General features: G+C 43.3%; 4 protein-coding genes across 12 annotated transcripts in view; all 4 read left to right on the forward strand.

The window, feature by feature from the left end:
• The first annotated feature begins 835 nt into the window (after positions 1–835).
• On the forward strand, positions 836–41,433 carry LOC107375926 (pleckstrin homology domain-containing family A member 1). Of its 8 annotated transcripts, none has more exons than XM_015944755.3 (14): positions 836–969; positions 26,880–27,102; positions 27,861–27,917; positions 28,029–28,074; positions 34,694–34,791; positions 35,085–35,216; positions 35,719–35,859; positions 36,041–36,109; positions 36,567–36,631; positions 36,740–36,803; positions 36,917–37,006; positions 37,552–37,625; positions 38,792–38,866; positions 40,276–40,731. In XM_015944755.3, the coding sequence occupies exons 2-14, from the start codon at positions 26,962–26,964 to the stop codon at positions 40,505–40,507; spliced, it is 1,284 nt and encodes a 427-aa protein (XP_015800241.1). In that variant the 5' UTR covers positions 836–969; positions 26,880–26,961; the 3' UTR covers positions 40,508–40,731. The 8 variants fall into 8 exon arrangements, with proteins under 8 accessions (XP_015800241.1, XP_015800244.1, XP_015800243.1 ...); XM_015944758.3 differs by lacking the exon at positions 40,276–40,731 and adding an exon at positions 39,987–40,127; XM_015944757.3 differs by lacking the exon at positions 38,792–38,866.
• Positions 41,434–42,080: 647 nt separating this feature from the next.
• Positions 42,081–92,412, forward strand: LOC107375928 (cullin-associated NEDD8-dissociated protein 1). Of its 2 annotated transcripts, none has more exons than XM_054750290.2 (24): positions 42,081–42,276; positions 55,102–55,245; positions 55,407–55,561; positions 56,370–56,496; positions 56,910–56,967; positions 68,248–68,446; positions 71,392–71,497; positions 74,377–74,516; positions 74,714–75,021; positions 76,239–76,380; positions 77,259–77,377; positions 77,490–77,645; positions 77,997–78,218; positions 78,287–78,493; positions 85,257–85,444; positions 87,480–87,645; positions 87,771–87,911; positions 89,541–89,680; positions 89,807–89,982; positions 90,059–90,154; positions 90,309–90,478; positions 90,835–90,999; positions 91,765–91,872; positions 91,949–92,412. In XM_054750290.2, the coding sequence occupies exons 1-24, from the start codon at positions 42,212–42,214 to the stop codon at positions 92,177–92,179; spliced, it is 3,729 nt and encodes a 1,242-aa protein (XP_054606265.2). In that variant the 5' UTR covers positions 42,081–42,211; the 3' UTR covers positions 92,180–92,412. The 2 variants fall into 2 exon arrangements, with proteins under 2 accessions (XP_054606265.2, XP_054606266.2); XM_054750291.2 differs by having other exon boundaries at positions 56,373–56,496.
• Positions 92,413–101,637: 9,225 nt separating this feature from the next.
• Positions 101,638–136,575, forward strand: LOC107375930 (serine protease HTRA1A). The gene is made up of 9 exons (XM_015944763.3): positions 101,638–102,259; positions 114,854–114,953; positions 115,677–115,881; positions 129,462–129,656; positions 129,735–129,767; positions 129,840–129,954; positions 134,034–134,091; positions 134,223–134,318; positions 135,933–136,575. The coding sequence occupies exons 1-9, from the start codon at positions 101,800–101,802 to the stop codon at positions 136,099–136,101; spliced, it is 1,431 nt and encodes a 476-aa protein (XP_015800249.3). The 5' UTR covers positions 101,638–101,799; the 3' UTR covers positions 136,102–136,575.
• Positions 136,576–139,710: 3,135 nt separating this feature from the next.
• wapla (WAPL cohesin release factor a) overlaps positions 139,711–144,179 on the forward strand; it is a 17,667-nt gene continuing 13,198 nt past the window's right edge. Inside the window, exons 1-5 of the mRNA XM_015944765.3 lie at positions 139,711–139,923; positions 140,885–141,298; positions 141,924–142,626; positions 142,762–143,063; positions 143,138–143,268. Coding sequence (XP_015800251.3) covers positions 140,911–141,298; positions 141,924–142,626; positions 142,762–143,063; positions 143,138–143,268 — 1,524 coding nt within the window. The 5' untranslated portion in view covers positions 139,711–139,923; positions 140,885–140,910. The remainder of the gene's footprint in view (positions 139,924–140,884; positions 141,299–141,923; positions 142,627–142,761; positions 143,064–143,137; positions 143,269–144,179) is intronic.

Genomic DNA, 144,179 nt, shown 5'->3' on the forward strand with positions numbered 1-144,179 from the left:
AGAAAATTGCTAGCCAGCCCACTGTCCACACCCAGGGAAGACCAGTGTTTTTTAATAAGTCATAGTAATGTTATTGTTTATTAATGAAAATTAATAAAGAAACATTTATTGCATCATTACAGGCTAAAACGTCCCTGAGTTACCTCGAAAATCAATTTGGTGTGCCACCCTAAAATTTTCTCTGGTTCCGTGGCCACCCCTACAAAACTTATCTGGGGGTGCCACTGCTCCACCCTGACTGTAAATGTAACAACAATCTCTTTTGTTCTAGTTCAGAATGTTGTCTCCATGATATCTCCTTGTCTGCCCCATTTCTGCTTCCTAAACTCTTTCATTATTGCCTGAGTCCCACAAAAGTTGTGTCAACCTGCAGATTTATTTAGCTTATTTGTGCTAAATAAAGAACGGAATTTCTACAAGATGAGCTGTTCTTGTACTTTATGACAAATAAAAGCACAATTTCAGCAAGAACAAACTATTCCACTTCAGTCTAAAAAATAGTTGTGTCTTGAATATGTTTTACAACGGTCTGCTGCCGTACTCATTGAGACATTCTTAGTTATAAACAGAGACAAAATGTTGGGACATCAAACTATTTTTAACTTTTGGAATATAGAAAACAATTTAGACGGGAACATAACTTGTCATTTTTTCTTATAATATTTTTATTCTCTCTCTCTCTCTCTCTCTCTCTCTCTCTCTCTCTCTCTCTCTCTCTCTCTCTCTCTCTCTCTCTCTCTCTCTCTCTCTCTCTCTCTCTCTCTCTCTCTCTCTCTCTCTCTCTCTCTCTCCCCCTCTCTCTCCGGAGTGATCATCATCTCTCTACAAACGATCTTTGGCCTCCACTCCGCAGCGTGACGGAGACAGATTCATGTTCTGGATATGAGGAGATGGGCTGAGGCGCAGAGGACAAACTGAACAACATCGACACCGCCGAGTGGGGCTGTTACAGATAAGAAGACTTTAGAGGTACGCCAAGTTTACCTTTTCAGGGGAAGTTACTGAAGTAGGTGTTTTTTGTTTTGTTCAAGCTGCCTCAAAATGTTTCACGAAGCTAGATAATCAGTTGTGTTTTTAAACGCGTCAACGCGACTGACTGATGAAAGAAAATCAAATATCAGTAGGTTTTAATTGATCAAGTTTACATAAGGCACTTTTTTAGTCGATATATTCGGTTTAATTTATAATGTGAGTCGTGTTAGACGTTTGCGGTATGCTAGGCTAACACGAACCACTCTGCTGGTAAACTTCAGGCCATTGAGCCGCAGCAGCTGAATTAACTTTCGATTGGAGCTTGAGGCATGTAATTTAACATCGTTTTAACTTTATAACGTGAGAATCCTCATTTAATCCCCAACTCTTTATTTGTGTTAAGATCAGACTTTGTAATTGTGGTGCTCCAGTGAGAGCCTTGTTTTCAGCTGAACTGGAATCACTGGTCCCACTCACCTGCAGTCCAACTTCCACTATTTATGTACATTGCCTTTGTTCTAGTAGCGTTTTCCTCATAAATACTGTCTTTCATTTTGCTTTCTAAACCCAAATTAGTACCACAAAAATAAACAAACAAATGGGTGATTTGCATTGTGAGTACACTGGCCTGATGTGACTATCACACTTACTTCTGATGACTTAATGACAAGCAGACAATGTCTTGTCTAAAGAGATAAAGCACTTTAATTTGAACAAAGTAATAGTATGCAGTCCACTGGAGATCGGAACTTTGTCATGGATTTATTGTATTGATGCACCAAATCTGGTTTGAGGGCAAATACAAATGTAAAAGTTATTGTAAAAACTTTCATTTGCCAAACCTGAGTTTGATTCACCTGAGAGGATAATCCACTGAATACAATCGAAAAAGGTAAAAAAATATATATATTCTAGATTTAAGAACTTCCATCATTTTTTGTTGGTGTGAATTAGCATTTAAAGCTGCAATGGCATGCCTCTTAACAATGTTCTAAAATAGTATAGCTATAAATATATTGTGATTAAAAAAATTAAAGTGGTTTTCTTGCATTTGTCTAAAAACCTTGCCAATACCACCTTTCGAACCAAAAGCAACTATTGGACCATCCAGTTGTCAGTCTCGCCGAACCAACGCACTTCCCAGGATCCTCCACTCTTTACGCATTTGCGTATTTAGCAACAGAATATCACTGGTGTGAGAGCTTCTTCGCTCCATGATATCAGAGAGGGAGAAACAGCCAGCTGCTACCACAACAACTTTAGGGCAAACTACCAGAGTCCCAAAAAGAAAAACACCATTTGAAGTCATGGACAACAAAAGACGTTTGGACATAGAAAACAGTGACGGGTGTTTAGCATAATCTCGTTTCTTCCGGTATCGTGGGTCTCTGGTTCCAGTAGAAGCATCTAAAAAGTGACCTGTTGCACTGACCCAGAAAAATGTCTAGATGTTAAAGGGGACCAAGAAAGTAAACCAACATTTTCCTTGTTGTTGAATAAAGACAGCTTGGGTGATCAAAACTAGGCTTGGGCGGTATCCAAATTTTTATACCGTCCAGCTTCCTCCACATTTGACCAAGGTGTATGGCATTACCGGGGCTAATTAAAGAAATTCCGATGTAAGTCACAAGTTACATTACTAAGCTGTTTGTTTGGACCTTCACTGTTCAGAAACTGAATAACAAACACCATTAATCAGGGGTGGACATTAACTTCAAAACCAACCAGCCAGCCGGGCCGGTAACTCTGAATATTTACCGGCCCCGCCAAGAATCTACCGGCCCCGCTGGTCAGCTGCCAAAACGAGTCAAAATAACAACTGAACCATTTTAAATGTAATAAACCTTTATTTTGTACACATTCACAAACATAATAACGTATTCAAGTTTGAATTTTTTTGTTCCCTCAACAAAACACAATTTTGTCTTCGCATACTTCCAGCATACAACGCAGTACATCACCAACTCCACTTTGCTGTACTCGAGCCTTTGGCTGTGTTCGAGATGAGCCAGTTCTGCGCAGATTAGACCAGCGGTGATCGGCGAGCAGTGCATGCCGGTTAGATTTGTGTCCGAATTGACGCCGACTTGCTCTGACGTCATGCATACGTAGGCAACGATAACCTCGTGAGATCAAGGCGGCCGCAGATTTTGGAGCAAGGCGCTGCAGTTGCTCTCCCTTGGCTGCAAAACCTAGAGGATGATGGGAAACACCTGGCTCTCACCTGATCAAAGATCTGATTGGTTCATATTTTGATCCAAACATCCGGTGGTAGAACATTAAATGTTAGTTGGTCACATGTATTCTGTAAATCATGTTACGTTGATGATGACAACAATATAGGCCATAAAGAGGAATGTGTTTTGTGTTCTTTTGTCACGTTTCCTATGAGCACACTGAAGCTACAGCTGCTAACCTTTACTTATTATTACAGTCATGTCTCCATATACAATATATGACATCCACAAGCACGTGAGGATGGGTTTCAGCTGTTAACAGGCACCAGAATTAAAATTGAAAATTGAACAAGTATGCTAACGCGATATCTTCATCCATCGTCACCCCCGAGCTACACATGTAGGGAAATCCAAGAGATTCAACTGGCAGAAACAACTGGTTCACACCATAGTCTCTCTCTCTCTCCTCTCACTCACTCACACTCACACACACACACACACACACACACACACACACACACACACACACACACACACACACACACACACACACACACACACACACACACACACACACATGTAGAGGAAATTGAGGACACCAGGTAGTTAAAAGAAAAACCACAGCGGAGCCGAGGCGCGCCTCGAATGGGGCGCGTCTGATCTGAACTGAGGAGCGGCGAGCAGCGGCCGGACTTCGTGAGCGATTCGCTTCGGGCGCTTCCGCGGCCGGTGTGTCCCCGGCGTAAACGCCGGCTTTCAGCCACTCCCCCTGCTGCTTCCGTCTGTTTTCCAGGCGAGGCGCTGCTCAACTCGAACACGGCCATTCTCTGTGCCTCCCGTCTTCTTTAAACCGCCAAGAATCGTTCCACCTACGCACACGCTTCTCTGCTTCATACCGTTTCGAACTGTCTCGCTTCTCCTCACCAGTTTTAAAGCGTTTTGCCGGAGATTTCATCAAGAAATCCAATCCCAGTGGTGGCGCAATCTTCCTGCGTGCTTGTGTGTTTCTAGCGTGGTTCCACTTCGTCTTTAATAGTGACTTATAGTTCACGTGACTATAAATAATCGTGCAGTACGTGCACGAATCGTACAAGTGCAGTAGGTGGCTAGAGGCGCGCAGGTTCACGCGCGCGAAACGAAAACGGCAGCTTCCTACAGGGCGGGGCCATGATGTAGGCGAAAGCCGGTGTGTAAATGACAAATAAAGCTTGGGCGCCACCCGGGCGGTAAGTCGTCAAGTATTTACCGCCCGACGAGAAAATTTAGCGCCAATGGCGCTCGGGCGCTTTAACGGTCCACCCCTGTTAATAAAACGAATACAACCTAACACACATAATATTAACAACTTTTAAAAAACGCAGCTTATAAAAAGATTTTTTTTACCTGGAAAAACCAGCATGTATACTTTTTCAGGCTTTAATCTCTGACTGCTGAAAACCCGCTTTGATGAGCTTGTGGCACCGCCATACAGGTACTTTGATGCTAGTCGTGACATCTGGGGAAGGCTGGCAGCGTGTTGTTGTCTCTTAATAGGCTTCAGACAGAAAGGTGCTTTTTCTGCTACGGTTCGCTCCTCCACGGTTCCAACAGGGCCTGCATCTTTCGCTGTCGTCTTTTGTTTGCACAAATTACCTCATCAGTGTTTACCGGCTCTCCTTTTAAGTTTCCTTCCAACCAGAAATACTCCCAATACTGCAGAAGTTGTGTGTGTGTTGTTTTTAGACACCAAGTCAGCTGGTGCGCGAGCTGCCGTCCCCCACGCTGTCACGTTTATAGTTTAAGTTTATAAGTCTCCAAAAGTTGGACAAAACATTTTAAACTATTTAAGTAAAAATGAAAATTCAACCACACTTTTGTTTTCTTTTACATTAAATGATTTTTACTTATCTTTTTTTTTAATTAATTTTTGCTTTTATTTTTTAAACCATGTCTCCTATGTGTACTTTTTGTTTCATAACAGTTTTGGAACTGACACATTGCTATTTTTTAACTCTAGCTGTATATGGTTGTACCGTAATGCCGCCCAAGCCTAGTCAAATGTATCATGTCAAAGCCGTGTGTGACCTACTTTTTATGTAAATTACAAAGTTGAAAAGGTGAGAAAATCTCCTTTTCAGAGCAAGCTTTTATAGTAACGTTGCAGTGTAACCACTCCTGCTACAGCTACATGTTCCAACCCACTTCAGCGTCAGCATTATTTAAAGACTGGTCACAGCAACGCTACGGCAGAGCCACGGTAAGCCGGTCCTCTATTAGCACCAGCTAGCTGTTAGCTTCAGCTTGCAAGCGCCTTGTTGAAAGAGAGAAAAACTAGCACACACCACTCAGGTTTTAGGATGTACTGATAAAATCCTGACTATAAATGAACGTCCGATAGATCCACAGCTTGTGGTCCGTTCTGGTACTTTACTAGCCTGGCAAGCCAGACTAAACAAATGTATTATTTAACAAACTTTGCAAAGCAAGAATTTGGTCTAGTTCACTAGGCTAGTACTTTACTTCATTGTTTATGTGTTTTTCCAGGAGCACTACTCAGTCTTAAACAGCTCTGTTCAGTGTGGTTTGAGTCAGCCCATATGAGTGTTGTTTTCTTCCCATGCCAGCTCCATGACAGAAAGTGGGTGCGCCCCTCATAAGTGCAGGGGAAGGGGTAAACCCCGTGGGAGGTGGGGTGAACGATTTTTACTCATGACTAGGGTTTTCACTGTGTGAAAATTTAACCTCACGGTTATTGTGACAAAAATTATCACGGTTTTCAGTATTATCACGGTATTTTTTTAAAATGTGTTACATTTTCAGACAACTAAATAAACCCTGTATATCAGAAAAATATTGTCCTCAGTTTGTGTCTAAATTTTGCCTAAAATGTGTTATTTTGTAATTATGTTGTTTATTTGTTTACATTTTTCCCCTTTAGTCTTTAAAATACCAATATTTGCCCATAACTTATTTTTTGTCTGCTTGATGTCATTTTAAAAATATTAGATCAGATGATACTCAGTACTCAAGTAGCCTTGTAATCAGATACTTTTTTACCCTTACTTGAGTAATAAACCCTATATCAGGAAAATATCATCCTCAGTTTGTGTTCTTCCAGTGAGCTTTGCAGATGTGGGAAAATGTCATCAGGCAGTAATCGTTGTTAAATTCATAATTATTCTCGGAGAGAGACGAACTCTTATCTGCCCCTGGGAGCCCCGTAATGCATAGCGTCATTTCAACATGGGGGTGTCTGCGACACAGTTTATATGCAGGTAGCGGCGCTGCGGCTGCTTTATATAGCGACTCGTTGCGTTCTCCCTCAACCCAAACCCTCGGATCACGCATTTTAGCTAAAATGCTAACGTTAGCTTGCCTTGCGTTGACTGTAGAGTGATGTAGGTGATGGTCACGCAGATGTGTCATGAGATCTGAAGCGTTGCTGCCTTTCACAGACACGGCTATCCTGTTTGCATGTGCTGCAAACAGGATAGCCGTCTTCTATCAACTGTCCCTCGGCATTCTTCAAATATCCAAAAAAATGCCCGTACTTCCGACTTTGTCTTCTTTGAGGGATAAAAAATGTCCTCCTGAGCACTGCCGTCTCCTCCTTTGACCATTATTTCAGCTTTAGCTTCTCAAGAAAGTTTTGGTTGTGAACAACAAAGTGTGCATGTGCTGCCGGCAACTTCAGCAGATGATACGGTGGCTGGTAAGGGTCACCGCGCCTACACCGCAGCCACGGTAATCCACCAAGATAATATATTTTTTTTAAAAACAAGACGGTTATTATTATTGTCTACTTTTTTACCAGGGTTTACCACTACACCGGTTACCGTGACAACCCTACTTATGACAAAACAACACGAGGTGATCAGTAAACTGTGTAAGGTAACTTGTGTGATCCACAGAACCACAACTAAGCTGCAAAATGGTGATGTTGCTGGCAAACTGGTTACACACACACAGCAAAGACATGGGGTGGGGGTTTGAAAAACGGTAGGCATGGGCATAAGCACTCATCAAAACTTCTCGCCTGGTGTGAGCAGAGGAGCAGCGCGCGAACATTGTGAGCAATCCGCTTTGCGGTGCTTTGCAGCTGATGTGAACGAGGGGTCAACCTTGCCATGTACATCAACAGAACAGGGGCTAAAAATAGGGGAGGTAGTAGGGCTGGGCAATAAATCGAAAATTTGTCGTTATCATAATTTCGGACTCTTATTGTGATTATTTATCCCATGTCAATAAATTTGATAATAAAAAATTAAAAGATGTGTGTAGGTTGGCAATATTCATGTCCCTTTTAAGAAGCTGTATCATCTTGAATCGCGTAAAAATGTGACTGAACCTAATACATGCGACAGCCCCATCTAATGGACAACTTTTGTTTCTGTGCATACCTGTAGTTATCGTCCATTTATCGTTATCCAGGTGAAATCCTTAATATATCGTGATATTGATTTTAGACCGTATCGCCCAGCCCTAGGGGAAAGAAGAGGGAAAAAGCCAAACCGTGCCTTTGGGAACAGTGGTTGGGCCGAGCTGCTTCTGTCCGAGTTGCTCTGAGTAGTGCTCTTGAAAAAGCAACTTTATTCTGCAACAGTGGAAGCTTGTCCATAGGGGATGCTAGGGTGCCACCCCACCAGTCTCACAGGAAGAAAAAGAACATAGGAATCACAAAATATACCAAAAACCCCACCATTGTTATGCGCCACACTGACAGACCGGTAACTGCAAAATTGTTCCAAAAACGTGCTCAATATTAATTGACAATTTAGCTGTTACTGGTCTGTTGGTGTGACGCTTAACAATGGTGATTTGGTGTTCCCTGGAGATGATATGTGGGTAGCTCATCTGAAATCAGCCCAGTCGGCACAACTGCAAATTTCAGATTTATTAGAATTATGAGCGATGAGGCTATTTTTAATACATTCAAAAACTGAGCACTTTTCTAATCCATGTGTCTCCTGAAAAACATTTGTTTTTGACTAGAAACATAATGAAATAATGATTAAATATTTATGTTTTTGACTAGGGATGGGTACCGAATTTGGTACTTTTTAAGATACCGACCGAATTCCATAGTACCGGCCGAGCACCGATTCACTTCATTTCAAACGGTGCCTCGTTTCGGTACCTGTCCTTCATAACAAGAACTTGCCAAGACAGCTGCGCATGCGCAAGAGCGTTATGTCGTTGCTCGCTGCGAGTGAGTTGTAAACAGAGCAGCATGGTAGAAAGCACGCACGCTAAAGCTTGGGTCCACTTCACTAAATGTGATGGGTAACTGGGTGATGATGAAACCAGCGACAACGATCTAAGTGAGACATCCTCATCTGCTCCGGTAGGTAAATAAAATGTTTAAGATAACGTTAGCTTTAGGGCTGCAACAAACGATTATTTGGATAATCGATTAATCGGATGGGGTCTCGACACGATTAATCGATTAATCGGATTACATGGGGAAATTTTTAAAAACTGCTAGGGAAACGTTATTTCTCTCCTTCCTTCACTTTATTTAACACAACATTATTAGAAAACAGTTCAATAGCAGAAAAACAACATGCCATCACCTAAATTGTCTTATAAGGTGTATAGACAGAGACCCTAAGCTACATCTATCTGTGACCTAAAATGCTTGGTCCAAGTTAAACAGCTTAAGGGCAATTCTCATCTGTTTTGTTTGATCTCATCTGTTAATATTTATTTTAAATGTAATTAAACATAGGCTGTGAATTAATCAAAATTGATCACTATTTCCAAAACTGACTGAAAAAATACCAAATAAAACAAAAGTAAATGAATGCCATCCTCCTTGCGATGATGCCCTGGGCAACTGTCATAAAGTCACATCAAGAAATGCTGCTGATCATTCCAATGATCCCAAATAGACTCACATTAGGCCACATGAAAGCAACTGAACCCAAAAATATATTAACCAGTATATAACTGCACTCTCACACAACACGCCTGCAGCAACAGTTAGGACTCCTCCATCCCTTTTAAAAGCGTTTTTGCTTCTGAGGACATTGTGGTTGTAAAACCACATGCTAGTAGTCTGGCCCCGGTGTGATCAACCAGTTTCTGCGGGAATGTGACGGCGGAACCAGGGCCAGATTAACACTTTGTTGTACCCTGGGCAACAATATTCAAGGGCTCCATCATCACGACCCAAGGATCACCATAATGTGGTCACATACAGAATATTTTACTGTAATATGCAGTAAATATACTCAATACTTGAATGCCTGACAACACGTAAGCCACCCAGAGTAACCTTTGACCCACCTCGTGTGGACTGACCAATGAGGAGAGGGTCTTAACTTGAGGCCCTCTCTTCATTGGTCAGTCTGCATGAGACTGACTCTCAACTGACGTTCAGTCGTAGGCAGCGAAGCGTCTCTGTGCAGCGCAAAAGCCCGGGTGGACAGTTTGTTTAATGTAGGGTGACCATATTTCCATTTCCAAACAAGAGGACAGGGGATCTGTGCCTATGACGTCACACTATGGCAACGCCACACAAACCATGTTGGGACCCATTTTTTGTAAGAACTAAATTAATATCAGATTCTGCCAATTAAAGGGCTCTAAAACTATTCATATGTAAATATTTTGCATATTTAATGCAAAATCAAATTTTTCTGCTTTAGTGCTGCAACAAGGTTTTATTAATAATAAATTATTATACCTTTTGTTTTACTACAGCATCAGTAAGCTTCCTGTGCACAGATTATTAAGGATGCTTGTTTCAGCTGTGAGATTAGACGATAGGATCAATGAAAAAATAAGTTGTCCCACACTCCATGGAAACTTTCAGAGAATCCACAAATAGTGGCTTTCAAATGGTTTTGTTACTTTTTGCAAGTTTATAAAAGAAGCAGATGAGACAGCATGTCTGATAATTTAGTTTTTCATCTGATAATATTAGAACATGTCAGTAATATCTGAGGGGCTTTTATAAACACCATATAACTAACACTACTGGAGAGGGCATGAATTACACAGAGGCTTCTGGGGAGCCCAGTTATGGGGGGGGGGGGGGGGGGGGACATTTTGCCTTGGCCCCAAAATGTCTTGAAACGGCCCTGGGTGTGTGACTGAGTTTTGAAGGTGATCTGAATTGTATCAGATGTATAAATATGACATGTGTATAACTTATTGTTTTTTACTGGTAAAAACGTGTCGTGGAGATAAATCTACCTACATTTGACTTTTCAACACTTTGTTTTGTTTTCTTGTTTTTATTTAACTATTTTCCTGTCCTGTCTGTCTCTCATCTTCCTGCATCTCCTCATAATTCTCCAGAAAATCTGTTGCCTGGATTCTTACCTTTTCACCTCATCAGTTACTTTTGAGCAGATCAAAGGGATCTCCTGACCGAAAAGCGCAGAGCGCGTTTTCGATGCTGCGTGAGGTGACATCACCACAGCACAGGTGATGAGCTCCGCAGTAGCGAGCTTCAGGCACAAATAAGACAGAAAATAGAGAACATGTGCGGACATGAACGATCGTGTGCCAATTATAGTTTTTTGGTTGCGCCACTTTGAGAATGGACCGTGCGCTGGAAGCAGCTGCCTGGATCGCTGCGCGACAATGCGGAACCGGTTCGCAGCAGCGCAAGTCTGCCGGCTCTCCCTCGCGCTGATCTGCCGGTACTGGCTCTCCCTCACGCTGATCTGCGGCTCTCCCTCGCGCTGATCTGCCGGCTCTCCCTCTCGCAGATCTGCGGCTCTCCCTCGCGCTGATCTGCGGCTCTCCCTCGCGCTGATCTGCCGGCTCTACCTCGCGCTGATCTGACTTGCTCTGGTCTGCGCGCAACGGCGGGCGGGAAGGGGGGGGCGCTTTTGGAAGAGTTGTGCGACACAACGAATCGATGACGCAATTCGTTGCCAACGCTTTTAGTAATCGATTTTCATCGAATTTATCGATTCGTTGTTGCAGCCCTAGTTAGCTTGATATGTTAGCTTCCATTTCGCTGATGGTGCGTTCGGTTTCTCCTCGGAACTCTAAATTTCCGACTAGAAGAACACGAACGCGCTCTAAAGTTTGGCTTCACTTTACTAAATGCGACAGGTGATTGGGTGAAGATGAAACCAGTGACAACGATCTAAGTGTGAGGCATCATCGTTTTAATCTGCTCCAGCAGTTAAATAAACTGTTTAAGATAACGTTAGCTTGATATGTTAGCTTCCATTGCCACCATTGTTATCAGCTAATGGTGCGTTCGCTTTCTCCTCGGAAATTCTAACTTCCCAATAGGAAAAATCAAATGAAAAAAGTCGGCAAAAGGAATGAAGATACACAGTAAATTTAGTTCACAGTAAAGATGTTTGCTTCAGTTTAATTATCAGCTTATAAAACTACAAGGACGATGTTAAAATACAAACAGTTGAATGTTATTTATCGTGGTAATTATCAAATATGGTTATATATTGAGAAAAATATATATTTAATTATAAAAGAGAATTAAAATAATAAACACTCTAAAGTATCGAAAATTGGTAACGTTAAGTACCGGTATCGATTCCTAGGTACCGGGAATTAGTACTGAATCGATTCAAATGTCAAAGGTACCCATCCCTATTTTTGACACGTTTCAAACATGTTCGACTAATGTTTGGTGAGTATTTTTCATTTTTTTTTTTCTGCCTGCTTCAATTTTGTTGGTTTAAAAAATTAGGAATAACCAATTTTGTAAAGATTTTTTTTTCCCAAATTAACCATTTTTCTTCTGACCATAAACCATTATTTTGCAAGGAAGCAAATAAGAAACACGTTAATAGTACAAGTTTATTAAAAGAAAAAAAACCTAGTTATTCATATGCACCTTCCCATATCAGTTCATGCAAATGTCAGCTTGTATGCTCTTTTCGGCGCACCTGTTAAATGCGCCCCACCGGAAATAAAAAATCATCACCAGCCGCCACTGGTCTGCAACCCTTCTACAACCCCTATGGAGCTCCGGACCCCACGTGACTCTGTTAGTGGACGCCATTTTGGCATGCAAAAAAGGTAAACAAACACGGATGTAACCATGAACATGAACGGGATCCGCTTGGATTTTACTTCGTCGGAGTTTACTTCACACTTTAAAACAGAAGAAATCGTTTTATATAGTCAGAAATTAAATAGACTAAACATCTCCGACCCTTACCGTGGCCCTGGGATACTTTTTAAAAACGCCAGAAGCTGTCGGAGCGGACTTCTTACCGGCACAACACGGGACCTGGCCGGGGGAACCCCTTGGGATTCCCCCGGCCGGAGGAGCTGGGGAGAGGTCTGGGACTCTCGACTCTACTGCCCGCTCCGATGCCAGAAGCTGTCGGAGCGGGCTTCTTACCGGCACAACACCGGACCTGACCGGGGAACCCCTTGGGATTTACCCGGAGGAGCTGGCTCCGGCGGCTGGGGAGAGGGAAGTCACGCTACTGCCCCCGCAACCCGACTCCGGATACGCGGATGAAAATGGATGGATGGACAGACAAATAACAGATTTACACGTAAGTAGTCTCGGTGAGACAGATAATAGCAATCCAAAGAGCTTTTTATGTGTGATCTGACAAATGATCAACCATTGCTTAAAAATACGTGATGTTTACTTGTTGCTGTGAGTAATAAGACAGAAAAAGCCACGCCAAAATAAGTTTAGGAAGCCCACTAAGAATCGTAATAAAAGCATTTAAAATAAATACTGTACACAGTTGAGGAAACGTTGGTTTAAGTACCTGATATGAAGTGGTCGCTGCATAAGTGAAAACCTTTACTCTCGGGATCCCACAGCTTCATTTTCGCCCGGTCACTAGCACTTAATGATCCAACATTTGCGGCGCTCCGGATCTTGGGGAATCCTGTAGATGACTCATTCCTTATGTCGTCCACGTCTGTTCTGCATCCTGGGGCACAACAGGAATCTACCATATTTCCCGTTTAATTGAGTTTTCTGACAACAACAAATAGTCCAGCTGCCGGCTTCTGCCTGCCAATATGGCGCTGTTTCGATTTAAACTGTTGCATGCCGGGAGAAGTGACGTCAACTCCCGGAGCTCTATACAAGCAGCTTGTGTTTGTCACACACTCATTCTTGACTCATCGCTTCAGTGAGGACTTTTTTTCTTTTCAGAACTTCATTGAACAAAGGAACAAGGGCGGAAATCCCATTTCAATTTTGGGTGGGGGGGGGGGCAATAAACAGTAAAACTTCAGAGAGTAATTTTTGGAGGGGACATAAAAAATGCTCTCTACATACAACACTGTATGTCCTTATAAGAGACTGACCTGAGACTCTGTGCCTGTGTCTGACAGGCTCTGGCTGCCTGTGCTCAAGTGACTGGACTTTGCCAAATGAAACCATTTAGAAACAATTTCATAGGCATTTCATTTCTTTCTTATAGATGTCTTTATCAAAATGCAAGTTTCTACTTACTTGACGTTCTGGAGCATTAAAAAACGACCTGATGTCTGCCATTTTTCGTTTCTCTGCCATTTGAACTGACCTGGTCTGCTGACAGTTGGACAGCAACACACACACAGACGGGATATTGTCATTAGAACAGAGCTGGAGGATATTGATCAACAGTAATATCTTGCCAATTTAGTACATCTCCATAAGCATCCTTTCTTTTTGTTTTCATTTCAATAACAAGACTGTGGCCTAAAACGGAATAAGCAATTCAGAATAAAGATTTAAAAGTAGATCATTAATAGTTGAAGCAACATGTCCTGAAATGACATGGCTATTAGCTGACCAACAGCTACACGTGTGGACGGATGCAAAGCATTAATTTTAAGTACTAAAACATATCTAACTTTTTCACAACGAAGAGAGAGAACATAAAATGTTAAATTAAAATTTTATTAAATCACAAAACATGAAAGCTACTAAAATCCAAATAGTTCCATATTGATTTTAATATATTTGAAAATTTCCTTCTAAATATGGCTAGAAAAAATAACAACCTTCAAATCAGCTTTCACAAGTCAAGTATCAAAATGACTGAAATCTCTTTAATAAATCATAGAAATGTTTGTAGGCTATTAGAGAATAACTCTGTAATATTTAATAACTTTATCTAAGTCCTACTGAACGAAAAGATACACAAAATCTAAAAATATATTCTTGAAATATTTGTTTCATTTTAATAATAAAAATTAAAAGCTTTTACTTTACAAAAACACTAAACATATACATACTCTATAGTTTATCTTTCAATCGATCTCTCACTTTTCTCAGTTTTCATAGTGTTTTTGGGTCTGTGTGGCCAACGGGATCTTTGGCTCTATGTTTGAGAGCTTTGAGCAACGTGCCTCCACCACACATTTGCTGCAACCAGCTCATCCCTAAGCTGCACGGTGCACCTGCACTTTGACATATTGTAAACAACTGCAGAGCCTGGGGAAGACGTGATAAGAGCGGTTAAACGCTGTGGTTTTCATACATCGGACCAGTTAGTTTTGATTCTACCATTTTCATCTGCTAAATAGGATGAAACGCGGACATTTTCATCGATCTATAAATGCTCAGCAGATTCCAGGGGCAGACCGTGAAAGCGTACGTTTCTGGAAAAAGGAACTTTTGGTCACCTTAGTGAATGGAATAATAATAGCGGAATAATCCTGGAATGACCAGAGAACATGAAGTGACAACTTTTTTTTTACTGTGGCGGTGGTGGTCTGTCATAAAGGGATCTCCGACCGGTGATCAAAATCTAAAGATAATCGGTGTCTATGTTTGACAGTTATGACCACATTTGACATACATATTTAAGTTTGTAGAACAAGCATGTGATAAATGACTTACTGCTGGAAACCGCTGTGTGAGGGGGGGACACGTCCCCCCCGTCCCCCCTGGGATCTCTGCCTATGCAAATGAATGTTATACAAAATCACAAAATGTATACAAAATTCAATGCAGAACATGTGTAGGGGTGCAAAAAAATCAAGTACTTGATATGTAGTGCAAATATTGTTTTAACGCTTTTTTATTAAAACATCCATTAATCAGTGTTCTATAGGGCTTGAGTGGGAACTTACTGAGAAACCCTGACTGTAGTTTAGTTTCTACTTTCACTTGTCTCTCTCTGGTCTCTCTTCAAATCCCCCAACACACACACACACGCACACACACACACATGCATGCACGCACGCACACACACACACTTGCTCACTCACTCACACACACACTGGTGAATTGGGCGGGGAAAACGGGTCTTAATAAGCCTTTTTATGCATGCTTTAGTTGGCCATTTGTCAGGGCGCCTGGGACATTTTAAGCTCCCAACAAAATTTGATGTGCTTTATAGAGGCTCAAAGATCAGTTTTAGTTTGCTGATAAACTGCATTCTTGGTCTCCTTTAAGGCTTTGTAGTTTCTAACTTGGTTTGTCATGCTGAATATTGCACAATTCCAATCGTCTACCTTTTTAATGCATCTCTTGTTTAGATAAATATGCAGCTGCTGTCACTTTTTCTAAACAGAAATTTGAGTCACGGGTAACAATACTGGAATCTACAGAGCAGACACTGTTAAAATAATAAAAGGAACTAGTCTGGGCATGTGCAGTTGTAGTAGAGATGGATTAGAGCAGTGCAGTTGATACATTTTGGTAAATTTACAATATAATTTACTTGCTTGCACTGCTTTGGCTTAGATTGTGAACCTGGTGTCTTTGGCATTTGTGAGCCAGTGGCTCTCATAGGAGACTGGTACTCCCCATTCCCCACCTTCCATGAATAGATTGGCCACAGTCGGCAGTCAGTCACACACTTAATCAAATGAAGGGGAAAAGCAAAACAAGTAAAAGAACATTGTCGTTCTGTACGTGCCTACAATTTCAGAGAACCGCACAAGAATTTCCTTCAAGCATAAGACTCATTTCAAACTTGACGAGAAACCGGTTCTCCTTTAGGACAAAACTACCAAACAAGCTGAGCGGCATCATGCATGCAGTTCCGTGCAGAGGAATGCTCCTTTACACAAGTGGATGGCAAAGGACCAGCTCAGTAGGTCAAGACAGGACAGAGATGTGCACATTTTGGATAGGGATGCCTCGACTCTTATCTCCACACAGTTGCACAACCAGTCACACCTTGGATCACGCGATCTGCCACTCACCTTTGCCCTTGTTCTATAAATAACATGAACACTTTTTCATCCACTGAAAAAAGGCTACATTGGAAACCAAAAAAGGAAAAAAAAAATTTAAATACATAATTTGATCCAAATATTGAGGATACAGGCGATGGGGAGCCTACGTTCACACTGCAGGCCTTGATACCCATTTCTGATTTTTTGAGTAAATCTTTTTTTGTTTTTGTTTGTTTGTTTAGCTGTTCACACTATGACTGAAATGCGACACCAAACTCTCTCCAGTATAATCGCTTCATGGCCCCAAAGTGACCCTCACACGCAGAAGACAAGAAGTCACACTCAGTGGAGCCCAAACTAGAAGCGGTGGAGTTGTGATGTAATCCTGATCCTGTGGATAAACTATCAGTGAAAACTTTCACACTTGTTAATTCTTTCGTTTTGGATTGAAAACTGTTTTAAAAACTGTAAACTATTTTACTCCCACTGTCTCCCTGAATTATTATTTACCAAAACTGTTCCGGTATTAATTCATTCACGGAGAATCCCCACTCCTGAACCCTTCTGTCAGCGCTCTCCTCAGGAACATCCACACACGACACTCACCTCCACTGACTCAGTGATGTGGGAGACGGATTTAATGCTACATGACCGTTCAGACTGCAGTCACTTTCAAAAACATCAGATATGTATTGGAATTAGTAATACATATTCAAGTGACACAGATCGCATTTTAAAAAATCGCGTCTGTGCCGTTCTGACGGTCTCATGTGGGGAAAAAAAGCTGATTTGATGCACTTTTGCCTGCAGTGTGAACATAGCCTAAGTCTCCTTCCTTACCGGTCGTCTCATGGGGAGTCAACGGGACTAAAAGAGCCATTTTCTAATCCGCTTTGCCTTATGCCCTGGATCACACATATGCTGTACTGCAATTTAAATGAAAAATAATGATGGGTGTTTCGACCACGCCAGTCACGTACCTTGAGATTTATCAGCTTATAAAAGTTCGTTCAGGGACCCATGGTACAGAAGTAGATGGACGCAACTTAGGCTCCCTATAGCTCAAAATTATTTGTAGCTTAACCATTTTTTATGAGAAAGATCAGCATATGGTCAGGAGTCACACATGTGTGCAATCCTTTGACAGTAACCCCTTCTTTCCACTGGATGCAAAAGTATCACATAATTGCTGCGAAATGCACTACGCTGCAGTTAGCCTATATTATAGTGGATGAATTCCTTTCCACCGGCAGCACAGTGTAACATTCTGGGGGCGCCCCAGAAGCTAGGTGATGCTATCATTTCGTTTCGAGTATTTATTACACATTACGCTTCCAAAACACGTCAAACTCCATTCTTGTGTGTCGGTGGATGTTTGCGTGTGTCTTTCTTCTCAACCCCAGTGAGTCGTAGCAGATGGCTACTGAGACAGAATCCTCTGAAGTTTTCTCTTTGTTACTCAACTCAACTTGATCTTTATTTATATAGTGCTTTACAGGTACAAAGTAACATCAAAGTGCTGTACAGGAAATAAGAGGCTGAGCAGCAAAATTAAAAGCAGTTAGTACATAACAAAAAGTGGTTTAAAACGGAATAAAAAAATTTGTACACACTAAAATAAGGTTTAAAATTGCAATATTAATGGCAGGAAAGAAAGTCCAGGTCATATAAAAACGTCTTCAGCCTAACTTTAAAAACTGCCACTGAAATGGAAGCCTTCACAGAGATGGGTAGCTCATTCTAAAGCTTAGGGTCTGCTTCAGAAAATGACCTGTCACCTCGCGTCTTGAGGTATTAGTGGCAGACACTGAGCAGATTGAAGAACGCATCGCGGAAAAAGTCTGAAAATATCAACGTTTATTCACTTTTGACTGGAGTACAAAGATGGGCAGCAAGCGTTTTATTTGAAGACGGAAAATACGAGAAAAGTATGTTTAGAGGTGCCGATCGCATAAAGATGTGGAGAGGAATGAGGGACCTGAGGCATTAGAATGAGGATTGCTGTAAAGACACTGATGCCAGTCAGTGACTCTATGCAATTCGCTGGCTTCTTTATATAGGAACCTTTTACTGATTGGCTTAATTAACTGAGCTATATTAGAAAGTTTACTATGAAGTGCCTTGAGACGACTCTTGCCGTGACTTGGTGCCATATTTAAAAAAAAAGGGACCAACATTAAGAATTATTTAGGATTTGTAATGTGGGGCGACGGTGGCACGGGAGTTATGTGCTCGTCCCGTAATCGGAAGGTCGCAGGTTCGAGCCCCCGCTCAGTCTGTCACTGTCGTTGTGTCCTTGGGCAAGACACTTAACCTACGTTGCCTGCTGGTGGTGGTCGGAGGGACCGGTGGCGCCAGTGCTCAACAGCCTCGCCTCTGTCAGTGCGCCCCAGGGCAGCTGTGGCTACATCGTAGCTCATCCCCACCAGTGTGTGAATGTGTGTGTGAATGGGTGAATGACTGATTGTGTTGTAAAGCGCCTTGAGGGGTTCCATGACTCTAGAAGGCGCTATATCAAACACAGGCCATTTACCATTTGTTCTAAAATAAAATGTTTTATTTTATTTTAATTACCTTAAAAGACTCAAAGTCTCTTTTTACACTTTATATTTATTTAATCAGGATCGTTGTCAAGTCGACGCCAGAAACAATGAAACACAACTTGAATATTAGAGGAACAACAAGGCTTTATTCAACCAGCATTCATACAAGTTATCAATCATGAACAAAACATTTCTCTTACCGTTGCTTATGGGTGGAGAGCTGAACACCCCAGTTAGAAAACGTAATCCATGATAACACATGTAATCCAAGAACCTCGTCAAATAGAATCCTTCAAACAGCTCTAACAGCTCTGAGCTCTGCTCTGCTCCTTATACATTCCCTGATGTGCGTGCAAAGCTGCACACCTCCACCAGGATTACCTTGATTACATCCTCATGATCACATTATGTTCGGCTCTCCTTGATTACATCCTCATGATAAGTGTGATTGACAAACAGTAGTGATCAATAACTTGTATAAAGCAATTATACAACAGATGACAAGTTCATTTTTATTACATTCCACTCTTGAACTTTTCATCTAATTTATGTAACATATCCATCACCATTTCCCCATCAAAACCAACGTCATTTATAACATACCTTGTAGTTCCACTTTAATTTTCATCGTAGTCTTTGCATTATTACCCAATTTATTTCTCTTCTTAATCGAATAACATACCAACAAATAATAAGATTACACAATGTTAGAATGCTGATTATAATTAATGCTGCAATCATAGGTGGAATTAGCACTTTATTAGCGGTACTCGACATGCCTGTAAATATATCCCACCAATGATGAGCGGAAGCCTGTTCAATCAATGTAGCAACATGTTTTATTTCCCCTTGTGCCACAAGAGTAGACACCATGAGCCTGGAAAGGTTGGACCTATGAGAGTCAATCAATTTTGCCACTTCAGTGGAACCATCCAATGCGCATTTGAATCGTTCCAGTGAGAGTGTCCAAGGGGAGTGTAAAACCTCCCATTGTATCTTAGTCAGCCGACTAGATACAGTGTAATTACTCAACCAATAGGTCACGTTATTCCATTCCCACATATGTATACCCTTGAGACAACCTGAAAAGGGAACTGAAGGTACCTGTGGGGAATTGGTCATTGTAGCCACGCATAAGGTGTTAGGACCCACCTGCCAAAACTGTTCCTCTGGGGGTGTGACCGTCCAATCACAGAGTACGACCCTTGAATCAGTGAAACATGGATTGCTATGTCCTTTTACCAATGGGCAGGCTAAACCCTTATCAGTCTCATCACAGTGTTTTACTTCATATGTTCGATTTGTTTTAACATCCCACCACTCTCCACTAACATGGAGATACCAAAACCCTTTAGTGGTTATCACCGGCAGTATCTGATATCTACACACAGTCATTACTGATGTCATATTATACTGATCCCAGTATCCAGTACACATAGATTTATTACAAATCGTCATTTCTGCATGTAGCTGTAGCCATAATGAACTACTGATGTTCCATAATGTTCGCCATGCATGATAGTTATTACTCATTACCTGTATTTGAAACCTATTTCTCTGTGTCTCAGCATGAATAGTCTGCAAGGAACAGACTGTCCAATTACCTATGTGTGACAAATTATGCAATGCATCATAAGTTTCATTCCAAAGCTTTAGATTCCATTTAAATACACTTTTCCACACATCACTTCCTTCTAGCTGACTAGATACAGTCGAAGGCATCCATCTTGCAGTCTTGGTGACAGCTTGTGCGGTGTATTCTCCAGTGTTGGACAGCATAGTTCGTGTTACCTCATTGTTTGCTGTGTTAGCCAGACCATACAAAGTTCCAGTTCCTCCTAGCACGGTGTCATACCATGCTCGCCTCCTCCTGTTGCAAGGCGGAATAGGAGGGAATTTCACAGTCCATCGCACATATTCGGCTACCCTTATTTGTCCCATTTGTTGACAAGTGTGAACCAGGGGAGCTACAGCTGTCTGCGTAGCTCTAGCTGTGTCGGGCAGCACCCAGAATATGTACAAATAGGCGCGTCCTCCTGTGATTACAGTTCCATTCCTGATCCGGAAATCGCGATCAACCTTCATACTCCAATTTGTGCCATTTTGTATGCAAGTACCATTCCCCTGATGGTATGCACAGATGCACGCTGCAGAATTAAAGGTTACTGTTGATCCTTGAACCAACACCCCTGGGCTGATCACCCTTCCTCGGATTTTAAGACATCCTCTGCACCGGTACATCTTACCGGTAGATGTTAGGTTTCCCAAGTAGCAAGCGTCATTTGCTCTGCATGTGAATGTGCCTTGAGTGCGGTTGGACATACTGCTAACCAATTCCAGATGGCCCATGACCCCTTCTTCCAACACTTGTCCTTCCGTGAGCCCCCAACAGAAATGTGCCCTCAGTGCGATGACAGCGAGGACATGGAGGACGATGACCAAACATCCGACACCACCAGGTCCGCGGAGCCCATCCATCGCCTCGACAAAGGTTCAATCCTTTTGTAGGGGAAGGGGACCCAGTCAACCACCGTCACTCAGACACCCGCCTATGGGATACATACAAAACTGCAGATAGAATGACAAGCATTAATTTTCTCTCCTGTAACATTTGTTTATCGGAATATTAATCCATTTTTCCTCTCCGGGGAACAATACACTTACCACAGCATCTTTTCCCTGTGCAATAATCTCTCCAGCTCTGGGAGGACCATTGAGCTGCTCCACCCACACTTTTGCCCCCGCAGTAAAGTCTGATGATTCAAACCCAGTTTCACCCCTCTGAGTGATAGTGGTAGGTTTAGTAATCTCTTCAACTTTGGACATTACACACCGTTTGATTACTAACTGAGCTATCTTGTCTCCTTTTTCCAGTACCAACGGTTCTTTACCTGTATGCTGACACACCACACCTATTTCCCCTTGATAGTCTGAGTCTATTACCCCAGCTAAAATGGTTAGACCCCTCAAAGCTAAACCACTTCTTGGACACACATGAGCATAAGTTCCTGGTGGACATTGTATTCCCAATCCTGTTTTTACCACTGTCACTTTATTGGTTACTAAAGTGATGCTTTCCAAGATTTTAAGATCTAATCCCACAGAGCCCGCAGTTGCTCTAACAGGGAGTTCTGCCTCAGAAGTTAGTTTCCACATTCGTATAGGAGGGTCAGTAGAAGTTGTTTCCCTTCCTGCCCTGGCAACCATTAGCATCAGTGGAGTAACTCCATCCCCCACGGGTCTGTTATTTAACTGATGTACTGCCCTAGTCAGATTTTCTCTCCATTTGTCCAAAGAATTAATAACCGATAGTTTCCTTAGTTTCTCTTTCAGTAACCCATTCATTCTCTCAATGAGTCCACTAGCTTTCGGGTGATATGCTACATGATAGATCCATTCTACCGCGTTGTTCTCTGCCCATTCTTTGACCTTATTTCCAGTGAAATGGGTACCATTATCAGTCTGAACCTGCAAAGGTAGTCCATAATAGGTCTCTATTAATGACAGACATTTCAATGTAGCCTCCTGATTGGCGTTATGACACGGATGCACCACCAGTACCCCTGACACCGTATCCACGGCTGTGCATGCATACTTACAGTTTTTACTTTTTGGCAATGGTCCAATGAAATCAATCTGCCAACACTGTCCCGCTTGTTTACCTCGATGTATCTGTCCCTGTATATGTCGAGGGATTCTCTTTTTCTGATGTTGACAAGGTTCACAATCTTCTATGGCAGTTTTAATATCATCAATGATGAGATCTATTCCTCTGTCCCTCGCCCATTTCAATGTTCCCTGCACACCCCAATGTCCAGCAGTAACGTGAGCCCATTTGGCTAATCCAGGACTTGATTGTCTTACAGCCTGAATTTTCACTATCTTATCTACAGTCTGATTATGCAGGGATTCAGGATCATTGTTATTAGTATGAGCATCCACATGTAATACTGACACAGGAATATTTTGGCATTTCTCCCAAATGTCCTTCCATAGGTCAGCTCCCCAAACCTCTTTTGAATGTATCTTCCATTGTGTAGCATGCCAAGTTGGCATCCAAGTTAACATTCCTTGGGCTACTGACCAGGAGTCAGTATAAATACTTACTCCCTGCACCCCAGCCGTCATTATTACCATGTGTACTACTTTCAACTCCGCCCATTGACTACTCTTTCCTGTCCCTGTGAGTTCCATAACTTGTTGTGTACCAGGGTTAAATGCCCCAGCCTTCCATTTCCTGGTTCCTGCCACATATTGACAGGAACCATCAGTGAACCAGGCTCGCTCCTGCTGCTCTGGGGTGAGTTCGCTCCATCTTACCCCCAGTTTCACAGGAGAATCCTGGATTGGTTTTACCTCAAAAGGCACTTCATCCATTTCTGGAACGTCTGCCACTTGCTCGTGGAGCATTGATACTCCTTTTTCTACAATGTTTCCCTTTATTTTATCAGGATTGCCATGAATTACCGAGGCCTCCGCCCCAGTGTCAACCAATGCCATTACTGTCTGTACTGATTTTTTCCAATAAATCTGTAATTCCACATGTGGTCTGATATCATTTATTGACCATCCTGAGGCACTGGCAACAACCTGAGCTTGACCTTCATCCTATTCATCATCATGTTCCCTTCGGTGCTGTTTTTTCTTTCTACGCTTCACTGCCGCCACCTGATAACACTCATCTGAACTCTCCTCCTCTGAAGATTCCTTGGGAGGGGCGGAAGGTTCAGCAGGCTTCGACGCCACCTCCCTGATCACATTCTGCAACATTCCAACCAATTCTGACACAGACATCCTGTCGTCCTTTTCAGGACAATGTCTGAACTGACAATGGACCTTCAGTCCCATTTGGCTGCATTTCTCCATCAATGCATTAGTGGGCAATCCATCAATCTCCTCAAACGGCACTCCCGCTTGTCGCAGTGCCCTCCACAGATCTGTTCTAGAGGGGCCCATTGCCCCCCCTTTACGACCCCTTGAATGTGGATCAATCCTGGGTTTATTTTCAGTTCTAGCTCCCTCTCTCCTCGTCTCAGACCAATCACCCAGCGTGGTGAGTTCGCCAAGACGATCTTTTATCGCGGCAAAAGTCTGGTCTGCCGCGCCAAACAACAAGCTGGTCACCATGGGTTTATAATGTGGTGGGGCATGTCTGATGAGGTGATCTCTAGTTGCCTTAGAGATGTTACAGTCCACCACTCCAGCTCCCCCGTTTCGAGCCACTTGCTCTCTAATAGTGAGTCTGGTGAGCCGCTGAATGGCATCTCTCACTGTCTGCCATTGCCCTTTAATCTCAGACCAGTCCGCCGTGGTAGGATAGATTACATGACATGCCAGAGCATATGCATCCCCCACATTGAAATCTTCATCAGCTGGCAATGCCCGGACTGTAGCCCTGTATTCAGCATTTATCTGTGCATCAGTACTTAATCCTGAAAATCTCATGGCATCACCGGCATCTATGGCTATATCACACGCGCCATCCTCCATAAGGCGATTAAGCCAGGAGTCAGTTGGTTCGCCTGGGCGCTGTTTCAGCTTCCCATTCATGTGATTTAACTCATCTTGTGAATAATCCTCTAGCGTTGTTAGCAGCCTAGGGGCGGGTTGTGGCTGCTGTTGTAACATCCTTCTTATATTACCCGCCTCATCGAGTTCCGGCCGTCCCTGATCATCCACCATATCTACCAGTATTGGTGGAATAATTTGCTGTTCTCGCCGACGCCTAGTAATAGGTCTTTGTTCTGACATCTTTATCCTCTGTAATGATGGATACAAGGGCTGAGGTGGTGGGTCAGGTTTAATCACCCACTCCTCCTCCTCATCATCCCCCCAAAGATCCCCGTTCCATTTCTGCGGGTCCCAATCTTCACCAACATTCTTTACAAACGCCCGGATCTGAGCAGGACCTGTTCTACGAGGTCGCTTCTTTTCCTTCCTTTGCGCTCGAGACACAAAAGTCAGCGTTTTATCCAAAACATTCTGAGCATGCTTTAGCTCTTTCCCCATCACACACACTCTCTGCTCAAACTCTGAGCATGATTTCTCAACTTCTTCAGCATGGATTTTCTCCTGCGCCGCTCGCTCTCTACAACTGCTCAATTCTAACTCCTGTTTTTTCCATGCTTCTGCAAAAAGCCACATCATATCTCTCACTCCTGCCAGCGGCGCTTTTTTTTTAACTTCTATCCGCGTCAAACGGTCCAGCACCACGGCGGGGCTGACCACTCCATTTAACTCTCCCCACGGCCCAGGGCGTCCACCGCGCTGCCTTAACATATCACCAATGGATCGGAACTCCTCCGTTTCCCAGCCGGGAATCGGCACGGGAATCGGCACGGGAATCGGCGTTCCCTCCCCAGAAGCACTCGGCTCCTTTTTGCTTCTCCAAAAACACTTCATTGTTGCTGGAATAGCTTGACTGATCCTGTTCGTGACGCCAAAAATGTTCTAAAATAAAATGTTTTATTTTATTTTAATAACCTTAAAAGACTCAAAGTCTCTTATTACACTTTATATTTATTTAATCAGGATCGTTGTCAAGTCGACGCCAGAAACAATGAAACACAACTTGAATATTAGAGGAACAACAAGGCTTTATTCAACCAGCATTCATACAAGTTATCAATCATGAACAAAACATTTCTCTTACCGTTGCTTATGGGTGGAGAGCTGAACACCCCAGTTAGAAAACGTAATCCATGATAACACATGTAATCCAAGAACCTCGTCAAATAGAATCCTTCAAACAGCTCTAACAGCTCTGAGCTCTGCTCTGCTCCTTATACATTCCCTGATGTGCGTGCAAAGCTGCACACCTCCACCAGGATTACCTTGATTACATCCTCATGATCACATTATGTTCGGCTCTCCTTGATTACATCCTCATGATAAGTGTGATTGACAAACAGTAGTGATCAATAACTTGTATAAAGCAATTATACAACAGATGACAAGTTCATTTTTATTACACCATTTAATTCCTGTAACTGAATCCTGTCGGATGGTGAATCAGTGTTTTGTGATGCTGGGAGGGTCGCCTCGGTTCGGCCCTCTTCTCGTGGCTGTGTGTCAAATGAGACAACTCGGGTACACGGAGGCTCTAGCTGACATGCACACAGCTCAGAGTCCGCACATAACAACCCAACCTTTTGTCTCTTCTTTGCCCCCCCCCCCCCCCCCCCCCTCCCCATGCACCCACACAGAGCCTGTAATGTTGTGGAGAAAGAACGTCTTTATCTTTGCTTTCAACCGACTCATCTCCATCCCATATTTTAGTCTCTATTCAAGACCGGATTCAACAGACTGATGACAACACGCCTACAGCAACACTCTAGCCACCCACACAGGCTTTGACATTGAGACGTAAAGGTTCACACACACACACATGCACACACACACACATGCACACACACACACACACATGCACACACACACACACACACACACACACACACACACCAGACTGCACAGAGGCCCTCCTTATCATTTATTATTTATTTATTTTATTTTATTAAAAAATATATTTAATTGATTTTATTTATTTATTTTTCATCAACAAGATAGTAGGTTTCAGGGTTGTGTCTAAACTAACCAGGTTAGTCTCTGTTCTCTAATCAGTATGTGTCTGTTGAACATGGCCGAGCACCGTGGTGTTTTTATTTTTTTTATTCTGCTCTGCTCTAAGAGGAGGAGATAAGGGGGGCTGGACAGAGGCTTGCCAAATCAGATGAGTGAGCAGTTGGGAGGAGGAAGCTTGGAAATTGGAAAAGGAGATGACTGCAAAGGAAAAAGGAGAGCAGGAAAAGGAGGGGCAGGGGACGTAGAAGACGGAGAGTGTGTGAAGTGTGAGCTACAGGGAAAAAGGGACCCGGAGAGAGAAGATGGAGAGCGAGAGGGAGGGTGGGTGAGGCTAGTATAAAAGATGAAGGCGGGGTTTTGGTTTGTGTCATGTGATCTACTCGCTGACTGTAGCTTGGTGAGCTCCAGGTGGCACGGAGACCACAGACACGGCACATGCAGAGCGAAGGAGGGAGCGAGACTCGCCACAAACAACTGAAGTCCCTCACTTCCTCTCTCCTGCCTCACAAATTTCTCTTTCTCTTGTTTCCCCCGTGTCCTTCAGGAATTCCTCCCCATCCCACTCGTCAGCGCTCCTCGCTCTCCCCTCCCGGCCTCAGCAGGCCAGGGAATGTCCCGGCGGTGAGATGCCTTATGTGGACCGACAGAACCGCATCTGTGGCTTTCTGGACATTGAGGAGAATGAGAGCAGTGGAAAGTTTCTCCGACGTTACTTCATATTGGACACACAGCAGGGGAGCTTGGTGTGGTTCATGGACAACCCACAGGTAACCACACAGAGCAGAGTTAGCTTAGCTTATTTTTGTAGCTATAACAGAATGGTAGTTATAAGATTATGTCAGAGTAACGAAACACACGTAGTCTACTGCAGGAACCTCGTGGCTAAGCGCTCTCCATTCATTGCAGAAACAAAATGAAGCGTTCTCTAAATGTTTCCACTGCCAAGCAGCCCCACGAGGGCAGAGGAAGGTGTAATTATGTAATTCTAGCTGACAAAATTGGGAAGCCCATATTTTAGGGACAGGAGTATCTTAAGGCAAGCTGGGTTTTAGACTCAGCTTTAGGATAGGGTTGGAGGAAGCTGATGGTTTAAATAAAAACCTTTAGTTTTCTAGATATCTGAATGAGCCCTTAAGTGTTTATGATTCTTGATGTGTGTGTTTATGGGTAAAATTCTGTAGTTTGCTTCACGCTGGCTCATAAACCCTGTTTGTAAGTGCACTGTTGCATGAGGTAGTCATAAAAGATACATTGCAAGAGAAATAGTAAATAATTAAGTCCACGTCTTTTTATAGATTTGAAACAGTTAAAATTTAATGCCGTTAAATCTGGCTCTCTTAGTTTCTGAAACACAGCAAAGCGCTGGTGTTAACTATTATGGAGGGCAGCCAGACTTTGCTGTACTTACATCGGCTTGCTCAGCAGAGCTGTTTTCCACAAAGGTCCAGTCAATAACAATGATGGTGTTGCAACAATACACTTTTGTTTAAGCTCTCGTTTTTATTTTTGACAAATGTTTCCTCAGAATCTTCCTGTTGGTACAGACTGCGTCGGCTCGCTCAAGCTCACCTACATCTCCAAGGTAAACAGAACAACGATTGTAGTGTTCCCTAAAATAAGATACGATTTCACTGATATACAATAACATTTTGATAGAATTGGTAAAAGAACAACTGTGTTGCTCCACCTCTAGGTCAGCGATGCTACTAAGCTGAGACCAAAAGCGGAGTTCTGCTTTGGTAAGTAGGTGTCGAATATCTTATCTGACTATAATTTATGAACCTTCAGCATCTACTGAGATATTAATGATAATCTGCTTTATTAAGGTGCAGGCTTGATGTGATTAGTGGTTTAGGCCAATGGTTCCCAACCTTTTCTTCTTAAGAACCCCCTTACCTGTGTCCAAGACAAGCCAGGTCCCCCAACTCCTACTCACATACACACATTAAAAGTGAATAATTAAAGACTTTATACAGACATACAGATTTATAACTGTTATCCAGAGCTTTCATTTTACTAGTGGGTGTGTTATTCAGACTATAATGTAATTATTACAAATCTAATATGGGTAAACTGGTAATTGTAGCACATACACAATTGAGGTGACCCCCTGCAAACTCGAGAGGACCCCTTGGGGGCTCATATACTCTATATTGAGAGCCAATGGTTTAGAGTAATACTTAACTAATACCAGATGTGTTTGGAGTGTTATGGCAGCGATGCAGGTTTGTACCGTCTACAGCGGCACGTCTATCCCAATCCTTTTTTTTTAACTCACCATCCACGCCCAAACCAAATTATTATTTTGGTTTATGCCTTCTCCTTTTTGGTGTTGTTGTAAAAAGGACATCTGTTGTCATGTATAACTGTAATCGTCTTGTAATATCTGTGAAGTGAAATACTCAGCTAATGGCTGCCATTGTTGTCGATGGGTGTGTTTCCACTGGGTGTGTCTTGGATACATCCCAGGAGCGTAGCGTCACACTGTTCAGCTAAATGAATGATTTAACCTGCTGAGTTCACCGGTAAAACCCGTCTGTTACGTTACGCGCCGCTTACGCATCCGGCGGAAAGCCCGAGTGAGGTTGTGATTCTCCACTGGAAGGATAAAACCTTCATAATCCCTGACAAAAACCACACTGATGCCGTCCTCAAAAGATGCACAAAGCAAATGAGCTTTTTGATCGCTTGTAAATGTGTCACAAATCTGAATTTGTCTTTAATTTAGAAATGTACCTGATGTTTTGCAGATTGTTTGATTTCCTGTCTAGCTCTGTGTTAACTGCAGTTCTTAACGCATGACGCATCCAAATTATAACCCAAGCATATCTTCAGCTGTGCTTTTGAGACATGCGACGCGTCAGGCATAAACCAAACACATGGACTATAACGGCTTCTGTTAGCCGTGCAGATGCACCGTTACCGTAACGCACCGCTCATGCATCCGGTGTAAATTAGGGTAAGATGTATCGTTAATTTAATATGAAGTGAGAATGTTTGCTCTCTTTGCACTACTCCTGTCATGAAGAGACACACTGTTGTATGTTTAGTCAACACAAAGCCAGCAGCAGGCTGCATTGGGTTCATGTTGACGCAAGTAAACTTCAGATCGTCAGCGGAGTCTGTTGTCAGAGCTTTTCATCTCCTTTTTTCTTTATATTGGTCTAACTTATTAAAGACTTCCTGTAGAGTTTCTAGTGGAAACAACATTTTTTATAATGATCCCAAAAGCATCTCAAGAATGTTGGTTTTGTCTCTGAACTCTGGTGGATTCCACCTTCTTTTATGTGCTTTCATTGGAAGGCTTGATGCTTTGTAACACACAAAGGCAGAATGAGGAGACAGTTTAGTCACTTGTGAGTCAATAATGATGGCAAAGCCAAGTCAGTGACCACTTGGCCAGCATGGTGGGCGATGGGGGGAACGGGTTCTGTCACATAAAGGTCACGTCTCAGACAGATATTTTACACTTGTGAACAATCAAAGATGAATAAATGCTGATTATTTTTATTTTGCTCGCTGGGTGTTTGTCGCTCTCTCGTGCTCTCCCCCTCTCTCAAATACCTAACTGAAGACGTATAAAAGGACATTGTACTCAAAGGTTAAAGTCACTTTATCACTGCTGCATCCTTTACAGTTATTTGCTGTAAACGTCTGCAGTGGTAATTTATTGTTTCCCACTCCTAAAAGCGGCAGACAAGGCATGCTAGCTAGGGATAGACCGATACTTCGGGACGATATTTACCCATTTTTTTTTCATATATCTGCATCAGCCGATACACCTCCTTTAATAAAGCTGATTAAAAGTCAGGCACATCCCCGGGCAGCCTGGTGCTGTTCCAGGACTTAATTTAAATGAATATTTACATTCTCGAATAACATCTGCATATGACATGCTCAAAATTATTCTCAACTAAAATGTATTTTTATTTACCGCTTTTGAATATTTAATACTTGGTCAGTTTATTGATTTGTTTGATTAACTTTATTTAGATGTCTGACCTTAACACTGAGCAGTGCACAAAATTAAGATTAAACAACAGTTGGATATCGGTCGACCTCTAATGCCAACACCAATCTAGCTGCATGTGGCGTCCCGTTCACACATTTAGTCATTTTCTTACATTATCCAAACTGTTAATGTTTTCTGTAACATTGAGCAGATTGTTTATCCATCGTTTTTCTAAAGAAACAAACACTCATCTAATCACTGTGATGTGATGTCAGGCTTTTATGTTTTTTTCCCCCACTTCAATTAAATAATAATCAATTTCCCTCTGAGATTAATAAAGTATTTTTTAATTGAATTGAATTAAAGCCCTTAGTTTAAAAATATTGCTTTGAAATGGCATGGAAACCTCAAACTGATGCATTAACATATAAAACCTAAAAATGTAGCGTCGAGGCCCAGTTCGACATAATGTTCTTCCTTGTCTCAGCTGCTGGAATCTGTTCGTTCCTACAAATATTAGAGATTTCAAGGAATGTTGGGAAAACTTGCATTTAGAAAGAGACTCTTTAAAAACACAAATCAAGTTTTATTTAGAAATTCTGTTGTGTAGTTTTTTTCCCCCCATTACCTCATTCTTAAATGTTATTTCTAATTTATTTTAAGGCTCAACATCTTTGTTCGGGATCAACCCTGCTCTTCTTTGATTTAGTTCCTGTCAGGGACATAAAGTTTCCTTACGTCGCTCCCACAGAGAATCGTTTACGACAAAGAAATGTCTTCATGTGCCCTTGACTTCTCATTCCTCTGAGAGCAAGATGAAAGTGAGACATGTTTCCTAAATCTGAGCCATCATCGGGTTATTTAGGAATAAACTTCCATTCTTGTTATTGTTTACTAGCCTTTCGCCTCCCCTTCCATCAGATTCAATCACAGGAAATGCTAAAGTGACAAGAAGTTGGCCGTGTTGCTGTGCGTGCGTGCCTGTATATTGTCTTGCCATGTGTGCTCCACATGCCTGGTTGAGGTTTCAACAGGATGCCGACATCCTAATCGGAACCCGATTCAGTGATGTACGGGGTTATTTTTAAAGCGCCTTTTGTGCACCACATGTTTAGCTGTTATCTATAAACGCGTCTCCCTGTCTTCCTGCTCCTAGAAAACGTACCCAGTAGCCATCATACTTCAGATGATTTCAGACTAAAAACCTTCTCAGTAATTGATCACATTCAGTAAATACTGGTGTGTTTTTTATTTAGAGGGAGAAGCACCACTGTACTCACTGAACACTTGAGTCTTTCTCCAGCATCAACACGTCTGCGTCTTTGCAAAACTTTAAAATATTAGTGTTGGCCGTTGTGTTTATTTAAGAAGTATTTGAAAAAATGACGGAAGCCTTGGATGTGTCTGGGAGCTGGAGGAAACTCATGAAACTTGAATGAATGATGTTAATTGTGACACAGTGTTTGCCTTGTGCCTTTTACAGCTCGGCCTTGACAATTATACCAGCCCAGCTTTAATGTAATTCATTACCATGGTGTCAAAATGAATCAGAAGACACAAGGAGGCTTTGAACAGCAGAACTGAGGGATTCCTGGCAGAGAGGAGATCTCTCAACTCCTAAATCCTGATCCAGAGCTAATCTGCTTCTGACCACAACATTTCTGGGATTAAAAATGTGCTGTGCTCTTGTTCAAATAGGTGTGAACATTTGCAAAGAAGTTTGCGGGGGGAAACTGTACCTTTTGGGCCACCACAGTGGGAAAGTAAATGCAGGATCAGTTGTATCTTCACACACCAGCTGTATGGTGACAGTTCGTATCATTCTTCTTCCATCTTCTCTAGAATAACTATGATGAGGAGGCTGCGTATTAAAAACTACAAATGAAATGAAAACAAACTTTTATACCAAACAGCTGTTAGTATTTTAATATTGTGGTGCTTCACAAACTAAAACACAGCTCCTTGTACTTCAGTTCCTCTCCTTTCCCCTCTGAACAAATTGTGTGATAGGTGGGTCTTTGTAGTTTTATAAACTGCAAATTAAACTGGACCTCTGAGTTCTAAGGAGAAAGTGAATGCTCTTAACCCATTAGCTGATATGAACGAAAGCTAAAATATCAAGCTAACGTTATCTTTAACAGTTAATTGGCCTGCTGGAGCAGATGGACAATAATGCCTCCCTTAGATCGTTGTTGATGTTGTCTTCATTATCACCCAGTCACCTATCGCATTTAGTGAAGTGGACCCAAACATTAGAGGCTTTCTCTTTGCCGTTCTGCTTGCTCTGTTTACAGCTCGGCCGCAGGCAGCTAATGACAACATTATGCTTTTGCGCATGCACTGCTGTCTATATTGGCAAATCGCTGTCCCGCAAGTTCTTGGTAATGAAGGATGGGTACCAAAACAAGGCACCATTTTGTATCACGTGAATCGGTCATATCGTATCTCTCATGATATCGTAAAATATGCAAATTCTTGCCCAAGAAAAACATTATATATCATGATGTGCTAATTTTAAGAAGTAGATGCATCTTTTACGCAGCAGATTACACTTACATGGGTCATGCAGCTCAGAGGTATTAAAGCCACATTTACCTTGTTGTTATTTAAAAAGGGACGTCTTGAGTTGTCTAATGTAGCACACCAAAAAGCCTGGGCCATTTCTGACCTGCTTTCATATTTAAGTTGGCACTTCAGAGTTACTCTCCACAGAGAGGGTAGCTTTGCTATGCAAAAAATCACCTCAGACAGATATGCACACAGACTTCAGACATTACGCAACATAAGTGTCCACTAGGTGGGAAGGTAGGGTTTGGACTCTCCTCACTTTCAGTGCATGCAGCCGCAGAGCAGCGCTCATCACTTTTGTTTGGACAGGGGAGGGAGATAATGGGTTAGAGGGCACATTGACTCCTATATACGGTTCCACGGCCTTCTCCGGTCACAGTCCCGCCCAGGCTGGGATAGGGAGAAGAGTTACCATAGCGACGGCAACATTCCGCATTTCTTCTGAGGGGGGAGTTATCACTTAAGCCTCACGGGCTCCAAGGGCACCAGATTCAGATTAAAATTGTTTTGGTGACAGACAGAGATACTTTCCTCTCTGCCTTAATGTTCTGCTGGTCTACAACCGCTCTAGATCCAATAATGGCGTAATTAATCAATCCCAATCCGTGCTGATCCGTCCACTCGCTCCTTGATGGTATCCACCTTTTGTGCCAGAGCCTGAATCTCAGCCAAAGTTCCAAACTTACGACTCATCTCGACAATTATGAGTCGAACTGAAGCAATGCAGCTACAAGCTAACCCAAAGCCAACGCAGAGGTGGGAGCTAAGCTAACGAAGGTAGCGACAACCGGAGTTAACTGTGCACAACACCGGAGCTTCTGAGTCAGAGATACGACGGGCTGACCGCTGGGTAAAACCGGGTGGAACACAGAGGTCTCCCGAGAGCCGAGGCTCAGGTTGAGGCCTTTCCCCGGAGCTAGCTCTGTGGTCACGTGGGTCTGATGCTCATTAATTATACAGAATTTTAGGCTTTTAATACACTTAAACAGAAGAGTGACAAAAAAAATTCACCCCCCTCAGAGTTGTCATGAATGTAAACTAGATAATTTAAACCAAAAACATGTTTTGGTACCAGGCTGTAAACATGTTTATTTCTGCTGTGAAATTGGTATTTTAAACATGGGAGTCGACGAGGATTTGCTCGCTTCTGACACCAGCCCCCAGCGGATGAGGGTGGAACTGCAAATTTTGTCACTCTTGTTTTGCTTCACATCAAGACCCGAATTATGTGGGCTTGGTTTTAACACATCATAAGCAAGACATGCCTCCTTACAGTAGCATGTCCCAACCCACTTTAACGTCTGCAACATATAATCGTTTGTAGGGATGCTAGCTGTGGAACAACGCTAGCCTGAGCTAGTTCTAACATCCTTGTTGAATGGAAGGAAAACGACAGTTTGAGCACTCTTATCCCAGGATGTACTGGGAATGTCCTCTTTCGGGAAAACAGACTAGACTGGAGAACAACTTTTCTGTAAGTTTTGTCAACACGTGATCAACCGGATGATCGATTAGAGTCAGAGAGGGTAAAGTGGTAAGCTAGTGGTAGCAACGCCTGGTAATTCTAAATTCACTGGTTTTATATTTATGTTGATCTAAACTTTATTGGGTCTTCTTGTTTGAAAATACATCAATTTTTTTTGTTTTTTTAACTCAAGATATTGTCCAGTCCTCATGAAAATTCTAATGAGCAGGAACTGGCAGGTGTTAACTTACCTGAGCCAATACTGGTGTGTGCATTTATCTGATGTTTGATTCAGTGTCAATCAGATGTTTGTGTTTGTGACAGTAATTATTTTCTCTCCTATTGTTTCCTACACCTTTTTATGACTCGTTAGTCATCAATGCGAAGATGAGGAAGTACTTCCTGCAGGCCAATGATCAGCAGGACCTGGTGGATTGGGTCAACACTCTCAATAAAGCCACAAAGATCACTGTGAGTCAAACATTTGGCCATCTTCTCTTTCGTGTTGAAAAAGTTCTTTCCTTCTTTTATTTCTTCAAACGGACTAAGAACATTTTCAAGGAAATAGACGTGAGTAAAGCATGACTAACAGGAAGCCGGACTGCTGAGTTGAGTTTTGGGATAAAGGACCGTTTCCATTATGGTCTCTTTCTTGGCCACACAGCGAGAGAATGGATGTAAAATGTGTTTAAAGCTCATCAACTGCTTCCTATGCTAGTGTACGTGCTCTACTTAAACCTAAGAGATGTATGTTTCTCCCTAAGGTGCCAAAGTTATCTGACAACCAGCAGAACTCGGAGAACCAGAGGGCTTTGCCTGACGTCGTGGGACCCAAGAAACAAGTTTCCTACAAGACGGAGATAATTGGAGGCGTGCCCATTGTCACTCCGACACAGGTATACGAGTGTCCAAATGGATGTTGTGGCTGAGGACAAAGCTCCCACGCTTTAAGGGAAAAACGAGAGTAGCTTCATAGTGATGTGGTCCAATGATTCTCATTCTTATAGCTTGCAGAGTTTCTTTTGCAACTTGTCTCTAAAAACAATCTATGAAGGCTTCCCCTGGTGAAGAAAATAAAATCACAGGCTTGCTCTGATTGGCTGCTCCGTTTTTCTGATCACCACCACTCAATATTCGCTTTGATGGTAACTTTTGATCATGATTGCTCAAAAATACAATGGAGTTTGAACTTTTGTTACAGCGTCAACAAATAATCCAAGAAGGTGGATAAAATTTCCACATCCTGCAAAGTTATTGCAATTTTAATCATCACTGGCTACCAGAATTGAACGGGTCATCCATGCTCTTGCTCTCAGACAAGCTGTGTGTGTTTGTCTGCTCTTTTTGTCCTGAATAAACTTTTATATCCAACATCAAATCTTGTTTTTACACTTACAGCACGAAGGCGGTGACGTTGCAAACAAATCAGAGCGTGAGGCGATGCAGCGTTCCCACAGCCAGCTGCCATATTTCTTGGGAAGGACAGCTCAGGACCACACTGTCATCAAGTCGGGGTACTGCGTCAAGCAAGGAGCTGTAGTGAGTGACTCATGCTGCCTCAGGGTTCTCTAGACCGGTTGGGTTTCACACGGGTCAGAGAGGCTCTTCACACTGTTGATTCAGCTCTTTTTTTCCCAGTTTACTGCAGAAACACACATGTACTCTAGCTGGAAAGCTACAGAACATTTCTAAACACATTGTCTCCTTTTTTTCCCCCCAGATGAAGAACTGGAAACGTCGTTATTTCCTCCTGGAAGAAAACTCCATGAGTTACTTCAAGTCAGATTTGGTAATTAGCTTTTATTAATTATATAGAGCACTTAAGTGTTGTTCTATGCTTTTTTGAGGGCTGGGGGTGTTAACTATTTTAAAGAAGTAAACGGGGATTTATTTCAGGCTCCCAGATGTAGGAGGAGCACCCAAGTTTCAGCTTGTATTATTCCCAGACTGGAATTCACTGCCTTCACATGTCCAGTCATGCCTGGCTAACTCCAGCCTCTCTTAAACAAACACACACACACACAAACGCACACAGAGTGTGTGTGTGTGTGTGTTGCACATCCTGTACCCTGTCCTTGTCAAGGTCTGCCCTATTTGACACGTTTATCTGTGTATTCGGCGATCAACAGACCCGACAGATGCAGACACTGTGTCTGCGTTTTAGTTTGGGGTTTGCACTCTGCTCGCTTCTTCTGTCAATGTGAACTCTTGACTCTCGGTAAGGACAGCGTTTTCTTTTCTATTAGGAGAAAGAGCCTCTGAGGATGATCCCGCTAAAAGAAGTTCATAAAGTCCAGGAGTGCAAACAGAGGTATTTAACATGCCCCGGCATTTTCCCATCGTGTTTGAAAAAAGATTAGATTTAGATCAGTTCTAGATTAGACAAATGGGATTCAACTCGTTCTCCTCTTTGCTGTAGTGACATCATGATGAGAGATAATCTGTTTGAAGTTGTCACAACATCAAGGACGTTTTATATCCAGGTCTGTAGTTTTTATCATGAAGCTACAACTGCTAAATTCTCCATATTTTGTCTTTGCCTCTTGCTGTTTTCTGCTCCTGGTAACATTTGTTTCTTTTTTCCTGCTTTTACCAGGCGGACAGTCCAGAGGAGATGCACAGCTGGATCAAGGCTGTCTCGGGGGCCATTGTGGCCCAGCGGGGGCCCGGGAGGTCGGCTGCCACTGTACGTATCTCCAACAGCACCACATGCTACACCAAGTTTTGTTTCAACTCAGGTTGGGTGGAAATCCCTTAAAGAAGTGACAGGATTGGAGCCCGAGGTTTGCAGTGACATCTAGTGGTAGGAAGAGCGAACTTACAATAATGAATGAAACTTGTTTGTGTGGTTTTAATCTAGTTTATTCATCTTCTGTTTCTTATTCCCACATAATCTCACTCTGCTTCAGTGAGAATCAATTTTTACATAATTTTTAACTATCTGAGGTTTCATTGTTTAGTTCCATCAGTCTGCAGGGGGGAACAAAAGCATTCGATGAGACATGAAACCTTCCACGTCAGAGGAAACTCGAGTTTCGTTTCGAGCATCGGTTTGTCCCTTCCTCCTAGCCTGGGATAAATCTCTGCACAGCGTTCTTCTCCTGCCTTGTTTCTCTTCTTTCCCCTCTGTCTTCTTCTTCCTTTGTCACACCCTCCCCACTGCCTCCTCTCCCAGTGGGAAAACAGCCTGAAACATCTGCTCTAATCCTGCTTTGCGCTGTGTTGTTGCAGATGCGGCAGGCCAGACGGCTGTCGAACCCTTGTATACAGAGGTATACGTCGCGAATCGGGGAGTGCAGCAGCACGTACGTCAGCTCGTCTAAACCCCCTATAAGCTGTTATAAGTTCACCTTTCCAATACTTTTTTTATTTTCACCTCTCACTTGTTGGCCCTTTTTAGCTGTAGACATTAGCCGTTTTCACACAGGAACCCCAGAAATGCTCAGAGGAACATGCAGAAGGTTGCAGATAAAAGGAAAAGACTTTAGTCGGCGCTTTGGGAGACTTGTTTGCCCATTTTCTCCTGCACTAATCCTGCAGAATTTAACTTTTTCAGAGAGGTGGAAATGTCCACAAGCAGTCCAGAACAAATCCTGCCGACATTTTTAAACACTGCATCTTTAATATACCTCTACAGCACCTCAGAGCTGCAGTGCGTGTGTGAGAACGGCTAATATAAAAGAAAGTCAGGTTTTTTTTTTTTTTTGCACCTGATGCTGCTCTATTATTTTTCCCCTTGTGCTAAAGAATCTGCCACATCCCAAATATGGCTGCAGAAACTTATCCGGTCTTCCTCCTTTCACGCTCTCATTCTTAACGCTTTTCTTGTTTACCTCTTCTTTCCTTCGCTTTCATTTGGCTAAACTGTCTCATTAGGCTCAGGAATACGTTTTTGTTCCGCTGCATTCAGATTTTAGGTGATCTGGGTTGCACAGTGCAGTTTGTGCATGCAGCTACGGCAACATTGTCATACATGCCCAAAAATATCATGCAGCATACAGATGTATATATATATATATATAAAATAATCTGGAAATGTTCCGACTGTCACAAGATATAAGGAAAGTAGGCCAGCCTTTGTGTTTTCTGATTAAAAATACAAAAACTGTGGGAGACTTTTACAATCCTTCCTTAAATAATTACATTTTCTTTGCAGCTGCACACGCTTTAATCACTAATTAGATTCTGCAGATGCATGTACAAGTCTTTTGTAGAATTAACACAAAACTTAAAATGTCTTTGAACTTGATGTAGCAACTCTACCTCGCCTGCATCTCAAAACTCCAGTAACTTCTTTCATAAGTTAAAATAAAGCATTTTCCTATTTTCTTGCCCTGCTTTTGCCGTTTTTCACTGCTGGTAAAGATGTTGATACACAGACAGAGCCACGGCCAGCTAAGACACCGGTGTCTCTTGTCGCCACTGTTGTCACTCACACCTTCTTTCCTCTCTTGTCCGGCTCTCTCTGCAGTCTGCTGCAGCTGTGTACCTGTCTTAGATGTGTGACGTCCTGCTTGTCTCTTCTCTTCCCTCCTGTTCGCTGCCTGTATGTTTTTTCTTCCCTTTTCTTATTCACATAACACGATGTCTGTGTCTAAATGTGTGACATTTAGCAACCTTTTTATTATTATTATTATTATACATTTTTTAGCCGAATATATGAGTTTTTAAGAGTTATTAAAGGGTTAACGGGACATTAGTTGAGTAATTTTTATTAATTTTAGTGGTCTATAATTAGGGTTGGGCATCGAGCGTCCATTGAAACTGGGACTTTCGGTGTTTCTCCTTAATTGTTCAGATTTTAAAATTTCGATTCCTAGTTTTGATTCCCAGACCGGAAGACAAGTCCGCAGCTGATGTCCATGGGGGGGGGGGGGGTTTGATCTGTAAATTCTGATCGCCTTTGAGACTGTCGCTCCTACTCTGCAGCTCGCAGACCCTGAGTGTGCAGCATTGCATCTCCCCCCTCCTTTCCCTCACACCAACTTTGAGAGAGGGACGTAGAGTTTGCATCCAGTAATGAAAAATAAGATGCGGAAGCTCGATTAAAAAGCATCAACACAGTGAATTTAATACCAGTTCAAACTCCAGGCGGTGTGAGGTGAGTTTTTACATTTCAGTTTCTCTTTAGACTTCATTACTGCTGCAGCGTTGATGTCATCCTAGACATGATCGTCCTGAAAGTTCTGGTTGAGAACGGCTGGACTTTTCTGGTTGTGCAGAAGGCATTTTACCTCTCATCCTAGAGACCTTTTCAGTTCCCGTACTTTGGTTGTGGTCAGAAACAAACGCGCTGATTGTGCTGGAAGTGTTTTTTTTTTCTTTCTTTCTGTGTTTAAAGCTGATGTTATTGTTCGTAGAATTAAAAATCATGTTAAAGGTCGGATGATTTCATCAAGGAAGACCCATGGATGGTTGGATTCTGCCTCTTGAAAGAATCGGAATTGAAACACGGAATTGGAATTGGAACTGCAATTGTTCAAATTCAAACAATGCCCAACCCGATCTATAATGCTTAAGGCCGTTTTTGTTGTTTTCTTGATACTTTAATTGGTGTCTTATCGATGTCATGTGTGTCTTACTAATGTTTCACCAGCAGCAACTACTTTCCTGCTTTCACCGTGTCTGTTGTGTTTTTCTCTTTTCTTCCATTTGTTTATTTTCAGCGATTGAAATCTGACCATGAAAAGCTGTGAAATAATAAACAACCAGCCATTTGCTTCCAAAGACACTGTTTGACCTTTTGTTGCAACTTACAACTAAACCCTGCTTCCTCTACTACTACTGCTACTACTACCACCACCAAGTCTGCTCTCTTCAGCTTCTACACCCTCCAGGCTCCATCTTGCTGGTGCCAGCCTTTTTGAATAAACGCATATCAGGATTTGCTTTCTCCCCCCCTCGCTAACAGCAGCTCGCCTGGCTGATTCCTCGTCTTTCTGTGTCCCGCTGCAGGACCTCGGCAGCCGCTCCACATTCTACCGCAGCCCAGCAAGTACCCCCGTCCCTCGCACGCCAATATCTGCAGTGCCACCGAGCTACTCAGAGCGGGGGTCCGCTGTCCCGTGCGACCCACACTCACAGCCTGGCATGGGACAGCGAGCACTTCATGAGCCTGCTGCCACGCCCCATTCACAGCCACGCGTCGGCACGCCTGTCCCTGCAGGAGACGCGCCTGGCAAAGTGACCCGTCAGCCACCCGCGACTTCCATCGCTAACTCGGATGAGTCGCCTTGGCGACGGCGGAGCAGCTTTGAGCCCCATATGCCCAAAACTCGCCTCAGCATGGATGATGTTGATCTGCCAGTGAGCGAGGTCTGACCCGCTCCACTGCTCTGGCTTCTCTTGATGGACTAACAGGAAGCCCCGCTCGACTAAACAAAGCTACATCACATCCGAGATGGGTCCGAACTGCACTTATGTGCCAAAGACAGCACAGTGGCCACCTAAACCCTTCCTCCTTACCCCTGACTTAGAACGGCACAGTTACCTACAGAGTCGACGCTGAAGCTGTTTGACTTGTTCTGAATAAAATTCAGCCACAGAGCTTTATTTTAACATATATGGGGACATCGATGTTTGTGACCACTTTGTGCCAATTAAATAAGGGAGCTTTTAAGGATGCAAATTGTTCCTCATGTCTGAAATGAGCGTTTAAATTTGGGATTGGCTTCCCGTCACCTCATGAATCAACAGCTTTATTCACTTGCTCAAAGCAACACTGTAGACACATTTAGTCCTGGAAAAGTTGCCATAGATCCTTTTATATTTTTTTATCCACACCAGGGTTCAGATCCGATTCAAGTCCTCTGGGACTTTACTGATCACAGATGTTGAAGCGAATCCAACTCTGCTTGTTGATTTAAAGGATCAAAGATGCACAAGGAGGAGGAAACGCGAGAAATAATGAGTGGGCGTGTACTAAAGGGCTGAATTCCACTCTGAACGACGTGAAAGCAGCAGCTTTTTAAGTGAAAGAGAAGTGCAATTCTGTAATTTACAATAAAAAACAAGTCTCCGCTAACGATCAGCCTTATGTTCTGACATAATAACGACCATACTGTACGAAGCCTGACATTAGTCACATCAGTTGCATGCTAATATTTTTAAAATCCTTCAGGTGTTTGTTATTTACTAAAGCTCTGGATGTTGTGTTTATTTTTTATTATTATTGTTTATTGTGCTTTTAAACCTGTCCCACTTCTGTTTTCTCGTGTTAATATCACCAGTCTGATTCAAGGCAGCTGCCACACCGTGTCATTTACAATACTCCACTGTAATCCTGCTCAGTAATGCACACTAATCATGTTTTTGTTGTTATTCCTCTGGAGCCAGGTTGTTTCACTCCCGTTTCAGTCTGGTGTAACTGGTTTGAATTGCTTCTATTTATTAAGTGGATGACTTGAAAGAAATAAACACTGAAAATTTGCCCAGGGGTCAGAGTTGTTCTTGTGGAGGATTTTCAAATCTGAAAAGAAATAAAGTTGATTTAACTAAAGTCCTCCTCTGCCCTCTGGTGGACAGGAAGTGAAAACGTCATCAAAAGAAAAATATACACCGTCTTAAGAGGAATAAGTGTTTACTTTTCAGGTCTTTTAAATATCTGTTAATAGTTCCCACTCGATCTTTGAAGATATCTCAGATTTTGACTTTTGGACCGCACATTATCACGTCGTTACCGCAGATGACCACAAGGTGACGCCATAAACCCACAATTGTCTGACCCGACAGCTATTTTTACCCGAACCCACCAAGGATCAGGTTCGGCCACTGGTCGTCCTCTCTCCCCACCGGTCTCGCCATGTTGGGGTATATCTGTCGTCCCACATTCCCTCCTTTATCCCAAAATTAAAAGTATCTGGGCGACGGAGTCAGCTGTGACAGTGTCACCATGTCGAGTGTCTCCTACATCTCCAACCTGCTGGAGAAGATGACTTCCACTGACAAAGACTTCAGGTAAAGTAAACGTTTGTGAGCAGCTCTGAAGTGAGTTGACAATTTTTAGTCTGACTGACATCACGTGATTGTCCTTTTATTCGTGCGTGGGAAATGGAGCCGGAGGTCTGCAGTAAACTATTCAGTCATTTGCTGGAAACTAGGTCTGATTTGAGCTTATTAAACAATAGATGAAGATGCTTTCATTAGTTCCATATATTTTAAAGTTAGATATTATATCAGAAGTTTCTGTATTATAAGGAACATAAACAACAAACATTCAGAGCCAGCTGATAGGTCCCGGGGTCCGGGAAGAGAGGCTCAGTAGGCCCCCCATTTGGGGGAAACCGAAACGTGCATTTGTTGGAGGTGCTCTAGATCTCTGTGTGGATCCCAAAAATGCTTTCACCACAAGGATCCCCTTTCCTGTGTTCAAGACAAGCCAGTGCCCCCACGCAGAGCTGTAGAAATTTGCGACACGCTTTGAACTCGCGGTCACGTGGTTCACGGAGCTCTCAATAGTTCCAAACATCCCAGCGCCGTAAGTCAGTTTGAACGGCGTTTGGTGGGACAAATCGCTAAAATTGAATATTGTCGCATTCCCCCGGGTGATTTTTTGTAATTATTGAATTATATATTATGTCGTAATTCCTTCACAAAGTAGCCTATTTATATTTTTCCGAGCATTTGTAGGAAGACAGACACCCGTGACTGTTCTACACAGGAATACGACAGTCCTAACACATTGTAGAACACATTTAGACCACATACATTACTATAATATATTATAGCAATACATTTGATGTAGTAATGCAACACACTGCTCTGATATAAGCTTATTTAATAAGTCCCACAAGAAGCCCTAAACTCGAGTTGTAATATCCATTTTAAAGTGTTTATTGAAAGCTAGAATTATTTTCCAGCTTACCTTGAAGAAAATATGTAGCTTTGAATGATGATCCATTATGTTCCGTAGAATGCATTTTACAATCAGTACATTATATTTTTATGTGAAGAGAGTACATCATCTATAACCCAGTTTATCTGGCTTCTAGCCTGACTAATAGCAACTAGTTAAAAAGAAAATTCTGGTGCTGTGAAGCTTAGAGGCTTTTTAGTGCTTTTTTCTTCAATTTTTGAGCATTTGTTATGATGCGTAACCATGGCAACAAGCTGGTTTGGCTGTAAGGCTGGGATCAACTGATGACACCCGGTCAAGCTAACCTGAAGCTAACCCAAAGCTAACGCGGAGGTGGGAGCTAAGCTAACGAAGGTAGCAACCTAGCTACAACCGGAGTTAACTGTGCACAACACCAGAGCTTCTGAGTCAGAGATACGCCGGGCTGACCGCTGGGTAAAACCGGGTGGAACACAGAGGTCTCCCGAAAGCTGCTGAAAGCCGGCAGCCCACGCAGCACACAGAAGCCACGATCTGACAGATGCACCCAAGAAAAGGGTGGAAAATAGAGATCCCCCGAGAGCTCCACAAGCCGATAGTCGGAACCCAGCTCCACCAACATGTTATATTTCAACCCATTTTCTAAAGTGCAGCATTATGTTAAATGCACTGGGTTTTACCCTATTAAATTTAAATTTCATGGTTAAACAGTACATGTTAAAATCTAAGCTCAGCTTGGCAGTGACCTAAAATACATAAATATAATTTTACTTACTGAAAAAGATTAAGTGGAGACTCCTTGGACGCTCTATTAGTGCAATTAATGCCACAGCAAGTCATTTTGTCCAACAATTGCACAAAAAATATCCAAAAAAGAATTCCCAAACACAGAGATTAAAAATGCCGGAGCAGTTTCCAAGCCAGACCGAGGCTCTACTGAGGCCTTTCCACTGAGCTAGCTCTGTGGTCACGTGGGTCGGATGCTCATTAATTATACAGAATTTTAGGCTTTTAATACACTTAAACAGAGTGAGGAAAAAATTCACCCCCCTCAGAGTTGTCATGAGTGTAAACTAGATCATTTAAACAAAAAACATGTTTTGGTACCAGGCTGTAAACATGTTTATTTCTGCTGTGAAATTGGTAATTTTAACATGGGACTCAATGAGGATTTGCTCGCTTCTGACACCAGCCCCCAGCGGATGAGGGTGGAACTGCAATTTTTGGTACTTCCGGGTTGGCCTCAAATTTTGAGCCGCATTGTGGGGGCTTGTACCAGACATACAGTGTGAGCAGTCAGGTCGCATCCGAGAACTGGGTCGTACAGTGTGAGCACATGACTCGTGAGATCTTCCCTGCGAGGAAGTCGTACAGTTTGAGCTGAGGCTGAGTGCTACGAGTGAAAAAGTCGCACAGTGTCCGCCCAGCTTTATGTAGTTTATCAGCAAGAAAAGGGTTGATTTGGGGGTGAGTTGCTCTTTAAGCTAGATCATTAACAATGATCTCAGAGATTGTTGGGTTAGAAAGTCGACAAGTTTTATATTTGACATCATTCTGCACTCTGCAGACCAAACATCACACTTGACAGTTTTGTGAAGCAGGTAGGTGGCTTATAGATGGAGCTCTTTACCTGCATTATGATTGTTAGCTGTAATGCTAGCGATTAGCATTTTCAGTTTGCATATTATCAATAAAAAGCACAAGAAGAAGAAAAAGACTAAGTTTGCACTTTCTGTTTGCTCCGTAGCAGAGCCCGGAAGTAAAAGTAAGAGAGTAATGTCTTTGGAAGCGAAGCAGAGATGAAACCAGAGTGAACATTGGCATGTTCTTACAGTAGTTTGAGGAAGTTGAAGGATGCTACAAAATCACAGACTGATGGTGACCTGTCTTTGTTGCTACTGGACTTGTGAGAAATAATACCAGTAATAACAGTGTGGATGTTATTACTTTATGGTTTAATTAGCTCGTTGTTAGCACACGTTACAGCAGGGTTGTTCCAGAACTGCGCTGCTCTGGGTGGCTGCATGTTGGAGTAGCTCTGTTGACTAAATGTAAGTTTTGCCTTTTTTTGGACATTTTTTCTTCTAGTTTCTCAAGAAAAACTGTGTTTTTTGGACATTTTACTTTTCTGTTTCTGGTGTTGTGAAGCTTAGAGGATTTTTAGTGCAATTTTTTCATTTTTTGAGCATTTGTTATGATGCGTAACCATGGCAACAAGCTGGTTTACAATGGGGAGCAGCTGCTTAACATTGGAAAGGCTGAAATAATACCTCAACTGAAGCCACAAATCCCAAATGAGCTAAAATGCAATTGACCTTGAGCAATATCTCATGCAGATTAGTTCTTGCTGAGGAGAGGGGGGAAATGACTGTTAGGTGGAAAACAGTCATTTCATTCCGTTACACAGGAAACAGTGAACAAGCATCGAGTGATATGAAGCAGTTGCTCATTGACAGATTTAAAATGAAGGACTTAAGGAGATTAAATAATTTTTTGGGAATCAATTTTCAACAAAACAAAGACCAAGTCAAAATGTCACAGAGTAAGTACTTGAACAAAATACTAGAAAGATTTGGAATGAGAGATTGCAAGCCAAGGCAACCCCTTGTGTGCAAAACCTAAACTTTTCTGACAAAGGAAAGAAAATGACAGAAGCGAGAAAGTACAGGGAAGCAGTGGGAAGTTTGATCTACCTTTCAACCTGTACCAGTCCAGACCTGAGTTTTATAGTGAGTAAACTTTCTCCGTATTTTGGAAATCCCACAGAGGAACACTGGAATGCTGTTAAACATGTGTTTAGATACCTCAAAGGAACCCAGGAAAAGGAGTTATGCTTTAACAAAAACACATCAGGCGTGCTTGGGCTTAAAGTTTATTGTGATGCAGACTGGGCATCCAGTGAAGAGGATAGACGCAGGGTATCAGGTTACTGTGTTAGCCTGAGTGAGAACAGTTCACTCATTTCCTGGAAGACAAAAAGAAGATCAACAGTGGCACTTTCAACGTGCGAGGCGGATTACATGTCCCTCGCAGCCGCTTTACAAGAAGCTATTTATTTAGGACAGTTATTGTCTGGCTTGGGTGAATGTAGCTATGCAAAACAGAGGTTTATGAGGACAACTAAGGTACCATAGCGCTTGCAAAGAACCCTGTAAATACAGGTGCTGGCCAGTAAATTAGAATATCATCAAAAGGTTGAAAATATTTCAGTAATTCCATTCAAAACGTGAAACTTGTACATTATATTCATGCAATGCACACAGACCAATGTATTTCCAATGTTCATTACATTTAAATTTGATATTCATAAGTGACAACTAATGAAAACTCCAAATTTGGTATCTCAAAAAATTAGAATATTCTGAAAAGGCTGAATATAGAAGACACCTGCTGCCACTCTAATCAGCTGATTTACTCAAAACACCTGCAAAGGCCTTTAAAAGGTCCCTCAGTCTTGTTTTGAAGGCACCACAATCATGGGGAAGACTTCTGACTTAACAGCTGTCCAAAAGACAATCATTGACACCTTGCACAAGGAGGGCAAGACACAAAAGGTGATTGCTAAAGAAGCTGGCTGTTCGCAGAGCTCTGTGTCCAAGCACATTAACAGACAGGCGAAGGGACGGAAAAAATGTGGTAGAAAAAAGTGTACAAGCTCTAGGGATAACCGCACCCTGCAGAGAATTGTGACGACAAACCCATTCAAAAATGTGGGGGAGATCCACAAAGAGTGGACTGCAGCTGGAGTCAGCGCTTCAAGAACCACCACGAGGAGACTCATGAAAGACATGGGATTCAGGTGTCGCATTCCGTGTGTCAAGCCACTCTTGAACAAGAAACAGCGCAAGAAGCGTCTCGCCTGGGCCAAGGACAAAAAGGACTGGACTGATGCTGAGTGGTCCAAAGTTATGTTTTCTGATGAAAGCAAGTTCTGCATTTCCTTTGGAAATCAAGGACCCAGAGTCTGGAGGAAGAGCGGAGAAGCACAGAATCCACGTTGCATGAGGTCCAGTGTAAAGTTTCCACCGTCAGTGATGGTGTGGGGTGCCATGTCATCTGCCGGTGTTGGCCCACTCTGTTTCCTGAGGTCCAGGGTCAATGCAGCCGTCTACCAGGAAGTTTTAGAGCACTTCATGCTTCCTGCTGCTGACCAACTTTATGGGGATGCAGACTTCACCTTTCAACAGGACTTGGCACCTGCACACAGTGCCAAAACCACCAGCACCTGGTTCAAGGACCATGGTATCCCTGTCCTTGATTGGCCAGCAAACTCGCCTGACCTTAACCCCATAGAAAATCTATGGGGTATTGTGAAGCGGAGGATGCAATACGCTAGACCCAACAATGCAGAGGAGCTGAAGACGACTATCAGAGCAACCTGGGCTCTCATAACACCTGAGCAGTGCCACAGACTGATCGAGTCCATGCCACGCCGCATTACTGCAGTTATTGAGGCAAAAGGAGCCCCGACTAAGTATTGAGTGCTATACATGCAGCAGGAGCTTCCTAGAGGAGGCCTTTAGTGGGATGTCCCGGGAAGACAGCCAAACATTCTGACCAGGAGAACACAGCGGGGCGGGGCGCCGGTGTCGGTCTGCCAGCTGCTTGTTCCTGGAGGCAGTGCGCTCCAAAGCCGCCCGGGTAGAGGCCCATGCCCGTCTGGCCCCCCTGAGAAACTGCGGGATGGAGACTGAAGCCGAGGACTGCTGTGGAAACCGTGAGGGTTGGTAACCCAGAGACGCCTCAAATGGTGACTGACCGGTGGAGGTGGATACATGGCAGTTGTGAGCATACTCGATCCATGCTAAATGTGTGCTCCAGGTGTTGGGCTGGGAGGAGCAGACACAACGCAGCATGGCACCCAGCTCTTGGTTTAACCGCTCACACTGCCCATTAGTCTGAGGATGGTGGCCGGAGGTGAGGGCGACCTTGGCGCCCAGAGCTTCTGCGAACTCCTTCCAGACCCGAGCCACGAATTGGGGACCCCGGTCAGACAGAATCTCCGTGGGAATACCATGCAGCCTAAAAACATGCTTCACAAGGAGTTTGGCAGTAACAGTGGAGGAGGGAAGGCCTTTAAGAGGCACCAAATGACATGCTTTAGAAAACCTGTCGACCACAGACATGATACATGTGAAGCCCTGAGATTCTGGAAGACCTACAACAAAATCAAGCGCTATATGCGACCAGGGACGTGACGGATTAGGAAGGGGACAGAGGAGCCCAGCTGGGGCTCGGTGGTCTCCCTTTTGCTGAGCGCACACATGACAAGCTGAAATATAGTTTTTAATGTCTATATACATGGAGGGCCACCAGAAGGTCCGTCGTATCAGAGCTATAGTGCGTCCCACACCTGGATGAATGGAAAACCTTCCTGTGTTAACCCAATGTATAACCTGCCCCCTAAGCGCCTGAGGAACGAATAGCCTCCCTGGGGTCCCCCTGGTACGGGCTCGGTTTTGAGTGCCTCCAAAACCTTGTCCCGGATCTCCCAGGTGATCCCACCTACCACACACGACGAAGGAAGGATGGGTTCGGGCTCGGGTTCTTGGTCTGGTGCATACAGTCTGGATAAGGCATCGGGTTTAGTGTTCTTTGATCCAGGGCGATAAGAAATCTGAAAATTAAAGCGTGAGAAAAACAACGACCACCTGTATTGGCGGGGGTTAAGACGTTTGGCTTCTTTCAGATAGATTAAGTTCTTGTGGTCTGTCCATATTAGGAACGGCTGTTCCGCTCCTTCCAGCCAATGCCTCCATTCCTCGATGGCGAGTTTCACCGCGAGCAGCTCCCGGTCTTCCACGTCGTAACGGCTTTCCGTCGGGGACAGCCGCCTGGAGAAAAAGGCACACGGGTGCAGTTTATTGTCCTCGGGCGCTACCTGTGAGAGGACCGCCCCCACCCCGGTCTCAGATGCATCCACCTCTAGCACGAACTGCCTCTGGGGATCGGGTCTGTGGAGGACTGGAGCGGCGGTGAAGCGCCTCTTAAGTTCCTGGAAAGCAGCCTCGGCTTCTGGGGACCAGACAAATGGGCGTTTCACAGACGTTAAGTTAGTTAGCGGTGCAGCTACCTGGCTGTATCCCTTAATGAAGCGCCGGTAAAAGTTCGCAAATCCCAGGAAGCGCTGCAGCTGTTTCCTGGATGAGGGGGTGGGCCACTCCGTGACCCCGCGGACCTTCTCCGGATCCGCTCTGAGCCTCCCGTGTTCCACGATGAACCCGAGGAACTTGACCTGTGGGACATGAAACAAACACTTCTCTGCTTTGACATATAAGCGATTCTCCAACAACCGCTGGAGAACCGCTCTAACATGTTCCACATGCTGTGCAGAGTCCTCTGAAAAAATCAAAATGTCGTCTAAATAAACTGTTACAAACTTATTCAGGAAATCGCCCAACACAGAGTTCACAAGCGCCTGGAATACAGCAGGGGCGTTAGTCAACCCAAAAGGCATAACCAAATACTCATAATGTCCAATAGGAGTCTTAAAAGCCGTCTTCCACTCATCCCCTTGCCTGATGCGCACCAGGTGGTATGCGTTCCTAAGATCCAGACGGCTAAACACCCGTGCGTTCTGCACAGGTTCGAAGGTCGAGCTGAGTAGAGGCAATGGGTATTTATTCTTTACAGTGATCTGGTTTAGTCCTCTATAGTCTATGCAAGGTCTGAGGGTACCTTCCTTCTTTGGGACGAAGAAAAACCCCGCGCCCAGGGGAGAGGAAGAGGGTCGAATGAGTCCAGCGGCCAGGGATTCCTGTATGTAGGTCTCCATGCTCTCCTGCTCAGGTCTGGAGAGGTGGTACAGACGACTGCTGGGAAGAGGAGCCCCAGGCAGCGGCTCTATGCTACAGTCAAAAGGCCTGTGTGGAGGAAGAGAAGTAGCTCTGTCCTTACTAAATACCTGTGCGAGGTCGTGATACTCCTGGGGTACATTAGACAGGTCAATCTTCTCGGCTGATGGCGGTCTAAAAGCGCTGATGTTAGGAGGGGCTGCTCCGAGGCAGGACTGGGAGCATCTCGGGCTCCACCCCTCCACTCTTCCCATCTCCCAGTTCACCTGGGGATTGTGGCGGAGGAGCCAAGGGTGACCGAGCACTACTGCAGTCTGTAGGGAGGGAAAAACAAAAAACTCTATTTCCTCCACATGATTTCCCGACACCCTGAGTTTTACCGGGACAGTCCGATGCGTGATGGTGGTTAAGCTGCGTCCATCCAGAGCCGCCACCGCGAGTGGAGTGGAGAGCCGGGTCGTGGGAATTCCCCACTGACGTACTCGTTCTGTGTCAATCAAAGATTGTTCACAACCTGAATCCAACAAAGCATCAACCGGAAACTGTTTAGCATTAGCATACAACATACAAGGTAACACACTGCGGGACCCCTTAGAGTTCTGACTGCCCACCAGTAGTCCCGACATTACCGGTGGGCACGCCCCTTTTACCAGAACCGGGCAGGCTTTGGCAAAATGCCCAGACCCCCCACAGTACATGCAAAGACCTGACCTCATGCGATGTTCACGTTCCTCCTTGCTGAGTTTGGTCTTTCCTAATTGCATGGGTTCCTCCGGGGGAAGACTCTCCGAGGAATGACTTACTGACCCAGTTGCCGGTGGGTGTGGGCACGTGAAGCTCCCGCTGCCTCTTGTCGAGGGAGATGGCCAGCTTGATCAGCCCCTCCAGGGACTGAGGTTCCGGGCACATGGCGAGCTGGTTCCTGATGCGGCTGTTTAGAGCCTCCGTAAAGGCGGCGATGAGGGCCTCCTCGTTCCAGGCGGATCGAGCCGCCAGGGTACGAAAATCCAGGGTCATCTCTGCCACCGTCCTCTGCCCCTGTGACAGCGTCCACAGCCTCCTGCTTATGTCCATAGGGGATATGTCAGAGCCAAAAGTCAACTTAAATTCGGCCAGGAAAACGTCCAAGGGGCCTGCCAAAAAGGCAGGGTTGTGGCTCTTAGCTTCTGCCCACCTTAATGCTTTTCCTCGTAGCAGTCCAACAATATAAGAAATGCGACTTACATCAGTGTGGAAGGCTCCAGGAGACCGTGCAAACGCCAACTGACACTGGAGGAGAAAACTGTGGCACTCCTCGAACTCTCCACTGTACGTCTGAGCAGGAGGCGCAGGGGCGGTGTGGTAATAGGCGGGTTCCGCGGCCGCGGCCCCTTCAGTATTGAGCTCAGGAACGGCGAGGTTTCCTTGGGAGGTGGTGGCTCTCTCCTGAGAGGGGTCCTGAGCCTGGAGCTGGGTCAAGCCCTGTTGAAGTTGACGGATCATGGCCTCCAGCTGTTGAGATCGTTGGTTAACAATCTGGAGGTGTTCCAATAAGACCGGCAGGGCCTGTTCCTGCTGAGTTAACCTAGAACTGAAATCGGTGAGTGATGATTCCGTGGGGTTAGCGTTTTGGCTGGATGATTCTGTCATGTTCCTGGGAAGGTGTTTAACCCACGACATGAAGAACCATCACAGGACAAAGGCAGAAAGTTCAAACAATGATTTATTAACCCTAACTAAAAGTGTCCTGGAGATATCCAAGTGTGAAGTAGTCGGCAAGAGTCCAAAGCCAGCAGGGAGGGCAAACGGTGTGACGGGGTACGTCCAGGAGAGGGAGCCAGATGATGGCGGCAGAGGGCAAGTGAAGCTGGAGGAGAGGTGAACCTTGGGTGTGTAATCCAGGCGGGTTATGGTGACTTCCAGGTAGGTACATCCATCTGTGGTTCAGCGATTCCAAGTATCCTGAAGATGAAACAGACTTGAGTCCAAACACCAAAAAATCCAAGCACAAAAAAAACCAGATAAATCCAAAAACTGTGACAGCACAAATGTCTGAGCAGAGACCAAGTAAAACCTAGTACTGAGTGGCAAGATTCTACCGTGAGTAGTTAATCATCCAGCGATGTGAAGTGGTTCCCTCTCCTCTTAAATAGAGCTCTGCTGCGGTTGATTAGAGGATCTGCAGCTGCCGCTGATCGGTAATGCCCCACAGCTGGTGAGTGCCCTCTCCTGGAATGACAGTCTTACAAAGATGTTGTGGAGAAGAGGGAGTACTCACCCCGTCACACAACATTTTTAGGTATTTTTATTCTCATTTATTGTGGTTGTTGTATGTTTTAGAGAGCGAACATCTACCGAAGCCAAATTCCTTGTAAATGTAATTTTACTTGTCCAATAAATCTGAAATCTGAATCTGTTAAGGTGCTTGCAACAGTTTGTGTGTGTGTGTGTGTGTGTGTGTGTGTGTGTGTGTGTTTGTTTGGGGGAGGGTAAATTGGAACTTTGTCCCCCCCAGTTTGAAAATCCTATCTGCGCCCCTGGTTCCGACTATCGGCTTGTGGAGCTCTGGATGGGAACCAATGTTTTCCACCCGGTTCTCCCCTCCCCGCAGCTCGGCGCATCTCTGTCTGCTGCGCGGGCTGCCGGCTTGTGGAGCTCTGGGATGGAAACCTTTCCACCCAGTTCTCCCCATCGGCAGTTCTGCGCATCTCAGATCGCAGCGGCGCTTGTCTGCTGTGTGGCTACCGGCTTGTGGAGCTCTCGGAGACCTCTGTGTTCCACCCGGTTTTACCCAGCGGTCAGCCAGGCGTATCTCTGACTCAGAAGCTCTGGTGTTGTGCACAGTTAACTCCGGTTGTAGCTAGGTTGCTACCTCCATTAGCTTAGCTCCCACCTCCACGTTAGCTTTGGGTTAGCTTCAGGTTAGCTTGTAGCTAGTTCGACCGGGTGTCGTCAGTTGATCCCAGCCTCACAGCCCCACCCTCAGCTCCTCCTCTCTTCCCTTTTGTGGAATTGTCTGGGCTTGACGGAACCTGTGACACGGTCAAAATGGCGGTGGTGGCCACCTCCCATTTTTCTTCAAAAACATGTTATTAGAGCCTATGGAAACCCATTGTCGAATATTTATATGTCGATGGTTATGCCCCAGAGTTATGCCTCGCCTCTGTCAGTGCGCCCCAGGGCAGCTGTGGCTACATCGTAGCTCATCACCATCGCGTGTGAATGGATGAATGATACACTGTAGTGTAAAGCTCTTTACAAGTGCGGGTCATTTATCATTTACAGAGTTTCGATTGTACTATTGTGTTATCTGGATTTTATTTATTTTTTTTTTACAAATGTAATCTTGGTAACCTCACATCCTCAGCACACACAAAATTGTGCGGACCCCCTGCAACCTTTTAGGGATCTCCCTGGGGGGTCGTGGACCCCAGATTGGGAACCACTGCTCTAGATAACTGTTTTTGTCAGGTGATTGGATTCGATTTTTGTCAGCCGTTGTCCTTCCCTTTCATTTTCTGTCCCTGAAACCCTTATTCATGCATGCATCACATCACAAATCCACTAATACAACAGTATCTTGTATGGTATCTCATCGAAAACTCTCACCAAACTTCAACACATCCAGAATTATGCATCCCATCTCCTAATTCACACCTGCTCCAATTACCACATCTCTCTTGCTCATTCAACACCTCCATTGGCTTCCTCTCATTCAGAGCATCACATTCTAATTCCTCCATAATCTGGCCCCCTCCTACCCCTCTGACCTGCTCCACCACTGTGCCCCACCCCACTCCCTCCTCTCCCTCCCCCACCTATGACCATGCTCTGAACCTCATTTTAAAACAGTTTTAAGTCAACTTTTCATTGTTGCATAATCTTCTTCTTTTATCTGGATTTTTACAACTTCACTGAGTGTTTAGAAAAGCACTTGATGAATAAAATGTGTGATTATTCTATATTATGACCCTAAGACCTGAGTCCCACCTGAAGGCTGAACCTCTGCTGCTGCAGCTCTAGAGTCACTGAACCCCCCAGACCACATTAAGGTGGCAAATCCTCAGGGGGGAAATAAACAACAAATAATTCATCAAAATATTTCTCATCAGGTTTTAGCAACTAGAAAAATGCAGACACTCACATGCATGTGCTGTGTTTGAAATAATCATCTTCTCCACACACCACACCCAACATCAGCAGGTAAAGAAAAACAGCTGAGCTGCTGGTTTTAGAGCAGGGATAAAGTAAAATAGCAAAATATAAAATCTGCCAGAACACTAAGTTGCTATGTAGGTCCATCATTGCAAATACACATACACACACACACACACACACACACACACACACACACACACACACACACACACACACACACACACACACACACACAACAGATTAATGTTAGACTGAATTCATTAAATTAGATTATAATCCCAGCAGCAAACTTGTTGATGGTTGAGGGGAAATCCAGTTCACTCTGCCTTTGTTGAAGGGGAATTTTCAGACTTTTTTAAATTTATTTTTACCAGAGACGTTTGGGAGCCGTCTGGTCTGAGTTTGGCCAGGTCAGACGGACTGGAACCGCTGTAACTAGAAGTGTGGAGTTGTGCCACACGTCTCGCTCCTATTCTGTAGTTTGTTCTCTGAACATCAGCACTGAACTAGAAGGCTTTTCTCCACTAAACTAGAACTTGTTTAATCGGGGATGACGTTTAACAATTAAACCAACTGGATCAACAGACTTGAAATAAAATGTCGGGAAATTCTCGACATTTTTTTTATTTTATCTTTTTTTTTACCTGACAAAAACGGTTATGCAGAGCACCTCCTCCTCCACCCATGCATTCCAAGTTTCCTTACATCTAGAGGAACACATCCTGAAATCTTCTAAATTGTTTGATTGGTGAGCTCATGGTCCAGGGGTCTTGTGGGCGAGTAGGTCACTTGTAATTTGGATCGATCAGCAGTCTTAATTGAGCATTTAGATGATTAGATTTAGATGATTGACTGAAACCCTGACAAATAATGAACCAGTGTTTGTTTTTTTATTGAGCCTGAAATGACAGGCCCCTAAGTCTCACGGGCCCCTGGCCACGGCCCCGGTTAGCCCGTGCATTAGGCGGCCTTGCAGACATTATTTTAACAGTTTTGTTTTTGTGTGTTTGTGCCCAGGTTTATGGCCACGAATGACCTGATGCTGGAACTGCAGAGAGACAGCATCAAACTGGATGAGGACAGCGAGAGGAAAGTGGTGTGCATGCTGCTCAGACTGTTGGAGGACAAGAACGGAGAGGTGCAGAACCTGGCTGTAAAATGGTAAAAGTGTCAAACACTTTTAGTGACAGAACAGACTCGCATGTGTGCACTCATTGTTCTCTCATCCAGTAAAAAAAACCTAGGAACTGATATGCATTAGTGTACGTTTATGTAGTGGATCTCTTAATTATAATGATGGATAATCACTGTTTGAATTTTAGCCTGGCACCTCTGGTGAGCAAGGTGAAGGAGCCACAGGTGGAGGCGATGGTGGACATCCTGTGTGCCAACATGGCGTCAGACAAGGAGCAGCTGAGAGACATTTCCAGTATGGGACTGAAGGCTGTGATTGCTGAGCTGCCGCTGTCTTCCTCAGGTGAAGGCTGCTAGTTTCTCCAGAGGTGTCCTTCTGCGTGTCAGGAACAGTGATGCAGAAAGTAAAGTGTAACTGCACCATTAGATCCAGGCTGCTGAGCTTTTTATCCAGACAGGCACCTGCTGGTAATCACCATCATACAATATTCATCATTGGTGATCCACCTGTTTGAGATTTAAAAATCAGATTTTTATTTTGGCTCCTGGAGGCACCTAGCCTAGTGAACTAGACCAAATTTTTGCTTTGCAAAGTTTGGTCTAGGCATGCTCCATTGGAACCTCTGCAGCTCCTACCAGGACTCTGGCTGGCCAATCACAGCTCTCTAGAGGGGTTTCAAACACATAAAGAGCTGTGATTGGTCCATAATGGTGGGCCAATCATAGTGCTCTATCTGCTTAGTGAACAAATCACAGAGCTTTATCCGCTTTGTGGGCCAATCAGGGCACTCTATATGCCTGGTGGGTGGGATGATGCAACAGAGTGAAACAAGAGTATGTCACATTCATTGTCCAGTGGAATGCGGAGATCATTTGAAAGACAACGGTAGAACCCGCCCCACAACTGAGAGCCGTCACTGGAGCGTGGCCAGACTAAATAATACATTTATTTAGTCTGGCTTGCCAGGCTAGGAGGCACCATTTCCAAGCAGCAATAAACAAAGTGAAGCATGTTCCAAACTCTGAACTCACCGTTGCTAAGTGCTAATTCAAACCAGCTGTTCTAGACATCTAAAATGCATCGTGACCTGATGCAGAAAGAGATCAGACGTTGATGAGTCACACCGTATGAAACGTGGATTCTCCTTCAGCAGGTGTGAATCTGACCATCAGTGTGTGTAGGAAGATCACCTCCCAGCTGATTGGAGCACTGGGGAAACAGGAAGATGTGTCTGTTCAGTTAGAGGCCCTGGACATCCTGTCAGACATGTTAGGAAGGTAATTATGAGTCTTTGTTGATATCAGGCTCTAAAAAGATCCGGTCACAGACTGATGACTGCACATATTTCACTCTGAGACAGCAGCAGCTCAGGAGGTAGAGCGGGTCGTCCAGTAATCGGAAGGTTGCAGGTACGGTCCTGGCTCCGACCAGAGAATGCCGCTGTTGTGTCCTTGGGCAAGACACTTAATTCACCTTGCCTGCTGGTGGTGGTCGGAGGGACTGTGGCGCCAGTGTTTGGCAGGCCCCATCTCTGTCAGTGCGCCCCAGGGCAGCTGTGGCTACATCGTAGCTCATCCCCACCAGCGTGTGAATGGGTGAATGACTGTGTTGTAAAGCACCTTGGGGAGTTGTAGAACCCTAAGAAGGTTAGCAATACAGGCCATTTACCATTTACTCTATGTTCCTGCAGGCTGAGCGGCGCTCTGGTCAGTTTCCACAGCTCTTTGCTCTCCAGTCTGCTGCCTCAGGTAACCTAAACTTCACTTAAACATTATTCTTCCTGTTAGGATTTCATTTTTGCCATCTCCAAAGATCCGCTTCACCTGTCCTGTAACCACAGCCTCTGTCTGCAGAGATGTTGGTCCAGGAAACAAACACACCTGTCCAGCATATCAGAAGATGTAATTAATCAGAGAAAACAATTTCTACTAGCAGATTCTGTTCAATAATTACCTTCGTCTGATCCTAGATGACACAGACAGAATCCCACTTTTGTCCACATTCCTGCAGTTAAAGATGACAGAATAAAGGAGTACAGCCAGCAGCCAATGCAGAAAACAGACTTTACTGCATTAAACTATTTGTCCAATCATTTATTCATATACATGTTCAGAGTGTAGTCAGTAAGATAATCTGCAGATTCCTGTTGTGATCAAACACGACTGTAATGTTCACATCTGCTATGGTTCTGCTTTGATTAGAATCAATCAATCAAACTTTATTTATATAGCACTTAATCATGCAATACATGCAACTCAAACTGCTTAACAAATTAAAAAGGCCACGCATACCCACATTCCCTCCCATCCCCAGAATTTTAAAAACAGTCTGACAATGAAAACCCCTTCACAACACTCATCCTCCGGCACACACACACATGGAAAAAGTACGATAGGCTGAGATCAGATGAGCCAAACCAACTAACGCCATCAGGGGAGCCATCCGCCCCGACAGCAGCAGATCCACAGCAAACGAGGCACCGATACAGGGTGCCCAGGGCAGGGAGGGCGGAGACCCCCACCTCCACCTAGGCACACCTGGAAAGCACCCAGGCTGCCACAACTGACCACCACCCCCCGGGGCAGAGGGCACCCACAGAGGAAACTCTGGAAAAAGGTTAAATTAAGGTTAAAATATAAAATCATTAGAGCTAAAATGAGAATTGTAATGTAAAAAGTTATATAGATATTTAAATAATGTTGATCATAAATCTATGGTGAAAAACTCTGTTTAAAAATAGCACGTATAAAGAAAGAATACATAAAATAAATAAATAACCTAGTTAATTAATTTAGAATGTGATAATAATCAGTTCAAAGCTAAGTGACAAAGATGGGTCTTGAGCCTGTTTCTAAAAACATGAATGTTCTCTGCGGTCCTTAGGTCCCCTGGCAGGTCGTTCCAGAGGCGAGGACTGTGATACTGGAAGGACACCTCGCCGTGAATATGTGTCCTGACCAGGGGCGGATCTAGAAAATTATTTATGGGGTGGCAGAAGAGGGGAAAACATTTTTCTGGGGTGGCAATACATACATACTCACACAGAGATTATATATATATATATATATATATATATATATATATATATATATATATATATATATATGAGCTGAACCAAGGTAAATCTAATTGCACTGTGTGTAAAGAAATATTTCACTGCAACGAGATATTGTACTTTGGTTTTATTGTTCACTCAGAAACATGTTTTCTTTTATCTTTTCCCAGTATTTATATATTCCTTTGTTTTGGGTGCTCATTTAATAAGCTTAAAGGCCCATCACAAAAATAAAACATATTATAAAATTATGTCATTCCTACAACAGCTGAATGCGACGGTTTCCATGTTGCTCAGCAAAACACTTTACAAATTCATCAAGATCCAAAGATTTTGCCCGTTTTGATTCAATGCTGAGTACAGCCAAGGTTGATAGTCTTTTCTCTGTCATAGCAGACCGCAAATAGGTCTTTATGAGCCTGAGAGTTGAAAAACATCGTTCACAGGATGCACTGCTTACTGGTAAAACAACAGCTATTTAACACAACCTGAACAATTCATGAAAAACATCCTGATATGGGTCTAAAAACTGAGTCATCTCCATCAGAGTGGTAGGACTCTCCTTTCCCCCTTTTTTTTCTCTGCAACACTCTTCTCATCTGATGTAACTCATGTTTGAGATCCTCAGTGTTGGAATCATAAGCTTCAGCCAACAGAAGAACCGTCTCCTCTCTCAAAAATGTCTGACTTGATGGATTTAGTGCCTGCACACCTTGCATTATGTTACAGTTTGTGTTAGAAAACCTTCTTCCTATTTCTCCAATCATGTTATCCAGAACTGGATATTACACAGAGACGCAAAAAGTGTGTTTGTTATCTGGAACTTCATGCTGTCCTAAGGTGGAGGCAACGACACTGCCCTGAAGCACCTTTGATATGACTCTTGGCCTCTTTGGTTTGTGCTGAGTTGTCTCAATGCTGCTTCGTGTGCATAACTCAAGTGTTTCACTCCACATTTCCTCAAACGAGTCATGACTACGGTACTGGATCAGTGTCGCTTTAAGTGATTCAACAAGCGAAACAACCTTGGAATAATCCACCGTTTTAGACTGGAGCAGGTCTGATAAATATTTGGAGTCACTGAGAACCTTTCGAAATAGAACAAGACATCTGGCAAAATTTAGATCAATCTGAGCCAATATCCCTCTTGCTTCAACAGCTCTTTGTGGATGTTTCTCAGATGCAATCTCTTCAAGCACCTGTACAATTGCAGGCAACCTGTCCATAACATTGCGACATGCTATGTGCCTACAAGCCCAGCGTGTATCACTTAGCTGTTGAAGCTCTCGTGGTGCACCATCAAACATCTCCCGCTGCACTTCCAGCCATCTGTTATGTACATACGAGCCAGATATGAATGTGTACATTCGTTCCAACAAGGAGAAGAAGTTTCCTGCATCTGCCACACTTTTTACAGCGTCTACAATGACCATGTTTAAGCAATGTGCGCTGCAGTGAACATAAAAGGCATGTTTAGCCACTTCTTTTATTTTAGTTTGGACACCTGCATGTGCCCCACGCATAACTGCTGCACCATCATAGCCTTGACCTACGAGGTTGTCCTTGTACTCTAGGCCATGCTTCTCAAGAAAGTTTATGATCTTGTCACTTAAGGCAGCAGCATCCATCTCTTCTGCCTCTTCAAACTCAAGAAAACTCTCATGAACCACACCACTGTAATAGTATCTCAGAACAAATGAAATTTGTTCTTTTTTTGAACATCTCTAGTTTCATCCACAATCACTGAAAACTGCTTGCTCTTATGATTTCCTTTTTAACCATTCCAGCTAGGCATTCAAGTATTTCATTTTGGATTGTTTTACTAGTGTACTTAGCATTTTTCGCTTGTTGTTCAAGTCTTTTTTTTAATGACAGGATTATGGATACTTAGCAAATCTAACATAGATAGAAAAATCCCTTTTTTCTCAGAATCTGAAGTCTCCCTGTGACTCCGCTGGGCGACATTTTCTGTTGCAGTTAGAACAAGGATCTCAGCCAGTGTTTTAATGTAATACTGATTTTCAGTCACCTGTTTCTTATTTTCCTCATCCATTATTGCAAATAATGAAGCATTTTTGTCCATAGTTTTTTTGTTCTCTGTCCATGCAAACATTGCATTTACATGGCTTTCTGATCTTGCATGAGAACAGAAACCGCTGTCTTTCATTTTTGCCTTTTTCCAATTTTGATAACCCTCAAGGGAGGTGAAAACAGTCCTTGGAGCATCAGGGAGGGGAAAATGCCTACAGGCAAAACAGTACGATGAATTGTTCAACTGTGAGTACTCCAGCCATGGATGGGATTTGTACCAGTCACTGTGAAAGCTTCTCCTGGCTCCTCCTTGAAATGTCTTAGGAAAACTCTGGAGCTTTGGTTGTGCTGGTCCCTCACACCAGGACTTGGATATGTCTGAAAGAGAAGAGGTGAAAAGAAATTGTTTTTACGAGATTAATCAGACTGAGTTAACACGCACAGCATAAAATATATGTTTTTGGGTAACTTTCTTTCCCTTTTACACAAAAATGTTTTTCATAGAAAGCAAACATAATATGGATGAATAAAAACATTCATCTTAAGTTTAAATGTACTTCGTCTTCGTCTTCGTCTTCCTCCGCTTATCCGGGTCCGGGTCGCGGGGGCAGCATCCCAATTAGGGAGCTCCAGGCCGTCCTCTCCCCGGCCTTGTCCACCAGCTCCTCCGGCAGGACCCCAAGGCGTTCCCGGACCATATTGGAGATGTAACCTCTCCAATGTGTCCTGGGTCGACCCGGGGGCCTTCTGCCGGCAGGACATGCCCGAAACACCTCCCCGGGGAGGCGTCCAGGAGGCATCCTGACCAGATGCCCAAACCACCTCAACTGGCTCCTTTCGATCCGGAGGAGCAGCGGTTCTACTCCGAGTCCCTCCCGAATGTCCGAGCTCCTCACCCTATCTCTAAGGCTGAGCCCGGCCACCCTACGGAGGAAACTCATTTCGGCCGCTTGTATCCGCGATCTCGTTCTTTCGGTCATTACCCAAAGCTCATGACCATAGGTGAGGATTGGGACGTAGATCGACCGGTAAATCGAGAGCCTGGCTTTCTGGCTCAGCTCCCTCTTCCCCACGACAGATCGGCTCAGCGTCCGCATCACTGCAGACGCCGAACCAATCCGCCTGTCGATCTCCCGATCCCTCCTACCCTCACTCGTGAACAAGACCCCGAGATACTTAAACTCCTCCACTTGAGGTAGGACCTCTCCCCCGACCCGGAGGTGGCAAGCCACCCTTTTCCGGTCGAGAACCATGGTCTCAGATTTGGAGGTGCTGATCCTCATCCCAGCCGCTTCACATTCGGCCGCGAACCTACCCAGCAAGAGCTGAAGGTCAGAGCTGGATGAAGCTAGGAGGACCACATCATCCGCAAAAAGCAGAGACGAGATTCTCCTGCCACCAACTCGATACACTCCACACCACGGCTGCGTCTAGAAATTCTGTCCATAAAAGTGATGAACAGAACCGGTGACAAAGGGCAGCCCTGGCGGAGTCCAACCCTCACTGGGAACAGGTCCGACTTACTACCGGCTATGCGGACCAAACTCACGCTCCTCTGGTAAAGGGACTGAATGGCCCTTAACAGAAAGCCACCCACCCCATACTCCTGGAGCGTCCCCCACAGGGTGCCCCTGGGGACACGGTCATAAGCCTTCTCCAAATCCACAAAGCACATGTGGATTGGTTGGGCAAACTCCCATGCCCCCTCCATCACCCTTGCAAGGATATAGAGCTGGTCCACAGTTCCACGGCCAGGACGAAAACCACATTGCTCCTCCTCTATCTGAGATTCAACTATCGATCGGACCCTCCTCTCCAGTACCTTGGCGTAGACCTTTCCAGGGAGGCTGAGGAGTGTGATCCCCCTATAGTTGGAACACACCCTCAGGTCACCCTTCTTAAAGATGGGGACCACCACCCCGGTCTGCCACTCCCTAGGAACTGCCCCCGATGACCACGCAATGTTGTAGAGACGTGTCAACCATGACAGCCCTACAACATCCATAGCCTTGAGATACCCAGGACGAACCTCATCCGCCCCCGGGGCTCCGCCGCTGTGTAGTTGTTTGACTACCTCAGCAACTTCTGCCCCCGAGATCGGACAGTCCATCCCCAGGCCTCCCAGCTCTGGTTCCTCCTCGGAATGCGCATTGGTGGGATTGAGGAGCTCCTCAAAGTATTCCTTCCACCGTCCGACTATAGCCTCAGTTGACGTCAGCAGCTCCCCATCCCCACTGTAAACAGTGTGAGCGAGTTGCTGCCTTCCTCTCCTGAGGCGCCGGACAGTTTGCCAGAACCTCTTTGGAGCCGATTGATAGTCTTTCTCCATGGCCTCACCAAACTCCTCCCACGCCCGAGATTTTGCCTCGGCAACTGCCACTGCTGCACCCCGCTTGGCTATCCGGTACCTGTCTGCTGCCTCCGGAGACCCACAGACCAGCCACGCCCTGTAGGCCTCCTTCTTCAGCCTGACGGCTCCCCGAACCTCTGGTGTCCACCAGCGGGTACGGGGGTTGCCACCACGACTGGCACTGGCCACCTTACGACCACAGCTAGCAACAGCCGCCTCGACAATCGCAGAGTGGAACAAGGCCCACTCGGACTCAATGTCCCCCACTGCTCTCGGGACGTGGTCAAAGCTCTGCCGGAGGCTCCTCCTTGAACCGTCACCTTATCGTGGTGGAGGAGTTTGAGTGCCCTAATGATCCTAGGAGCTATGTTGTCTGGGGCACTTAGTGCCCCTGGTAGGGTCTCCCATGACAAATTGGTCTTAGGTGAAGGGTGAGACAAAGAACGGTTCGAAGGATCTTTCATGGCGGTTAAAACGAAGAGTCGGAGTACCCGGCCCGGAGGGTTACCGGGGTCCCACCCTGGAGCCAGGCCTGGGGTTGGGGCCCGTGAGCGAGCACCTGGTGGCCGGGCTTTCGCCCATGGGGCCCGGCCGGGCCCAGCCCGAACCGGATACATGGGCTCGTCCAACTGTGGACCCACCACCCGCAGGAGGAACATGAAGGGTCCGGTGCAATGCGAATCGGGTGGCAGACCAAGGCGGGAGCCTTGGCGGTCCAATCCCCGGACAAGAAAACTAGTTTAAATGTACTGCCTAGAAAAATATTTATTTTGTTTTTAATATTTTGATTCAGATGTTGTATGCAGTGATATATCCATACCGTGTGGACCAGCTCGACTGGAGATGTTTGGTGATGTTTCAGACTCTGTTTCCACTATCTGAGCCCTGCATACCGTCTCGTCTTTCTCCCTCTTCATCTTGGTGGTGATCCTCTCCCTTCTCCATCACTTCACAGCTGTGCCCTTCTATCATTTCCTCCTGTCCCTGATCTTGCTCTTTGTCACATTTGTGTTGCTCTTCTCTCTCTTTCCAGCTCATCTCCTCCACAACAGAGCTGGTTAGTCTCCGTTTGTCTCACCTTACTCTTTGGTGAGAAAAAGCTAGAGATACTACCTTTCCTCTTCATTTATGAAAGATTGAAAGTCATTTACAATGTTTTCTGGACAAATATTTAATTGATATCTGCTTTTCTGCCATATACAGGCCTAAGAATCTGGCTTAAGCCTGGCGTACACTGTGCGACTTTTTCACTCGTAGCATTCAGCTCCATTTCAAACTGTACAACTTTCTAGCAAATCAAAGCTTGAGCGCCATGTTCGCACACTGCACCGTGTACGCCTGGCGTCACTAACCTACACACAACGCGCTTTGGCGTTTTATCGTCTTAAAATCAACAGCAGCTATTATCATCAAGTCAAATAGCGTAGTTTATTTAGTTCTTACCTCCTCGGTTGCCTTCTCGTCTGCGTCGGCCCGATCTCCTCTCCTCTCGCTTCCCGCCGCTGCCTTCTGCTGCTCAGAACTCGAGCGCCGATGGTGAGTGTGCTGCGTTCAATGTAATTGGACCTGTGACTTTTGCTGCATTTCAATCCATTGCATGGGCGACTTTGTGCTGTGTTCAATGTTTTTGGATATGCAACATTAACGTTTGTAATGCCACAACTATTTATTGAATTTACAGCTGCCAGCTGGGGTGGCAGCAGGGGTAACAAGGCTTTCTTTTAGGGTGGCAACTGCCACCCTATGCCATCCTTGTAGATCCGCCCCTGGTCCTGACTTTAGGGATGACAAGGAGACGGCTGCCAGAGGAGCGCAGAGACCGCATGGGTTAATACGGTCTAAGTAGTTCTGAAAGATAAGAAGGCCCAAGACCATTAAGACACTTAAAAATCGTTAAAAGTATTTTAAAATCAGTCCTGAATTATATGGGGAGCCAATGCAGTGATTCTAAAACTGTAGTGATGTGCGCCCGCCTCCTGGTCTTCGTCAGGACACATGCTGCTGGGTTTTGTAGAAGTTGTAGACCTGAAATCCTCTTTTTAGGAAGACCAGAATGCAGGGCACCCAGGTTCTTCACGTGTGAAGATGGATTAAGAGACAGTGATTGTAATTTTGGTAAAAGTTTCTCTCTCTGGGCCTCAGGACCGATAACTAAAACTTCAGTTATGTCCTGGTTGAGCTTTTCTGCCATCCAGGATTTGATGTCTAAAATGCAATTAAAAAGTGCATCCATTGGCCGCGTGTCATCAGGAGACACAGAGATGTACAGCTGTGTATCATCAGCGTAACTGTGGAAATTCACCCCGTGTCTCCTGATGACACTGCCAAGAGGGAGCATATAAAGGTTAAAAAGCACTGGGCCTAAAATTGAACCCTGGGGCACACCACATGTAATCCCATGAATCCTAGAGGAACAGGTATCCAAACTCACCATAAAAGTCCTGTCTTTGAGGTAGGAAGTGAACCATCGGTGACCAGCACCAGAGAGGCCGATCCGTTTCAAACGAGTTAAAAAAATAGTGTGGTCTACTGTGTCGAAGGCAGCACAGTTTATCATAATTTACTCTAAAATCATTTAAAATCTTCAGAAGGGCCGTCTTGGTGCTGTGGTTCACCCTAAAACCAGACTGAAAATTTTCAAAACATTATGGGTGTTGATAAAATCATTAAGTTGAATTAAAACAAGCTTTTCTAAAATTTTGCTTAAAAATGGTTAGTCGGATACTGGTCGATAATCGTTTAAGTCATTAAAGTCTAAATTGCTCTTTTTCAGCAGGGGTCTCACCACCGCCTGTTTAAAAGCGGCAGGAAAGACCCCGTCTGACGGGAGCAATTCATCATGGTTAAAACCTCATCTCTAAAAGAATCATAAAATAGTTTAAAAAAACTAGTGGGAATAGGGTCCAGGACACGTGTGGTGGGTCTCACTGAGGAGTAAACTTTATCAAGACTCTCAGCTTCCACCAGGACCAAACTGTCCAGTGTTTCCTCAGGTAGACACACACTCTCAAATGTGTCTAAAACCATGTTATGTTGAGAGGATAAAATATTACATCTGATGGTGTCTACCTTCCCTCTGAAGTGGGCTACAAACTTTTCACAGAGAGTGTTTGAGGGGGTTTTCTGAGTTGAGTTTGGGTTGGAGTTGAGAATATTATTGATATAGAACGTTTGTCTCTACAGGGCGTGTTTACACACAACAAAGATGCATTTATCAGATGACCTGTTCAAGCAATAAGAGTTATGGGTAATAAATTATGTCCTGATATGATACCGATATTAATCTGATACGATATCAGCACAAATCATAGAGACTTTAACTTATTTCGTAGTGTGGAATGTATGAAAGGCTCGATCAAGTGATATTACTCAATTAGAGAACAAGAGCCATTAACAGTAAGTTTGGAAAAATAAAAAAAATGACATTTTTGTCTTTACCATTGGTTACAAAAATGTGAACCCTAACAGACCGCTTACATTGGAGATTTTTGATGCCTTCCGATATAATCCGATACACAGTTTTTGGGCCGATATCGACTTACTTCCGATGTCGATATCAGAATGGGACATCCCTAGAAACAATGGCGCCAGGCTGAAATGTTTTAACAAAAACATAAAGGAGGTTTAGGCTAAAGTCACTGTGTGACGTTTAAGTCATTGTAGTCTTGATAGACCTAAACATTTGCTAAAAATTGTTTTTAACGCAACACATCGAACCTTTGCATCTGCTATTGATATCTGTTGTCCTTCAGACTTACTGTAGTTGGAGGTTGGACACGAAGGAGTTGAGAAACAGTGGGATCCATTTTCATTCAACACAACTACAGCAAACATGCCTTCTTGACATTTTGTGCCACTGCTTGCAGAGAAAAGTGTAAAAATGAAAGGAGGTGACGCGTGTGGACTCAGAAATGGCTGAGCAGATGTGCTGGTAAATGCGCTTTAGCTGCTTCCACATCTGGGTCAGTACGGGCTGGTTTGGATAGCTTATTCAATTTCACATCTGGGTCATGTGTGCATTTTCCGTTCTGAGGTGACTGTTTTTCAGATCTCTTCCTTGGCGGTTTGACTGGGGCCAGGGCAACGTTACGGACTGATTGGCCGGCTAATATTCATGTCTGCCACCTATGATTGGCAAGAAGGATCAAGCAGCGGGGGCTTTCCGCATGTGCCATACGTTTTCATTTTAGATGCTGTGGAGTAAACATCTCTGTAGAACGGAGCTCCCGCTCCAGGGCAGAGGCAGACTGCTGCTCCGTGGGAAGAGATGAGAAAGCAGTGTGTGTGTGTGGCCTTCCCACTTAGCCCTCTGCTGCTGCTGACGATGTTATGAGGACACACACAGCAGTATCAGTGAGAGAACTGGGAGCAAATTAATAAAATAATGTGGTTCAGAGTCTCCAAAAGCAACACAGCTCACGCCCGCCTTTGTTTATCTTATTAAGAAAGACACCACAGACTTTTCCACACATCTTTTGCACCACCTATGCGCTCAAGGATTTCTGCATCCCTCAGAAGTGCTTGGTACCCATAGGTGAACTAAAACTGCACTTACGAGCCAAAACAGACGCGACCCAGCCCTGACCGTACTGACCCAGATGTGGAAGTGGCTTTTGTGAGCGGTTCTGGTACATTTAGGTCGCAGTCCTGCTTCAACAGTGAGAGACCGTCGCGAGGGAAAAGCAGAATCTCAGAAGTTTCTGATTCTCATGCAACTGCACGCTTGCTGATCGGCAGCTGGTCGTGAGGTGTTACAGTTTTCCTCCATTGCTTAAACACTATAACCCACCCACCTTTTGAACTCAAATTCTAAAACCATAATGCTATTTTAAAAAAAGCACGCCCAATTGCCTGAACACACTATTATCTGCTTTCACACGAGTAAGATTTGGTGAGCTGTTATTGCAAAACTCTACACACACATTTTTCAGATGAAATTTACTGCAGATTGCCTTTCCTCCCTCATCCTTCTTTACACCTCTCTCTCTCTCTCTCTCTCTCTCTGTCTGACACTCTTTCCTCCTCCCTGCCCTCCTTTCACCACTCCCCTCCATGGGGATGGGTCAAATGCGGAGATTAATTTTGCCATTGTGTGAGGATGACTAAAGGACTTTTAACTTTTAAAGCTCCTTTCTTCACCTCCCACCCCCTCCTCCTCCTCGTTCGGTATAATCAGTTGTCTAGACAGAGACTCCTCACACAGATCGCACCAGAGAGAGAAAAATGGATACAGGGAGATGAGGAAGAAATTACACAAAAGAGGAAGTGAGATGGAAGAGAGGCATGAGGAGGTGATAAAATCCACTTACCCTTTTTGTCTCTTGAAATTCTTCAAATGTTTGAGAAATCAGATGACATAGGGAGATGTCAGAAAGACGAAACAAGAAGGTTTGAAACATCAATGATGTACAAATCTCACCAAATGTTTATATTTTGGAAGCGGATGTCTCTTTAGTCGTTAGATCATCTTTGGAGTTAACCATTTATTGCTCTTTCACTAAAGCAATATTTTTTTTTGGTCAAAAATTAAATTTAATGCAACATTTGAAAGAAAATATTGAACATTTCTCAATTTTTCACCTCTGCAACCAGCTAACTAGTCCCAGAATGGCTGTCAGGAAACGCTCCATCTTGGCTCTAGGTCACCTGGTTCCCTGCTGTAGCCTCCTCCTCTTCTCCCAGCTGACTGAGCACCTGTTGACTGAGCTGGCCAAGAACCCTCCCACATCAGTGACGAGGACGTACATCCAGTGCTTAGCCACCGTCAGTTGGCAGGGCGGACATCGAGTTGGTAAGATTTTTTACGTTATTGTTTCAACCCACACATCGAGGGTTTAACGAGAACAAACTCACAAAGATATTACCGTAAATCCTCTAATACAGGCCCGGGCCTGTATTTGACTCAAGCTCATCAAGCTCCAGGCCTTTATTGGATGGAGGGCCAGTTTTAGAGGCAGGCCTCTATTTCTAATTGAGCAAAATGAACTAATGGTTCGCTGGAGTTTTTGACAATTAAAATTGCGCCCACATTTTCAAAGTTAAACACATTTCTTTTAACAACGGTAGTTTCTGCTTCAGCCCTCTCCACCCTCCCCCTGCTTCAGCCCCCCCCCCCCCCCCCCCCCGCGCAGCGGCCGCAAACTCACTGATGCGCCTGCAGCCTCTCGGAGTTCCTGCTGCTCTAAACATTAAAATAATTATTTCATTTTCTGTTCCTCACTTCTGATGACCTTCAATGGTGTCTGTTTGTTGCAACCACCAGGTACAAAAACTAACTTGTTTTTATCTGACTATTTTTCTGTCCTGTCTGTTTATTATCTTCCTGCATCTCCTCTCAATCCTAAAGAAAAACTGCTACCTGGGTTCATATATATTCACCTCATGAGTTACCTTTGAACTGCAGTTCTAAAAGATCTACCGACCGCAAAAACAGCGGAGCGCTTGCTGTTTGGCGGCCATATCAGTGATCAGTGCGTCGGAGGACAAGGTGATGTGCGCAGCGCCCCGCTCCACAGCATGCAGCGAAACGCATCAGGCGCAAATAAAAGACAGACAACATTAAAGGAAATGAACTGACATGAACGATCGCGTGTTAAATTAGTTTTTGAGGTGGCGACACCTGATTGTTACTGTGGCCGTGCTCAGGAGGCAGATCTACCGACCGCGAAAACAGCGGAGCGCTCCCTGCTTGCCGGGCGCATCATTGATCTGTGCGTCAGAGGACAAGTTGATGCGCCCCGCTCCACAGCAGCGATACACATCAGTCAGGCGCAAATAAAAGACAGAAAACATTAAAGGAAATGAACCGACATGAACGATCGCGTGTCAGTACCTACGGTCTGGCACAGCGTGTTGCCCCCCCACCCCCCCACTCCCCGAGCGCAGGAGCTTGTCACCTGCTGACAGCAGGCTGCTGTCTTTTCCGAGGGCTGCATCTTGCCGGTCATTATCATGTGACAGCGACTAGTCGACGACAGGCATAAAAAGTCACTATAGTGAAGTTGACTAGTTCATACACCCCCTATTGCTGCTCTCCAGAGTGTTCTGCAGCATAATCAGCACGTTCTCTTTGAACTTGATAGTGTAATGACCTGGCTGGGGTTGTAAGCCAGGTGCATTCTGGGTATTGTGTTATATGTGTTTCCTATCGTTCTGCTAGTTCCTATGTGCTGATTTGCGTGTTGTGTGAGTGTTATGTAAGCCACAGGGAAGGTGATGTGTGTTCTGTGGAGCGGGTTGAATTAGCATGGTTAACTGACACCATGACTCTGTGTGGTAGGAGCGTGATAGAGGATCGTGTCTGTAGCGTTACAAAAAAGCCTAATAAAGGTCTGCGTGAACCTCTACTGGCTCCTGCTGGTTGATTTGGGGACTATAACCCTGCCGCTGGGATGCTCATACTTGCTTGTTACCACGTTCCACCCGGCCACAATAAGAGGCCACAATAAGAGACTGGCCATTATTTACCTCTGCTGACTCCGACACCGGCCAAAATTGGAGACCCGGCCTTTAATGCCGGCCTGTATTACAGGATTTACGGTAATTTATCACATTTATGATAGTCATCATATTTTATCTCTTTTTTTTTAAGATTTGGTTTAGAAATGTAAATTTTCTAAATGAGTTTAGGAGCATAATTTAGTTTTTCTGCTAGAATTATTATGAAATTCCAGCCTAACCCCAAAATTCCACTACCTCCGCTCCGGCACGAACTCCGCAGCAAAATCGGTCCCGTTGTAGTCAATCAGAGCTGTTCCACTACTGCGGCCATGCGGTGCAGTGCGCCGCCCGCCATCCGGCAAAAATAGGGTTGATTCTATTTTTGCCGGACGCCGGAGCACCTCCGCAGTCAATGGACAGAAATCACAACGGCCCAACAGGAAAAGGAGCAAGCACAACTTCCGTTATTTCACAATAAATCGATAAACAAAAAGCGTTTTTTGTTTCATATGCACAGGTTTAACAACTTTTAACAACTATCAATGGCGACTGAACTTTAAATGCACAAAAGTAAGCCATAAATAGAGTTTCCACTATCAAAGTAGTCACACTTTGTTGATCCAAACATTGCTGACCTCTCAACACAAATGATGGGCAGATTAAACAGTTCATGCCGATGCTTCTCCCACACAACGGGTGTTTGGATCTAACTTCCGTGTTTATTGCTCGGACTGTATCGCAAGATCTCGAAAATCCCGAGCATGCTTGTTTGCCCCCCTCAGGTCTCCGCACCGGAGCGGAGCCGTTGTAGAGCGGGTACCAGTAAAAATTGAGTTCGGAAGCGAGCGGCTGCGGAAGGCGGGGGCGGAGCGGAGCGGAGGTAGTGGAATTTTGGGGTAAGGATCTGCAGCGCCACAGCACCATCTGCTGCTAATTATTACATATGAAGTGAGATGTAAGGTGGTGTGGGATTTTATAAAACAACACTTGCATGCGTTAATGTAAATTTTTTGAGAGATTCTAGTTTAGAGATGACAGAAACACTTTGTGATGGACCCTTATTAGTTGGTCTGTACAGCCTGTTTCTCCAAACTGAGGCTGTTCACAGAGCTATCCACAGCAAGTAAAGCAGTTAATGTTTCTAACCTCTCAACAGAAAGACTTTATATAAAAGGAACGTCTCATTTTTAAATTGATTTTGACCAGTTTAAGAGAATCTAACTTTTCCCAAAAAGTTGAAGTTTAATTTAGAGTTGGATGAATATTGTGAATCATTTTATTTTTGTTTCTTATCAGGTGAACATTTAGAGAAACTGATCCCCTTGGTGGTGAAGTTTACCAGCACCGAGGACGATGAGCTGAGAGAGTTTTGTTTTCAGGCCTTTGAAGCTTTTATACGAAGGTATACACACGTACACGCACGTGCACAGACACACACGCACACACACACACACACACACACACGCACACGCACATGCGAAAAGACACACGCACGCACCCACATGCATGCTCACACACATACACACACGCATACTTGTATTTATATGTTTGTGTGGACCTTCATTGACTTCCATTCATTTTAGTGACTCCACTCTATTCCTAACCCTAACCTAAACTAAACGTTCATTCATACCAAACCTCTTAAACCAAGTATTAGGGTGCTTATTATTGTGGGGACAAGCAAAATGTACCCACAATTTGGAAATGTCCACACACACATGCACACACACACACACACACACACACACACACACACACACACACACACACGCATGCACACACACGTGCTTGCACACACACACGCACGCGCACACACACATGCCTACACACACACTCACACATGCACACAAACACACACACATACACACATGCATACATGCACATAGATGCATACACACACACATGCACGCACACACACACATGCGCACACACACACATGCACACACTCACACATGCATGTACATGCACACACACACATACACACATGCATGCACACTCACACACACACATGCAAACATGCATACACACACATGCATACATGCATGCACACCCACATATGCATACATGCATGCACACACACACTCGCACATGCACATACATATGTACACACGCACACACACACATCAATCAATCAATCAGATTTATGTAAAAAGCGCTTTTCAAACAAAGTGCTACTCAAAGTGCTTTACAAAATGACCCCAGATTCCCATAACAGGTTAAAAACATTAACAGACATGTGCAAGCGCACGCACGCACACACAAACACACGCACATACACACACAGACACACACACACACACACACACAAGTAAAAATTATATTTGGCTGAGTCCAGATGAGCCAAGTAAGGTAAGGCAAAGAAACGCCATCAGGGGAGCCGTCTGCCCCGGCAGCATCAGGTCTTCCACACTAAGTCAGGGCGCTCAGTGGAGGGGGAGCATAGACCCCCACCTATAGAGCGCCCAGGAAGCTAAAGTCGACCACCGCTCCCGGGGCAGAGGGCCCCTACAGAGGAAACACTGGATTAAAATGAGTAAAAATATAATAAAAGAGCTAATATAAGGGACAAAAGTTAGAAAATAAGTAATAAATAAAATCAAATAGACAGAAAAATAATAATATTAAATAATATAACTGCTAAAATATAATCATATAAAACATGCAAAGCAAGTAATAAAATATAATCATGTAAAACGAGAAATAAAACTGTAGTAAATATTTAGATAAAAGCTAACCTAAAAAGATGGATCTTGAGCCAGGACTTAAAAACATGAACGTTCTCTGCGGCCCTGAGGTCCACTGGCAGCTCATTCCAGAGGCGAGGGCCATAACACTGGAAGGACGCCTCGCCATGAGTGTGTGTCCTAACTTTAGGGATGACCAGGAGACGCCTGACAGAGGAGCGCAGAGGCCGTGAGGGTTCATATGGTAAAAGCAGGTCTGAGAGATAAGAAGGCCCAAGACCGTTAAGACACTTAAAAACCATTAGAAGAACGTTAAAATTGATCCTGAAACATATGGGGAGCCATCGCAATGATTCTAAAGCTGTTGTCATGTGCTCCCGCCTCCTGGTCTTCATCAGGACACGTGCTGCCGAATTTTGTAGAATTTGTAAGCCTGAGATGCTCTTTTTAGGAAGACCAGAAAGCAGGGCATTGCAGTAGTCTATCCTACTGGTGATAAAAGCATGCATCAGCATCTCCGTATTGGCCCGAGAGAGAATGGGGCGGACTCTGGCGATTTTCTTTAAATGATAAAAACCTTTTTTGTGATATTTTTAATGTGTGGGATAAAAGTCAGCTCAGAGTCAAATATCACACCCAGGTTCTTCACTTGTTCAGATGGATTAAAAGACAAGAGATTGTAATTTCGGTAAAAGCTTCTCTCTCTGGGCCTCAGGACCAATGACTAAAACTTCAGTTTTGTCCTGGTTGAGCTGGAGAAAGTTCTCTGCCATCCAGGATTCAATGTCTAAAATACAGTTAAAAAGTGCATCCATTGACCGAGAGTCATCAGGAGACACGGAGATGTACAACTGTGTATCATCAGCATAACTGTGAAAGTTAACCCCGTGTCTCCTGAAGACTCCGCCAAGAGGGAGCATATAAAGATTAAAAAGCACTGGGCCTAAAATTGAACCCTGGGGCACACCACATGTAATCCCATGGACCCTAGAGGAACAGGTATCCAAACTCACCATGAAAGTCCTGTCTGTGAGGTAGGATGTGAACCATCTATGTACAGCACCAGAGAGGCCAATCTATTGTAAACTAGTTAAAAGAATAGTGTGGTCTACTGTATCGAAGGCAGCACTTAGATCCAGTAGGACCAACACTGTCAACTTCTGTTTATCATAATTTACTCTAAAATCATTCAAAATCTTCAGAATGCACACACATACACACACATGCAAACATGCATACACACACATGCATACATGCATAAACACCTACATATGCATACATGCATGCACACACACATGCACGTGCATGCACACACACACTCACACATGCATTTGCATGCACACACACGTACGTACGCATGTGTGTGTGTGCACACACACACACACACATACATGCATGCACACTCACATTTGCATACATGAATGCACACACACATGCACACACACGCGCACACACACACACACACACAAGCATGCACACCCTAATTTGCATACATGAATGCACACACATGCACACACACGCATACACACACACACACACACACACACACACAGCCATATGAGAGATCATACCTCCTTTTTTTTGTTTCAACCGTCAGGTGTCCAAAGGAGATGGCCCCTCACGTTGCCACTGTGACTCAGCTCTGTCTGAAGTTCATGACCTTTGACCCTAACTACAACTATGATGATGGCGAGGAGGATGGAGATGATAGGATGGATGTGGAAGAAGGATTTGAAGGTTTACATGAAATAAATAATAAAAACATTAAAATGTTTTTACTGACATGATTTTTATTGGGGAAAAACAATTGTTGAATAAAAAACAGAAAAGTGTTCTATCAGGAACTCCAGATGTTTTTTTTAAATTCACAATGAATAACTGAGTGAACGTAAATTAAAGTAAATGACTTAAGGTGGTGCTTTATATGTTTCCAGAATCAGATGATGAGTACAGTGATGATGATGATATGAGCTGGAAGGTTCGCCGCTCTGCAGTCAAGTGTCTGGAGGCTCTGATCAGCACCCGCCGGGACCTCCTCCTCTCCTACTCCATCTGCCCCGCCCTGCTGGCTCGTTTCAAGGAGCGTGAGGAGAACGTGAGGGCCGACGTGTTTGCTGCCTTTTCAACGCTGCTGAGACAAACACGAGTTGGTTCGAGTCACCATAGCATCATCCACGCTGGTTCAGACTCAGGAGCCAAACAACAAGAAGAAGAGCCGGTAGTGGCTCTGCTCAAGAACCAGGTAGTGAATCAAAATCAGAAGCAGCTTTACTGGCAATGCCCCAGCATCCTGAAGCATAAAAATTTGTCTCCGCAGTACAGCCTGCCCGAAAGGCAACACCTCAATAATAACATAAGTATAAAAACATCAGGCAGTCTATAGACATGAGCCTCTGATGGGTAGGTGGGGGCCTGGGAATCTGTTTTCCCCAAAGAGAGCCACAGCCTCACTGCATGCATCACTGTTGACCACAGGTGGGACGGAGATTGAGGGTTTGAAGAGCACATTGAATCCTTCAGTTGGTGATCTTGCCAGGCCCAGTCCACAAATCCAAAAGCAGGGGGTAGGGCGGCGTTCACAGCATCTGTCTGTAATCCTTCGTGGAGGATTTTCCTTCTCGCAGCTCAAAGCTATCAGGGCACCAGGTTCAGATAAGAAGAATTGTTTTGGGGAAGGCAGAGATAATTTCCTTTCTACTTTTCAGTTTTGAACTGGTCTTCAGTCCCTCAGTAAATCCAAGAATAGGGTATTAAACTTGCTCATACCGTGCAGTGACTTTCTCCAAGATCACATCCATTTTGCGCGCTAACACCAGGAGCGCAGCTAGGACCTCTAGCTTGCGTTTGACTTCTAACAGCATCCTAGTCAATCTCCACACTGCTGAGTCTATCTGTGCGAACAGGTGGCACGCCAATCGCCCCCTACTTCCCAGCTTTCCAAAATGTAAGAAATCCTCCCACTCCAAACAGAAGAAATCCAGTAATTATTAGGCCCAAAATCTAAATGTCTTCAATGTCCTCCACAGAAAGCTGGGAAATGCATATAATATTCCACCCTTTCCAGGAATCCAAAATATACCATCCGGACAAGCTGGAGAACCCTGCTCCGTTCTCATTGTTGAAAAAATATTGCCAATTGCACTGAATGACAAGTTGACCAAATCCATGATTTAATAAAAATGGAGTTTTCAGGAGGAATGCAGAGAAGTGCTCTGTAGACAAACAGACCGGACAAGAGCCTTGGGAAAAGATGAGGGAGGAGTAAAGAGAAGCGTCTGTACGCTCCAGGGTGCCAGAAGAAAAGTTGGAGGGTTAAACACCGATCAAGTGTTTTTGGAAAAAGTTAATTGGAGGAAATAATCATAAGTTGTGGATCTCTTCTTACTTAATGTAATAAAGGAATCCTTTAGTTCCAATTCTGAGATGTTATTACATCTTAAGTTGTATCTGTGTGTTCAGGTTCCTGTGATTGTGAAGGTTCTCCACAGGCAGTTAAAGGAGAGGAGTTTTAAATCCAGACAGGGCTGCTTCTGTCTTCTAACAGAGCTGGTTCACACTGCACCTGGAGCACTGGAGCAGCACATACCTGCTCTGATACCTGGTAAACACACACATGCACACACACACACACATGCATGCACGTGCACATACACATGCATGTACGCACACACACGCACGCATGCATGCATGCATGCACACACACACACACGCATGCGTGCATGCATGTACATGCACACATGCATACACTCACACACACATGCGTGCATGCATGTACATGCACACATGCATACACTCACACACACACACACACACACATGCATGCACACACACACAGGCATGCACTCGCGCGTGCACACACACACACACACATGCGTGCATGCATGTACATGCACACATGCATACACTCAAACTGCACCTGGAGCACTGGAGCAGCACATACCTGCTCTGATACCTGGTAAACACACACATGCACACATACACATGCATGTACGCACACACACACACACACGCATGCACTCGCGCACACACACACACACACACACACACACACACACACACACACACACACGCACGCACGCACGCACGCACGCACGCACACACACACACACACACACACACACACATTCACACACAAGAAGTCAGGTGAGTCAAAAGGAAAAATCTTACAGTTTTGAAGCCCAAAATAGCAATTTTACATGAAATAAATGGTGTATTGACAAGTTAAACACTTACATAGTTATCTAATTAACCAAAAATAAAGTAAACAAATTCCCACTAGCATCACTTGGATCCTCTACCAGAGGGCAGAAGATAAACAAGATGTTCTTTTTGGGTTTTTTACATGAGTCACGCTTTTGGTTTATGTTTTTTTTTTCCTCACATTAAAAATATTTTTCTCTTCCTTCAGTTGTTTTATTTTTCCATTTTCTTCTTTTCCCTCCATCTTTCTTCCTCTTTATCCCTCCCTCTTTCCTCCAGGCATCATCTTCTCCCTGACAGATAAGTCCACCTCCTCCACCATGAGGATCGATGCTCTCTCCTTCTTTAACGTCCTCCTCCTCTCACACCCTCCACAAACCTTTCAGCCACACATGCAGGTTCTTCTCAGTGGTTCCCTTTAGAGCTGAATCTACGCATAATAAAAACCTAGTTAGAGGCCACTGAAGACCAAACCTCTGATTGGGTGTCATGCTGTTGCGTCTCCTGCAGGTTCTGCTCCCTGCTGTCCTGGCGTGTGTGGAGGACAGCTTTTATAAGATCACATCTGAGGCCCTGCTGGTCACTCAGCAGCTGATCAAACTGATGAGACCTCAGGAACCGACAGCCGTGTCTGCAGCGTTCGACCCAAAACCGTATGTCAAAGAGGTGCGTTGGCCGTTTTCTGCAGGAGTTTCAAACTAGTTCTCTTTGACGATTCTTGGTTTAATTTGTTTCCAGGAAACTGCTTTGCTTCACCTTATTATTTTAATGTGCGTTGGTTTCATAAACAAGGTTTGCCAGAACCTGTGAGTTGAGAAGGAGCCGGGTTCCTTCAGAAAATCAATTGAAGCAAAGAAAAGATGTTTTATTCATGCAGACTTTGTTTTGTTTTTTGTTGTTGACTTTGTTTTATTTGTTCCTGTTTTCATCCTTCCATGTATTCGCTTTGGATCAGCTGTTGCTTGAGTGCAGATGTGTTTTATTTGGTCACCTGTTCTCATAAAACTCTTCCTGAAGGTGTTTTCGGTAACGCTGAAGAGGCTCAAAGCAGCAGACATCGACCAGGAAGTGAAGGAAAGGGCCATTTCCTGTATGGGTCACCTGGTGTGTCACCTTGGAGACCACCTGGAATCGGAGCTTCAGGGAGTCCTGGCCATCTTTCTGGAGAGATTAAAAAACGAGATAACAAGGCTAACTGCTGTTAGAACCATCACCCTCATTTCCGCCTCCCCGTTAAAGGTTCAGCACACAGATTTCTCAACAAAAGACGAACGAGAGACATGGAAATAACTTCCCTTCCTCTTCAGGTTGACCTGTCCCCCATCCTGCCAGAGGCTCTGTCTCTGTTGGGCTCCTTCCTGAGGAAGAACCAGCGGGCTCTGAAGCTCGCCACACTGGCGTGTCTGACGGCCATCGTCACCCATCACTCTGCCAGCATCAAACCGGCAGCTCTGGAGCCTGTCCTGAATGAGATTTCCCCTCTGGTGGATGAGAGTGACATGCACGTATCACAGGTACTCACATTTTAATCATAGATCTTCTAGTGGCGGCTTAGCGCTGGCTCAATTTATCTGTAAGCATCTCCTCTGACAGCAGCTAAGCTGTAGCGCGATACATGCTTTATGTCAGAGTCAAAGTTACTTTAATTGTTCTTAATTTGGTCCATTTAGTTTATTGTAGATTTTATCCAAATAAATATTATGGTTAAAAGTTTTCTCTGTTCAATGTTTATGTTTACGGGGACTTAAGCCGGGCGGACACCATGGAACTTTTTTGCTTTTTTGAGCCGATTTTCCACTCGTGCGAGAATCCACAAGATCGGGGTGAGTTTCTTGTGGTATACGGGGGTAACGAGAGATGATTAACACCACGTGACCAGCTATCAATCAGCAATCGTGAGCGCACACGGATTTCTGGCGTGTTTGATATTTTGCTCGTCCCTCAGGAGGGTTGGAGCGGCGCTGCAACCCAAAAAGTGCCAGAACCGCTCATGCACAAACATGTCAACACGGCGCGCCAGCTATTTCCCTACCCAACTAACACACGTCGTTCATTTTTATTTCTACACTTTTTTACGCCAAATGTGGCAAAATGGGTCCGTACTAAGTAGAATGTCAAGTTAAACTGTTGCATCAACGCCACCCCAGAGCCGGTAGGCTCCAGGGAACTAACAGGACGTAGGCCTGTGCACCCACAGAGGAACAGACTGGTGTTCTTAAATACAATAATGGCCTTTATTTAACAATTCATCTAAAAACACACAAATAAAAATACACTGAATTAAAAAGGAGATGCTGCACAGGTCAGTTATGTTAAAACCAGGGAAAACCTAAATAAATCCCCCAACTGGCTCCATTAAATGTATCCGGTGCGGGAGATCCAGTGGTTGCCCTGGCAACCAAACATTCTGCAGCCCCGCCCAGCAGCGGGCTAAAATACTGTATTAAAAGAAGGGTTAGCAAAACAGCAGTGTGGAGCCTCGGGGCGCACTGCTTGGATCCAGTTGTCCAGGAACGCCAAAAGGTGAAGCAGCGAGGGACCCAACACAGCCCAGGTGGCGGAGCCGTCGAGGCGTACCGCCAACGCAGACAACCCCCAGCCGACACCGCAGGTTGACCGTGCTCTGCCGAGTGGGGGAGGAGATCAGCTGCCTGAGGAAAACAAACTCCAAACAGGAAGAGGCCACTCTGGTTATACACCTGTTCTGGCTAGTAAGTTTGGAGCTGCATAGCCGTCAGCTTCCAACCAGCACTCTCAGGTCACACCCGGCATATCTCCACCTCAAACACGCTCTGTGCTGAGGATTAGAATCAGAGAGCTGTCCGTGAGCAGCAGGCATCTGCCTCTTAGGAAGTCAGCGTGCCCCGCCCCACAATCACCAGAATGTCATCCACCTGGACAAACCTCCATGAACCAAATCGTTCATCCTACCACACACACAATGACAAGGATTGTCAAGAAAGCGTGTTTGCCGTGTTTATGTCAAATTAAACTCATCACAAAACATTGATTTACATTCTTTCTTTTGTTTTTCTCCTCCAACCTCCATAAATCCCTGTGTGTCCTCCTGCAGCACTCCCGAAGGACAACAGACATAAATAACAACACAAAAAAAGTCAGACGTGTTGTGTAAAAACTGCTTTTTTTAGCATATTTTCAGGTCCGAAGTGTTGCTAACAGTGCGAGTATGACTCGTTAGATTTGCTCTGCGAGGAAGTCGTACAGTTTGAGATGAAGCTGAATGCTACGAGTGAAAAAGTTGCACAGTGTCCGCCCAGTGCTTAAGCTCATTTGTAGTTATTAATGCAGTAGCTCAGGACGTACAGCCCGTTGTACAGTAATCGGATGGTTGCCGGTTCAATCTCGGCTCCAACCAGAAAATGCTGCCGTTGTGTCCTTTGGCAAGACAGTTAACTCGCCTTGGCTGCTGTTTTTGGTCAGAGGGGCCGGTAGCGCCAGTGTTCGACAGGTCTCGCCTCTGTCAGTGCACCCCACGGCAGCTGTAGCTACATCTTAGCTCATCTCCACCAACGTGTGAATGTGTGTGTGAATGGCTGAATGAATGGGTGAGTTGCAGAACCCTAAGAAGGCGCTATACAAATACAGACCATTTACCAATGTATTGAAGGTGTTATAAACCACATTTTGTTCCTCCCATGATTGCCTTTCCACCTCCTAAATTCTCCATTTCATTTGCATGTTATGCAAATGAGGCAATGACATCATCGTGGTAACAGCCAATAGCTAGTTTCTGTGCTGATGAGTTGGCAACAATGGCTGCAGCGCAGGATTGTGGGGGTATTCAACTAAAGCACAGAAGGAATGTAGGCGGTGTGGTCGCTTTTACACGGTGTTGAAACTATAAGGACAAATGTCAGGATTAATATTAATAAGAGGTGGGACTTGATTAAAAATAGTTGAATTAATCTGAGGCTTTGTAATTCATTTCCATTAATCACATTTTAATCATTCAAGACAATTTACACCCAAGCATTGTTGCTTTATAAAAAATAATGTTAGTGAGGCACAGATGACACACCCACACTTTAATAAGTACATTTCTGTCACCATAAGGTCTATTTGATCACTTTTATTTTATTTATTGATTCTTTCCTTTCAGGCTTTTAGATTTATGCACACATACATACATACATCTGCATATATACAAAAAATAACTGATTTGATGATGAACATTTATATAGTTGCCTGAAAGGGAGTGGGAAGAAGAAAACCTATTAAAAGTAAAGTAACAACATGGAAAACGACCATACTGACCACAAATAACAGAATACAGGTGCACATTTAAGACCCTTTCTCGTCTCGTCTCGTCTTCCTCCGCTTATCCGGGTCCGGGTCGCGGGGGCAGCATCCCAACTAGGGAGCTCCAGGCCGTCCTCTCCCCGGCCTTGTCCACCAGCTCCTCCGGCAGGACCCCAAGGCGTTCCCGGACCAGATTGGAGATGTAACCTCTCCAACGTGTCCTGGGTCGACCCGGGGGCCTTCTGCCGGCAGGACATGCCCGAAACACCTCCCCGGGGAGGCGTCCAGGAGGCATCCTGACCAGATGCCCAAACCACCTCAACTGGCTCCTTTCGATCCGGAGGAGCAGCGGTTCTACTCCGAGTCCCTCCCGAATGTCCGAGCTCCTCACCCTATCTCTAAGGCTGAGCCCGGCCACCCTACGGAGGAAACTCATTTCGGCCGCTTGTATCCGCGATCTCGTTCTTTCGGTCATTACCCAAAGCTCATGACCATAGGTGAGGATTGGGACGTAGATCGACCGGTAAATCGAGAGCCTGGCTTTCTGGCTCAGCTCCCTCTTCCCCACGACAGATCGGCTCAGCGTCCGCATCACTGCAGACGCCGAACCAATCCGCCTGTCGATCTCCCGATCCCTCCTACCCTCACTCGTGAACAAGACCCCGAGATACTTAAACTCCTCCACTTGAGGTAGGACCTCTCCCCCGACCCGGAGGTGGCAAGCCACCCTTTTCCGGTCGAGAACCATGGTCTCAGATTTGGAGGTGCTGATCCTCATCCCAGCCGCTTCACATTCGGCCGCGAACCTACCCAGCAAGAGCTGAAGGTCAGAGCTGGATGAAGCTAGGAGGACCACATCATCCGCAAAAAGCAGAGACGAGATTCTCCTGCCACCAAACTCGACACACTCCACACCACGGCTGCGTCTAGAAATTCTGTCCATAAAAGTGATGAACAGAACCGGTGACAAAGGGCAGCCCTGGCGGAGTCCAACCCTCACTGGGAACAGGTCCGACTTACTACCGGCTATGCGGACCAAACTCACGCTCCTCTGGTAAAGGGACTGAATGGCCCTTAACAGAAAGCCACCCACCCCATACTCCTGGAGCGTCCCCCACAGGGTGCCCCTGGGGACACGGTCATAAGCCTTCTCCAAATCCACAAAGCACATGTGGATTGGTTGGGTAAACTCCCATGCCCCCTCCATCACCCTTGCAAGGGTATAGAGCTGGTCCACAGTTCCACGGCCAGGACGAAAACCACATTGCTCCTCCTCTATCTGAGATTCAACTATCGATCGGACCCTCCTCTCCAGTACCTTGGAGTAGACCTTTCCAGGGAGGCTGAGGAGTGTGATCCCCCTATAGTTGGAACACACCCTCAGGTCACCCTTCTTAAAGATGGGGACCACCACCCCGGTCTGCCACTCCCTAGGAACTGCCCCCGATGACCACGCAATGTTGTAGAGACGTGTCAACCATGAAAGCCCTACAACATCCATAGCCTTGAGATACCCAGGACGAACCTCATCCGCCCCCGGGGCTCCGCCGCTGTGTAGTTGTTTGACTACCTCAGCAACTTCTGCCCCCGAGATCGGACAGTCCATCCCCAGGCCTCCCAGCTCTGGTTCCTCCTCGGAATGCGCATTGGTGGGATTGAGGAGCTCCTCAAAGTATTCCTTCCACCGTCCGACTATAGCCTCAGTTGACGTCAGCAGCTCCCCATCCCCACTGTAAACAGTGTGAGCGAGTTGCTGCCTTCCTCTCCTGAGGCGCCGGACAGTTTGCCAGAACCTCTTTGGAGCCGATCGATAGTCTTTCTCCATGGCCTCACAAAACTCCTCCCACGCCCGAGATTTTGCCTCGGCAACTGCCACTGCTGCACCCCGCTTGGCTATCCGGTACCTGTCTGCTGCCTCCGGAGACCCACAGACCAGCCACGCCCTGTAGGCCTCCTTCTTCAGCCTGACGGCTCCCCGAACCTCTGGTGTCCACCAGCGGGTACGGGGGTTGCCACCACGACTGGCACCGGCCACCTTACGACCACAGCTAGCAACAGCCGCCTCGACAATCGCAGAGTGGAACAAGGCCCACTCGGACTCAATGTCCCCCACTGCTCTCGGGACGTGGTCAAAGCTCTGCCGGAGGTGGGAGTTGAAGACCGTCTTGACAGGTTCTTCTGCCAGGCGTTCCCAGCAGACCCTCACTATGCGTTTGGGTCTGCCAGGTCTACGTGGCATGTTCCCTTGCCATCTGATCCAACTCACCACCAGGTGGTGATCAGTTGACAGCTCCGCCCCTCTCTTCACTCGGGTGTCCAAAACATACGGCCGCAGGTCAGATGATACGACTACAAAATCTATCATCGACCTGTGACCTAGGCTGCCCTGGTACCAAGTGTACCGGTGGGCATCCTTATGTTCGAACATGGTGTTCGTTATGGCCAAACTGCGGCTTGCACAGAAGTCCAATAACAAAACACCGCTCGAGTTCTGATCAGGTGGGCCGTTCCTCCCAATCACACCCCTCCAGGTCAAGCTGTCATTGCCCACGTGAGCATTGAAGTGCCCCAGCAGGACAATGGAGTCCCCTGATGGAGCACTATCTAGCACTCGTCCCAGGGACTCCAAAAAGGGTGGGTACTCTGAACTGATATTTGGCCCATAAGCACAAACAACAGTCAGGACCCGTTCCCCGACCCGAAGGCGCAAGGAAGCTACCCTCTTGTCCCCCGGGGTAAACCCCAACACACAGGCAGAGAGTCTCGGGGCTAACAAAAAGCCAACCCCAGCCCTCCGCCTCTCACCCGGAGCAACTCCAGCAAAGTAGAGTGTCCAACCCCTCTCCAGGTCTTGGGTTCCAGAGCCAATGCAATGTGTCGAGGTGAGTCCGACTATATCTAGCCGGTACCGCTCAACCTCTGCCACAAGCTCCGGCTCCTTCCCCGCCAGCGAGGTGACGTTCCATGTCCCAAAAACTAGTTTTCTTGTCCGGGGATTGGACCGCCAAGGCTCCCGCCTTGGTCTGCCACCCGATTCACATTGCACCGGACCCTTCATGTTCCTCCTGCGGGTGGTGGGTCCACAGTTGGACGAGCCCATGTATCCGGTTCGGGCTGGGCCCGGCCGGGCCCCATGGGCGAAAGCCCGGCCACCAGGCGCTCGCTCACGGGCCCCAACCCCAGGCCTGGCTCCAGGGTGGGACCCCGGTAACCCTCCGGGCCGGGTACTCCGACTCTTCGTTTTAACCGCCATGAAAGATCCTTCGAACCGTTCTTTGTCTCACCCTTCACCTAAGACCAATTTGTCATGGGAGACCCTACCAGGGGCACTAAGTGCCCCAGACAACATAGCTCCTAGGATCATTAGGGCACTCAAACTCCTCCACCACGATAAGGTGACGGTTCAAGGAGGTTAGACCCTTTCTCCACATATTTTGACCAGACCTTATGTTTATATAGCTGTTTAAAGTGGTGGATATTTTGGGACTGCTTGTGGTGTGTAGAGAACGGCTAATATATTTAGAGGGGTAGCGTAGAGTTCAGGGGAAGTTCTGCTGACAGTTAAAGGATGAATGCTGCATGTGTGCTTGTTCCTCTTGCTGTAATAAAGTTCATATGACTAAGGTTACTGCCTGCCTGCTTTCTACCAGCTTTTAAACATAACAGGAAAAAGTAGATTTTTCTTTTCCTTTCTTTTCTTTGTGAAGATTAATTTAATTGTAGTTGTAGTCGTGTTTGGAACATGTAAAAAGGTTTATGTGGTCTTGTAGCCCAGGCTCTTTGGTTTTTGCTGCTTGATGGTATTTATTGATATGTAAGGCATAAATTGCGATGCTAGACTTTTCTGCCCCCGATTGGGGGCTCGGGCTCAAGTAGTAAATTTTTAATACATTGTGTTTTCTGATTGATTAATCATAATAAACACGTTAAATCCCACCCCAGCATTAATATCAGACATCATTATCGACCCACATTTTCATTTGGGTGCATCCCTGTTTGATCTGTACCTCTGTCCAGGTGTCCATAACCTTGCTGACATGTATGGCCAAAGCCTGCCCCTCCTCTCTGGCTAAGATCTGCTCATCTGTGCTGCCAGGAGTCTTCAGACTCATCCACTCGCCGCTGCTGCAGGGCGGTGCGTTAGCGGCCATCCTGGACTTCCTTCAGGCTCTGGTTCTCTCCAAAGCCACTAACCTGAGCTTCAGGTGAGCTGGTGTGAGGCGGTGACCCCAGCAAACATCTGATGGGAAAAGTTGTTTCTGAGGCTGATTGTCTTTTTGTTGACCCACATACTTCATAACTGCTGATAATAATAGTGCTGTTTTAAAACTGACGTTGCAAATGATAACCTCGCCTCTTTACCAACAATCGTTTACAAATGCGGTGTTTCCTTCAGGCCGTTATTTCATCAGGAGATGTGAAAACCTGCCAAAACTCACAACGCTGGAGTCTCTTTAGGTGATTAAAGTTTTTATATTATCTCGGAGAACATAAAAACAGCACAGTGAGACCTGATCAGAGCTCCCCTTGCATCACGGTCCAGATCAAATCACGTTCCCAGTGTGTGAACGTCACGCCGAGTCACGTCAGACTCAGCGCGGCCTTGTTATTTTAAGAAATCAATAATGACATGATTACAGTTCTTAAGGGGAACTCCACAAACTCTAATGATAAAAATGAGTTCTCAAATCAGAGGCTGTTATACTCAGTCTGGTAAAGCTGCTGTAATGTCTGCCACCATTCTCCAGGACTTAAGTCAAGAAGTAATTAGTTTCCAGCTGATGTGTGGAGAATTAAACCAAAGCTGGTGTTTGAGATGGGATCTCCCCAAATGACTAACATCACTTCTGGGTCTCATATGGTGGCATGAAAGCTGGTTCTAACCCTTCCTGTGGAACGTTCTCAGTGACGTGTACATTATATTGTCAGATGACATCAGGCTTTTTGGGCCTCTGTAGGACATTTACCTGTGGTTCAGTCAGGACAAGATTGCAACTGTTTCTGTTTATAAAACGCAAAAAATAGAACACATCTCATCAAGTCTGAATGAAATCATCCCATCAAGACTTGTAATGCAAATGAAAACCAAAAGTTTAGACTCTGTCTAAACGTGGTTTTATGGGTCTAAACCAGATGACGAATGATGTTCCGGTGCATCGTTCATTCAGCTTTATGTAGCTAATAGTCGCATGAGGAGCAGAGGAAGATCCTTCTAAAGCATGAACAGCTGCTGCAGAAAAACATGCAGCAGCTCAAAGATTTGTGTTTTTATTCTTAATAAGATGAAGTATTCTTTAGTTAGAGTTGATGCTTTTAGCATCTTTTCTGAAGATGTAGAACACTCGTTTAATCAGAACATTAGCAGTGGTCTCCAGTAGGAGTAAATGCCTTGTAAGTCGTACTCTGGGGAAAATAAGCTCTGGTGCACCAGTTTCAGAAACTATCCAATCCAATCCAATCCAGTTTATTTATAAAGCACTTTACAAGACCCAGCACAGGAACAAAGTGCTGTACAGAAAGTACATTAAAACAATTGACTAGAAAGAAAACAGCAAAGATAAATAAAACACATGATACATAAAATTAAACTAGAAGTGAGCCACATCTGAGCTGAGCTTCAGAAGACACAATCTGGAGTCTTACTTCCTGATATGTGGACATAAGCTCCTCTGATTGGCTAACAGCAACACGACTATCCCTAACTGGATTTGTTGTGCAACGTTGATGTTTTATCTCCACCAATAACACAAGCTTGGAGGAGTTCTGCTGTTTGGTGGATTTGCTAATGCTAACGGTTAGCTTCTACTAGCCGCTCTCTGCTGTTTCCTGGATGCTAAACCAACAACAGCCTTACCCGTCGTGAGTCAAGATGGGTGAGTCCATGAATGTTAGGTGACAGTGTGACGTAGATCTGTCAGGCTTTTTTAATCCTTGAGTTTCACCGTCTATTTTCTATCAGAAGCTAAAGCTGGAGATAGGTGTAGGAGACTATTTTCATGTTCAGCCTACTTGAAAAACTCAGAGTGACCTGTTAGAATCATTTCAGTGTTCTACTCCTTTAACCCTCCCACTGTCTTTATGGGTGACCCCATGAGGAAAGTTGACCATTGAGCAGGATTGATGGTTTATCCCTTGGGTCCATGTGGACCCATTAGGACAGTGGGAGGGTTGTAATATTTTGAGCAGGACTATTTGAGGTCTGGGACGTCCTTTACCTACAGCAGTGTCTTTGTCCTCCAGTCAGTTGCTGAAGTCACTTGTGGAGCCGTTTCAAAGCTCCAAGTCGCCTGCAGGCAGCAGCGTCCTGCACAGACAGTCCTACCACTCTGTCGCTCGCTGTGTTGCAGCTTTGTCCTCAGCCTCCCCCGAAGATGCACCTGGAACCGTGTCTGGACTCATACAGCAGGTGTGCTCATCCTTTTGGTTCTGCACAGAGAAATGCTCCGAATCTCTCCAGCTGTTCCTCTGGATTATGATGTTCTTCTGGTTTTGGTGATTTGTGTGACTAAAGCTCTTGTCTCATCTCCTCAGGTGAAGGATTCTGGATCTCCTGAGTCAGATCGTGTTCTGGCTCTTTTGTGTTTGGGGGAAGTGGGGAGGAGCAGCAGTCTGGGAAGGAGTAAGGAGTTGCAGGGGGTCATCCTGGAAGCCTTCTCCTCCACTAGCGAGGAGGTAAAGTACTATGGGTTAACCCTGAAGCTGATACTGGTCTTATTTATGGTTAAAGGGACTGTAAGGAAGTTTGAAGTTTTTATGCTCGCGATCGCCACTCAGTCTAACGCATAACTGCAGCTTCAAAAGTAAGCTCATGCATGAGGTGTGCATGCTGTACGTGCACACTCCTTAACGAAAATAACAGCTGAGACAGTCCCGTGTGTATGTGGCCCGGAGGACAGAAGAACACAGCAAATTAATAAAAATAATGTGCCTCTGTCTCTGCAGCTGCACTTTCTCGTCGGCCGGCCGAACATGCAGTGTGTGTGTGTGTGTGTGTGTGTGTGTGTGTGTGTGTGTGTGTGTGTGTGTGTGTGTGTGTGTGTGTGTGTGTGTGTATATGTGTGTGTGTGTGTGTGTGTGTGTGTGTGTGTGTGTGTGTGTGTGTGTGTGTGTGTGTGTGGGTGTGTGTGTGTGTGTGTGTGTGTGTATGTGTGTGTGTGTGTGTGTGTGTGTGTGGCCTGGAGGACAGAGGACAGGAGAACGCGTGCTAATTAATTAAATAATTTGGTTCTGTACCTTTCTCTTCAGCACAGCCAACAAAGGTTTATGATGGGTCAGTCCTCCTGCATGCTCAGATCATTCCTTTCCCTTGCTTGAAAAATTGTTCCAAAATGAAAGTGGAACCCACATCTTTTTTATCCATGAATTCAATGCCGTTTGGCGAGTCTCAAATAAAAATATGGGTGCCTTATTACTGTAAAAAATATATCATTAATGTAAAAAAGAAACTCCAAATAACAAATTATGTTCACACCTGGAATCAAACCCAGGTCTTCTGCACGAGAGTCAGACATCTTACTAGGTGAGCTAAAGCGCCAGTGACATGCATTGTATCTGTAACATTTATATCCTTGATGACAGCTGAAACAACGTCAATCCAAAGAACAGTTCGGAGCGAAAATGGCTATTTTGTTGCTAATTTGCAGGAAATATCTAGAAGAAAGTAGCTAAGGGTCCTCAGAAATGTAGCTAGGTTCATCACTAGGCGTTAGGAACAGCGACAAAGTCGCTGAGTTGGCACTACCTCACTCTCTGCTGCTAAAGCTACTGATAGCAAATGCTACGGGCTATGCCTGAGCGTGAACGCGCATGAAGCAGCCTGCTCGACCCGAGCAGCTCTCTTTTTCTGTGATTTTACAGAAAAACAGGCAATCACAGTAAAAATGCCAGGGCTCATTCTACAGGACCAGGGCATTGCAGGAGAATGTATGAAGAAGAAATGTATTATTTGTATACATGTTTTGGCTGTCAAACTTCCTTATAGTCCCTTTAATAGAATGGTGCTTTATTGTTACAGCTTAAAATTATGGTTATAGCAAAGGTTATTCTGTGGTTTAAAACTTTATTTGTATTGTTTATGGTTATTATCAACATGCAACAAAGCTCTTGTGGATAAAAGACATCAAGAAGAATCAAAAGGTTGAAAAACAAATGTTTATATAAGAAATCCTGACTTCTGCAGGTAAATCTCACATCATTTAAGCCTGCAGACCTGCAAACTCAGATTTTGTCTCATGCAACTGATACATTACTTTGTGCTATCATGTTTTTATATGTGATTGGAGGCTTTTGTTGTTGTTTCAGATAAAAACAGCAGCTTCCTGTGCTTTAGGCGGCATGGCGGTCAGCAGTCTGAATGAATACCTGCCCTTCATCCTGAAAGAGGTCTCAGCTCAGCCACGAAAACAATACCTGCTTCTGCACTCCCTCAAAGAAGTCATCAGGTTCCAGCTCAGATTTTTCTTTTGGAGACATTAAATCCTTCTTTATGTTCATCTCAATCAGCTGGAGTCAAGAGTTGGAAAACGAGTGAATTCACTTAACTAGAATCTCTCTCTCTCTCTGATCAGCGCCTGCTCAGCCTCTAGTCTCTCGCCCCATCTCGAGTCCATCTGGACTTTACTGTTTCAGCACTGTGAGTGTCAGGAGGAGGGGACCAGGAACCTGGTGGCTGAATGTTTGGGGAAACTGACTTTAGCCAATCCGGCTCAACTTCTGCCCAGACTACGACAGCAACTTAAAACAGGTGTGGATCAGGTCCGGACTGTTCATAGATCACTTGAGTGTTTTTTTTTAACTCTGTGCTCCGGCTTGTCCTGCAGGTTCTCCTCTGGCTCGCAGCACAGTGGTGACGGCCGTTAAATTCACTATTGTCGACCATCCAGCTCCCATAGATTCACTGCTGAAAGACTGCATTGGTAAAACACACTGTCACCACTCTGATTCAGAAGTGTTTGTTTTCACTTTTCTGAGTGCTGTGAGTGAACTGAAGTCTCAGGATGCAACGATCCAGCAGATGTTACTCTACAAGCTCCACTCAGGTGTGACACATCTCCTTTATTTCTGTTACAGGCGACTTCCTGAAAACCCTGCAGGACGACGACATCGATGTGCGCCGTGTGGCTTTGGTGATGTTCAACTCCGCAGCGCATAACAAACCAGCTCTGATCCGAGGACTCCTGGGAACGGTTCTGCCTCAGCTTTATAAGGAAACCCGGATCAGGAAGGATCTCGTCAGAGAGGTGGTTTAAGCCAGAAACCCATGATCATGGATATATCAGTCGGGTAGCGAGCTTCCATTGCATTCGACAGTCATCACGGTCGTCTGTCGTCAAAAATTAGATCAAGACAATCCAACATGTTTATAATATCCCTGATTTATGATCGGAGTGGTCCCCATGTGCTTCTGAGCAGACCAGTGTCCTCTTAATACACCAGACCAAAGGAAAATCTGACAGACCTATTTTTAAAGCTTTTGCATCAGGTCCTTAAGATTATTGGAAGGAGAAAATTGGGTCAAAAATCTGAACCGGGCCTCAGCAGAAAGCTGAAGACTAACTCCCATGTGCAGGCGTGATGTTTTGTCTGTGCTCTGCAGGTGGAGATGGGGCCGTTCAAACACAGCGTGGACGATGGTTTAGATGTCCGTAAAGCTGCGTTCGAGTGCATGTACACGCTGCTGGAGAGCTGCCTGGAGGGGCTGGACGTCCTGCAGTTTCTAGATCATGTAGAGGAAGGACTGAAGGACCACTATGACATCAGGGTGAGCAGAAGAAACACCCAGAAGAGGAAATAATTCCTCTCACTGGGCTTTCTCACGTTTACAGGGGAGTTTCCAAAGTGTCTCAAAACATTTGCCAGACAGTTGCAGGATCTCATTCCATCCATTAAAACCACTTACGTGTTTAAACATAAACAAAACTAATTTTGAATAAAACTTGAAGAATAACTGGTAATTGCTTGCTCATTTTAAGAAGTCTTTCATATTTTATAACATGCTATTTGATACAATGGTTTACAAACACAAAAGGGTAATTTATTAGAGTACTCGATTAATCGATAAAAGATTCGATAGAGTACTAGGTTACAAAAATATTCGATAGCTGCAGCCCGATTTCTGATAGGGGGATAATTGGAGTTAACTTTGGTCCAATGCTGAAAAAACTAAGACAAAACAGAGGATTTGACATTCTGGGTGTGATGAAATGAATCACAAATAGATTTACACACAATTATGAGACTTTTTGTCTAAATTATGGCAAGAAAATGTACACATTTGCTCAGATTTTGCCAACAGTCAGAACCCAGTAAGGAGCTGTCTGGGTCAGAATCACAACACTCAGACCAAAAACAAACATTCAGCATATTAAAGTGTGAACTGAACCTGGAGCTCATCACTAATTTGGATTATTCAGATTCATCACGTTTCGTTGAAGACAAGTTTGTGTTCACCGGAGAAAACACGATTATATCAGGAGCCTCATTGATTCCTTTTTCTAACCTGCCACTCTGGGTGTTTTTCCTGAAGATGCTGACATTCCTGATGTTGGCCAGACTCGCCTCTCTGTCTCCTGCTGCTGTTCTCCAGAGACTGGACCGTCTGGTGGAGACTCTCAAAGCCACCTGCACCGCAAAAGTACTAAAACACACAAATACTTAAACTAGATCATCAGCAAACCAAAACACTAACAGGTGTGCCGCCCCCCCTGCAGGTGAAGGCCGGCTCTGTGAAGCAGGAGTTTGAGAAGCAGGACGAACTGCGTCGCTCAGCCATGCGCGCTGTCGCCGCCCTGCTGGCGGTGCCGGAGGTGGAGCGAAGCCCCAGCATGGCTGACTTTGCCAACCAGATCAGATCCAACGCTGACATGGCGTCCATCTACCAGAGCGTCCAGGGAGTGGAGGGAGGGGGGGTAGGACCCTCGGAGAGCATGGACAAGAGCTAGACAGCAGCTGACAGGATTACAGCATTTTATTTTAATGATGCCTTTAGAAACCACGGATTAAACGGTTCTGTTTAAAATCAGATTATTTAAACGTCAGCTACTTGAAATGAACCTAAATGGATTTTATTACAGAAACAAAACTGATTAAACAGATTTTAAAGATTCTTATTCCCTTTGTTTTCTCCACATTATAACAATTATCTGTGTAAACAGCCTCGTGGACTCATCAGACTGATGTTACAGCAGAGCTTGTGGGGTGAGGAGAGTCCCAACCCGACCTCCCCACCTAGTGGACACTTATGTTGTGTAATGTCTAAAGTCTGTGCGCATTTCTGTCTGAGGTGTTTTTTTGCATAGCAAAGCTGCCCTCTCTGTGGAGGGTAACTCTGAAGTGCCTTTTTCCCCCTCCCCCCGACTCTATCCTCATATAAACCCTCTAGATCATTACGGTAGCGCGACTCGGGTTGCGAATGACCACAGTCACCAATTCTTGTCGTGTCTATGTACTGTATGCATGTCTGATCTCTGAATTGTGTGTATTGAAACTCTAATTTCCCTCTGGGATTAATAAAGTATCTTTGAATTGTATTAAACCGCCTTGTGGACTCTTCAGACTGATGTTACAGCAGAGCGTCTGAGGTGTAAAATTAAACTCCATCTTGATTTACAGAAACAAAGATGTGAATAAGACTTCAGAGCTGGAGCAAAACCACAGGCACCATTTTTTTATTCAGGAAGGAAACACTGCAGATCAGAACCTTTTATTAGCAGCACTAAAGAACATTTTACGTCATCTTAAATGAGTCAAAAGTCTCCGTTAGACTCACTGTTTCTGCCAAAACATCAGGATTGTTTTATAAAGGTTAGTCTGATTTTCTATCTGAATTTTAATGATAATAGAATTATTAAAGACGTGTGCAACAAACAAAATAAAACATGTAAATATGTTTATGAAGAATCAGTGCTGGCTCATCTGTTCAGGTTAGAAACCTTAAAATAGATGAATTATTCATAGATTTAATGAATTTTCTACACTTGAAATGTTTTAAATCAGATTTCAGTGAAAACTATTTAGGCAAAGATATTTTATTTGTCTTTGCATCCAGAAATAAAAGGAAAAGTCTCGTAACAAAGAGATGAGACAAGCGGACCAGTTACAGAATAAAACAATCAAAATAAGATAATATATGAGACTAAATGTTCAGTAGATTTCATCCCAACAGGCCAGAGTATTCACAGATGGCAGCAAAACAAATGACTTTACCAAATAAGTATACAGTACAGATCTTCTGTTTATAAAATCTCCACCATCCCAATAAGACACCTGCCAGCCAAGAAAAAATATCCAACTTCATTCCATCAAACATTTTCATATGTTTTTAAACATGAACACTGTGCATGGACGTAATTTGGGGGGGGGGGGGGGGGGCATGCCCCCCCACTTTTTCCGAAGTCAAGTTTTGACCCCTGCACTTTTTACCATCCGAAAACAATATTACGCTAAATTAAATTGACACTGGTTGAGCTCTAGGACCAAGCGGAAGACAACCGTTTATGTTGAAGCCTGCTTCCCATTAGAACATACTGTAAAGATACCCCCCCCCCCCCCACACACACACACACACACACTTCTAAAGTGAAAATTACGTCCATAACACTGTGAAGCATAGCACTGTTCTGAAACAGTTTCCAGTAAATCACAGACCTGCTGTGTCGTCCACGACTGAACCAAACAGGAAAGCTCAGGCAGAAATCAGAGACTGTGGAGTGTGTGACTTCTGTGTGACTTCTGGACTGTGGAGTGAACAGGTGGTTCTGTGGGTCTGGATCCTCCATCGGCAGAACCCAAGATGCAGTCTAAAAGTGCATATTGGCAGGAAGCAGAACCGGGTCTCGGATACAAAACGCCTCCGTCTGAGCCGCTTGGAAGGTTGATGGTGGAGTAATGCAGCAAGGCGCGTCGTCAAAGTTAGCTGTGACATAAATGCTGTTCACTGGAGTCTGAGACTGCTCCGGTATCTCTTCATACACAGAGTCCTGACAGGGAAGAAAAAAAATATTATTTCTGTTAATCCTAGAAATGAATCAGATAAGAGACGACTCTACAAATACCTGATGTGATCAGTAATTTAGTCCGAACATCCGTGAGAACATAAGTTAAAAACCTGAGCACCGGCCAGGCTGCTGATGCACTGCTCTGATCTCAGCTGGTTTCAAACACGGATTTCCTGTCAGTTCAAATGAACAAAGAGCTAAAGTTAATTTTTTATCACGTTTCTATTATGGGGAACTGATGCAACAAACCTCTGATCCTTAAAATGACTGTCATTTTCTCTTACTTTTTGTTTTTAAACCTGAAAATGAGCTAAAACAATTATCACAGTAAAACATTAAAACATCGTGACCTCATGTTTGAACGTCATATGTAGGATTTTTATGTTGTACACAAGGAAGTGATGTAAATTCTTCCGTTTGTAGACAATTTTTACTGCTGTGATAATAACCAGAAGCAGCACCAACAGGATCCCACAGACCATTACATTTGTTGCTTTCTTTGAGTCGCCTGCAAAACAACATTAAATAATCATCATTAGCCATTCTTAGAGATGGCGGAAATTCAAGATGATTATAATGATAATAATAATGTCCTACCAGTTTTAATTGGACTCTTAGAAGTGACAGGAGATGTGACCGCTGGTCCTGAAGGAAAACAACAACTTTAAACCTCTCCAGATGTGTCTAATCCAGCTGCCATCCTCTCTGATGTTTGAGCCAGTGTGAAAAATGTGAACTCGGCATTAATCAGAGTAACTCCACCAGCTGAACCTGGGTCAGATTAAAACATCACAACTCGCCAGCATTTAAGGACACTCTGCGGGTGAATATTTTGCTGTGTTGCTCGTTGGTGTTTTCAGCTCCACGCCAGTACCATCCAGAATCAGCTGTTGTTACTTCTCTTATTGTTATGGTGAATTTGTTTGTTTCAGCTTCTTTCATAAAAAAAATCTGTGGTCCATATTTAGTTTTGTTGTGTTTACAAGAAGCTGACATGTAGTTGGATCTTCTCCCTTACAGATGGATTTTATAAGATCGTTGCAAAAGAACGTAAGGTTTTCTCCAGCTGGTGACTTTCTGAAGGAAAAGTAGATTTTAAGTCTTTTTTCATGTCAGATACAAACTCAAAGACTGATCGCGTGACTTTCTCACCGAGTCCAGCTCGGGAACTTCCATCCTCTTCTTTCTCTCCACACCAGTAAACACCATCATCATGTCGAGACTCTACAGATGGACACGCTGGTGCCACTGCTGGTGTTTGTAAGGGTAAAAGCTCCATCTAGAGCATGATGCTGATACTATTTCATTAAATTATTTTCCTTGCAGATGAACTTGATTCTTGACTGTTTCTGATCTGGATAATCCCACCTGATGTCAGCTGTTCTGTAAACAGGGTCATTAACTGTCGGACAGACATTTTCCCTGTAAAAGGAAACAAAACCTTTTGAAACACAGTAATAATGCACACACACATGATTAATAAGTGAAAGATGAATGACATTTTTTTTGTTAAGATACTTAAAGTGTAAGGGTTGGCTGTGAGGACCCAAACAGAATATCATGCACGAGAGAAAGTTTAAGATTTTTATTAAAAAGTTTCTTTTGCAGCTGAGGCAGGAATTTAAGAGCAGTTTGCTCAGGGATGTCACCCACCAGCTGATGGTCCAAGTGAGGATGGGCTAGGGTCAGAACCAGGAGGACAGCGAGCAGAGTAATCCACTATGGGGCAGGCTGATGACAGAGTCAGGAAACAGGTCAAGGGTCTTATTCCATGAAACAGAGGCGGGCAAGAAGGACAATCCAAGGAGCAGTAACGTGGTCAATAACGAGGAGTCTGACTGAAGAGGAATGCTGATATTTACTCACACAAAGGCTTTCTATAATCTGCGCTTATTACTAGATATCAGTGTCAACAGCTGCTTCAAATTTTATTAAATTGCCCAAGGGCACAACAGCAGAATTCTCTGTCCGGAGCCGGGATCGAACCTGCAACCTTCCGATTACTGGCCAAACTGGTCCCGATATTTAGGGTGTTCTAAACAAGCGCTATGTAAGTTAGACGATGATGATGATGATGATGATTATTATTATTATTATTATTATTACTACTGAAACATTTTTGTTAACTATTGCTTCTTTTTTATTTACGCAACATATATTTAATACTTGATCAGTTTATTGCTCTATTTGATTAACTTTGGTTAAGTGTTTGATTTTAAAAGGCAGCTTTATTTATATATTATTACTACTAAGTATCACGATTCAAGATTCGGAAATATTCTACATCTGCTGTTGATGTCAGTGAAACTTTAGCAGACAAATAAAGTGACAAATGTCAAGAAAATGGCAGCACATATTGACCATCAGCTGTCGTGTCTGTGTCGGCGTCTCATCTTATGTGTCTCCTTTTGTCCTCCATTTGTCTCTAGGTGCTCATCTTTGTATTTAGGTTTATCTGCCCTTCTCTGTTCTGTTTCCCCATTGAGATTATTATTGTCACCTGCCTTCCCTCCAGCAGCTCACTCCGCACACCTGCTGCCTGTTTTCCTGATTGCCCCTCCCAGTCTATTTAAGCCCTGTCTTGTCTTTGTCTTGTGTCGGGCCATTGTTGTTTGTAGCTCTGTCAGTTTCGTCCCTCTGTGTTCCAGAGTTTTTGATCCCCAGATATTTATTCTGGTTTTTGGATTTTGGATTTTTTGGCTTCCAGCTTGGATATACTTGGTTTTTGGTTCACCTTAAAATAAATAACTTTTACTTAATCATCATCCATGCCTTGTGTCATCTTGGGTCCACCAACACCGTTTCATGACATCAGCTGACCGTGACCTCTACATATCTGCATCGGTATCAGCAACAGAAAAAACACATCAGTCCATCTGTGGTCTGTATGTCTGGGTCTCACAAACCTCTCCACCTGTCAGCGGAGCTGCTTAGAAAGCTAACAAGCACTGAGGAGAGAATGCTTGAATGGGAAAACTGGATCAAATCACTGAGATTTTTCACACTAAAGGCTCACTTCTCAAAAACTCAGATTATTAAACATTTTAAAAAATGTATTTATTTAAACCATTACAAATTAGGTGGGATGTGTTGATGCCATCTAACTAAATGTATCAGCTAATTTCAGAGTAAATTGCAAAAGTGCAAAATGATTGTTACAAAACAGTCAACTGTTCATTTCTAGATGCTGGACGTAAATGGCTCGTATTTGTATACCGCCTTCTAGAGTTCCACAATCCCACAACGTGCTTCACAACACAATGAAACACACACCCATCCACACACACACATTCACATCCTGGTGGTGATGAGCTACGTTGTAGCCACAGCTCCCCTGGGGTGCACTGACAGAAGCAAGGCTGCTGAGCACCGGCACCACCAGCGTCTTGCACACAAGGACACACTACTGCTACAGATTACTCATTGAGGTTTTATTCAGTTTTTATTTGTAAGTATTAAAACTGTAAATAGTAATACTAAATCTTTGTGAATATTAATACCAAACCCTAACCCAAAGTCTTCTCCAGCACATCCCACAGACTCTCAACGGGGTTAAGGACTGGATCTAGACCAGTCAAAAGGGTAAAGAGTGATTTCTGTCCAGTTAAAACTGAAGTAAAAATTAAGTGTTGCAGTTCAATCATTCTTTTAAAAACGGATGACTCACTTGTTAAAATGTGACTTTATTAACCCTTTGATGGATGAATTATGAAATCTTCAACCATGATTTTTTAAACAATTTTTTTCATTCATCTTTAGGTGTGAATGAAACAAATTTCAACAAATATTTTTGTAACATTTTGTTAATTTACAAATAATTTATTACATGTCCATCTCAGTGGACAGCGTGCATTCTGAACATGAAATATGTTGGCTTGACTTACTGAAGGAGGAGGGGCTCACATGCAATAAAGTCTTCAACAGCTGTGCTTAATAGCAAAAATAAAGAAATAACAATTTTGAGTACCTGTCCACTGTAGTGACCTTTATGCATCAAAGGGTTAATATTGATCCTGTAGGGTCCTGGTTCACAACTGAGCCATCATCTCAGACTGGAGCAATCACACAGACCTCAGCGGCCTCCTCCATCCTTGGCTGTGTTCACTGCCCTTGAACGGGTGTTCCTTATAGATGAGGTTGTTTTCATCTGCACATTTTCCCACCATTCACCGCCTATTGCTGTCATTTCAAATCATTTTTCATACCAGCCAGCAATGTGATTTTATGCACTAGAATTGGGGGGGTGGGGGGTGGGGGGTGGGGTCCTTCAACAACAGGCCTTTCATTTCATTAAAAAAAAAATCTGGTTTTCACTTGACATGCACACTCTGGTGCTTTTATGACCCTTTCTAATTACCTTCTAGATACATAAACTTGTGTTGGGCTGGGATCCGGAACACCACAGGGTGCATCGTCCATCACTTCCCTCTGTTTTCATGCAGCATTTCTGAGCCCCCTCCCCCTGAACTCTGACCACTGTAGGGTCTTTCAGACAGCCCTGTGCTCACAATCAGCCATGCTGTTCTGAGATGTTTTATGATTCTGATTTACAGTTTACTGGACTCTTACAACCCAAAGACAATTAAATACAACAGAGGCCTGTACAGTGCAGTTTTATTTATACTGGAAATCTTCATTTCAGCCATAAAAGTACAAGATAAATGTGCATGTTGTACAATCTTATGGGGATTTCTTAGGATTATTTATTATTGGCTTATCTATTGGGTCATGTTGCAGTTGATGAGCTGATTTACAGTTGAATTTTAAATGTAATAATTTAAAGCTATTATGTGCTTATAACATTTAAAACTATAATTAAAACATAAAAAATGTCTTCTTGCATTCCACCCCTTAACGAAAAAGAAAAAAAAGCTGGCAAGTACAAACTCAATCCACCACTTTTCCTCCCCCTTCTAATTAATGTGTTCATCCATAAGACTTGTGTTGATGGTACGTGAGATTAAAACATGAGGGAGTTGTAAAAGAGAAAAAGAAACAACCACAGAGTGCATGGAGTTCATAAAACACATAGCTCACTTGACTTTTTTACTAAATTCCGTTACTTATTCCTGACTTGTACACAGTAAAAAACATTTATGTATGGATTAAATGTTTTAAATGACACCATTTCCACACTTTTTGTTACGTGAACTATCTTTATTTAGAGTTTTGACTACTTGAATGGGACATATGCAAATTCTACTTTTTGAATCCTTTGTGCTGCCACGTGGTTCTATTTATTGAAAAGTCGTTATGAGGTCAGTTAGCGTAAACAAGGCCAGCACTCCGCTTCCACACATCATGGACTGTGCGTAGCACCAAGTGGCCAGGAGGGCACCAAACAATATGGCTTATAAAACATATTTCTGTGAGGCAACCTCACCAACCGAAACCGAAAGTTCGGCAGTTTACTTCATTCAATTCAAGTTTGTTTATAAAGCGCCAAATCACAACAAGAGTTGTCTCAAGGCACTTCACATAGTAAACATTCCAGTACAGGTCAGTTCATTAAGCCAATCAGAAAAAGGTTTCCTGTATAAGGAACACAGCAGATTGCATTAGAGGGATGGGTCGACAAATGAAACACCGCTTACGGTGCCCATATGACCAATGCCAGCCCGGAGAATAACACCCCTTCCTCCATCTCACCATATGTTGAGTTCCCCCTTACCAAAATTGTTGAAGATCTGAGATTTTTGTTTAACTAGGGATGGAGTGAGAACATGCTGGAGAGACTTAGGGTGTTTCTAAATGTCAAGGCGCCTGGCCTTGCAAGGCGATGCCTTGCAAGGCCAGGCGCCTAGCTTACGAGGACACTGTCCGTCCTTGGTCAAAGAAAATGGTTAAATGGAGTTAAATGGAACAGGCTTGCATCACGTAACCACGGGGGTCACGTAACGTCACGTGACACAAGAGATAATGTTATATTTTATACGTATTAGTTTCAATATAAATATTTAACAAGCCTTTAACTTTTTAAATTGTGTAAATGTTTATTAAATTAAAAATATGAGTTACTACCCGCTAGTCACCGAAGCTGCAACTACTAAGAAACTAACCAACAATAGATGACTTCTTTAATAGATTCCTTTTTTGATCTAAAAAAAACATTTTAAGTTAGCTGACTTACTTTTAAGTGGGTCGACGGTGGCACAGGTGTTAAGTGCTCGCCCCGTAATCGGAAGGTTGCAGGTTCGAGCCCCGCTCAGTCTGTCACTGTCGTTGTGTCCTTGGGCAAGACACTTAACCCACCTTGCCTGCTGGTGGTGGTCGGAGGGACCGGTGGCGCCAGTGCTCGGCAGCCTCGCCTCTGTCAGTGCGCCCCAGGGCAGCTGTGGCTACATTGTAGCTCATCACCATCAGTGTGTGAATGTGTGAATGACTGATTGTGTTGTAAAGCACCTTGAGGGGTTCCAGGACTCTAGAAGGCGCTATATCAAATACAGGCCATTTACCATTTACCATTTAAATTTGAAAATTGTCCCCAAAGTAGCTGCTGGCTTCTGATCCGCCATCCTTTTGAAAATACCGCGGTGTATTCTGGGTAATTTTTGACTAAGGTGAGTCTCGTCTAGAGCTGGAAGGGACATGAGCCCGATGTGGAATATACATGGGCTACATGTGCGTTGGTCAGAATATGGAAAATGCCAGAATGCTTTGTGTGTGTGTGTCTTCTCGATCCCCAGTGAGTCGTGGTGGATGACTGCTTATACTGAGTCAGGATCGTCTGGAGGTTTCTTCCTGTTAAAGGGGAGTTTTTCTCCCCACTGTTGCTACATGCTTGCTAAGTATGAGGATTGCTGTAAAGACATTGACACTAGACAGTGACTTGATGCAATCTGCTCCTTATATAAGAAACTTTTTACTGATTGGCTTAATGAACTGAACTATGTTGTAATGTTTACTTTGTGAAGGGCCTTGAGACGACAGTTGTGATTTGGCGCTATATAAATAAATTGAATTTAATTGAATTTGCATTGGTTTCCTCAGTCCGGGGCACACAGCTCTGCATGTCTTCGATGTTTTCCAATCCCACCAAAACTGATTCACATGAATGGCCAACTTTAACTAGTTCTTGTAGAACAGGCAGGACAGGGGGCCCCTCAGGACCTGGATTGAGAACATGTCAAGACCTGCAACTTTCGGTCTGGAGAAGACTGGTCTTCCCTGCATGAGGTCAAGAGGAGTATGCATCCATGCTGTTCAGTACTTAAATACTGCGCGCTGTGTGTTCCATCACTTCCCTTACACTCCTTGTTTCTCTTTGATATGTTTTCTTGTTATTTTATCTCCACGCATCTGCAGAAGCATCAAAAGACGAACTCTCCCCCTCAGTGCGCCACGTGAACGTGCAGGGCTCGTTCTCAGACTCTGGAAAGTGGGTTGATGCTGTGCCAGCACGCAGCGACAGCATGCGCAGATTGGATGCGCAGAAATCCTGTTAAATGCCTCTGGCTGGAATGACTCCCCCCTCAGCCCTCAGCGCTCTCCCCTGTAACAGCTGGGACTGAACGTTTCTAACTTTTAATCTTTGAGATAAACTTTTTAACTAAACAATTCGAGCCATGTTCAGGTCCCTGTTGGTGGTGTGCGCTGCAGTGGCGTCTTTACCTGCGGATGCGCAACTCTCCAGCCGGTTTGTTGTCGGATGTCCCTCTCAGTGTGACAAGTCGATGTGTCCCCGGTTACCAGCGGACTGTTCGGCGGGAAAGGGCCTCGACGTGTGCCACTGCTGCCCGGTGTGTGCGTCCGGTGAGGGGGAAGCCTGCGGCGGCAGCGGGAAGTTGGGTGACCCGGTGTGCGGAGACGGGCTGGAGTGCTCGGTCCCTGGCGGGGTGGCGTACTCCGTCACGGTGAGGAGGAGAAGCAAGAGTGGGAGCTGCGTGTGCAAGTCCACCGAGCCGGTTTGCGGGAGCGACGGGGTGTCCTACCGGAGTATCTGCGAGCTAAAGCAGGTCAGCCGCCGGGCGCAGAAGCTGCAGCAGCCACCTGTTCTGTTCATCCAGCGGGGAGCCTGCGGGAAAGGTACGTTTACTGATCCCAGATCAGTGTTGCTCTACACCTTTAAAATAAACTGTTCTTCTCGGATTTATGTAGAAATATTTTTGTTCTGCAAAAACAAATCAAAGGTATTTTCCCTCCACCATTAAAACACCCATCTACCTTTATTCCTCTCTGCTGGAGTCTGACCCATTAATTCACACCGGACGTTTGCGGTTTACACAGATGTGGCAGCTCAGAGCTGCATTCAGCGGTGCACAATTACCATGTGTCTGTGGACAACAAGAGCCGCCATTCAAGGGGGTTTCACTTGTTATTCCAGCTCATCTGAGGGCTGATTTTACTTTTGTCTGGCCGAAGGAAGTCAGGAGCCCCCAATGTGAAATCAGACTGTACACTGATATTCATGCCAGTCACAAATCTTTTGTTTGCTATTGGGCCAATGTGCTCTGGATGTTTTTTTAAAAGCGTTCAAGACATTATAATTTATGTAGTAATGATATTTTGGCATGTTTTTCATTACACACTAAACATGTTGGCTTGAAGTGGAGCCAAAGGCTTTGGTAACCCATACTGGTCACATTTGGACCAAGGTCAACCCTGGGTAGTTTTTTTGGTTTAACCCAAGATTTATCTTATGCATACCACAAGTTGGTTTAAACTGACCGATACCCAAAATAAAGGATACAAATCTGAGCTGAAAAGAATGATTAAATTGGAAAGGCAAATGATACTCAATAAACCAACAAACCTCATCACCAGTAATGGAATATATTTGACCACTTGCAGCTTCAACTTCCCATCATATTCCTACACTTCCTACTCCGTTTATCCGCGGGCAGCTGAGGATGTTTTGCAGTCGGCAAACGAAATGTTAGCAAGGTAAATAGAAACCTTTCCTGTGTTTTAAAAAGAACCAAAAATGGAATTAGAAACTAGACACAGTAAGAAAATACCAAAGATGTTTAAAGAAAAATATGGACAACAAGGAACAAAGGACTTCCGCCGTTTGGAACGTTTACATCAAAAACGCGCATGTCTAAGTAACCACCTTCGCTTCAATTTAAGATGCCGGGACGAAAACATCACGCCAACAAGTCTACAGCTGAAAACACCGATCCGGACCAAGACAGCACAGAACATAATGGAAAGAACACAGAGAGCACTACTCAAAGAAAGGATAAGAAACGTCGCAACCAAACAGAAGCAAGTGGAAAACGAACTGGAAAGAAGACACCTGGACTTAAAAAGGAATTACAAACTAGACGAAAAAATGGAGGAACAAATTAAAGGACACATGATGGAACAACAGGAAAAAGAGTTCATAAAAGTAAAAGAAAGACACATAGAGAAGTTAAACAAACTCATCAACAAGAAAAAGAGAAAAGAAATACAAGATAACAGCTCATGGGTATGTAACCTTTCACAATACGAACTAACAGAAGCAGAAGAAAGCATATTAAAGAAAGGTTTAAATTTTGCATTTACACCAAAGAAAATACCATATGATGAATTTATTGTAGCAACAGAACTAGCATGTCAACAGATCACAGATGAGGGAAAGAAACAGAACTCAGAAATAATATAGTTGGGATATTAAAGAACAGCCAAATTCAACACAGCAATATTACAAAAGAAGAACAATCAGCCATGACAGCTTTATCCAAAAATGAACAGATAATTATTCCACCGGCAGACAAAGGAAGAACTACAGTAGTAATGGACAAAGAAAAATATAAACAACAGATGAAACAGATGCTAGAGGACAAAAATACATATGAAATACTTAAAGATCCAACAGAAAGCATTAAGAAAAATATGAAAAAATTACTGAAGCCACTACAAGAAAAAGGCAAAATAACAGAAAAAAAAATGTACAAACACTGGATTCATACAGCAAACATAACACCAAGAATCTATGGAACTCCAAAAATACACAAACAAAACACCCCACTTAGACCTATAGTAGACAGCATAGGTACACCAACATACAACATGGCAAAAGAAATCAGCAAAATCATCAGCCCGTTATTAGGAAACACAGATCAACACTGGAAAAATAGCACAGAACTGGCAAAAGAACTTAGAAAGACTACAATAGAAAATAAGGACATACTCATCTCACATGACGTCATATCTCTGTTCACAAAAACGCCAACGCAAAAAACTGTAGACATACCAGTTAACAGAATCAGACAGGACAAGACTTTTCACAAAAGAACAAACCTCACAGCAGATGACATAACTGATAGGACTGGTAGCTAACTCCACTTACTTCACATACGACAACACAATATACAAACAACTGGAAGGCTTCGCCATGGGTAACCCGTTATCAGCCACCCTGTGCGAGTCTTTCATGGAAGACCTAGAACAAAAAGCCATAGCCACTGCCCCCCCCAAAATGCAAAATAAAATTATGGAAACGCTCCGTAGACGACATACTGGAAATCATACCAAAAGGACTAACAGAAAGACTAACACAACACTTAAAGAACATTGATGACACAGGCAACATAAAGTTCACATATGAGTTAGAAACAGAAGGCAGCATAGCATTTATGGATATGAAAATCACCAGACAGACCGACGCGACCCTAAACATAAACACATATAGGAAACCGACACACACAGACCAATATCTATTATGGACATCAGAACACCCTACCATACACAAAATGTCAGTAATCAGAACATTATATCACCGAGCAAACATGGTAACAGAAGAAAGAGACTGTAAACAAGAGGACAAACACATACAACACGCTTTAAAGACCTGCAGATACCCGACATGGGCAATAAATGAAGAAAAACAACAAACAACAACAAAAAGTAAAGAACAACCTAAGCAAAGAACCAGAAACCCAGAAAGACAAGAACCAAAACCAGTGATAACCCTACCATACATCAGCGGCATAACATAAAAAATAAGAGCAACAATAAAAAAACTCAACATAAACACACCAACAAAACCATACACAACAGTTAGAAACAGACTAGTACCATACCATACCATACCATACCATACCATACCATACCATACTTATTTATAAAGCACCATTTCAAAATAGCATGGCAGCTAACCAAAGTGCTGTACATACAAAAGCCAAATATTTGCTCAAGAAACACAATAAGAACAGGCAAAATACATAAGAACAAAGCATAAATAGTCGGAGATAAAAATTCCTACTAAAAACAATAAAATGGGAGAACAGTTAACAGCACTATGAAAATAAAATAATGCGACGAATGATAAAAACATTTGAAATGGCACAAATAAAACTAAATAAAATACCAGATGGTGCGAGGTGCCAAAAGTGAGCAACTGAATCATAAAAACGGAATTAAAAATTCAAATCCGGTGCTAGATTGTCATGAAAAGTGTCACGGAGGGAAGGCAATGCTAAAGAAGTACGTTTTCAGGGCCGACTTGAAACTGCTAACAGAGGGAGCCAGACGCACACGGAGGGGCAGAGAGTTCCAGAGTTTTGGGGCTGCATAAGAGAAGGCACCCCCCCCCCCCACCCCCCCCCACCCCCCCCGGGATTTGTACCGAACCTTCGGAACAACAAGCAGCAGATGATCTGCTGACCGAAGGGCACGGGTGGGAACAAATGGGGTCAGCAGGTCCATCAGATAGGATGGGGATGGGCAGTACAAAGCCTTGTAAACATATAACAAGACCTTGAAGTTAATCCAGAATTTGACTGGGAGCCAGTGTAAATCTGCGAGGATGGGTGTGATGTGCATGCGTCTGTCGGTGTTGGTTAAAAATCTGGTTGCAGCATTTTGAACCTTCTGCAGTTTGCTTAGGGCTGAAGCATTAATCCCAATCAGGACAGAAGCTGCGGTCACACAAGAGGAAACACCCAAAAGACAAGATACCAGCTGGACTTAAATGTGGAGCTGTTTAAGAAATCCCAGGCAAACTCTGCAATAAAACAAACATAGGAGAAACCAGACGCCAACTCAACACACTGACAATAGAACATAGAAAGGAGTGCAAGAAAGAAACGTCGAAGACACACAAGAGCAACAAAACAAGGAACAGAAAGCACAATAAAGAAGTCAGCCATAACAGATCACTGCACAAGAGAAAACCATGTATTGGACTGGGACAACACAAGGATCATAAACACCGAACAACAGAAACACAAAAGATGGATAAAAGAAGCTATCGAGATAAGGAGACGTGGATGTGGGACCATGAACAGAGACGATGGGGTCTACACATTGGATCGTGCATGGTACTGCATCATCGGAGAGGGGAGAGTGGGCAGCAGAGGACGTTGTCGCCCTCTGCTGCCCGCTCTCCCGGACAAACGGAGTTGGAAGTGACGCCACCATCAGAGTCAGCTCTGAGGATGTTTTGCAGTCGGCAAACGAAACGTCAGCAAGGTAAAGAGAAACCTTTCCTGTGTTTTAAAAATTAACCAAAAATGGAAGGTATATAATAGATTTGCCAAAGTCTGGAAAAGTATAAAAACATTCAATTTTGGCTCCTTCAGGTTTGGTTAAAGCACCAAATATCATGTTGTACACGAACAACAGGGTGAAAAAGATCGACTCAATGTTTAGTCTAACAGATAAACCAACAGATTTAGCTCAACATTGGTTCTAAAGTGAGGAATCGGGTGGGACCCTCATTAGTCAACAAGGGCTCATTCAGGTAGTATGTAAACATGTCAGCCACAGGAGATGATGTCAGAAGATGACAGGAAGTTGTAGGAAGTTCAAAACAATGGTGGCACACTGAGAAAGAGCCTAAACAAACTTTTACCAACTGGTTTGCATTAGCTGGTTTAACAGATTGTGTGGTCTGTGGCATCTGGTGCAGTTGTTACCACTGGGATCTCCATTCTTTTAGTCATCGTACAGACGTCTGCTGGTGTGTTCTCGCAGTCTTTTCAAATTCTGTAAATGCTGTGAAAGTGTATTCCCAGCTTTAGAAAAACAACCCTGTGTGTGTGTGTGTGTGTGTGTGTGTGTGTGTGTGTGTGTGTGTGTGTGTGTGTGTGTGTGTGTGTGTGTGTGTGTGTGTGTGTGTGTGTGTGTGTGTGTGTGAACCAATGCTGTCAGTATTTCACTCTGAATAAACTGACATCATTTGTTGCTCTTTTGAGAAAACTCAACAAATAAAACGATCTGTAATATAATAGCGTGTCCATCATCATCATCATCGTCATCATCGTCATCACTGTAGTATGCATCTATATCTTGATAGGAATGAGACATTTTCACGCATGTGAGGCAGCAGCTGTTAGGGCTTCTGTCATCCTGCAGGCTTTGGAGTCTGCTCTACATGTGACTTTTGGAAGTGGGCACCGCACGTGCACTTAAAACGCTAAAGAGCTTCAACACCTGTAGCCTCAAAGACCTAGAACATCCCTGCAGGCTTGGAAACTTACTGTATTTCCCTGTCAAACCCTCCCAACTGCTTCCTCTTTCTTCTTCTCCCACAGTCTCCCTCCCAGTCTGTGTTTCTTTTGTCACTCATAAATCACACACAACAGTCACATGGAGGAATTCCTGTCACCGAGTCAAAGCCACAATCCCTCCTCTGTCGAAGACTGTTTGAAAAGAACAGGAGACACAGAGGAAAACCCTAAATTAGCTGGCCATATTTTTGGAAAAGGTTTACTTATATGTAGAAAACAAAGTTGTGTGGACAACTTTTAAGGGCAGACTGTGTCACCACATTTGTTGTTCGCGATGGTAAATGGAACAGTTACTGAAAGTAGTTCTCACTGTGGCGAGTGAAGTGAAAATGTACTTTTGTGCCATAAAATGAGTCACATTTCAGTCCAAACTGTTTCGGAATGATGATTTATGTCGGAGCATGTTAAAAACTGCAGGAGTTGATGGTAAAAAGGCACTAAACTACCCTGCTCCTGGCCCCACATTAAGAAAACAATCACGTTCAGATGCATGATCTCACTTTATGTCTGGACAGTTAAGATGTTGATTAAACAAGTGGTTAGGTTTGACATTAAAAACTAGGTATTGTACTGATGGAGGTCTGCAATCTGATGTGTTGCACGTAAACATACTTCCACGATGCTTCCAATTTTCCTTTAGAGCTAAAAGAAGAGGAAATTCAGGAACAGCTAAGACCTTTAAGAAGGAGATTTAGAAGCCTAAATGTGGAGATGATTTGTACAGTTCTGTAAACCAGCTGAAAATATAAAAGTTTGTCAGTGCTGAGCCTCTTCACACCCCTGATTTCTTTGCTGGCTGAGGTTGCAGAATGCCCTCAGTGACTGTCTGCTGCGATCTGCTGAATATGCACATTCTTCCTGAACTTGCCATCATTTTTGTGCGCGTGTCTCACTTATTTCTGTCATTCTCAATTAGTCTCTGCTACTGTTTCTGTTTTCTCCATCTGTTTTCTTTTCTGTCCTTGACTTATTTTTTTGCTTAGTCTTAGCTCTACCGCTCTGCAGAGAACACGGTGAAGTATTGCTTGGTTTTTATTTGATTTTAAAAGTAAGGAATGGCACATTTTTGGTGTCATTCACTCTGGAGAGGGCTATAGAGCTAGTTCGCAACCATTTAGGCTCCATCTCTACAGTGAGAAAGCGTTTACAACTAGAAAAGATTTAGGACTGTTGCAAAAATGGACGTCCCAGCAATTTCACTCCCAAGTCGGATCATAAAATGCCAAGAGAAATATCAAAAACCACAACAGCTCCATCTCAGCAATGACAGACTTTGGTCAGCATGATACATGTTTAAGTTTATGACAGTACAGCAAAAGAATCATATGAAAACATGAAGTTATTTTGAAGAGATTTCTGTGCTGCTTCTTACTTAGAAAACATTACTCTGAAATCTCTTGTAGAGCACAGAAGTGTCATAGGCCTGCTACCATAATAAGTGTAGTAAGTGCTCCCCATCGTAAAACACCCTAGAGTGCTAACACCATAGGTGTTTCTAAGTGCCAAGGTGCCTGGCCTCGCCTCTCGAGGCCAGGCACCTTGCTTACGAGGACACTGTCCTTCTTTGGTCGAAGAAAACGATAAAATGGAACAGACTTGCATCACGTGACCGCCACAGAAGCTGCGGTCACACATGAGGTAATGTTATATTTTATATGTATAAGTTTCAATATAAATGTATAATGAGCCTTTTATTTCTTTAATTGTGTGTATATATTGGTTGAATTAAATATGTAAGCAAGTTAGTACCTGCTAGCCACTGAAGCTGCAACTACCAAGCCACTAACCAACCATAGATAACTGCTTTGGATATAAAAAATTTTTTTAGCTATCAGCCCGATAGCTACAGTTAGTTGACTTACATTTAAACTGGAAATTTGCCCCTGGAGTAGCAGCCGGCTCCTGATCCATCATCCCTTTTGAAAATACTGCTCTGTATTCTAGGAAATGTTTTACCAAGGCCAGGCTAAAAGACACCGCCCATGTATCCTTGCTCACCTAGCTAAACGGCTAACAAACGGAGAACAGATGTCTCGGTAGAACTTGAATATTGGAACATGCTTTGGCAGTTCCTGATGAGGTATCTCCTAGGCAACCGGGGCGGGACCAAGACGTCAAAGCAAGGCTCCGTCACATTGAGAAACACCTCAGAAAGGGCAATGTATTCATCTATGTATCAGCTTACTGTGTAGAACTCGTCTTTGCTTGTCACTTAGAATCCTCTGGTGGTGATCGAACAGCAATGAAACACATACATAGAACAACAGTGAGATTGTAACGTTTTGTATTAAAAAAAATGGCCTGCAGTAATCAAATTTGGCCACAGGATGTCATTCTTACGTCCTTCTTACATATTGCACCTTTAAGGTAAAATATACTCCTTCTATTCTGCAATGATCATGTATTTAGCCTGAGTGGTGTAATACAGTATGGAGAAAACTGTCAGTAAGACGTACCTTTAGCAGTCCATTTTCAAAACACCTCAGCTTTTACAACATGGACAACAGCTGCTGGAGCTAGGTCTCATGCCTGTTTAGCACCTCAGCTGAATTTTCAAGTCCTTATTACTTTTCCATCACATTTTCCTTTTGTTGGCAGGGCAGTCGGTTGCACGCACCTGTTGGTCAGCTGGACTATTTGTGTTGAGTTTAAATGTTTTGTTTGTGCCTGCAGCCTAGTTGTATGTTACCTGACATTGGCAAGCTTAACTGCTTCACCTCAAGTGCCAGCTGGAATAAGCTCCAGATCTCCTCCAACAAACCTGTTTTCCATTGAGGCTGAGGAAACATTTGGCTGAGGAGAGTTGACATGATGATGTAACTTTTTTTTTTTTTACCATTTCACCACAAATACAAAAAAGGACCGTTATAGAGAGTAACCAATTACACAGAGACAGTTTGTCACAGTTAGCCGGACCGGAGTTGGATGACTTTTACACCAAAACAGGAAATGAGGTATAGAAATAAGAATAATTTAACATTATTCAGCAGGAGGATCCAAAACAAAAGTCAGGATTCATTTGTTTAAATCTTATTTAAAGAGCAGGTTCACTGAAAAAACATTTGAATGACTCTGAGTTTTTCATGCAGGCCCAACATGAAAGTAGTCTCCTACACCTATCTCCTTCATTAGCTTCTGGTAGAAAATAGACAGAAGAACGCCCGGTTCAGAAAAGCCTGATAGATCTACATTGCACTGCCAGTTAACATTCATGGAGTTACCCATCTTGGCTCTTGATGGAGAAGGCTGTCGTTCGTTCAGCATCCAGGAAATGGTAGAGAACTGCTCGGCTAGTAGAAGCTAACTGTTAGCATTAGCGACTCCAACACACAGCAGAACTCCTTCAGGCTTGTGTTAGTTTTGGAGATAAAACTTCAAAGATGCATTGGCTACTAGTAGGGCTGGGCGATATGACGATTTTAGACCGTTTTACGATCTACACATCTGACGGTCTGTCATTTTTGAGAGACCTTTTTATCACGATTCACAGCTTTGCTGTTGAAATTCTGCCTCTGAATGAAAAGGGACCTTACCTCAGGCGAATGACACGCCTTTGTTTGACCCTTAACCAATCAGAGTGAGTCGTAGTAATATATTAGTGCCCCGCTTGTATTCACCTGTGTGTGAACAAACATGGCTTCGGCCGCGGCTGAGCGACAACGAGGTTTTCGTTCCGAAGAGGAACACCTTGTCCATTATATGGAACTGGTTTGGTTTTTCACCAGATGACAAAGAGCAGCGAAAGGTTATTTGCAAAGTTTGCAAGGAGAGCGTCAAGGCAAGTGATGGCAACACCACAAACTTGTTTAATCACTTGAAAAGAAGGCATCCCAAACAATACAATGAGAGCCAGCTGGCAGCTAAAGCTAAAAAGCCTGCGGCTGCAGCGGCAGCGGCTAGTGCTTCTTACAGGCAGCAAACGCTAACAGAAACACTCACAAAACTCACTCCTTACGACAGAGACAGCAGACGATGAAACAGCGTGACAGATGCAGTGACGTACCACTTGGTTAAAGATTTGTGTCCCGTGCGAACAATAGGAGTGGGATTTAAGAAAATGATAAAAACATTGGGTCCGCGCTACGAGTTTTCCAGCCGCAAGTATTTTTCAAACACCGCCATTCCCCGCATGTACGCTGAATGCAAAGTGAGAGTTGCAGAAAATATTCAGAATGCGCAGTTTTTTGCTACCACAAGCGATCTCTGGTCCAGCCGCACATCAGAGCCGTATTTGAGCTTAACTATCCACTACATGAGCAACTGGGAGCTACATAGTATTTTGAACAAGTTAATGTTTGCACAATACGTTTGCAATTGACATGTTTGCACTTTAAATATGTTTACGATATTAATTTATATTAAGTTACTTGAAAAACGAGAAAAACTGATTTTTGTAATTGTTTCTCTCAGAGCTTTTATTATCTCTGGTGTGAGTTTAAAATATAAGTGTGTTAGCACTGTGCTGATTATCCCTAATATGAATAAATGTTTATTTATTCAATGTTTCTCTTCTTTAATACGCAATTGAAGTTATGTTATTCATAGATAAAAAAGCGTGATAAAATCGAAATCGTGATAAAATATTGGAAAAATCGTGATATTCTATTTTTGCCATATCGCCCAGCCCTAGCTACTAGTTATTCACTGGACCAAATTTAAGATTTTCTTGTTTGTTATTAAACCAATCATATGTCTTGCACTTTCTTATTTGACGGAGCTTCTAGTACCACCTATTCCAGCCAGAACATTGCAGTTTAGCTGTGTTACTTCTGGAGGTCCCAAGAACTAAACTGAAAACTGGCGGTGACAGATCTTTCTCTGTAGCTCCCGACACTCTGGGACAGCGTTCCATTTTTGGGTATTAAAATTTCACTGAAGACCTGTTTATTTGACCAAGCATTTAGCAAAAACTTTAAAATGTCAGCTTATTTTATTGTAACCTAATGGCTGTATTTTATTCATTTTCTTGTGTATATTAGTACTATTTTTAGCTTTATAGTCAGTTTTACTGAATTCATTGCTTTTGCTGTATCACTCATTTTAGTCCTTAGTTCTTTTTCAGCTCAGCTGACACTAATACATTTGACCTTGACCTTACAAGGGAGTCATTCCTGCTACAGATCACTGTAAATGTATTAAAATATAAGCAATGTTGACCTTCAAGTTTCAGAGCCTCGTGTCTGAATTGACATCGTTTTAATCTACGTAAAACTCACCAATTCTCTTGAAGTAGTCATGAAGGTTGTTGCTAATTTGCTCTGCTTTCATCCAAGACAGTCCTTTTTTGTCATACTTTAGTTTGTTCTGAAGAGAAAAGGCAGTTATGTTCTGTGGACGCCAGTAAAACCCTGGGTGTTGGGTATGGGAACACTGGAGTTAGAAAACATGCTGCTATTGTGAGCTTGGCCCTTCAATGAGGTGTGTGTGTGTGTGTGTGTGTGTGTGTGTGTGTGTGTGTGTGTGTGTTTTTATAAGAAAATCAGTTGCAAATGTTTGAAGTGTTTCCTGACTTTTAATAACCAACAGCATAAATTATCTTTCACACATCTGATTGTGGTTAACAGACAAGTAACTTTATTTGGCTCTTTTATTAGACGTAGCCAAAAATCTCCATATGTCCAACTTATGGGGAAAATGTCCGTCTTTGTGCCAGATTTGCTATTTTTATTGGACCTACTTTATGTAGGATCCTCAAAGATAGATTCATACCTTCACACTGACCACGTCTGATCGAAATGCACCTTCTACATGTGGCTGTCATCTTCCCATGTTATTAGTCTCTTCACATTGTAAGAGTCTAAAACTCCAAAAATCATGTAACATAGTTGAAACTGTGTGGTGAAATTCAACATGTTTTACAATTATTGTTACAATAGATTAAAAAGTAAAGAATTTTTAAAAATTTTTGAAATATTTGGTTTTATACCCATATTAAAGACCTCTGCCACCCTTATACTTTTGTGGGTCAGAAGCCTTTAAAGTTGAAAATGTTCTAGATGAATCCTTTCTGAGAACTGACCCTTAGTCACCAGAAATGCTATGTGCGTTTCTGCCAGTAAATAAAAAAAAACCCTTCCAAGCAGACTCCAAGCTTGGTAGCATCCTGACGTGGAAGTGACTTGGAGCCTGTAGCTGCAGAAACGGCACGAGTTGTGGACAGTCGGTCTGCTCTGAGCAACAATCCTATCAGACCCGACCACAAACCACCCAGACCTGACGCTAACAAGGAGAAAATGACTCTGGAAGTTTCCATGACCTTTTCTTCATACTCTAGCAACAAGGTTATGTGGCATTCATCACAATTAATACTTGATTTAAAGATCTAAAACAAAAACACATGTCAAAGTTTAAAGAAAGAGTGGTTTATTTAAAGCTTCCTTTTACTATTGCCATAAATTTTAGCTAAGGGTTGAAATGCACTAAAACCTTCTCCTGTCATCCTCCAGCTGTCTTTTATGAATGATTTTTTTAAAACACAAACATCCGTGTTTGTGTATTTAGATGAAACGCCTCAACAACTGTTGTGCAGATTGTCATCAAACGGAGTATCCTGACAGTCGGGCGATCTGGTGATCATATGGAGTCATAACCTCCCCCTGCGGCTTGACAAATGTTGTTATGCTGTATATTTAGTGGTGCTCCTTATGGTAATGGCTCTCATTCCAGGCCCGTGCTAGCTTAACTGCACCTCAAGTGGAAAGTGTTCCCATTCCTCAACGACAATCAATGATATCCCAGGGCTTATGGGTGCCTGTGACTTTTGCCTGTATTAAATAAAGAGAGAAAAGTCTCCTCATGAGTGAGAACGGTCTAAAGTAAATGATCAGACGAGTCTGATTTCTAATTAGTTAGACCAAATAACTTCCTGTAGGTCAGTCTTTGCTGCTGGCGGTGTGATGTCTTGAAAAGTTGCTTAAAATCTGATCGTCTGGACCATCAAACTATTCATTCACATGTTTATGGCTCGGCTTTGTAGCTGAGCACGTGTGCCAGAGCGGACCTAGATGGTCTGAACCGCAAATTATCCCTCGTCTTTTCTTTTCCCATCTTTGTTATGATAAAGGCCAGTTTTATTTGTCACTTTTCTATTCTGACACAGCTCTTTCATCATGCTGTGTTTTGGTGCAGCTTGTGTTTATTTTAGCAGTCTGACGTCTTGTGTTGCGTCTTGTGTTTGCAGCTCAGGACAATCCGGACAGCCCGAGGCACAAATACAACTTCATCGCTGACGTGGTGGAGAAAATCGCTCCGTCTGTAGTTCACATTGAACTTTTTCGCAAGTATGTGCAAACTGGACACCTGTGAAGGAGCGTGTGTGTGTGTGTGTGTGTGTGTGTGTGTGTGTGTGTGTGTGTGTGTAGGGGAAACCATTCAGTTAAATGCTGCACGTGCACTGCTTTTAGGATTTTCTTTTATTCTGATGTACCAATCCTGATTTTTGTTGATTTTCATTTATTGCTAAAACATGAAGGACACATTGCATTTAAAAGGACTATGAAAATGAAAAACAAATGACTGTTTAATGATTCAAAAATGATCAGAACTTTTAGAATTTGTCCAGATTGACCAATTTTTTGAGGACCTTCTCTTTCCACAATCATTCTTGTTTGTTTAAGATTTCCTCAAGGATTTGGGATTTGATTAAATGACACCAAAGATGTCACTTTTTGTCTTTTTTTTTTTTTTTTTGAACATCTTCCAAAAGAAAGCAGCTTGGCTTGAGTCCTCAAATATTGGTATAACCTTCCAACAAAAAGATGTAACCTTTCTTTTATGGTGTGTTTCCTGACCATAAAAAACCCAACTCAAAATGAAAAGGTGATCTGCCACTCTCCTTCCACACCATCCCCTCATCCCTCTTTCATCACATCTCATCAGTACATTTTACTTCAGTTTCTACTGACACTATGCATCAGCTCTGTTTCTTAGAAGTAGAGACTCGTTGAAAGGAAAATCTTTAATCTCCCCTGTCTCCTTCCCTCTGTTCTTCCGTTCTTCCACAGGATGACTTATTCCAAGCGGGAGGTGGCTGTGGCCAGTGGTTCTGGGTTTGTTGTGTCAGAAGACGGCCAGATTGTGACTAATGCCCACGTTGTGGCCAATAAACACAGAGTGAAGGTGGAACTGAAGAGCGGTGCCTCCTACGACGCCAAAATCAAAGACGTGGACGAGAAGTCGGACATTGCACTCATCAAGATTGATGCACCGGTCAGTCAAAGTTAGACAGATGGTTAGAAGTGATCGGATGACTAGAGTACAAAATAACCATGACTACAGTTTTATACTTGAGGAGGAAAATATTTAAAGAAAATATTTATTTAAAGTTATACGTCCACTTTTGTATCCAAACCAGACATGGAGCAGAAGGTTTAGTTGCATCTTTTTTGGCATGAAAATGTGAAAAGCAGCAATTTGTTTATAATCTTGTTAAAATGAGACAGCTTCTTATTTGGCAGCTGCATCCAGACTTAAAAAAATTCTAAATACCTGCCTAGTCAAGGATAATAAAATCAAGACCGTCCCTTATAAATAACAATAAAAAGAAAACAAACTTTAAGTTGCAACATTTTATTACAGAGTAGTGTGAAACGATTCAAATTATTACATAGACTTTAGAGGGTTTGCAGCTGTCCAGCGTGCTCTCCAACCTCCGCTCAGAGGTCTGAAGCAAGCAGGAGACGAGGGGCGAGGAGTGCGTTGAATCCATGGTGGATCCGTGACCTTTCACCTAGCTCACTCGAGCTGACCTCAGGTGTTCAGTTCAATGTCAGGTGACAGGTAAACAAATATGTTTACATTCAGTTAATTGGTTGGTTTAAATGCTTCGATTTAAACATTTCAGAAATTTCTGTCTGCAAAACGTAAACTTAAAGGTCAACTTTACTGAAAAAGTATTTTTTAATTAGTCATTCTGAAATTTTCATGCAGACTGCACATGAAAATGGTCACCTACACCTATCTCCAGCATTAGCTTCTGATAGAAAATAGACGGTGAAATGCTAGGGTTGACAGATCTACGTCACACTCGCTTAACATATATTGACTCACCCATCTTGACTCATGACAGGGAAGGCTGTTGTTGGTTTAGCGTCGAGGAAATGGCAGAGAACGTCTTGACTAGCAGAAGCTACGCATTAGCATTAGCGTTAGCATTAGCATTAGTGACTCCATCACACAGCAGAACTCCTCCAGGCGTGTGTCATTTGTGGAGATAAAACATCAGTGTTGCAGAGCAAATAGAGTCAGTGGTAGAGTCACTTTGCCGTTATCCAATCAGAGGCGAGATGTCCAAAATATCAGAAAGAAAGACTCCAAATCCTGCCGTTGGAAGCTCAACTGATGTGGGTCACTTCTAGTTCCAGAAACGGGTGCACCAGAACTTTTTCACCCCGTGATCATCTTACAAGGCATTCATTCCTAATAGAAACCACTGAAAAATGTATTCAAAATATGAGTACATTTGATCTTTAATTTGGTTTTTACAATGCATCAGGTAAAAAAAAAAAACATTTAAAAATGAAGCATAGAGTTAAAGTGACATGTCATGGCAGTGATTGCTTTAGGATGTAAGAGCTAGAAAGTGAGGATGCAGGCGTTGCCAGATGTTGGAGGTGGACTCAGATTCTGTCAGTTCTACAACAGCTGACAAAAATCAAAGAATTCGGGGATGATTACTTATTAGTGATGAGTTTTTTTTTAAAGCTTGGGTTTGGAAGACAACAGTTTCATCACATGACATCTGTTTGTCTAATTTTCTCCTGTTCTCCTTGTGTCCCTGTCTGCTGGAAAAGAGGGGTCCATGCTGCACGTTAATCATGGTGGGTCATGTGAAGGAATGTATGGCAGAGATCCGGGGGCTATTGACTACGAGTTGTAGCAAGGCTGAGTGCATCACAGAGCTGACTCTGACGGCTGAAAAGTCATCAACAACTGCAGGTGGAGGAGCATTACATTACTATTGTTTTAAACAAAACAGCCACCTTTATGTGGACGATGCATGCATTTCCATCATGCTAACTCCAATTTTTTTAGGATTTTTCTGTAAGGTAATTAAAGCTCACCAGCTAGTAAATAACGTAGCGGAGCAGGTTTGTTATTATCACATGACAGCCAGATGTTTCCTTGGTGTCATGCAGGCAGGAAACACGAGTGCATTTGTTTCAGTAAAGATTATTAGTCATTTAGAGAAGTCAGATGTTCAGACTGACACAAATCAAAGAGGTGACTCGGTTTGAGGGGAATGGGTGGCCATTTGTCACTTTCAGCAATGCTTGGAAAGCTGCTGAGTCGGGCATATTTGCAAACGTAAAATCCAAATTAAACACAGTATCAACTACAGTAAGGATGCACGTTCTGATGGCCTTCATATGAGGAGAAGTTGATCCAGACTGATTTAGACGGACGGGTAGCTCAGCCTCAGTGTGATATTACCTAGTGAGAGTTGATACATGAGATAAATTAGAGGATGAGGGAGTTTTAATGAGAGGGTGAGCAACGCTGTCATTTACAATTAGGAGATAAATACAGTCATCTGAACTAATTCCAGCATTTAATTTCTGTTCCTGAAAAATCAGAAGTCCTATGATGGGGCCAGCCTTTTTTATCTGATGCGGTTCATCAGAATTATGATTAGCTGAGCTGGAAATAACGTTTTTAAGCATGTGATACATCGCCTTGTCATTTAGAGAGACAACATTTCCAGGAACAATGAACAATTTGCTATTTAAAGACAACTTGGAATAATTTGGGTAATTTCCGACAACAGCAACTGGTTTTATGGTTGATTTTATACCAATGTTAAGATTTAATTTCTTCTTTTCTTATGGATATTTCAGGCTACTTTAACTTATATCTTCCACCAGATGCTGTGCACTTTACATTGCCTTGATCTGTCACTATACAAGTGATTTTATCCATGCGTGGAAACTAAAATCTATAAAAGATGCTGTAAAAACGTTCTATGGCCTGTAGTAGTTTAGATTTTCTGCAGTGTGGACAAAAAAACGACCTTAAATAGTTACGAGAAATAAGGAAAAAATTTTACTCAGCAGAACAAGCCGACCCGTCTGCGCCTCTGAGGTTTGTAGCATTTTTAGCAAGATGAACATGAGATTTAATTACAATTCTTGTCCATGCACATTGATTTAATACAAAGCATAGGAAATATTTTGATTTGACACCTAGAGTTGACACTTGTTAGACCATTTCTGCAGTTTTATTCTTGGAATGCATTGTTTGAGTCCCTTAAGGTTGTGTGTGAAACTTGTTTTTCCACTTTTACTCGTCTCAACAAAATAAAACCAAAGGTTCAAAACAATCTTCACAAAATTTACACTGCATGTTTTAAAAGGCTATAAATCATTCTAAGTACTTTCATAAATAATTTTTTAAAATCCAGCTTTTGTTTTATTTTGGGACTTTGAATTGATTTTCAGTGGAATTATGAGGAGTGAGGTTTAAGCTGTTATGGAGAATCTGCAGACAAGCTAGGTTTTGAACGTAAACACGGTCACAGAACACACACTCTTCTCCTCGGGTGTCTTTCCTGAGAGGCTTCTGCCGGAACCGGAAACCCGTGATGCCAGAGGAAAGACGACAGCGCTAAATACCGGTCGCCCTTTTCTAAGTCCAAACGTCTTTTGCTGTCCGTCACTTGAAATGGTGTTTTTCTTTTTGGGACTCTGGTAGTTTGTCCTAAAGTTGTTGAAGTGGTAGCAGCCAGCTGTTTCTCCTCCTCTGATAATATAGAGCGGAGAAGCTCTCACATCAGTGGTGTTCTGTTGCTAAATACGCACGTGCATTTGGAGTGGAGGACCCAGGGAAGTGTGGCAGTTCTGTGAGACCGACAACCAGATGGTCCGATAGTTTCTTTCGGTCTCAAATGTTTTATTGGGGGAGGTTTTTAGACAAATGGGAGAAAACAACTTTTTTCTTTTTACTTTATTTATTTTCCACAATATATTTATAGCTATACTATGTTAGAACATTAAGAGGCATGAAAAAATGCTTTAAGCTAATTTGTTTTTCAAATTTGCTATAGCAGCTTTAAAGCTGTGGTTGACTGAAAAAAAATGTGAATGATTATTTTTTTTATTATAATCAGTCACTCTGAGTTTTTCATGCAGGCTGAACATGAAAACTAAACTGGTCTCCTGCTTTAGCTTCTGATTGAAAATAGATGGTGAAAGCTAGGATTTGAGAATCCTCACATACCCGGCGGTATCTATGTCACACTGTGAAGTTGCCCCTCTTGGCTCGCGCCTGCCCAAAAGAGGGCTTTTTAAAAGAAATTTGCAGCAAGGAAAGAGAGCGGATATTGCCTTTGTGGTAATGACTCTGCAACATGGATGAACCCATTCTGTTAGCCAATCAGAAGCTAGGTGTGTGCATATCCTTAATGATGAGTGATCCTGCTGTTTTCAGCCAACCTCTGCACCAACCAACTTCTGCATCTCAGAACAGGAGCATCATAGATTTTTTTAATTTTTCTGAATGACTAGACTAGAACGACTAGAGAACACTAAAAGTATATTGAATAAATGAGTAAACCACACCTTTAAACTAAATCACTGTGGCCTGGTGACTGCTTTAGAGACACAAAACTGACATTTTTCTCCCTGGTCAGTTGCTGCTTGGTCAGCTCCCCAGTCGCCCTCAAAGTCGTTTCTTGTGCTTGTGCAACTGTGTCTCTGTGAGAAATGTGGTCTTTTTTGGTAAATGGTTAGTGGCCTGTGGTTGATATAGCATCTTCTAGGATTCCACTGCCCCTCAAGGCACTTTACAACACAATTAGTCATTCACACAGTGGTGGTGATGAACTGCAATGTAGCCACAGCTGCCCTGCTGAGCACCAGCACCTCCAGTCCCTCCGATCACCAGCAGGCAAGACGGGTTAAGAGTCTTGCCCACGGTCGACTGCAGCAGATAGAGCGGGACTCAAACCTGCAACCCTCCGGTTATGAGGCGGGCTCTTCTGCCACCTTGTTTTAAGTTCCAGCCACACCAGCGTGGCTTGTAAAAATGAGCACCTTTTGCAAAAATATAACATTTTGAAATTTCTGAAAAGCATGAATGCAGCTTTAGCAGACAGAATTTCAACCACAGATGATGAATCTGTTACGTATCTATCCTAAATCATCTCTCTTGCCTTCTAGTCTTGGATGTATTGTTCCTGTCCGCTGCCAGCCCTCCCCCCTTAGTCCAGTTCCATCATTTCTCTTTTGAATGTAAAGCCAGAATTAAAGAAGCAGTCAAAGCAAATCATCTAAACTGTATTTGAAGGTATAAAATCTTTGCGTGAAAAGCTAAAAGGTGTGATTTTCCATGACTGGATTCTTGTCGTTGCATTTCTATCTCAAATGGGAGTTCATAGGTAGAAGGGCCTGTTTGTTCGTGAAGCTGTGGTCTACTCCTCACCTCAACTCTGGGGAACACATTAGTCTGTGAGCAGCAGCTGGAAATTCAAAGGAGAAGAGAGGATGGGGGTGCACTCACTTGTTCCTGTCTAGAGAGAGAGCATGATGAGGCCTGTGGAGTGGATCCGTATGTCTGAAGGATTGTGTGAGCGGAGTCTGATGTGGCAGTAAAGATGGAGCTCGTTTAAATTAAGGATCAAACATCTCCTCTAAAGGATGTTAAGACCCATTTTGATTTGAGAAACAGCAGACTTGCAAGGATCTCTTCTCTTGACTGACCTTGAGCGTCCTAAATAGAATCTGTTGTAGAACGACTTCACAACACTTGAAATAAGCAGCACAAAGAGTTTTCCATATCGTTTAAAAATCAGTGGAATCAAAGTGGCTGTTAACGTTGGGTTCGGGTGCTGCTGAACGCTTTTACACGTGTGCATTTGAGAGCAGGGTTTACTCTACAGTTTCAGATTGCTTCCGTTCTGCGAGTTCATTGTTTTACAAATGCTGGGGTCGTGACCCAACTTCTGGAGGGTAGTGAGATGATATTTGAAGAAGGTTAAAAGCTTATTTTGATCATCATTGTCAAAAACAAACAAAACAGTTATCAGAATTTTTATTTTCCAAATCTTTGGTCCTAAAATGTGATTACTGCAAAAGAATCATGATCACAATATTCAGCTGACTCATTTGAGGCAAACTGGTTTTGATCTTCATCATTTAAGTTTCATTTTCAGTTAGAGTCCTCTTCATGGTAGCCGGAAGCGATGTAGCTTCCTTCCAGAAGATGCTAACACTGTTAGCTCAGTATAGCTCAGAGAAACATTCCTGTTGCACATTGTGCACCATTGGGACATTTAGCTCCGAATCGGCTTATTGTCATGGAAAATACACTTTTATAAAACCTGACAAGAATGTCTACTTCTTATATTAGGAGGTAAACCTGTACTTTATGTTATGGAGCAATCTGTAAAACAACTGAAAGAAGAGAAAATCTCATTTTTTTCTGGCTAGAACACCAATAAATGAGTCACCACTACCTTCATGCCAAAATCAGATTTGCATGGGCTGTGTTGTGGCAGGAAAAAGTGTCCTAATGTTTCCTACGTGTTCCTCTGAAACAAACGCACTATTTGTATTACCCATCACCCAGTAATAAGACTCTCAAGCTGTGCTCTCTGGGAAGCTTGCCTTGTGTTGGATTGGACTGGGCTCTTCTTGCGCAGTATGCCTGTGAGTCTGTTTACGTGCAGAGGAGAGAGAGGAGAAATGTGCCTCCATGCAGCCATGTGCTCTTGCACTTATCGTTCTGTTTATCACCAACAGTGGGTGAACGTTTCTGCAGGAGATGCCGTTTCATCAGCTGTGCCTTGAGGTAGCTGGAGACAAATGCACATTAGCAATCGGGATTTAAGTCTGAGCATTTGGGCGAGCTCGTTTCCTCTCACTGCAGAGACGTGGACGCTTGGATGCCAGTGGAAAGACGCTGCATGTCTGTTAGAAACAGGAAGAGGGGGAATTAATCCCATCCTCCTCCTCCTTTGAGTCACTCTTTCTACTTCTTCTTTGTACCAAAATGGTTCCTATGCTTGCAGATGCAATTGGTTGGGAAATGATCCAAAGAAAACCGTTGCACTAATAAACACACACACACAAAAATCTGTCCTGCTCTGTCTTTATACTCTTTGTCTTGACCTACTTTCTGTTTTTTTCCAGAACTAATTTCCAGACCTGCTGAATACATGACAGCGTTGCCCAGAATTGTTTCAGCCCAGCAGTCGATGACGACTCTTTAAGATGTGCATGAGTCATTAAAGCGCACCCTAAGATGGCTCGGACTAGGACTCGCATTCATTTTTCACCTAAATGGTACAAAGCTGTGATTTCTCTCTGGAATTGTAAATATGGAGCAATAACTCTCTGGAAAGTGAAACGCTTGGTCTGCAGGCTTAGATTGAAAAGAAGAGACCCCGTAGGACCAGATTGGGTCAAACCTGAGGTGCAAATTTCATATTTTTAGCATCATGTAAATCAAAGTAGGTAAAAGAGAGCTGAACCACATTTACGGTCTCCCTAAAGAAGAAGAAAAAAAAACACTTTAGATGCCATTGCCTCTCATTATTCCAATCGTGCAGCTCAGGGTTTTGTGGTGTCTGGCCAGAAATGAGACACCCTTGGATCCTCTTGAGCTTTAAAGGAAAGCCCACAAGAAAGTCCAACATATGTTTGTTCTTATAGGGACCTAAAAACCTTCCTAACGACATATGGAAGCCATAGTGGTTTCTGTACTGGTGTCAGCAAGGATATGGCTTACCCCGTGCAATCTGGAGACTTACAGAGTAAGGAACTGCTCTGCTGGGTAAAAGTCGACCTCAACTTTTAATTCCCCTACATATAAGCATTTTTCTGTAATCGTAGCATGCTTGCATAAACAGGCAAACGTAAGTGCAACTCAAACTTGTCAGAAGATAAATACACGCTTTCTTTGTCGAAGTCTTCATCTTGATCTTCTCACTTGATGTTACGCACCTTGTGAGCGTGCCGGATCCTGCTTAATTTTTATCTGCATTAGTGAAACCTTGAGGGCACAACTTCAAACCTCAGCTGTAAAATAAAAAACATCCACCTTAAATTACTTCTTTTTTTTAAGTAGAACCTTTAAAATGTGTTTCTTTTTTTGAAGTAAATGAAAGAAACTGGAGTTTTTGAGTAACTGGTGATGTGCTTATACAGTTAGGATCAGTATACTGAAGCAGGTGTGTGGGTTTTAATTTACAGCTCCCACCCATGAGGGTTGATGCCCAGACGACCTCCTCCTCTTCCTCTCTCTGCGTGTGTTCTTACGAGCTTCAAAAAGTGATAAAACCACACTCCTTCTACACCACAGTGTTAAGGTTTGCGCCTGGTCTTGTCATAAAACAGTAGTTAGTGTAATGGCTTTTGAATGAGGCTCCAAATGACCAGAGTTTTAAGGATAATCAGTGATGGATCCCTACAGAGACTGAAGTATTTTTAAAGAACTTCTGTTTTTTTCTGTAGGATTCTCCTTTTGACAGGGAATTTGATCATTTGTTTGCAAAATGCTGGACAAACTGATGTCTACATATTAAAGCTGCAAAATATGTACGACTGACATCCTGTGGCCAAATGTGGGAACTGCAGTCCATGTTTTAATGCAAATCATATTCTCACTGCAGTAAAAGGTTGAAAAATGCCACGATTGACACGTTATTCACTTCACACAAACATGTCACTGTAATATTGAGTTGTTGGTTAAAAAAATAAAACGTATAGCATGAGTTATTTTTAGAGCCATTGGCTTCTAATTCACTCTTAGCATTGTTAGCTCAACATTAGCCTCTAGCCTTCTTCATCTGATACTTAGACTGAAACAAAAAGATGTAGTTTCCTATGTTGGGTCTACACTGGAGGAATCTGTGGGGTGGGACGGTTTACTCACGTGCTTTGCGGCGCATCAGTCCACACTGGGGGAGTCTCAGCCACAGAGCAGCATCTCTGCATTCTCCTCACTGGACTTGTGAGATCACATAATCCCTCGAGACTTCAAAGGTTACAGTTTGTTTAAGCCATCAGCCATGATGTTGTTCCTCTCCACTGCCAGGATTAAAGCCATGAAAAACACACTGTTGCAGTTCTGGAAAGATGCCGGTAGTTAATTAGCTGTCAGGTCACACGTACACCATAGAAGTAATCAACATAGATGAGAAATTGCATTCCTGCAATAGACTTTTATTTTGACAATTATGGGACATTTTACACTGATATCGTGTGTGATTTTGTGTGTATTCCTATGCTAACTGTGGAAATAGACTCATCCCAGAAACGGCTCATGGCAAAGATAGGGCCCAATTCTATCTTGAGCAGCGCAGCGTGCTGCTTCTGGGACACACCTGAAAAGTTCTGCACCACGACCGGTTTAGCTCAACCCTATATAGACTATAATAGATTCTATTTGAACCAGCGACGTTCCGCTACCGTTCCATGCCGCTGATCCTAGTGTGAACTCGGCTTTAGGGATACAAGAAATAACTTCTGGGTCGCTCCGGTTTACTGGCCTCAAATCTTTAAACAACTCTGGAGCTCTTTGCCTGCTGGTGTCAAATTACAAATACCAGTGCAGCAGCATTAGCTGGCCAGAGACATGGCAACCAGGAACTATGTCCCTCTTTAGTTTTTTTATAAAAGAAAAAAAAAAATAACTGTTCAGTTACAAGGTAACCTTCCTTCCAATGCCATTAAGACACTACTTTTGTGATTATTTCACAGCAGAATCCTTACATATTGCTCCTTTAAAATAGTACTAAAATTGTGCTAAAACTAGGGTTTTGTTTTCACTTGGAACTAAACTGAAACAGAAACTCTTCCTTAATCTGACGCCAAACCAATTTTTATCCAAACTTTCGAATACTAAAGCCTTTTAATCTTTTTGTGACCCGAATAGCAGCAGTTATCTTAATTATAGAAAGATTTTGTTACCTTCATCAACCACATCAGAAATGGCTTTTAAAAAGTTCATGGTTTACTTTTGAATTTGTTTTCAAAAGTACATTTTTATAGCCCTTTCACTAGAAACTTTCTAGTTCTTGAGCTTTTTTTGTCGACACTGTGCATCAACATAACGTCAAACCAAACTGTTTGCTGCTATTTTTCTCACATTCTCACGCTCTCTCCATGTGGCTTGTGGTTCTTGTTGTTCCCTTAACCTTGCCTCCGTCCTTTATAATGAAGCAGCAGCGCGCCGTAACCTTCGTCTGAAATAACTCAGTGAGTCACTTGGGTGGTCAGCAGAGGCAGACTCGCATGGCGAGAGGATTTTCCACAAGTCATTCCAGATTGCTGACTAGTGTTCATTTAGGAAGTGATACATAAGCAAAGGTGCTTTTTTGAATGTTTTGAAGTCTGCCTGTTTTGTGTTTGTTCTGCCTTCTCACATAGGCTTGGGCTGCTGGTCAGCCAACGTCTGCATTTTGCACCCTATGTGCACGATTTGTTCAGAAAGCAGTGTGACTTTGTGTGGGTGATTTTGTTTTGGTGGGCCTTTCTGGGAGGAGAACAGCTTATGTTTATTTAAATTTTCAGATTTCATGAAGACTAGATGAAATAAAGTTGGTAAATGACAAAAGTTGTAGATGTTAGTAATTCACCTGACGTTCTTTGTCTCTCAGCTGTGTGTGTTTTTTTTTCTTGGGGGCTTGAGGGTGATGATGCAGACAGCTGCTCCTGTGCCAGGTGTCTGATTTATTTCAGATTTTTTTTTTTAGATTTTCCTTATCAGTGTGTGCACTTCTTCATCTAGTGTGTAGGTGGTTACATTCAAACGAGCTAACAAGAATCTGGAACGCAGCCTTGGACACTGTGTGTGTTTATATGTTTGTGTTTTTGGTTTTCAATCTGTGTGTGAAGAGATGAGATAGTGTTTAAAGTTTAAAAAAGTTACAATTACCGGTCAACTTTGTTTATGAGGGTCAAGATTGTTCACCAACGCTAAATTAACATGTTTTTTTTTTTTGTCAGAATGCATTTTTTAAAATTACCCTTTAAAGAATTTTTTTTGTTTTTTTAATTCAATTTAGTAAATAAAAGTCATGATTTAATGTATGTTATGTTAATATAAAAACATTAACAGTTAGTATTCAAACATTATCATTATTTCAATAATTTTATTTATTATTTATTTTCAGTTTAGCAAAGTATTGAATAAGATAAGAAGATGGGCTTTTCCAAGTAATGGATCTGCAAGTTAAAGTAAAAATAAAAAATCTGATTAATTTTTTTGTAAACAACAAACAAATCAAAAAATTGAATTTCTCATGTTAACAATATTTTATAAATAACGTAATATTTGATTTATTTGTGATTTTTGGTCAATTTCACAGATTTTCTGTTACTCTGTTGCCTTCACCTTGACTATTTATAGCTCAGCCGTTTTTCAAAAGCAGGAAGACCATTGGATGGTTTCTGTTTGTGCACAAACTGTTCACAATAAAAGTGATTTACCACAACTCCAACTCTGAGCTGCTCTGCAAGGCTATTTCAATTAGAGAATGAAGCTGTCACTGCAGATACGTAATTAAATCCTGCTTGTGTTTCTCTGCATAGGAAACCTCTCAGTAAAACAGACCTAACACAAACTTAAGGTACTCATTATTTGCTAAATCACTAAGACAGTTTTGGAGCATTGGTAGAGGGTGGGGTCACCTTTCGCCATTAGAAAACATCAGCAGAGCTCCACTTTTTGGGGCAAATGAGCTTCTGCTTTTGATTGTTTGTATTTTGACTTGTTTGGCATGAAAGTCACTTCTCCCTGTGCTGTGTTGAGAGGAATTGTTCAGCGTGGGAATGCAGGCCTGCAGCAGTGGGTGTAAGAGACTTGTGGTTTAGCTGTAATTATCCAAAGTGTCCACTTATAAAACGGATGATCATGAGAAGTCTGAGGCTCTTGGGGGGACTTCAGTAGAAAAGGACTTAATTTTATGATTCCTTTTTCGAGCTCTGCTTGGTACGAAAGTGTTTTGTTTTGTGGATTTTGAACACATTTAAAGTGAGAATGCTAAAAACATCTAGCCTAGCAAGTCACCCTATAGTCTGGCCACGACCCATAGACAGAGCTCAGTCGTGGGGCGGAATCAATGGTTGTCTTGAAAACTGTCTCTGCATGCTATTGGACAACAGACATGATGTACTCACTGCTACAAATGTTAAGCCTGGATCACACTGTGCGATTTTTGGCCTTCTTGGCCAAATCCATTGTCCTGAACAGAATCGTGACTATAAAAAACTGTCAACGTCAGGGCGATTTGCATAGATGCGCACCATGCTGTGAACGTACCATCTGACCGGCTCTGCGACAGCTTTTTGAGCCGTCTCACGATCAAATCAGCCTCAAACAGTCTTCGAGCACGGCTTGAAAACCTGCTTCTCCTGTCTGCAGTCGACCAATGAAAGCACACCTTTGGGACGCCGCAGCAGCAAGACTCCGCCTCTCTGAGCTTTGGTTTCAATTTATGTTTAAAATGCAGATTATAAACTACACACTAGCTATTTCTGTCCAAAGCTCAAGTTAAACTGGAGTTATACTTAAAATAATTAATTTACCTTTTAAACCATCAGATACATTTTGAAAGCCGTGATTGTGTGATCTGTGAGAGCTGAGAGGAGATGAGCTCACCAACATGAAAAATTAAACACAAAAACATGAGATCCCTTTGCCGTTGGTGGAAATTTCACACATTCAACCGGTAAGGATGGTTCAGTAGCGTTTTGCTGCAGAGGGACAGAGGAAGCTTCGCGACAGCGGGTGTGAGCTGTCACATTTAGTGAGACAGAATTTGTGGCTAAACTTTAAATATTGCAGCTTGTCTGTAGTTTAGTGGGTTCTTGTGTATAAAGGAGGAGAAGGATGAATGACCAGCTGACAGCGGCTGTCTAGCTGGAAGACAGGAAAAGGAGACCCGCAGCCAGAAACTGATGCCAAAGTGAGGGTTTTGAAAACGAAGCTTCCTCTTTGAGGAAGACAAACTGACACTAAAAAGAAGTGCTTTTATTTTTTCAGCTTTGTTTTGGTTAGTGGTCTGCTTAGTGACATATGCTTCAGGAGGTGTGCTCGTGACGCAGCGTGTCCTGCTGGAGAGAGACGTCATACAGTGTGATACCTTTCCGGAGTTCTCACAGTGTGACATGAACCATCCTGTGAGACGGCCAAAAATCACACAGTGTGATCCGGGCATTAGTCTACGGGGCAGTCTGCCTTACACTGTCGAAGAAAACTCAAATACATCCTTGTTCTCAACAAATGACTTCTATCTGCTCTTAACTCAAAGAAAACCCCATGTCTAAATACTCCAAAGTTGATGCCAAAGCCGTTTCAGAAGTCGTCGCTATCTTTGTTGTTTCGCTCCATCGCTGTAACATCCCGCCCACCAAACCGATGCTAGATAGGCAAAACCCTTTTGCCTTCTGCTGTGATCTGTTTAGATTTGTAGGCTAAAAACATCAGCTCTTGATCAGTTGCATCAAAATGAGGTTAAAATGAAATGTATCGACTCATTCTGCAGGAGAGGACTTTTGTTTTTGTTTGTTTGTTTAGCCTAGCTAGCAAGTCATTCAGGCTGCTCATTTAAAGCTAACACAGTGCTTACTAGCCAATTTCAGAGCTTTTCACCCTATTTGTCCTCCTGCTTTACCTTGAAAGCATGAAAGGATAGAAAATCAGGACTGATGAGAATATCTGTACTTTTGAACATTAGGTGTTCATGCAGCAAAAATTACACTAGCTTGCTACTCATGCAACATGGCTTAGCTGCTTGTTATTCAAATTCTTGTTTAGGTCATTTGTTCCTTCATCTTTTCATTTTGCAGAACAAGCTCCCAGTGCTGCTGTTGGGCCGTTCGTCAGACCTGAGACCAGGGGAGTTTGTGGTTGCTATTGGAAGCCCGTTTTCCCTCCAGAACACGGTCACTACTGGCATTGTCAGCACCACTCAGCGAGGAGGCCGAGAGTTGGGCCTCCGCAACTCCGATATGGACTACATCCAGACTGATGCCATTATCAATGTAAATACTACAAGGTGCATTAGCATTGTTTATGTTTAAAGACAAACGGCAATAATTTGGTGTCATGTGGGTTCGCAGTACGGAAACTCTGGAGGGCCTCTGGTGAATCTGGTAAGCCAGATTTTTACTTTTGACGACTCGACGATGTGTTGCATTTGAATTTTAACTGACCTTTGATCTCAGGACGGTGAAGTGATTGGGATCAACACATTGAAAGTGACAGCAGGCATTTCCTTTGCCATCCCATCAGACAAGATTCGACAGTTTTTGGCCGAATCGTATGACAGGCAGTCCAGAGGTAACAAAGTCTTACTAACACAGCTCCTGTCGTTTAACTGCAACGGTAAGATGATAAGAGCCGCAATTTCATCTGAATAATCAGTAGAAAATAGTTATTTAGTTGCAACTTTTTCCTGTTTAAAACATTTTTATTATTTATTTATTTATTTATTTATTTTTTACATTTTTTGCTGTCCTTTTAAAAGTTTTACCAAATTTCCATGCATGTACCATGCACTCCTACCTCATCATCTTCCCCTTGTCTGGGTTGAGGTTGTGTAGTCCTGAGGTCCAGTCCTCACCAGAAATAGCTCTGACTTACTGCTAGCCATGCAGATCAGACTTGCACTCCTTTGGGGCAATGACTGAGCTGCTCTAGGACCACCCACCCACTTCTCATGATCAACAAAACACGTGGTCCGGTTGGTCAGAGGGTGAAGATCTGGTCCACGGTTCCACAGCCAGGATGAAAACCACATTTCTTCTTTTCAGTCAGATATTCAACTATCCACCTGCTCTAGTAGGATTGCAATCCCTCAGTATCACACCCTCTTATCCCCATTTTCTAAATTAAATAAATCCAGTTTATTTATATAGCGCCAAATCACGACAAGAGTCGTCTCAAGTCACTTCACAGCGTAAACATTCCAATACAGTTTAGTTCATTAAGCCATTCAGTAAAAAGTTTCCTATGTAAGGAACCCAGAAAATCGAGTCACTGACTGGTGTCAGTAGCCACGTTTACATGCGCATATTTAATCGGATTGAATGCCCAATCAGATCGAAAATTCTGCATGTAAACATGTCAATCGGAATATTCTGATCCGATTCGGCCCGATCGGATTGATTGAGAGAGGTGGTTTATTCCGTTCTTCATTCCGATTGACGTGCATGTACACAGCCATTCGGATTGTTGGGGTAAAATAATGCTCACAGCGCATGTGTGCAACAGCGAGCGGGCCTCTCCGCTCAGCTGTCACTTCAGACCCGCGGACCAGCTGATCAAGAGGCAGAAACATAACCCTCCCTTATTTTAATCAACAATAAAATGCAGCAAAGCATATATCTGCAGTTATTCACTGAAGAAAACGTAACTTCTATGAGCTAAATAAAAATATTAAATTGAATAAATGGATCAGGAAAGCAGGAAGAATAGTTATTTCAGTTTTTACATTTTTCATTTCGTTTCATGGCGTTTGTTTACAATTTTTCTTTCGGGAAAGGCAACTCTGCACATGCTCAACCTATTTAATCGGATTAAATGCTTGGTGCGTATGTACGCACGGCATGATCGGATCATTTCAGTTCGTCTCCATGTGAACAGAGATTCGGAAATTCCGATCAACCAAGATTTCAATCGGATTGAGGAAATTTGGCACATGTAAACGCAGCTAGTGTCTTTACCCCTACTGGAAGCATCAGTGCTTCAAATAGAATCCATTATAGTCAGTGAAGTGTAAAAAAACAGCCACAATGCAGAAATTTCCAGAAGAGGCCCAGAAGTGGCACGCCGCGCCGCTAAAGATTGAATCGGGTTCTAATTTTCCCGCGAGCCAGGATGTGTCAATTACCGCAGTTAACATAGGGCTAGACAGGAAATCACACACGCAAATTACAGTGTAAAATCCCTGGAAATTTTCAAAATAAAAGTATTGCAGCAAAGAAATGTCATATACATGAAGCTTACGTGTGACCTAAACAAATCGTAACCTTTGAAGTCTCGAGGCATTTTGTGATCTCGCGAGTCGAGCGAGGAGCACGGCAGAGTAGCCGCTTCGCTGCCGACACTACCGGTGTGCACTCGAGTGCAGTATGACACCCAAGCCAGTCATACAAAATCCATGCCTCATTTCCAGCTCTATGAAGTTATGAATACAGGTGCTGGCCAGTAAATTAGAATTTCATCAAAAGGTTGAAAATATTTCAGTAATTCCACTCAAAACGTGAAACATGTACATTATATTCATGCAATGCACACAGACCAATGTATTTCCGATGTTTATTACGTTTAATTTTGATATTTATAGGTGACAACCAATGAAAACATCAAATCTGGTATCTCAGAAAATTAGAATATTCTAAAGGCCAATGAAAAAATGTTTGTTTCTCTAATGTTGGCCAACTGAAAAGAATGAACATGAAAAGAATGTGCATGTATAGCACTCAATACTTAGTCGGGGCTCCTTTTGCCTCAATAACTGCAGTAATGCGGCGTGGCATGGACTCGATCAGTCTGTGGCACTGCTCAGGTGTTATGAGAGCCCAGGTTGCTCTGATAGTCGTCTTCAGCTCCTCTGCATTGTTGGGTCTAGCGTATTGCATCCTCCGCTTCACAATACCCCATAGATTTTCTATGGGGTTAAGGTCAGGCGAGTTTGCTGGCCAATCAAGGACAGGGATACCATGGTCCTTGAACCAGGTGCTGGTGGTTTTGGCACTGTGTGCAGGTGCCAAGTCCTGTTGAAAGGTGAAGTCTGCATCCCCATAAAGTTGGTCAGCAGCAGGAAGCATGAAGTGCTCTAAAACTTCCTGGTAGACGGCTGCATTGACCCTGGACCTCAGGAAACAGAGTGGGCCAACACCGGCAGATGACATGGCACCCCACACCATCACTGACGGTGGAAACTTTACACTGGACCTCATGCAACGTGGATTCTGTGCTTCTCCGCTCTTCCTCCAGACTCTGGGTCCTTGATTTCCAAAGGAAATGCAGAACTTGCTTTCATCAGAAAACATAACTTTGGACCACTCAGCATCAGTCCAGTCCTTTTTGTCCTTGGCCCAGGCGAGACGCTTCTTGCGCTGTTTCATGTTCAAGAGTGGCTTGACACACGGAATGCGACACCTGAATCCCATGTCTTTCATGAGTCTCCTCGTGGTGGTTCTTGAAGCGCTGACTCCAGCTGCAGTCCACTCTTTGTGGATCTCCCCCACATTTTTGAATGGGTTTGTCGTCACAATTCTCTGCAGGGTGCGGTTATCCCTAGAGCTTGTACACTTTTTTCTACCACATTTTTTCCGTCCCTTCGCCTGTCTGTTAATGTGCTTGGACACAGAGCTCTGCGAACAGCCAGCTTCTTTAGCAATCACCTTTTGTGTCTTGCCCTCCTTGTGCAAGGTGTCAATGATTGTCTTTTGGACAGCTGTTAAGTCAGAAGTCTTCCCCATGATTGTGGTGCCTTCAAAACAAGACTGAGGGACCTTTTAAAGGCCTTTGCAGGTGTTTTGAGTAAATCAGCTGATTAGAGTGGCAGCAGGTGTCTTCTATATTCAGCCTTTTCAGAATATTCTAATTTTTTGAGATACCAAATTTGGAGTTTTCATTAGTTGTCACTTATGAATATCAAATTTAAATGTAATGAACATTGGAAATACATTGGTCTGTGTGCATTGCATGAATATAATGTACAAGTTTCACGTTTTGAATGGAATTACTGAAATATTTTCAACCTTTTGATGATATTCTAATTTACTGGCCAGCACCTGTATGAGCTAATTTGGTTAAAAAGTTTTTATTTTATCATCTTTTTTATATTCTGTATTGCTCATGTTCTTTGTGTTCATTATGCATCTTCCAATTTCCTGATTCCTCCTGACTGATGCGTCAATATGATGATAAAATAACTCATGGTTCACATTCAAGTCATGGCTGATTGTGAAGTCATTTAAAGATGAGATTTAGGGACAAATGGCATCATAAGTGTTGACAAAAGCCACAATTATAATTTAGTTGCTGGAAATTTAAAAACTAACAATCGCTCAACCAACGTGTTGTGGTTTCATTTGTCTGCGAATTGTTAGCCAATAAGGAAAGTACTTTTGCAAGTGTAGAAAAAACCCAAGTATTGTTTATTTTTATTTTTTTTCCTAAATCAAACAAAAAAAATGTCTTTCCTTGTTAAAACCCAAAGAAATGAGTTAAAATGAAAGTGACTTGTGATCAAAAACAGTCTGGAAGTAAAACCGTTTTTCTGTATGCACATCTGGATTTGCAAATGTAAACATTGCTTTGCCTTTTGTCTAAGATGATGCATGATGAAGACGGTCTGATGTCAGGTGATATTTCTGTTTCATTCCTTCTGTTTTGTTGCTTTTTAGGGAGAACAGATGCAAAGAAGAAGTACATAGGTGTGAGAATGATGACCCTCACTCCAGTGTAAGTTTCTTCATTCGTGGCACATTGTCATTACTGCATTCAGCACGTACATTACGTTAGGATAGTGGTTATATTTATTAAAACGTCCTTTAGCGCTAAAACTTGGTTACTAAGTTTTCTTCCTACTTTAGGTTGGCCAAAGAGCTCAAGACTCAACACCGGGACTTCCCTGATATCACCTCGGGAGCTTACGTTATGGAGGTCATAGCAAAAACTCCAGCTGAAATGTAAGGAAAACACTGGTGCTCGCTGGTATATCAGAGATAACGTTATGCATTAGGAATGATGTCTTTCATGTGAGGTGAGGACAAAAGTTGACCCTGACTCTCTAAACCTGGAGATATTTTCTTTGGTCTTTCCCACACCCACCCATCGGTCCTGCTAGGACTCGCAGCTCACTCTGCCGCGCTGTTCTGCTAAAATATCCCCTTCCTCCCACAATCACAGCCCATCCAATCAGCCAGCATCAGCGGAGTGGAGCACTGGGAGACGCTGAGGTCAGCTGTTTCCTTCAAACCTCATGCAGGGAGGCCACAAGCTGCGCTGTGGTTTCCTGGGCCTGCTCTCTCAGTCCGCTACGGATTAGCCCTGTTCCTACCAGGCCTTGTCTGAGTTTACTCTTCACCTAAATCACGGCTTTCTGCACAACACCATTTCTGTGGTTCCTTTTATACTCTGTGATCTTTTTTTTTTCCCGATGCCTTTTCGTGCTTTTGATCTCTCTCTGAGTCGTGTTGGCTCGTGGCCTTTGTAAATCCTGACTGCGATGCAGAAAGCTCTTCATCTGCTGCTGTAGCAGCTGAGAATAATGAGAGCAGCACTTGATTGCTGCAACATTAACGGATGCTGTTGAAAGTGAAGGTGTGGTTGACATGTGGCTGTGATTAAGCAGCCATTTTCTGCTGATTACTCCGTTGCTTTGTGTGATTTTAGCCTCGTTGGAGAGCTTTTTGCATTATAGCAGTCTGGTTGGCCACTATGTATTTGAAATAAATTATTTCAATCTTTCTAGGCTATCAATGGATTATTGCCATGTCATTAAATTTCTTACAACACGGTGTCATTGATTTAGCATGGCATGTAAACACACCTAAAACAAAACTCTCCTGTGTTTGATTAAATTATTCTGTTTCTTTCCTCTCCACTAAAGTATACAGCACTAGAGACATTCATTATTCAAGCAAGACATTTTAACAAAAAGGGTTTAAAAAAGGATGACTTGCAGAGATTTATTTGGCAGAAAAACGAGCTGTATTTTACAAATTCTTGCTAAAAAATTACAAAAACTTCTAATTTCAGTTGATTTAAAGGGTAAAATCTCTTTGCTTCTGCATCAAAAGGAGATGCTTGAGGTGGACTGAGCATCTGATCCCGATGCCCCCCACGGGAGGTGTGTCAAACGTGTCCCTTCAAGAGGACGCCTAAAGCCAGCCCCAGGACTTCCTGCAATGATTAAATCTCTTAACTGTGCTCAGAATTTCTCAGCGCTTCATTGAACACTAGATGATTCTGATGAGAGCGAGTTTTGGGCAGTTTTACTCTGAAATTCTTTAACTTGAAAACTGGCAGTGTGCATACTGAGCACAAATCAATAGAACCTTTTCAATTTTTTTGTGTTATTTTTGCAAATATTGGTGCAAAAGTGGCTGGAAATGAGGGTAAAAGTGGTAGAAAATGAAATAAAAAGCTATTGGCCGACTCATCCCGTCTCATTTACCTTGTTGGCACCAAACTGTCATGTCACTCAGCTCGTCAGACCTGTGAACCTCTCGTTGCTCCTAACAACATGTGCTTCCAATTTCTGAAACGCTCAATAAGTCATTCTGTTTTGCTCCTCCCAGCGGTGGACTTAAAGAGCACGACGTCATCATCTCCATCAACGGCCAGCGGATCTCCACAGCGACTGATGTCAGCACCGTCATCAAGAGGGAGAACATCTTAAAAGTGGTGGTTCGCCGTGGCAACGAGGACGCCATCCTCACCGTCGTTCCAGTGGAGATCGATCCTTGACTCCTCGTAAATCCTGCATCAGGGAGCTGGAGTTTGGTTGAACTCGTCATCAGCGGACCTTGGGATGGGTTTTCCGCTGACTCCCCTCCCCACCATTGAGGCCAAAGTCCCAGTGGCACCACACTTCCAGGAAAGATCTGGCTTTGCCTTGAAAAAACGACGGTACGGCTGCTCTGAAAGCGGGGCTGTACTTCGTTTTCTATTTGTGTTTTTACTTTTAGTCCTTGATGTGTTCATTAATGCTACTACTGTTTGGTCACAAACATAAAAAATGTTTTATATGGCAATGTTTTCTTAATTTTTGTCTTTTTTTTATATGGACATTAACCCAAAACTGCTTTTTAGAGACTCACTGAGCAAATCTGATTTTTATGATTGTTTCTTTGAATCCCTCTTTTTAAAAGTACTGAACAACATTTTTGTTAATTATGTGATGTATTACTGACAAAAATAAATAAAACCTACATTTTTCCATATGCAAGTCTTCAATTCTTTTTCACTTCAATTCTCTCCGTTGAGTGTTAGAGAAACGGCACCCAAGCTGATCGTATCAATATTATCTTTGCACGTGCAGCGTTCATGTGTAATACACACAGAGGAAGGGGGCTGGAGGCCAATTGGAATCTGTTTTGAATTTGTTTTTATTGCCTTCATATGGGCTTGATAGCAGTCTGGTGTTGTTGAGCCAGGGGCTGTGCAGGCTGACCTCAGAGACAGAAGCGTGAGCCAAACGGAGATCTGACCCTCGATGCAGATGTGGGGTTTGGATAAACACGCTCGATTCTTTGTAAAAGAGATTTGTTCACCACATAAATGTTGGAAAAAGATGATAAAGCAATCCTTGTGGAGAACTATGGAGACCAGCACAGACTGCACAAACAGCTTTATAGACTCCTTTGAGTAAAATCCTTCAGGAGCTTTTCTTTTCATTTATTTTTAACTAATCAGATGTATTGTGTCTGGTTTGAAACTTCCACTCTTTAAAGATATACTTTACAACGTTTTTATATATTTAAATCATTTTCTTGAGAGAGTATGTGCTAAAATGACCCTTTTTATACTCTATGATCTTTTTTCATGAAAGACCACACAGCCCCCATCACCCCCTGTGGCCAGAATATCACACTTGCAACTCCAGAGTGCCGGTCAGGTCTGTTGGGACTTGGGCCTAGTCCACACGTAGCCATTTTTTTTTAAACGAATATCCGCCCCTCCAAAAACTTGCATCCACACCACCGCGTTTTAAAAACAAACTCTGTCCACACGTACCCGGATAAATACGTTGTTAAGGACATGCCAGACCTGTAGGCGGCAGTACTTCCCCCGTTCTTAACCTCGTCCTTCGTCTGTGGTCTTCCGCAAGGAGCAGTAATTCCGCTTGCAAAAACAAACAAGCAAAAAGCGCTTGGACAATTGATAAAGCGAGCGCAGCTCTGAGGGCATCCATGCTGTCGGCTAGTGTAAGCACAGGTTGCACACGTGATGTCAGCATTTTTTTGTCCCGGAAAGTGACGTTGCGGAGCTTAAAACTCCGGTTTTGTCTGTCCACACGCAGACACCCAAAACGGAGAAAACGCAGATCTTCACTTTGGCCGGAGTTTTTAAAAAGATCCGTTTTCGTGTGGATGACAAGCCAAAATGTAGAATAATATCTAAGTTTTGGCAGATCCCCGGCTACGTGTAGACAGGGCCTAAGAAAAAGGAACTGACATACCTGGCGCTGCAGTCTGGTTCCAGAATGTTTCCTGCATGATTTAATCATGAACACAGCTGATTTAATTTATTGATGAATCACTTCTATATACACTAATAAAAGCTGGGGAGACATGTCAGCTGTTAGATTAAGGTGTTAAAAAGGCGAATGCATAGCAAGGAGGTATGTTTTGTTTTTGGTTCTACAAATGGACACTAGGGGGTGCTAAAAGCAAGCCAAAACTGAGTGCATTTAAACATCTTGGTTAAAAGCAAATGGAGGAAATTTGGTAGGATTCAGCAGTTTGCTTCCCAGTTTTCACATTTGAGCTGCAGACCAAGTCTCTTAACAACCATTGGACGGTCATCCATCTTTTTGTTTCCATTTGGAAGCTTTACTACAGAGAGGGGCTTTCCGTTGATGGTTAGCTTCCATGATTAATGACCAGATATTATTTTTGGAATTCACTGGACATTCTTTTTTTTTTTTTTACAATGCAATATGCACTAGATGAGTTTAGGTATTTGGAAACAGAAGCAGAACATGAAATGCAGCCTAAGTAGACACTAAATAGGGGAAAATGCTCAGCTTATACATGAGAAACCGTTAGTATTGCTGCCATCTGCTGGTTCTGTCTCAGAGTTGCAATTGTCGATTTTACGGATCTTGATTCAGTCTCAAAAGGTTGGAGCAGACACTAAACTCTGTTATTTGGCTTTACCGTGGCACAGATCCCTGACTTATTTGATCAAAGCCTACAAAATATTCAGATTATCACACACATTTTAAAAACTGGACTCAAGCTTTCCTCCAAATAAAGTCATAACTGCCAGACTGCCAAACCACGAGTTCATTATACATGCCATGTCTGTATTGCATCACCATCTCTGGGACCCTGATGTGAACTGACAGCTCCTCTCTGGGTCTAGCTGTAGACAAATGCCAGAAATATGTGAATCTAACACCGTTTGGATACAGCAATGTTTTTAGTAAATGTTGGACAGTTACAAAAACAATTCTGTGACTGAGAAAATCTTTGGTCAAACTGTGATCTATGACTCTTCTGGAAACCAGACACCTTAAAAAGGTGTTGCCACTTTAATGTGCACATTCGCTTCTGGGGGACAACAGAGATCCCACAACATATTTATCTTTCATATACAGAAAATGCATTATTTATTTTTCTTCATGTGAGGAATAATACAACTTTAAGTCCTAAATAACTTTTTGAACGGCGCTCATGTGAAATTAGAATCACCTTCTTTCTGAGTCGTTTCCACAGAGGACCTGTGACCTGAAGGAGTTATCATGTATGTCTAGGATGAGTGATGGTCATTTTAGTGTTGATGTAGTTGTGACCACTTTGTCTTGCTGACCCAGGGCTTAAGTTGTATTTATATTCCAGTTGTGCCCCCTACAGAGTGGTTCTGGTGAATGACTTGCATTTTGGTAAACAAAACAATCAAAGAACTTTAGGTAACCAACACTTACTCTTTTGACTGCTGTTTTACAACCCTAGGTGGGCAATAGTTCATCATTAATAATATTTGAAAAAAACATCTACCATAGAGTAAAATCACCATGGTTTAAAACCATTTGCAAGCTTTAAACCCCAATTTAGCAATTTTCTGCATGTAGCATCGTTACCTGCATTACTCGGCACGGTGTCCAACTTTAAAACTGAACGTGATCCTGCAGCGCCCCCTGTCAGCCTGGTTTTACTTTAAAATTTAAACCAATCAGAGACGCGTATGTTGACACAGTCTCGAGGCACAGGGGAGTGTTCCTGCTGCTGATTGGACAGTTTTTTTTCAACAATGTAGTACGTGATTAGGATGTCTTTCCAACCATCGAGGAGGGAGGGGATATTTTAATGGCCGTCACTTGCACTTAAAAAATACAAAAACTCCGGATTATCAGCTATATTTAGACAAGTACAGCTTCCTATACATTTTAGAACGCCTTTCTTTCGCAATAAACGCAACATCTAAAACATCATTAAATTAGAAATGTGTTTGTAGTGCCTTTTCCGTTGCTCTGAACGGACTTTACCCGCTTGATTTGTGCGTGAGTAGCTGGTTAGGCCTCGCCGGCTGTCTGGAGACGAGACGATTAGCTGGAGTTGAAAGGTAGAAAGTCTTCTTTGCTTTTGCTTTATACTGAATATCATATTAGATGCCAATACTAAAAGCTACCTTATGGGTGCTTGGTCGTGTTTGAAATACGGAGTTTCATGCTTAAAATGGAGCCATGTTAGAAATGTAAACAAGAGTCAGGTTAGCGTAGTTAGCTGTGCGGAAGCTAATAGCTAACTTCACAGTAGTTAACTTTACATGCATGCCTAACTAGTTATCAGGCAGAGACAAGTTACCTACACGGCTAATGTGTGACAAAAGGCCGTGTATTTAACTCCCAAGTTTAATGAAAGTTTATCAAAATCCTTTTTCTCTCGTGTAACCTAGACAAACGACATTCGAAGCTAGAGCTAGCAATGCTAACTTTGTATGCTAGCAACTATCAGTTGACTCAACTAAAACTTGCAGGCAATATTTTGAAAGCATTTTAAGTGTATATATTTTTTTACCTGTCGGTTAGCAAGTAAAATCAATAACATTAGTAAATATATCGATTTCTGAAGTGTCTTGTTATAAAACTTATCTAGGACATATACATTGAAATCCCATTAGGACCTTCAGAATAAGATAACGAACAAGACCGGGTAGTTTTTTGTGAGAAAGTCAAAGAACGAATGGATCGATTGTTGACATTTAGGTAATTCTCTCTATAAATAAAAGTCTAGTTGTTTATAGTTTGTAAAATGTGTTTTAATTTACCCTCAACGCATAAATGACCCCAGTTTTAACCAGAGTAAGAAAAAGTTTGAGATAACAGCTGAAGTCTGAACATTATTTGGAAAAAGAAACTAGTAAGCATCTTGTGACACATGCAGCTTTTTTCATAAACTTAATTTAAAAACATCTAAGATCATTTTTGTTCTTTTAGATGTGCTTGTATGTGAAGGTTCAAATGATCATGTTGTTAACTTAATGCATGTGTTAAATATTGAATGGTCTTTACCTTTATTTACAGAGAATATGTAACAAACAACAACCAGCATGACATCAAGATTTGGTAAAACATACAACCGCAAGGGAGGGGAGGCAAATTCAAAGTTTGAAGAAGTCTTTTCCAATAAAAAGCCCTCTCTGTCCACCAAATGGGGAGAAACTACATACAAGGCTCAGCTGGGAACCAAAAGGCCTCTCTTAAAACCCGGTGTCCCTGAGGTCTCAAAGAGACCCAGGCTTGAGGACAGTGACAATGAAGAAGACCCATTTGGGTTTGACAGCGATGAAGAGTCTAAAACTGTAGCCTCTCACAGTGAGTCTGGTGCGAAACTCATAGAGGAGGGGGTGACAGAAACTGCTCAAGTGCAAAGTAGAGTAACTGCTGCTGTTGTGACTGCCACACAAGGCTCTGCAAGTATACCTGCTACATTCGCAAGTGAGTGACAAAAAATGTTTTATGTTGCATCATTTTCTTTTCACTATCTTTGTCTCTATTTTTTATTCCAATTCTTACACTCAGTTGTGACTTCTATATTATCAGTTCTGGTTCGAGACCAAACTATATATCGGGCCAATATATTAAATTTTTTCTGTACTGTATCGGCCATTAGCCGAAACTATTTTTAAAAGCCAACAAAAAAACAATCAGGCACCTGTGTGGCCAACTACTGCCACTACTAGGCTGAAGAAAGGACCCCAACACACTTATTTATTAATTTTTTTTTTAATATTTTGAGTTTGTTTTGTATTTGAAGTTCAATAAATATTGAGAGTATTATATATTGCACACAGTGAATGTTCAGGTGTCTTTCACAATCATTGTGCTGCTAAAACGTGTATATATACATATATATCTATATATATATATATATATATATATACATATATATATATATATATATATATATATATATATATATATATATATATATATATATATATATATATACACATACATATATCAGCCTTAATAATCAGCTTTAGATAAATATAAACATATCAGTCTGCCTCTAGTCCTGGTCTTTTACTATGATCACTCATAAATTTCTTTACACTTTTAGGTAACCAACCATCAGAGAAGAATGTTAAAAACAACCAGCCCTGGTACAAAAGTGCATTAGAAAGCAATCAGAAACCAGCATGCCCGACCTCGTTTTCAGACACGGTTCTTTCTCAAAACCAGAACATCTCCGTGTCGCAGACAGCTGCTTCCTCTACTTCTGGTTTAGACTCCTCCCTCAAACTGTCAGCTGATGCGCCAGGAGGTAGCAAACACTTTCAAACTCCTTCCTCCTGTGATGGATCTTTATCAGAGGAACTAAAGATGGTGGTGCCCATGGAGCCTCCACCAGAGCCAGTAGACAACATTCCCCCATCGCCATTCACTCTAAGAGCCTCAAACTGCAAGAAATACCAGCGGCCCAGTCGGCCTGATAAAATTCTATCTGAAGTTGCTGAAAACGACAACGAGAAGCTGACCGACATAGCGAGTGTTCAAGATAAAACCAACAGTGTCCTTTCTGCTAGTGCAACTAATACTGCTGCCAGTGTTAAAACAGCAGCTAAGCCTGCAGGCAGAGGTGGTGGGAGGGTGCGAGACTACACAGTTCTGCATCCCTCCTGCGTGTCAGTGTGCAACGTTACTATCCAGGACTCAATTGAGCGGAGCGTTGATGAGTTAGTCCCCCCGGCTACCCCCGCTGACCTTGGAGAAGCAGGGCTTATGAAGAAGAAGTCTGATGCACAGCCACCTAAATCTACTCGGTAAGATGTGTTTTTATCTGTCAGCATTTTAAAATGATTCATAAAGTTGTGATGTTAGTATTCAGTCTGTTTCAAAGAGATTGGACAAATACTTTATTTCTAAATTTACTGTTGTTAATAAATTAATCCTTTTAGGTTTAGACCCACCCAAGCAAAGGTAAAAAAGACTAAAACGGAGACAAAACTGGAGTTCTTTGGCTTTGAGGCGGAAGATGGTGAGCAGGAAGAGGAGAGCTCGGAGAGTGGAATGCCAGGAAAGAGCAGCTACAAGATCAAGTATTTTGGCTTTGATGACCTGAGCGAGAGCGACAGCGATGACGAGAGCTCTCAGGTCAAAGAGAAAAGGGCCAAGAAGGCAGCTTTAGCTTCCCTGAGCTCCGGGGTGGACAGTCCTCACACGAGTGATTCTCAGGACAGTCAAGCCAGCAGCAACACAGGTGAGCAGATGAAAAGTTATCTACTTTTGAGATCACTGAGTTTTATAAATAACTCCCTGGGATGTGTCAAGTAGATGCTTTTGAGTTCTCTGACGACTCCAGCCCCGCTGGCGTCGATGGACCGAAAGGACGACCGACGAAGGCGGGTGACAAATCCAAGGATTCCATCTGTGGGTTAAAAAAGATATTTAGTGGACCCAAAAAGGTATTTTTTTTTTTTATTTTTTTTGTTCCAAATTTCTTTGAATTGTTTGTAATCAGATTAAGGTACCAGATTACAATACTGAGCAGCCATAGTCCATTTGGACTTCATTTCATCTAATCAATCTCATATTTACGTGTTGAATGAAAGGGATACTGTGCAGTTTTGGGTTGCTTTAGCACCACCTAGTGTTTGTTAAGGAAATCAAAAGGCAAACTGATCTCCTTGTTGTGTGTTTGTCTTTTTAACAACCTAATCTAACCGCTGAAATGTCTCCTCAGACTTCATTAGTTTCTACAGGAGTGATTTATCACTAAATGAAAAAAATCAGCCGTGTTCATGATCTAAAACATGCAGGAAACATGCTGGAAGCAGACTGCAGCGTTGGCATGTCAGCTTCACTTTACTAAGTCCAACAGGGAACAGCCTGCCTCTCTGAAGTTGCAAGTGCGATATTCTGGCCACAGAGGGCAGTGGGGGTCTTTTCATTAACCATGTAAAGGTTCATTTTGGCACATATTGGCTCAAGAAAATTACAGAAAAAAATCGAGTTGTATAGGCTGACTTTAATCTGACAAAGTCCATTCAAAGTCCATGATTTTTAAAAATCGGTTATTGTTGCAGTTTTGGAAGTTGTAACTACACTACAACACACACACACACACACACACACACACACACACACACACACACACACACACACACACACACACACACACACACACACACACACACACACACACACACACGTGGCTGTTCTCAGGCCTGCTTTAATCCAATTCCTCTGATGTTTGTGATGTTTTCATCCCACATTTCTTTTTTCCTTATGAACAGTGCTTTGCTGCAGCATTGGGTGTATTTATTTTTTTCGCTTATTTCTGTGTGGTTACACTTTCCTACAGCTGAACTTTCTC

The sequence above is a fragment of the Nothobranchius furzeri genome, chromosome 12, assembly GCF_043380555.1.
Source record: "Nothobranchius furzeri strain GRZ-AD chromosome 12, NfurGRZ-RIMD1, whole genome shotgun sequence".
In the NCBI taxonomy this organism is placed as follows: Eukaryota; Metazoa; Chordata; class Actinopteri; order Cyprinodontiformes; family Nothobranchiidae; genus Nothobranchius; species Nothobranchius furzeri.

Bases quoted from the DNA above. Each gene is read 5' to 3' on its own strand.
- LOC107375926 (XM_015944755.3), top strand. From the start codon at position 26,962: ATGCCTTATGTGGACCGACAGAACCGCATCTGTGGCTTTCTGGACATT. The intron at 36,110-36,566 runs GTAATTAGCTTT...CTTTTCTATTAG, and splicing joins GTTACTTCAAGTCAGATTTG to GAGAAAGAGCCTCTGAGGAT. The intron at 38,867-40,275 runs GTATGTTTTTTC...GTCCCGCTGCAG, and splicing joins TTCCCTCCTGTTCGCTGCCT to GACCTCGGCAGCCGCTCCAC.
- LOC107375928 (XM_054750290.2), top strand. From the start codon at position 42,212: ATGTCGAGTGTCTCCTACATCTCCAACCTGCTGGAGAAGATGACTTCC. The intron at 55,562-56,369 runs GTGAAGGCTGCT...ATTCTCCTTCAG, and splicing joins GCTGCCGCTGTCTTCCTCAG to CAGGTGTGAATCTGACCATC. The intron at 78,494-85,256 runs GTACTCACATTT...ACCTCTGTCCAG, and splicing joins GTGACATGCACGTATCACAG to GTGTCCATAACCTTGCTGAC.
- LOC107375930 (XM_015944763.3), top strand. From the start codon at position 101,800: ATGTTCAGGTCCCTGTTGGTGGTGTGCGCTGCAGTGGCGTCTTTACCT. The intron at 102,260-114,853 runs GTACGTTTACTG...TTGTGTTTGCAG, and splicing joins GCGGGGAGCCTGCGGGAAAG to CTCAGGACAATCCGGACAGC. The intron at 129,657-129,734 runs GTAAATACTACA...GTGGGTTCGCAG, and splicing joins AGACTGATGCCATTATCAAT to TACGGAAACTCTGGAGGGCC.